The sequence below is a fragment of the Balaenoptera musculus genome, chromosome 15 (genome assembly GCF_009873245.2).
Source record: "Balaenoptera musculus isolate JJ_BM4_2016_0621 chromosome 15, mBalMus1.pri.v3, whole genome shotgun sequence".
Taxonomy (NCBI): domain Eukaryota; kingdom Metazoa; phylum Chordata; class Mammalia; order Artiodactyla; family Balaenopteridae; genus Balaenoptera; species Balaenoptera musculus.
This window is the reverse complement of record NC_045799.1, coordinates 67,058,101-67,193,089: the sequence shown is the minus strand read 5'-3', so window position 1 is coordinate 67,193,089 and position 134,989 is coordinate 67,058,101. Positions and strand designations below refer to the sequence as shown.

General features: G+C 42.1%; 1 protein-coding gene, 1 non-coding gene and 1 pseudogene across 3 annotated transcripts; 1 reads left to right on the top strand and 2 right to left on the bottom strand.

Annotated features, from left to right (window-relative positions):
- The first annotated feature begins 13,495 nt into the window (after positions 1-13,495).
- USP31 (ubiquitin specific peptidase 31) lies at positions 13,496-82,575 on the top strand. 2 transcript variants are annotated; one of them, XM_036825477.1, is made up of 16 exons: positions 13,498-14,972; positions 46,720-46,857; positions 48,785-48,873; positions 48,963-49,055; positions 49,672-49,807; positions 52,088-52,232; positions 56,584-56,764; positions 59,745-59,856; positions 60,465-60,559; positions 61,983-62,060; positions 62,660-62,789; positions 67,893-68,012; positions 70,272-70,497; positions 75,829-75,987; positions 77,552-77,704; positions 79,687-82,575. In XM_036825477.1, exons 1-16 carry the CDS (start codon positions 14,349-14,351, stop codon positions 81,246-81,248), a joined length of 4,041 nt encoding a protein of 1,346 aa, XP_036681372.1. In that variant the 5' UTR covers positions 13,498-14,348; the 3' UTR covers positions 81,249-82,575. The 2 variants fall into 2 exon arrangements, with proteins under 2 accessions (XP_036681373.1, XP_036681372.1); XM_036825478.1 differs by lacking the exon at positions 77,552-77,704 and having other exon boundaries at positions 13,496-14,972.
- Positions 63,744-66,836, bottom strand: LOC118880915 (annotated as a pseudogene).
- Positions 65,132-65,260, bottom strand: LOC118882115. Its single transcript, XR_005016670.1, has one exon. It is a non-coding gene; the product is annotated as a small nucleolar RNA SNORA22 (small nucleolar RNA).
- Positions 82,576-134,989: the final 52,414 nt, after the last annotated feature.

Here is a 134,989-nt window from a genome sequence, read left to right as displayed (position 1 = left end):
GTGCCCCCCAAAACACCCAACTCCCCAAAGGGTTTCAGCAAGCATTTTAAAGGACAGGTGAAGGAGGGGCATCCCAGGGTCTGTGATCAGCTTGTGCACAATTCTCTGATGGTGAGATAACAGGGTGGTGTCACAGGGGCTAACATTATCAGTCCTTAGACTCCAGGAGGCTATGTGTTCATGGTCATCAAGCAGTTAACATTTTCCTTTTAGTGGGGGTTTTAGCATCTGTAAAACGACTCTGGAAATGTGCATCAGATACTATTATCTAGGTACTTCAGAGAGGAGCTAAAGTAGAGGATATGAGGAGGGATCTGTCCCGGGAAGGCCCCATAGGGTCTTGCTTGGTTACAATTCTACTTTCTAGGAGATTTCTGCAACTTTATCTTCCAACTCTTTTGTTCAATTTTAAATTTCTTCTATCAAAACTTTAATTCCCAAAAGTCATTTATATTCTTATTTTTTTTAAATCATGTTATTGTTTTATAGATGCAATATCTTTTCTTATCTCTTTGAACATGTTAGGTACAATTTTAAAAAACTTTTCTTTAGCTCTCTGCTTTGTCTCAATTTCCTCCAAAGGAATGAAAATGTCTTACTTAAATGTCTGATGATCCTGAGCTATCTATCTTTAACAGTGAGTATTAAAAAGCTGTGGATATGAGGTGTGACTTTTCTTTTTTTTAAATTGGGGTATAGTTGCTTTACAATGTTGTGTTAGTTTCTGCTGTACAGCGAAGTGAATCAGCTATATGTATACATATATCCCCTTGTTGTTGGATTTCCTTCCCATTTAGGTCACCACAGAGCACTGAGTAGAGTTCCCTGTGCTATACAGCAGGTTCTCATTAGTTATCAATTTTATACGTAGTATTGTATATATGTCAATCCCAATCTCCCAATTCATCCCACCCCCCCTTTCCCCCCTTGGTGTCCATACATTTGTTCTCTACACCTGTGTCTCTATTTCTGCTTTGCAAATAGGTTCATCTGTACCATTTTTCTAGATTCCACATATATGCGTTAATATACGATATTTGTTTTTCTCTTTCTGACTTACTTCACTAGGTGTGACTTTTCAACTCAGAGGGCTTCAATGTTCAGAAGGAATACAGCCATTTGTGTCAGACTCCCAAATGTCACTGTGTGCAGACCTTTTTCAGAGCCCCTTTTCTCTAGAAAAGAATGCCAATTTCCTGCTGATGGTCCTCTGTACCAGTCTGGGACCAAATGGCAAAAGTGGTTTGGGTCAGGGATGGTTTTGTGATCTTTAGGTGGTAGTCTCTTACTTGGTTCCCTACTTTTCAGAATAGTTCCTCGTGCCTGTCCTTTACTAGGCCTTTAAATTTGGAAACTCTCCGAAGTTGGAAACTCTCTAGTTTAATGTCTTTGTCGAATATACTTCATGTTGGATGTTGGAGCTAGAAGCATCTTTGCCTTGGATGTGTGTGATAAGTGAGGGTACCTAAGCGTCTAAATATATAGACTTTCAACCAGGCTCCCTATTCGAAGCCCCATGCTTTACCCCATCTTTTACTGTATCTGATGCTTCTTATTCCTGACTGTATTAGTTTGCTAGGGCTGGGATAAAAAACTACCACAGATTGGAGGGCTTGAACAACAGACTTTTATTTTCTCCCATTTCTGGAGGCTGGAAGTCTGAGATCAAGGTGTTGGCAGTGTTGTTTTCTTCTGAGGCCTCTCTCCTTGGCTTGTAGATGGCTGTTTTCTCTCTGTGTCTTCACATGGTCTTCCCTTTGTGTGTGTCTCTGTCCTAATCTCCTCTTCTTACAAGGATATCAGCTGTATTGGACTAGGGCCCACCCTAATGACCTCGTTTTAACTTAATTACCTTTTTAAAGATCCTATCTCCAAATACAGTCACATTCTGAAGTCCTGGGGTTAGGACTTCACCATAGGAATTTGAGGGGAGGGGCAGGATACAACTGAACCCATAACACTGAGCTTTTAGAGATTCAACAACTTAGTTTACTTGTTGTTTTCTTCCTCTCTGCGACTATTTGATATTCATATTTCTCAGTTCTGGTAACATCTTTACCTGATTTCCAGCTTTTGAAACAGTCTTGACATCTCTCTGTTGGATTACCTGTTATTAACTTGACAGCATTACCTCTCTTTTATAGTTCCCTCTGTGTCACAGGGAAGAAGCCTAGAAGTACATTTCCAGGAATCCCTTTCTTAGTATTTGCTAATGAGAGGTACCCACAAAGAATTCAGAAGATAAAAAAGAAATTGTTATTCTCTGGCAGCTATTGTGGGCAGATGGGTGAGCAGACAGTAAACTTGAAGTTCTCAGTATCTTCCAGTCAACGACTATAAATCACTCCTTTTAATTCTACCGTTAGCTGGGAAGACCATAGGTTCTCCCAGAGCTACTGAGCAGGGCTGGGATTAGGGTGAGGTGAGCAGGGTAGGGTCGTGCAAATGCACCATCAGACTGTTTTCTGTTTAACATTTTTTAATTAAAATTTTTTTTAATTAAAAAATTCTGACAATTTTTCACCATGGATTTTTTTTGCATTGTTTGCTTTTTAAAAAATATTGTATTAAAATATTCTGTATTTTGATAAGTGAGTTGTGATGGTTAATTTTAAGTGTCAACTTGACTGGGCTAAGAGATGCCCAGATAGCTGGTAAAACATGACTTCTAGGTGTGTCTGTGAGGGTGTTTCTGGAGGAGATTAGCATTTGAGGGAGTAGACTGAGTACGGAAGATCCACCCTCACAAGTGCAGCTGGGCATCACCCACTCCACTGACGACCTGAATAGAACAAAAAGGCGGAGGAAGGGTAAATTTGATTTTTTTGCTTGAGCTGGGCCATTCATCTTCTCCTGCCCTTGGACATCATCACCCTGGTTCTTGGGCCTTCAGACTCAGACTGGGAGTTACACCATTGGCCCCATTCTCAGGTCTTCGGAGTCAGAATGAATTATACCACCAGCCTTCCTGGTTCTCTGGCTCACAGACAGCAGATTGCAGGACTTCTCAGCCTTCACAACCATGTGAGGCAAGTCCTGTAATACATATATACATATCTACTCTGTTAGTTCTGTTTCTCTGGAGACCCCCTAGCACATGAGTGTTTTGGTATCCTCTTAAAGTCTGTATTGAAGGCGACTGCCTCACTAGTCTCACCCTATACCTGGCCCTGCCCTTGGTATGCACAGAGCTGCCAGGTTGCTCCTGATATTCGCTCGCTTTGGTGCTGCATGGTGAGACTGGTGAAAGTGGCTTGCCTGCCCTGCATTCCCCAGCTTTACATTGGTGGGCTAAGCCCTACATTTCCCCTTCCTAATCAAAACACAGAGTGGCTTCTGTTCTGATAGAACTTTGATTTACACAATCTTTCATTGACTGTATTCTCCTTTCTTAATCTCTCTTTTGTAGATTTATATCTTTTTTATTCTTTTATTCTCTCTCTCTCTCTCTCTCTCACACACACACACACACACACACACACACACACACACACACATCCTACCTACCGGATCTGTTTCTCTGTAGAACCCTGACTAACACAAAGCGTTAGTGTTAGTTGATGTCACTTGATATCAACATGACTTATCTCTGAGTGATGTCAGCCTTCATCATCACTTGGTTTAGGTAGTGTCTGCTCCATCACAAATTTACTACTTCCCCCTTCCCACACTTTGTTCTTTGGAAGCAAGTCATGAAGTCTAGCCCACACTCAAGGGGTAAATGTATTTAAAAATAAAACCTCCTATCATTGCAGCAAGTAGAAAATCAGTGTTGCTATAAATAGAGGGTGAATGTAAAAACGAATAGAGGAAAACAAAACAATGTAATTAAAATCTATCTAGATACTTGTTCAGTTATCCAATCATAACAAATTACCCCACAACTTAATGGGTTAAAACTACACAACAATTTATTTTGCCTGTGAATCTGCAGTCTGGGCAGGGCTTGTCAGGGAAGGCTTGTCCTTTCTCCATGGGCATCATTGGGGTGGATTGACTGAAGGCTGGGGGACCCTCTTCCAAGACTACTCACTTGCATGGCTGGCAAGTTGGTGCTGGTTGTCAACTGGAGCTCAGTCAGGGCCCAGGGCCCAGAGCTTCAGGCTTGATCCCTTTCCATGTGACCCTCTCAGTGTGGCTTGGGCTTCCTCACAGCATGGTGGCTGGGTTCCCAGGGTGAACATTCTGAGAGAGAGACAAATGGAAGGTATATACCTTTTATGATATGGCCTCAGAAATCACATAGTTTCACTTTTGCTGAATTCTATTAGTCAAGGCAGTCACAGAAGCTCACCAAGTTTCAAAAGGGAGGGGATATAGATTCTACTCTTGATGGGCTTGATGGGGAGTAGCAAGGTCCTCAAAGAGCATGTGGAATAAGAATTACAAACTACGCCATTACTGCTGCCTGCTGAAGGCTCTGAACTTGTTTTAAAAAGGAGAGAAAGAAAGAGATTAGCAAGTGGTGGAGAGGTTTACAAAACATACTAGCACCACACTGAGACTTTTCCTTTCAAAAGGAAATGAATGACAGGAACATACTTTGCTTATAATGTATGTATGAGTCTATATAGCTACCCTGAACTTGCACTTCCTTGACATATGAAGCCTTTTCATGTCCTGTGTCATTACACATGTGATTTTCTCTTCTTAAATTTCCTTTACTCCTTTCTTTGCCTAGAAAACTTATTTTCTGTCTTCCAAACCCAGCTTCACTCTCTGAGGCAAGAACAACATCTTGTTTATTCTAGCCCTTATTTAACCCTTGCATTATAATTTCTCTGAGAGCCATTCGGCTTCCCAACTTCACTCACTACATTTTGAATTCCTAAAACATAGGAATCACATGTTATTTGTAATTGTAAGTTTTTGGCCATTTTATCTCTGCCTGTAACACCTCATCTCCATACTATATTTCCTATCCGGTCAACTCCTATTCATCCTTAAAAACCCAGATTGACTAACACTTTCTAAACGCAGTGTTCACTATCTCTTCCCAATTGAGTTATTAACTTCCTCTCTGTGCTGTCACAGGATTTCATTTGTATTTCTATGGCAATGTCCAGGTGTTACAGTGTAATTCATTGGATGGTATGTCAGTCTTTGAGGGCAGGGACTAGGTTAAATCATCTTTGCTTTAGACCAATTCCCCAGAACCAGACCCCAAGATGAGAACTCATGTGTAAGTGGTTTTTAAGGAAGAGCTCTTACAAGAAACTCATAAGGGGTGAGGGGAGCAGATAATGGAAAAGGAAGCTGTCAAGCAAAGATGGAATTTGGAGCAGGGTCTTGGAAAGGGAACTTTCATCCTAATCCTGCAGGGAGCTCTTGACTATAAGTTATGCCTCAAAATTTGTGATGATGAAGGCGGAGAAGCTGGGTTCCATAGTCTCACATGCAACCGTCGCTGGCCAAGGGCCACCCCAGGAGACACAAGCCCCCAGCACTTCCACTCTCTGCGTGTGCAGATGAGGCAGTGCCAGTAGCCCAAAGACAGCTGTCAGAAGAGAGTCACAGGTGCAGCCATTCAAAGCAAAGCACACAGCTGGAGGACTGGCACACAGAAAGGGGAAAGGATCCCATGCATCTGGGTAGGGCACCAACAGTGTCGGCCACAATCCTGGAGCTTAGTGAATGTCCTTGCAAAGAAGAAAGGACTGGGGGAGAGGGGAGGCCGTTGCCATATCTTGCCGAAGATATCATTATATCTTCCTAATGATAAGAGAGTCACAAATGGAAGAATATATTTAACTCACTTCCATGGTTCTCAGCCAAAAAAAGGAAATAGAATCTTAAGGTAATCCTTGTAAGACTGTGCTAGCAAATTGGAAAACATGTGTGATTTTCTAGCAAAATAACATGACTGAAATTAATTCAAGAGAAGAAAGTTTAGACAGACCAATATTAAAAAAATTTTTATTGAAGTATATTTGATTTACTATGTTGTGTTAATTACCACTGTACAGCAAAGTCATTCAGTCATATATATATATATATATATATATATATATATATATATATATATATATATATTCTTTTTTAAAATATTCTTTTACGTAATGGTTTATCATAGGACATGGAAAATAGTTCCCTGTGCTATACAGCAGGACCTTGTTGTTTATTCATTCTGTATATAACGCTTACATCTGCTAATCCCAACCTCCACTCCATCCCTCTCCCAACCCCCTCCCCCTTGGCAACCACAACTCTGTTCTCTATGTCCGTGATTCTGTTTCTGTTCCATAGATAGGTTCATTTGCGTCATATTTTAGATTCCACATGTAAGTGATATCATATGGTACTTGTCTTTCTCTTTCTGACTTACTTCACTTAGTATGATAATCTCTAGTTGTACCCATGTTGCTGCAAATGGCATTATTTCGTTCTTTTTAATGGCTGAATAGTACCCCACTATATATATGTACCATATTTTCTTTATGCATTCATCTAGACAGACCAATATTAATGGATGGAAATTACAAACTATTTCAAAGAACTCCCTGCCCTACCAGATCCAGAGAGTAAATGGGAGAATTCTTACAACCTTTGAAAACACATTGTTTAAATTGTTCCAGAGCCTGAGGAAAATAGGGACGCTTTTAAAAAACATAATGTCCCTTATGTCTCCTGGGGTGGCCCTTGCTTTTAAAAATCTGGTAAAGCTGAAATCTGACGAGGATAGCGTGCACACACACAAAGACTGCAAGCTGGCTTTCTTATAAAAATAGATTTAAAATTCTATGTGAAATGGTAGCAAGTAGATAAAGCAATACATTTAACGCTATCAACAAGACACATCACATGAGTAGGCTGCAGTGGACATTTGTCATTTTTGGCTGCCCAGCTTTGAGTAGTCTTCCTTTTGGAGGGAATCTCAAGATGAATGGGAGGCAGCTCTTTCTCCCACTATGTGGTCCTCTTCCTAATTCCCAGCAGCTAGTAATCAGATCTAGGATTTAGCCCAACCAAATGGATGCTTTCACTTTGGGCTTAGAATTTTGAAGGTATGATAGCAAAAGTTCAAGACAACCAGAAATTATTCAAGATTATTCACATCTGGTACAGCAGAACCAAGGGTCCAGAAGTATGGCTGCCAGTGTTCAATGGTGGTGCCAGCTTTGGTGGCAGCAGTGTGTCTAGCTTCACCAGTGGTGCCAACAATGACATGTAAGATGTTTAAGGCAACATTTTCTGGTGCAGGGTCCTGACTATGTACTGTCTTCCTTGGTTTCCCAAGTCTGATTCGGAAGCTCTTCTGACAGTTCTGTGAGCTGTTTGATATCCATCCTTCTAAAAAACTCCCTTTCTGTTTAAGTTAGCTGAAAGTAGTTTATATTGTTTGCTACCAAGAACTTGTGATGGGTATACAGGTCAAAGGATATAAAAGCATATGCTCATTTCTGTTGGTGCCCAGAGGCATTTGATAAGATTCAAGATCCATTTCTGATAATAACACTTTCTGAAGTAGAAATAAATGGATACTACTTTAATGCAATAAATAATATATATCTCAAACCAAAAGTAAGCACCATGCTTAATGGTGAAGCATAATGTCAGGAACAATGCAGGCTTTCCCACTCTCATTGCTATTACTTAACAGAGTTCTAGAAGGGTAATTAGACAAGAGAAAGGAAAAAATGAGGTACAAATATTTTAAAGGAAGAGGCCAGGTTACTATTTCATGCATTGATACTAATTCCTGAAAAACCCAAGAGAATTAACAGAAAATTATGAGAAACAACTAAAGTACATCAAGGTGGTTGGTTACAAAAATAATTTTGTCCTAGAGATAAACAACAGAAAATATAATGGCACAAAAATATCCCATTCATAATAGCAAAAAACAGTAACAAACTTATTAATGTTACACAAACCTATGGAAGGAAACTGTAGTACTCTGAGGGACATGGAGAGCCGTTGTCTAATTTTTAAAAGATATACTTTATTCTCAGGTAAGAAGATAAATATTATGATCATGTCAATTTTTCTTAAAGTAATCTATATAAATAATCCCCCCAATAATTAAATTCATCTGAGAGAATAAGTGAACAGCCAATAAAATACTAGGAGGTATTGCTCTACCAAACATTTCAATATATTCTATATCTATATTATCATGGAATATAAAGACACATCAATAAGAAGAGCATTTTTAAAAACCCTAAATGTATGTGGAGTTTAATATGTGATAAAAAGTGGTATTTTGGGGGCTTCCCTGGTGGCGCAGTGGTTGAGAATCTGCCTGCTAATACAGGGGACACGGGTTCGAGCCCTGGTCTGGGAAGATCCCACATGCCGCGGAGCAGCTGGGCCCGTGAGCCACAATTACTGAGCCTGCGCGTCTGGAGCCTGTGCTCCGCAACGAGAGAGGCCGCGATAGTGAGAGGCCCGCGCACCGCGATGAGGAGTGGCCCCCGCTCGCCGCAACTGGAGAAAGCCCACAGGAACGAAGACCCAACACAGCCAAATAAATAAGTAAAAATAAATAAAAAAAAAAAGTGGTATTTTGAAGCAGTGGAAAAAGGTTAGATTAGAAAAAAAAAAGGTGTTGGGACAATTGGCTAGCCACGTGAGTGGGGAAAAAGGCAAGATCCTTACCTCATTTCCTTCACAAAAATAAATTCCAGATGGAACCAACATTAACAGTAAGAAAAAGAAAAAAAATAGAAACCATAACAGCACTAAATGAAAACACAGATGAGTATTCTTTTTTTTTTATATATATAAATATACTTATTTAATTTTTGGCTGAGTTGGGTCTTCGTTGCTGCGCGTGGGCTTTCTCTAGTTGTGGCGAGCGGGGGCTACTCTTTGCTGCAGTGCACGGGCTTCTCATTGTGGTGGCTTCTCTTGTTGCAGAGCACAGGCTCTAGGTGCGCAGGCTTCAGTAGTTGTAGTACGTGGGCTCAGTAGTTGTGGCTCACAGGCTTAGTTGCTCCACGGTATGTGAGATCTTCCTGGACCAGGGCTCGAAGCCGTGTCCCCTGAATTGGCAGGCAGATTCTTAACCACTGCGCCACCAGGGAAGCCCAGATGAGTATTCTTATGATCTTGGAGTTCCTAAGCATGTTAAAGAAAAAAAAAGAAATTTTTATAGAAAAAATTGATCAATCTGACTATATAAAATAATTTAAATTCTCTATTTGATATAAAAATACTGCAAATATGGTGAAAGGTAAATAACCAAATGAAATTGCATAGACCAAGGAATAACTCATATACAAAGTACTTTTATTGATCAATATTTATGAAAGGAACACACCAAAGAAAAAATAGGCAAATGATGTGTACAGGTAAATCACAGCAGCAAAAATACAAATTGCTAACTAAAAGGCATTACTAGTCATTTTCTTGATTGCAAACAACGGAAACTGACACTGCTTAGTTTCAGCAATAAAGAAATGTATAGGAAGCCTATTAGGTTAGCTCGCAGAATAAACAGAGCTGGAGAAACAGGCTTGGACAGAAACGCAGGTAGGCAGACACCAGTAAGAACTTGGCACTGGAGCAGCCAGCTGGACATTCACTGCCACCATCACTGGCACCGCCACCACTGGACCTTCTGCTGAATATAGAGCCACTAGATTCACTAATTATCTCCAACTAAGCTTGTATCTATACATCGAGAGCCAAGGTCCAGGTGGGAGCATCTGACTGGTCTTTCTTAGGTGATCTTCCTGGGCTCTAGCTTCCAGGGGTGGGAAGGCAAATACTTTCTCCCAATCCCCTGCTCAGTTTTCATAATGGAGTTTGAATTGTCCTGCCTAATTTGGTATCCTCTTCAAAAAGGAAGTCTGTTTAGATGTTGGATGGTAGAAAACCAGAACATGTTGTTCAACTTCACTCCTACAGATAAAAGTACATTAATACGCCATCTTTTTTTTATTGAATTTGCCAATGTGAAAAAGACTGAAAAACTCAGTACTGTCTAGGGTTTGGGTAATGTGCACACCCCATTCATTGTTGACAGGATAAAACTTTTCTGGAGGTGAGCTTGACACAATAGGTCTCAAAATATGAAATCTGCATACCCTTTGGCCCAAGGTGTCAGCTTAAGGAGATAGTTGCAGGGATGGACCAAATTTAGATCATGATACTACTCACTGCACTGTTGTTTCTAATTTGTGTTTCCCTAGTTTGGGGGTAAGGGGTGGGTATAGAGAGTGGAAGATTTACTATAGAATGTTGTTTGGGGTGGGTCTTAAAGAATGACCATCTGAGTGCTCCAACTAGGAATTCTTTTCCAAGCCTGTTCTGGTCAAGTTGGGATAGGATGGTTTTGGGCCCCTATGGGGACCAATAAGCCTGGAGTGGAATGGTAAAAGGGGCCAGATTTGGAAGGGGGTTCATATGTCTCATTAAGGAGTTCAGATGTTGTTTAGATATACTGCTGCCAAATAATCAATATGCTATACAATGGCTACCTTACTAATTATCCAATAATTGGTAAGAGGAGCCTCTGTTGGGTTGAAGTCTATACCTTAGGGCAAGTGACAGATTGTAAGCTGACTTCCAATATGGTAAAATTAGTGTCATGACTGAGAGGTGACAAGAGAGCCTGCAGAAGTGACACCTCCTGGAGCAGGTGACACCTCAAGTAAGACTCTAAGGATGGGGAGCGCTTGGGTAAATGAAGAGGCCCAGGGAAAGCTGTTTGGGATAGAGAATACATCTTGAGCAAAGGCCCATGGGTCTGGATCAAATTGCCTGAGGGTGTGGGGGAAGAACAAGACATTCCATAATGCTGGCCTAGAAGCAGTGATTGGAGGACACTCCCACGTGAGTAACATCAGCGAGAACTGTATTTTACTGGACTCTGGTGACCAAGGAAACCAGCCTCCAATTACTGCTGAACTACAGCAACTACATTTTGGATTTCAGCTACATGATGGTGGGAAAAGGTGGGAGTGACAACTAGGTGGTACTGGGCTAGGGGAGGGGGTAATGTTCCAAGGGGTGTGGTGAACCATAGCTTGCCCCCCCTGTGTGGTGGTGCTAAGGAGGTGCTAAGGTGCCCTAATTTCTTCAAAGCACATGGTAGCCACGGGATTCTGAGTGGCCGGCTCAGACAAGCAAGGAAAATGGAAAGGAGGGCCCAGGCAATGTGGTCATATTTTGCCTAAGGCTCCAGTATAAAGAAGAGGAGCAGGGTGGTAAATTTCCACTGGTCTTTGACCACTCTCAGTTTTATAAATTAAAAAAAAAGAACTCTTGTTAGTACCTACTGCCTGCCAGGCATGCATGTAAAGAAGGAATGATGTTCTGGAAAGCAGCTGTCAGGACAGTCACGTGGACAAGGTGCATTGGTGGAGAAGGCCAAGGATTGTTTGCAGCAGCTAAAAGAAAACCCCATCTCAACCAATTCCAGATCGGTCTTGGGTTTGAATTCCCCAGTTCTAATTAAAGTGACTCAATGTCTCAGTTTGGGTTCCCCTTAGATCAAAGCCTGAGACAAAGACCTGGGTGCAGATAGTCTGTTTGGGAGGTGATCCCGGAAGCAGGACTGAGGGAGTAGGAAGAGTGAGACAGGGAAGTAAAGAAATCCAGAAAAGGGTGCATTATTGAACTGGTTACTATGGAGGGCAACTGGGGCTCAATCTTGCTGGAGACTCTGTGAAGAACTCTGTTGGATGCACCCCACAGCTGTCCATCCAAAGGATGGGAGGCTGGGACGTTTTTCCACCGGCTGATATTTCCCACTGGTTGAAGGTTGCCCCTGCTTCGGGGAGGGGGCTTATTAATTCCACACCACCTAGTGAGTTCCCTGGCGTTAGGGAGAACCCTCAAGCAGAAAAGCAAAGAAACAGCAGGCTTTTGAAGTGGCGGGGGTGTGGGGGGTGTGGTGGGTGGCCGTCACACGGCAATGACTTACACAGTTTATAGCTGAGGCTGAAATTGGAGATAGGCTCAGGGCATAAGACGTGAGGGATGAGAAGCTGTTGCTATGCTCAGTTTCCTTCTAAAACAGTTTATTCATTCAACCGAACATTTATTAGAACCATGGTCAGTGCTGGGCATCTATGGTCAGCAAAAGAGAGCTAGTCTCTGCCTTAAGAGCTGACAGTCTTTTGCGGATTTTGAGCAAGTGTGATTGGTGCTATGGACATGAGTCCAAAATGGAGAAGTGCTAAAATAAATAAATAAATAAATAAAGGCAGCATAGGGAAGCAAAGCTTGGGGGCTAACTCCCTAGTTAGATTGAAATCTACAGAGAGAGACCACAGCCCCAAGACCCTTCCCATATACTAGAAACAAGCAAGCAAGCAAACAAACAAACTTTCAGCATAATGGCTGAATATTGTGATAAAATGTTGTCACACTGCTTGAAATTTCACCAAAAGCTCTTCCTTTTTTTGTCCCTTCCTCCGCCACAATTTCATATTTGAAAAAATTTAAACACGTCTGCAAGGTGATTTGGGGACTAGTGCAAAGAATCCACTGGGTGTCAGCATAAGGGTCCTGCTTACTACGGGGTGGGAGGTCAGAGGCAAAAGCCATTTACTTTGAAATACGGTGTAAGGTGGGATTTATGTTTTGAAAAGAGGAAAGGCTCTCCTTTCCCTGATTTCTCCGTTCTGCAGTAACCAGGACTCAGGCGAAGGGTTAGCAAAGAAGAGAATCTACAGAGAGGAGGTCATAAACCAGTGGATTTGGCAGCACAAAGATGTACTTTTTTGGGGTTTTTTGCACTATTTTTTTCTTTTTTAATTGAACCAACATTTAAAAATAGGATTTCTACCTTCTCTTAAAGAATCAGATGATCTGAGCCCTCATTTCTTTTTTTTTTTTTTTTAAAGCCACTGGTATTTCTTCACAACTTTTTTTTTTTTTAAACTTTGGGTTTATTTATTTATTTATTTATGGCTGCGTTGGGTCTTCGTTTCTGTGCGAGGGCTTTCTCTAGTTGCGGCAAGTGGGGGCCACTCTTCATTGCGGTGCGCGGGCCTCTCATTATCGCGGCCTCTCTTGTTGCGGAGCACAGGCTCCAGACGCGCAGGCTCAGTAGTTGTGGCTCACGGGCCCGGTTGCTCCGCGGCATGTGGGATCTTCCCAGACCAGGGCTCGAACCCGTGTCCCCTGCATTGGCAGGCAGATTCTCAACCACTGCGTCACCAGGGAAGCCCTGAGCTCTCATTTCTGCATGGGAACAATTGGCTGGAGCTGAGTGGCAGCCACCCCCTTTAGAAGGATGTTGATTTGCAATTTGCCAGAGTCCCTGCCATTCCTTATATTCTCCGCAACACTAAGTCAAGTCACTTAAAGTAATAATAGTATGATTGAAACACCAGAATTCTTCATTCGCTGATAGGACCACCTGATATTTGTGGGTCTGTGACCTTTTGTTTAGAAGGCAAGTCTAGGGGCTTTGAAACATACTTGGGTTTGAAATGGGTAAGAGTCTACCAATCTCAAAGGAATTGAATGGAAGATTGAAGGAGAGGTTGCATGCTTACTTAGCACAATGCTTGTAACGGCAGCTATTATCAGCATCCACTAACAAGAGAGCACGCAGTAACCCTGTTAGTTTCACACTTCGTCGTACTCCCAGCGTCTAGGACCGTGCTTGGCACTAACAGTAACTGTTGAATGAATGAGTGAATGATGGTAGAGCTCAGGGGAGTCTGAAAAGGAAGGTATTCTGATAATATAGTTTCACCGCGACCCCAAAGTGCCGCCTGGAAGACAAGCCTGGTCGAAACGTGCCAGGCTCTGCGATGGCGTTCGAGTGGGCAAGCCGACCGTCGGGGTCCCTCGGGAGCCTGGCGGGGCTGGCTTGCCCAGGATCGGTCAGGGCCATGTCCATCACCTCTTCCAGAGTATGGTAAGGGGGCGTCCTGATTCCTGCACTTTCCCAAGGCCTCCACCATCAGATCAGTCAAGACGGAGTCCCACCCCGGGGCGTCCACCACCCAGCGCTAGCCCAGCGCTAGCCCAGTACTAGCCCAGCGCTAGCTCAGCGCTACCCCGCGGCGCCTGGACCTTGCCCACACTAGACATGGCCTCCCTCGGGCTTCACAGAGCAGTACCGCGCCCGGAGCCTCCAGTCATCGCGTCTGGCTGGGGAGGCGGCTCCGTTCCCGGAGTCAAAATGGCGGCCGCGGCGGCTTCAGCGGGGGGCGGGGGCGCTGGGAGGCGAGTCACGTGAGCGGCCCAGCTGGGCGGATCTCGCGCGCTCCCGCCCGCCCCGCCGGCCGCGGCTCGCCTGCTAGGTCCGCTGCGCTCTGAGGTGTGTGGGGCGTCGAGCCCCCAGTCCCGGTGAGGCGCGGCGCGGCGGGATGCGGCGGCGGCCGTGGCGGGGACGCGGGCCGGGCGGGCGGACGCGGTGATGAGCGTCGGCGGCCACCGCCATGTCCAAGGTAACGGCGCCCGGGCCCGGGCCGCCGGCGGCGGCAGCGGGCGGGAAGGAGAAGCGCTCTTTCAGCAAGCGGCTGTTCCGGAGCGGCCGCGGGGGCGGCGGCGGCGGCGGCGCTGGGGGCCCCGGGCCGGCCGCGCCCTCCTCGCCCTCGTCGGCGCGCTCTGTGGGTAGCTTCATGAGCCGCGTCCTCAAGACGCTGTCCACGCTCTCGCACCTTAGCTCCGAGGGCGCCGCCCCGGACCGCGGCGGCCTCCGCAGCTGCTTCCCGCCCGGGCCCACGGCCGCGCCCACGCCGCCGCCGTGCCCGCCGCCGCCCGCCTCGCCCGCGCCGCCCGCCTGCGCCGCGGAGCCGGTGCCCGGGGTGGCGGGGCTCCGGAACCACGGCAACACGTGCTTCATGAACGCCACGCTTCAGTGCCTCAGCAACACCGAGCTCTTCGCCGAGTACCTGGCGCTCGGCCAGTACCGGGCGGGGCGGCCCGAGCCCTCGCCTGACCCCGAGCAGCCCGCGGGGCGCGGCGCGCAGGGCCAGGGTGAGGTCACCGAGCAGCTGGCGCACCTGGTGCGGGCCCTCTGGACCCTGGAGTACACCCCGCAGCACAGCCGCGACTTCAAGGTGAGCCCCTGGGGCACCCGCCTGCCCAGAGCTTCCTTCCCCGCTTCCGTCGCGGCCGGAGGACTGATGCTCTGGTTGCCTCAGGAAAGAGGAGCGGGCCGCGAGTCCGGGCAGATGGCGCTGATGGCGAGGGACAGTCATTCACTCATTCATGCATCGCGTATTTGTAAGGGCTTGCTACGTGGCGGGCTCTTTGATGGGCACAGGGGAGGGATGGGACAATGGGCAAGACCGTCTGCCATCCTGGAACTTATATTCTTCGGGTGGGAGTGTTGAGCTTGGGTTCAAATCCTTGTTCTGCCACTTACTAGCGGTGTGACCTCGGGCAGGTTACTCTACCTCTCTGTGCCACAATTTCCTCATTTGGTACCTACCTCATAGGTGGTTGTGAGCTGCTAACAAGTTGATATGTTGGGTTGAGCCCAATGAAGTTACTCACTGTTGACCGTTCTGACTTACAGATTGGCACTTTTATAGGGTTCAACCTGGTATGAAAAATGCTTCCATTGTGTGCAGTGCTATGAATATTTGCTGCCATTATTATTTTTAGTATTAAAAACTTTAACAAGTTAAAGAGGTAGTACCAGACAGTGGTTTGAAGGAAGTAAAACCTGGTGATGTGACCGATGTGCTGGCAGGGTACGTTACATGGGTTAGGGTGACTTCTCGGAGGAGGTGATGTTCTGAGACTTGAGTAACCACGGGGAGGGCCAGCCTTGAGGAGCTCAGGGGAAAGCGGTTCCCAGGTGTAAGCAAAGTGTAGACACCTGGAGACGGGAAAGAGCCTGGTGTACTTGACCCGCAATGTAGCTCCGGGATGGGCAAACTCTTTCTGTAAAGGGCTGCGTAGCAAATGTTTTAGGCTCTGCTGGTCAAGAGGCAAACTCGAGTATATTATGTAGATACTTATATAACAAGAGAAGACACATTTCTACACATTTTTTATTGCCTAAAATAAAAATGTTACAATAATTGAGTACAGTATTTTGTAATACAGGTCTACTAATGAGAAGCGTGGGACTTTTTTGGAGAGTACAACGTTTAACTTAATTGGAGTTCAAAATTAATGTTCCCTTTTGTCAAACTGATTACAAGTATTCATCTCTCCAAATCGTTCTTAGCTCACAGGCCGTACAGAAACAGGCAGTGGGCTAGCTGTGGCCTTGGGTCCTTGTTGTGAGTACGTGAGAGCTGAGAGCGGAGTGTGAGTGGTGGGCTGGGGCCAGGTGGTGTAGGATCATTTAGGCTGTAGTACTAAGGAAATGAGCTCTTACTCTAAGCAAGAGGGGAAGATGATTTGGGATTGTATAAAAGATACTTCTGGGTGGGAAATGGATATAAATAGAACTAAATAGAATGAAGTCACACAATAAGAAAGTTAATTCCTTTTCTGTTCTCTCTCTGTCCTGATCATGCCCAAGAGAAAGTCTCAGCTTGGTGGTTAGCTTGTCTTTAACACCTCTTGCTCACTCCCCCGCCTTTTTTTTTTTAAATAGAGAATAAGCTTCAAGTTTAGAGATCTGAATAGGCAACAGTAGCTAGAATTTAATAAGGTTATGTCTTCATTGGATTTGTCTTTACATTTGTCTTCTTTTTTTAAATAAATTTATTTATTTATTTTTGGCTGCGTTGGGTCTTCGTTGCTGCGTGCGGGCTTTCTCTAGTTGCGGCGAGCGGGGGCTACTCTTCGTTGCGGTGCGCGGGCTTCTCTTGTTGTGGAGCACAGGCTCTAGTTGCACGGGCTTCAGTAGTTGTGGCACGCAGGCTCAGTAGTTGTGGCTCGCGGGTTCTAGAGCGCAGGCTCAGTAGTTGTGGCGCATGGGCTTAGTTGCCCTGCAGCATGTGGGATCTTCCCGGACCAGGGCTCGAACCCTTTGCATTGGCAGGCAGATTCTTAACCACTGTGCCACCAGGGAAGCCCTGTCTTCTATTTATGGCAAATGGTACTGGCATTCCATTGGTGCTAAGAAGTTTCTTTCTAACATACACTTATTTAAGTATGAGTAAATGATTTGATTAAAATATAAATTGGTCAGCTATCTACGGGAATCAGCTTGGTTGAGGACCTACTGTCTTGCTGAGGAACAACACTGCCAAGGTCTACTCCTCCCCTTTTAATACATTTTACTTACATGTTATTTATATTTATTTATGTTCTACTCTGTTTTTCTCAAAAAGAAAAAAATGGTTGTTGTTTGATCTTGGAAATTTGAATGGAAATACTTGACTGGGATAGGGACTGGAAAAAAAGAGATTCATGTCAGAGATCTCAAAATAAGAAAGTAGGAGGGAATGGCAGCCAACCAGCTACTACCGGTCTTTTTCTTTTTGCCTATACGTGCCTGCAAGTAGCCACAGCAGTTGCAGACTTTTCAAGGTCACAGCCTAGTGTTTTAAGTTTGGTTTTCCATTCTTTTCCAAAATGTGAAAATCAATTTCTACAGCATTTTTGTATGTGAACATTTCCATTGCTTTTTAAGAGATTTTTATCCATTAAAAAAGCTGTAACAGAATTGGGTCAATAATTCTAGAAAAGCATGCTTTGGCAAAGTTGAACAGATTCTTAGAGGCCTTGTTTTTTTTTTCTGAATTTTATTTTATTTATTTTTTTATACAGCAGGTTCTTATTAGTTATCCATTTTATACATATTAGTGTATATATGTCAGTCCCAATCTCCCAGTTCATCACACCACCACCCCTACCCTGAGGCCTTGTTTTTAAAAAATGTAATCTTCTGAACCGTTAGTAGATTTCACTTTGCATTCATTCATTCACCTCCCTCTGTTGAAGGTTTATTCAGTCAGTTAGGAATGCGTTCAGCACCAGAAAGAAGAAGCCCTAATGATGGTGCCTTAAGCAATAAAGATGTTGAATTAGCTCACCTGTAAGAAGTCTGGAGGTAGGTGGTTCTAGGGTGGTGCAGTGGCTTTATGGGCCCAACTAGGACCCAGACCATTTCTGTGTTTCCATTCTGTTATCCTTAGCTATCAGTGGCCTTTTGTCCTTAATGTTTGTCACCTCAGGGTTTTCTACCCAGTCAAGGCAGGAAGTCATTAGGGAAATAAAAATTCTTCCAGAAGCCCCCCTCAACAGGCTTCTGCTGACATCTCATTAACTATAATCATGTCCTTTGACCACCTCGGCTGCCATGGAGGCAGAAAGGTGTGGTATTTGGGTTTTCCTGCCTTCATGGAAAAGATGAGTAAAGGAGGGGATTGCCTTGTAGGCAGCCCACCAAAGTGCTTCGCCTACCATGTGCCAGGCACTCTCACGTGGGGAAGACACTGCACCTGCCTGTGAAGCACAAAGGAAGTTGAAGCACCAAGCAAGAGGTTGCTGGCACACCAGTCACCACACCCCCCTCACCTGTTGGTGGCACACATTGATATTTGAGGCAGATACTCTTCTCTTGAGCTCACATTCAGCCTCAGAACCCTGTTGAATTCTGGGCTCCGGGCAGCCACTACCAGTTGGCAGAGGAGATAAAACCAATTTGCCATCTTGAGATGATTTGCCTTGAGGTCTCGAAAAGCACTTAGTATGTCTTTGCATGTACTTTTAGCGTCCTAAAACTTCTTTAAGTTACTAACAATTTTGTTTGTAAGATTTTCAATTAGGATTCTAACCACATTGGTTTCAGCTTTAGGAGCTTGCCAGGTAAATGGATTTTTGGTTTTGGATGAGCTAGATGGTTGTTATGGTTGGATTTTCGTTTTCCAGAATGAAAGAAGTTGACTGGTCCAATCTTGGTAAGCTTTAAGAAACGTCTCTAGCTGCCGCTTATATCTTTTTCTCTTTTTGTGCAGTCATTTTTCTCCTGCTGTTAGAGTAGTTGTCAACCAGGGCACTTTTGCCTCGCCTACTCCCTCACTTCTGGGGACATTTGGTGATGTCTGGAGACACATACTTGGGTGTCACACCTGGGGTGGGGTGCTACTGGCGACTAGTGGGGAGACTCCAGGTTTGGGGCTAAGTGTCATACAACATGCAGGACAGTATCCCTCAAAAAGGATTATCCAGCCCCAAATGTCAGTAGTGCTGAGGTTAAGAAACTGTTGGAGGAATGTTTTGAACTTCCTTAGTGCAAGTTTTCCTTACTTTCCCAGCCTTTAATGGTTATCTTGTTACTTTTTCTTCTCTGGGTTTGCTGCAGCACTAGAGTAAAGGTTGGACTTTACTGGCAGGATCCTTGGATCACTGTCTTAGTAAAACTATGACAGTAAGTAAATCATTTTGAAACCTGAATGCTCAGTATGCTGTTTTCAGAGGAAATAAGCTTATTGTCCTAACTTTAATAGGATGCTAGCTTGGGTGCTCCAGGTTCGTACAGATGCTTTCGGATTTCTGGTACTCAGTGCCCTTTTGCAGTAAGTGAAAGAAGGAAGGTCATCTTTCAAGTAACAAAGATAGGTTTTATAGCAGCAGTTTTCAAACTGTGCTTCCAAAGAACAACTAGAACAGAGTGATCTACTGATAAAAGAAATGTGGGGACTCCTTTCAAATTTGCCGGAAAACAAAAAGTAATTGATGAATCAAATTTTCTCTACCACATTTTTTTCCTTGAACTTTGGTGCCTGGTGGTGCTTATTTATTTGTGAGAGTTCTTGGGTTACAAAGGGAGTATATGTGTGTAAATGAGTAGTGGCAGACAAGCTGGCAGTCAGTGGCTTCCACTGGCTCAGTTTCACACCTGACTTTGTCATGGACTCATGCTGGGGAGCTCTGATTGTATGCTGCAGACCTATGATAAAAGTTTTCCTCGTTTGTATGAAGCTGATTAGTACGTTGACATTTCACAGTGGTTCCCAAGAAGTGATCTGATTTTAGGGTGTCCCTCAAATTAATTTGAAAAATAGGGGGAAAAAAATGAAATTGTGTCGGTCACATTCAGATTTGTGATGGTATTAGATAGAAAGTATGTCTCCTCCTGGTCTGTTCTCTTGTCTGTCAAATGCTGTCACTTCTGTTTTAGTGAAGTTCCACATCTTTGAAGGAGAAGGGTGGTGAGAGAATCATCAAATTTTAGACTTGGAAGGAGACTTGGGTGAGATGTGAGTGGTCCTCAGCCTTTCTGGATGAGGAAACTGAGGTTCACCTGCTGGCTAGAGGCTGAGGGAGCAGAACCAGCGTTCTGACCATCCCCCGAGATGCCGATGCACACCCTGAGCCCTGGTTCTGAGGTCGTCTTATCAGCACAACCACTGAAGCGACAGGTCTCAACATAAAACATAAACAGCGAGGGTGGATGTGCTGAAACATGTAGCATTTTTTTCCTCTAAGTTTGCGGTGTTAAATCGTAGTGAAAATAAGGTCAGCTGCAGCTAGCTTTATATATGTGCTGTTGCTCCTGAGACTTAGGCACTTTTGGAAGACTTCCTTAAAAAATTATTCTTTCAGACCATTTAAATGCATACGTAAACACATCTTTTACATTGATGGCCTTATACTCTCCATAGAGTTCTGTAACTTGCTTTCCCTTATGCCCCTATACTGGACTTGAGAATATATCACGGGTAGCCATAGCTTTCATTGTGTTTTGTTAATACATCCAAGTCCACCTCATTCTTTTAAACAGTTGTGTAGAAGCCCACTGATGGGTGTTTTGGTTGTATAAAATTTTTAACCATTATAGCCAATCCTTCAACATATATCAAGTCTCCTTTTCTAAGGAGTGGGTCTTAGCTGTGGCGTTGCTGAGTCAGAGGGAACGTGCACTTACACTGTTGATGCACCTCACCAGACTGCCCAGCAAAAGCCTGTGTTAGGACAAGACACTGACCCTTCCATGCTGCATGCTAGGGCCTCGCCGCTGACATGTGCTTCCTCTTTCAAGTGACTGCCCTATTCTTCAGTTTTCAAACTTATTTTCTTTCACGTAGGTCAGTTTTGTTCCTGTAGGTATGCCTATTCTCCACTCTTCTTAAACGTGTATGTCTCTCTTTCCAGACATGTCCACCTGATGTGTGCAGCTTCTTATCAGGTGGTAAAGGGGACTCATGAGAAAGTGCAAGAAAAGCATTGAAGAGGACTAGTTGGGGAATAAAAATACACAGGACAATTATGGACTCTCATGTTTGCTGACTTAAACCACATTTACTGAGCAATTATTGTGTATAAAGGGACTAGTTTAGGGGAGGGGGTTGGGAATAGAGGATTAAGTATGACGATTATAGGACAAAGTTCTTGCCCTCAGAGAACTTACCAGTTTTATAGGGAAATTTTTAAAAAATTGTATTGACTGGGAAAGTTCAGTGGGAGTTCAGAGAAGGGTGAAATCGTTGTGAGCTGAAGTGTAAGTAGAAGATTCATTCATTCATTGTTGGCAGTTAAGCTTCTACAAATTTATGAATTTATGGAGCTCCTAACTCCATGCCACATGCTGTGCTAGTCATTGGGTATATGGGGGTAAACCAAACGGTATGGTAATGTAAAAAAATGGTGCCAGGTCCCGTGATCCATTCCTTCTTGGAACTTTTATTGTTACAGGGGAGGCAGATGTTAACAAACACACACTGGTAAATGTGAAATTTAAAATTATTAGAGCTAAGAAGGAAAAGATAAGGTGTATGAGAGAGAATGATGGGTGTGGCCAGGCAGGAGTGATAAAATGTATTCAAAAGGCTCTGCAGGGGTCAGGGCTGGGGGTCCATTTGAAAGTCTGACAGGCCTTTTTCATGGCTTAGAGAGCTAGGAGGGGCGTGGGATAGATGAGGCTGGAAAAGGAGGTCAGGTAGGCAGAGGCGGGTCCTGTAGGACCCCCTTGTAGACCAAGATTAGGGGTTTAGATTTGATTCTGAGAGCAGTGGGGAGCTGTTGCAGGTTTTAAGCAGAGTTCTGGCATGATCTCCTTGAAATGTGAAGTGACCATTCTGAGTCTGAATAGTGACTATAGACTGGAAGCAGGGAGGCCAGTTCGGAGGTTTTGCGAAGGTGGTGGATGGTATGGAGAAGCGGATAGATTTGATATATATCTGGAGGTAGACTCGACAGGACTGGCTAAAGGATTGATTCTGGGGAAGGCACTGAGGCAGAGGGGAGCAGCCAGGATAACGCCCTGGTGTTTGTTTTGAGCAAGAGAGCGATTACTGGTGCTGTGCACTTACTTGAGGAGCAGCGGTTCTGGGGGATGGGGAGTTCAGTTTCACATGTATTAAATAGGACACTCAGGAGTTATCTGGTTGGCAGCTGGATAAGGGAATCTGGAGTTCAGAAGATTGGGACTGGCTAGAGATAAAGATATGGGACTCCTTGGTCTATAGGTGGTATTTAAAACTGTGACATATTGCTTGGAATGGGATTTGAAGATAACTAAGGCTTGGATAGTTACGGGAAAGAGAGATGCCATTCCATATTGTTGGGGAAATATTCTGAGCAAAGGCACAGCCGTGGCACATTATCTAGGGTCAGAGAGGCCACTGGGCTGTCTGCTGTGTGGAATTGATTTGCAGAAGTTTTTTTCAGCCTTGGCACTGTTGACATACCTGGCATTATTGGCTAGATGCATCTTTGCTGTGGGGGGGCTGTCCTGGTGTATTAGGATATTGAGCAGGGTCCCTGTCCTCTGCCCACTAGGTGCTGGTAGTACTCCCCTGCACCCACCCCAGTCATGATAATCAAAACTGTCTCCAGACGTTGCCACATGTCCCCTGGGGGGCAAAATTGCCCCTGGTTGAGAACCACTGATTTGGAGAGAAGGGCAAATAAATGTAGATGGCTGAGGAGATGAGAGGGGACAGATTATGGGTGCCCTTGAAAGTCTGTCACAACAATTTAGCCTTGAGCCTGCAATCAGTAGTGATTCAATTGAGGCTTCTTGAGCTGTGCAGACTCTGATTTGATGAAAAAAGATGTTTTAGAAAAATGGTTCTGATGGTGAGCAAAAATGAATCAGATGGAGGAGAAAGTAAGTGCGTGGAAAGGGCAATCACAGGTGTGACCTGAGGAAAATGGGGAGGAAAGGGTGAATCCAAGAGACATTTTGGAGGACATCGTGACATCATTAAAGAGACTCCAAGAGATGGAGAGGTAAAGGAAACACCGAGGTTTCAGACCTGGGTGATGGAGAAAATAAGGGGATATCTGACAGAGGTGGAGCAGTCCAAAAAGGGCACTAAGGGCAGAGAAGATCATGAATATAATTTGAACATGTGGGGGTCATAGGATATCTAAGGAGAGTCTTAATAGTTGGAAATCTGGTGCGATTTAGAACTAGCTGTGTAGACTTGGATTCAGCTGCATAGAGGTGATAATTGAAGCCAGGAGCATTGAGTGTGTAGTCAGAAGCCCAAGGCCAAGCCCTTGGGGGAAACTAAAAATAAGAGGATAGGAGGAGGGAGGGACTTGTTGGACTTGTTAAAGGGGCAGAGAGATAGGCGGAAAACCAGGAAAGCAGAGTCAGGAAACCTGGCTCATTTAGGTTGACTTTCTGCTCTTAGCCCTGAGTACAGTGTAGAGCTGCAGAAACGTCAGTTTATACCCAGTAAGAGGGGCTTCCCTGGTGGTGCAGTGGTTAAGAATCTGCCTGCCAATGCAGGGGACACGGGTTCGAGCCCTGGTCTGGGAAGATCCCACATGCTGTGGAGCTACTGAGCCTGCGTTCTAGAGCCCGCAAGCCACAACTACTGAAGCCCGTGCGCCTAGAGCCCGTGCTCCGCAACAAGAGAAGCCACTGCAATGAGAAGCCCGCGCACCACAACAAAGAGTGGCCCCCTCACTGCAACTAGAGAAGGCCCGCTCACAGCAACGAAGACCCAACGCAACCAAAAATAAAATAAATAAATAGATAAATAAATTTAAAAAGAATGCTATATACCCATTAAGAATCAAATTCAGGTTGATACATTGTAGTCATGATTCGTTAAGTCTACAGATTTATCGAGCGCATTTTTGTGCTGGTCCTGTGTTGGGAGGCACTGAACTGTGCCAGGATGAGTGAGATGGTCCGTGCCCTTAAGGAATGCAGGGTCTAGAAGGGAAGTCAGGGGTTAAGAAACAATTGCAGAAGGGTAGGATGAGTGCTGTGACAGAGGTATGTATAGAAGTGCCGTGTAGACCCAAGGGAGGGAAGGGAGGGTTGGGGGGGGACTGGAGAGATGATACCTTGGCTGTGTCTGGAAGGATTTGGTCGGAATCCTCTAGGTGGATAAGGGGAGAGGTGGGAAAGGCCTTTCCAGGGCAGAAAACCCATCAAGTGCAAAGGCTTAGAACCTCAAACAACTTGGCTTATTCAGAAAATTTCAAGGTCTGGTGGGGTTGGAGCAGAAGGGTAGGGTGGTGGATGGATTGGGGAGGAGGTCAGTGGTGATGCTTTGGGCAAGGTTAGATCTTTGCCTTTGTTCTTTGTGCCATGTCAGAGAATAGCATCTTGTGAGGGCAGCCACCAAGGAATTTCAGACAGGCTTGTGGTATCATTGTCTTTTTCTTTTATTATTTTTCAAAGAATGATCACTCAGAGGCCAGGGACATTGAGGATGGGGAGGTGATGATGAGAGAGGGCAGGGGCAGAACTGGGGGGTTCAGGGAGAACAGAATATATCTTAGCCTCTTTGAGCCTGGTTACATTTGGGAGACTGAGGCAGCATAAAACTTTTCAGAGGTGCTAAATTCCACTTTAGGCATGTTGTATTTGAGGTCCCATGATAACTCATGGAGGAAAATATTCAGTAGTGTAGGCTAGAGTTTCGGCTAGAGATTTTTATTTGTCATTAAACTCCCCTTCTGAGTTTTTAAATATCTTTCAAACCAGCAACATAAACTAGCACTAAATCTGTTATTTTGATTTGATCTAGTTTGGTTCTTTACACATTTGCAGGGGCAGAGCTTCAACTTGAACTCAGGGCAGTGTGATGATAACATTTATGCTCTCACTGTACTGAACACATTGCCTTGAAGTGCCATCAGTTTACATTTTTGTACTTGTCCACATACATATATATTTAACATAGTTGCTATTATCCTGGCCAGGCCATTTTGTATTATAATTTTTTTTCATGCAACTTATAAAACATTTTTCCATGTTTCTAAATAGTACTCATAATACTGTTTAATGTTTAATGATACATATGGTATCATATTGCTAAGTGATAATTTAATCATCCAGTCCTCTTTTATTGGGCAATTTCCCCCATACTCTTTTTTATTATAATGAACATGAATCATGTGTATAGCTTTTTGTTTTGTCATGTTATTTATTTAGGATAAATTTCCAAACATGTTCTCAGAGCATCAGAAGCTTATGGACATCTTTTTGACTTCTTATTACAGAAATTACAATGCTGCTAGTTTGATCATAAACTTCACCCAGCCCAATGAATGGTGCATGTTGGATGCTCACAAACCATTTTTGGAATGAGTTGGATTTTTATAATTTAAATTTGTTATTGTCAGTTTATATTCATTCTTTTCTCATTTGTCTATTGTCATTTTTTCCAATTTTTTGTTGTGGTAAAATACACATAACATAAAATTTACCCTTTTAGTTACTTTTAAGTACAGCTCAGTGGCATTAAGTACATTCACTGTTGTGCAACCATCAAGCACTGTCCATTTCCAGAACTTTTTCATCGTCCCAAACAGGAACTCTGTATGCATTAAGCAATCACTCCTGTCTAGTTCCTGGTAACTTGTGTTCTACTTTCTGTCTCTATGAATTTGCCTATTCTAGGTATCCCATATAAGTAGAATTACACAGTACAATACACAAAATCCTTTTGTGTCTGGTTTATGTCATTTAGAATAATGTTTTCAATATTCATCTGTGTTGTAGTATGTTGCAGAATTTCATTTCTTTTTATGGCGGAATAATATTCCTTTATACTTATGTACTACATTTTGTTTATCCATTCATCTGTTGATGGACAACTGGGTTGTTTCTGCTTTTTGGCTATTGTGAATAATGATGCTATGAACATAGGCATTCAAGTATCTATGTGTGTCCCTGTTTTTAATTCTTTAGGGTCATGTAGTAATTCTGTGTTTAACTTTTTGAGAAACTGTCAAACTTCTCCACAGTGGCTGCACCATTGTACATTCCCACCAGCAATGCATGAGGGTTCCAATTTCTCCACATCCTTGCCAGCACTTGTTATTTTCCATTTTTGTTTTCAAATAATAGCCATCCTAGCGTGTGTGAAGTGTTATCTCATTGTGGTTTTGATTTGCATTTCTCTAATGACTAATGATCATTAGTCATTAATGACTTAACTGATGACTTGGATTATCTTTTCAAGTGCTTATTGCCTATTTGTATATCTTCTTTGGAGAAATGTCTATCCAAATACTTTCCTCATTTTTGAATTGGATTTTTTTGTTGTTGTTGATGCTGAGTTGTAGAAGTTCTTTATATATTCTGGATATTAATCCTTTATCAGATATATGATTAGCAAGTATTTTCTCCCATTCTGTGGGTTGTTGTTTCACTCTCTTGATAACTGTGATGAAGTCCGATTTGTCTATTTTTCTTCTTCTGCTGTCTGTGCTTTTGGTAACATATCCAAGAAATCATTGCCAAATTTAATGTCATGAAGTTTTCCGTCTTTGTTTTTTACTAAACATTTTATAGTTTTAGCTCTTATATATAGGTCTTTAATCCATTTTGAGTTAACTTTTGTATTGATATATGGTGTAAGGTAAGGTTACAACTTCATTCTTTTGCATGTGGATATTTAGTTTTCTCAGCACTGTTGTTGAAAAGACTACTGTTCTTTCTTTGTTGAATGGTTTTGGTGCCCCTGTCAAAAATCAATTGACTGTATATGTGAGGGTTTATTTCTGGGCTCTTTATTCTATTCCATTGATCTATATGCCTGTCTTTGTTTCAGCACCACACTGTTTTGATTACTGTAGCTGTGTAGTAAGTTTTGAAATCAGAAGTTTGAGTCCTTCAAATTTGTTCTTCTTTTTCAAGATTGTTTTGTCTTTGGAGTCCCTGGAGATTCTATATGAATTTCAGAATAGGCTTTTCTTTCTGCAGAAAATGGGATTTTTATAGGGATTGCACTGAAATCTGTAGATTGTTTTGGGTAGAATTGTCATTGTAACAATATTGTCTTCCAGTCCATGAACATGGAATATCTTTTTTAATATTTATGTTGTCTTTAATTTCCTTCACTTAAGTTTTGTAGTTTTCAATGTACAGGTTTTTCACCTCCTTTGTTAAATGATTATTCCTAAGTATTTTATTCTTTTTGGTGTTGTTATACATGGAACTGTTTTCTTAATTTCCTTTTTGGATTGTTCATTGCTAGTGTATAGAAATGGAACTGGTTTTTGTGTGTTGATATTGTATCCTGCACTTTGCTGAATTCATCTATTAGCTCTAACAGTTTTTTTTTTTTTGGTGAGTCCTCAGAGTTTTCTACATATAAGATCATATTATCTGCAAACAGAGATAATTTTACATCTTCCTTTCCAGTTAGGATACCTTTTTTTTTTTTTTTTTACATAAAGCATTGTCAGTAACAATGTTGTGTTAGTTTCTGGTGTACAGCAAAGTGATTCAGTTATATATATTCATATATATATTCTTTTCCATTATAGTTTATTAAAAGATACTGAATATAATTCTCTGTGCTATACAGAAGGACCTTGTTGTTTATCTATTTTATATATAGTAGTTTGTATTTGCTAATCCCAAACTCTTAATTTATTCCCCCCACCCTTCCCCTTTCTTGCCTACTTCTGGCTAGAAATTCCAATACTCTGTTGAATAGAAGTGGTGAAAATGGGCATCCTTGTCTTGTTTCTTCATCTTAGGGGAAAAGCTTTCAGTGTTTCACCATTGAGTATGACGTTAGCTGTGGGCTTTTCAGATATGGCCTTTATCATATTGAGGAAGTTTTCTTCTTTTCCTAGTTTGTTGAGTGTCTTTATCATGAAAGAATGATGAATTTTGTCACGTGCTTTTTCTGAATTAATTGAGATGATCGTGTGGTAGTTTTCTTTCATTCTATTAATGTGGCATTTTACATTGATTGATTTTCATATGTTGAACCCCTTTTCATTCCAGAAGTAAATCCTACTTGGTCATGGTGTCTCTTGGGATTTTGAGGGTTCTTTTCTTTTTAAAAAAACTTTATAATAGCTCTTTATAGAGTGTAGATGTAAGGTAACACCTTCATTAAGCCTTGATGCATTTGATATAGATACTTCTCTCAGTCTCTTGCTCTTTTAGTTTTGTTAACTTTTATGTATTACAGAAGGTTTTAATGTTTTTGAACCTGTACCTTTCCCATATTTTTTTGGTTACGTATAGCTGAAAAGTTAGGCTTTCATATAGGATAATTTTTCTCTTTTATTTTTTGTTAGTTTTTTCTTTTATGTCCTAAAATATTTCTCTTTCCAATAGTTTGGAGTTTGGTTTAGTATAGTGCAAGTGTAAAGTGGGGATTTATTTTAAGGTTTGAGATTTCCCATCTTGTATAGTACATTGAGTGGTTGAGAACCTGGACTGGGGAGCCAGACAGCCTGTGTTCCAATCCTAGCTGCAGCACTTATTAGCTATGGGTCCTTGGGCACTTAATTCTCTGGGCTTAGTTTCCTCATTTGTAAAACGGGGATAAGACTATATCTAACTCATTTGGTTGTTTTAAAAAGAAGAGAAAAACTTGGCTAAGGGCCTGGCATACCATCAGTGCTAAGTGAGTGTTAACTGGTATTGTTACCCCAGCCTTGTTATCACCCTGCTTATTTGTAAAAGTCTTCTCCATATTTAGAATTTTATGTTCTATTTCTGAATTTTGTGTTCTGTTTCATCAGTACTTTTATTGGTACCACATGACATTGTTGTTTCCTGTTCTTTTCATGCTATTCTTTCCCCCCCCCCCACTGTGAAACATTTATTTTTCTTCTGCAATATTAGGCATGATTAAAACCAGTGCAGAAAAGTACTCAGTACATTGGGTAAGAGATGAGCTATCTTGTTGTTCTTTTAAAGTTCTCCAGACAAATTTTAAAATCATTTTGTCAGGTTTCAAAAACCAATCCTATGTGAATTTTAGGGTTAAATATCTACATTAGTTTGGGACAGATAACCATCTTTGCTGAATGTCTGCCTGTCACTGATAAAATTCATAACTTTAAACAAACCATAAACTAATCATAATGTTACAGTAAGAAAACCTGGTTGACTGATAAGTGAGGAAGAAAATTGAAAGAGTTCTTAAAAGAACTGCCTGTTTCCCCAAAAGATTACAGAATTGGATGGATTTATTCGTACATTCTTTCAAGGATCAGATAATCCCCACGTTGTATGACTGTCAAAAGTGTAGAAAAATTTCCTCTCCGAGGCAAAAGGATTCTGTTTCCTAAACCTGTTCATGTCTGTCTCCTCCACTCCACTGTGAGGCCCTCGAGGGCAGTGAGTCTCTTATTCAGCATTGTTTTGTTGGAGGTGCACAATGTATTGGTCCATCTGAACTGAAGATGCCACAAGCAAGGAAGGACAGCTTGCAGACCAGCCTCAGTTGTAAATGTAGCTGTGCTGATGATGGGCCGCTTCTCTTGTACACATGGGTCAGACCTCACCTGAGGACTGTGATCACGCTTAGGCTTTAAGCCTCGCAGGAGGAGGAGGGAAACTGGACACGGGGGTGGCGTGCCTCAGTAACAGAAGTGTTTGAGCAAGTTGTCTGAAAATGGAATGAGATGCCTCACCTGAGTATTTTTATCATTGGACAAGTTTACGCAGAGCCCTGGGTAGTATTGTAAAGGAGAGTTACACACCCCATAATAGATTGGACTGGATTCAGTTTATTTCTTTCCCTGTCCTTGTCTCCTGCTCCTTTCCTCTGACTTTTGAACATATAAAAAATGTATATTCGAAGCAGAGTTGACAGTGTTTGGCAGCTTTACGTGAAGGGTGGATAAGATGAGGAGGTGAAAATAACTTCGAGGTTTTGAAACAGGGTGTCTTGGGATGGTGTTCTTCAAGACTGGAAGCACAGAATGGAAAACGATTCTGGAGGTGAGTGGATAAGTTCAGTTTTAGAGAGGTCACATAGTATTTGAACATAAGAGCCCTAGGAAAACTTGTTTGTTGTTATTATATTTGTTGAATGTCTCTCATATGTCAGGCAGGCGCTGTGTAAAGTGAATCGTTTTAAGTTTTCGGCGAGCCATGTAGAAATGTGCCGATCTGGTCAAAATGTGGAAATCTCTCTTAAATTGATACAGATGTAGTAATAAAGATGCTTGTGCTGAGTTACAGATGCTTATCCTGAGTTAGTTGTTTTACATCTTCCTTTGTGTGGCTTGAAGTTTTTAGTTTGACTCTGCCACTTTTGTTTTGTTATTAGTGTGTGGTTTGGTGGATTTTTCCTGTCCCCATCTATACACTTGTCACAATGAGGGGCTGCTAAATAGGGCAGTGTTCTCTGTTTGTGTAGTTCCCCACAGCTGTTTCCTATAGTGAAGACTCAGGAAAACAATGACCTCATGGTTTCCACAAAAAAAGCCTTTTATATATAGTCATGGAAAAGAAATCATTCAAAACTGAGTAATTTAAAATTCTGTCCTCTGCAGCTTTTTCCTTCAAAAATACTCTTGTTTGCTCTGTTAATTGGCTGTTCCTCAAATGACCTTTTGTGTTTAACAAACAACATTTTTGCAGTGGAGCACATCGGGATATCTTGTCTTTCATTTGATTGTGATCTTTCTCTATTTAGAAATCATTGTTTTCTGCCACGGAGTGTGGCAGTTCCTAGAGGAATTGGCCAGTCACCCAACATCTGTTGCTTCTTCCCTCCAGTTGTTGAGCGTGGATGGTAGCAAACAGTGTGTCCACAAACAAACAGTTCACGCTTTAGAAGATTGCATAGGACTAGTCAGGAAATGCCTTTGTTGCGTCTACTGTCAGGAACCTTTGTAAGCTCATCACCAGCTTAGTAAATTCTTTTTCTTTTCTTTTTTTTTTTTTAATTCTTTTTTTTTTTAATTCTTTGACTTTAACTCTTGGTCTTCTCATCTTTAAGAGCAAGGCAGAGCTGTCTGATTCTTAACGAGATTTAAGAAATAATAATAATCATAATGAAAATACCATTTATTTGTGTGGAGCCAGATCATTTATTTATTTTTAACCTTCTTTTTAAAAAATTTATTTATTTGGCTGCGTCGGGTCTTAGTTGTGGCATGTGGGATCTTTTGTTGCGGTGAGCAGGATTCTCTCTAGTTGGGGCATGCAGGCTCTAGAGTGTGCAGGCTTAGTTGCCCCGTGGCATGTGGGATCTTAGTTCCCTGACCAGGGGTTGAACCTGCGTCCCCTGCATTGAAAGGTGGATTCCTAACCATTGGACCACCAGGGAAGTCCCTGGAGCCAGATCATTGACACTGTACATTCGTATACAACTTTTTCATTTAGTCTTCACAACAGCCCGTGAAAGAAGCATTGCTATTCCATTTAAACAATTAGGATATAGGGCTTCAGTGCTAGTACTTGATAAGTAGCAGAGCCAGAACTCCAACCTTGTATGGTTTTTATGAGGTTAAAGGAGAAGATATAATTAAGGGTTTAGTACAGAAACTTGCACATGGTAAGTATTCCAGAAATGGAAGGTGGTGATGAGGAAGGTGCTCGTTCCAGGTCTGTGGCCACCCGAGTACCCTTCCCCATTTCTAAACTCTGTCCTATTGGCAGTTTTTCTTGCTGCCAGAGTAATCTTAAAGCTTATCTGTAACTACATTATTTCTCTTCTCAAAAATTGCCTTTACTTCTTCTTTTATATACAAAATGTGGTATAAATTTCTTAGCTTGGCATTTAAACTTATCCGGAAAAATAAAATAAAAATGGCATGCATAAAACCAGCCCCATTAAAAAAAATGGTTAGATTCAGTAGACACACAATTACTGTTAATTTGCTCTAAATGTTTCTGATGCTTACTCTGATTTCTTTACTTACCTCATCATGGACTGGTGAAAAAAGTTCACAGACAGGCACCCATCTGTGCCTCATACTTTGAAGAGCATTGCTGTGCAGCTTCCCATGGTCTGATTTTGGCTGTTTATTCCCATAGTTTCAATGAAAATGTTTTGCTGTCTTTGCTTTTCCCGTAAAATGGTAGTTAGATCTAGAGGCTTAATGAGATTCAGGTTTGAGGGTTTTTTTTTTTAAGCCCTCTTCTTTTTTTTTTTTTTTTTTTTTGGTAAAACTAGTTTGTGGGAAGTGTTATAAACTTCCATCAGGAAGCCTGTCATGTCTGGTCGTGTCTCTTGCAGTGTTAGCAGTCGTCAATGGTTAGTCCTTGATCCATTAGTTCAATAAGGGTTGAAAAATGGTGATGTTTTAATTTTAACATTCCTTTTCACTTATTAGCTGGAGAACTTCTATAGAGACTCTCGCCCTTGTCAGTTGTTTGGTTATCCCAAAGTAAATTTGGAGAAGAAAGGCAAAATAAATACGTGGTGTTTTTTTCCCTTTATTTTCTGGATTTCAAAATAATTACTTGATTTCCAAATGTAGTTAGTGAATTTTTTTTGTTGTAACTGTATGAATTCATGGATTTAAATGCATATTTGATGTGTTTCAGTCAATTACAGTTATTAACCTTATTATGCCCAACTTGTCCCTCTTTTGGCCATTGGGACAAGTCAGCTACCAAGTCCTTTTGACACAATACTGCTAGTAGTCTGTGATGTCAAACCAATGTGGTATACAGTTAAATTGATTTGTTTCTTTTTGCTTTTGAAGAGTGGTTTTTTAAAATTTAGTTTTGTTGCATAATTATGTAAAAAATAAAATTCATTTGCCTGAAGTCAAATCTACAAAACAAGATCTGTTCAAAGAAGTCTAGTTACTGTCTCTGATTCCTATATGCTATTCCCTTTCTCGTTAAATTTTATGATTTATTCTTTCATTGTTTTAATAGAAGCAAATACGTGTATTCATAATCTTCCTCTTATTCAGATAAATAGTAGTACACCATACGTACATGATTTTCTTCTTCTTGCTTTTTTCTTATAGATAATATATGAGTGCTTACCATATGCCCTGCACAGTGGATTACTTTATGTATTCCTTATAACATTGTAAGGTGGATATACATATTATTATTTCTGTTTTACAGATGAAGAAACAGAGGCATTTCTACAGACCTTTAATTCTCTGATTCTCATTATTCCCCATAGTATCTGGTCCTGTCCTTTGTGTGCTTGTTCATGAGTGAATGAATGAGCAGGACCTCACTTTTGTAACTGCTTTACTTTGAGCAACGATGGGAGCAGAGAAAGGCTGTTTTTAAACTGTAGGAAAGGAAATTCAACCTTTTCTTTGAGGTCCATAGCTCTCTATAGCTGGAGAAGAACGCATAGTAGAAAGAACCTTTTTCCTGACCAGAGGTGGTCCCAGCAATTACAAAGATACATTAACTTGGAACATTCTTTAATGTTACCCTAAAATAAGAGTCCCTTTTTGACAGTGCAGTGACAGCTTGGTAAATCTCCCTCATTTTAGAGTCTTTATTCCACTGAAGTTATAATAAAGTAAGATAGCTAAAGAAAAGACAAACTCCTTTAAAAGCAGTAGCTCATGGGAAATAGCTACTAGTTAATGATTTCAGGATTTTAATAGTGACAGGAAGGAAGGAGGGTAGCCTCATTTCCCTGCAGGCAGGAGAGAAAGAGGAGCATTGGCAGCTTTTTATCTTATATCCAGCAGGAGGAAGGGTTAGCTAGGTTGGAGACCTGTTGGTCGTTACCCTTTGAGGCTCTCTTGTGACATCAGGCAGCTGGTTAGGCTGTAGTGACTGCCCCACCCACTTCCTGGTGGTACCCAGTTCTCTCTCAGACTTCAGGCTGTCAGCATCAGAGGATAGTGCTGGGAGGAGGATGCGGGCCGCCAGGGTGCCGGTCTGCTCCTTTCCTCTTGAAAATCTGTGAACCCATGAATTCTGAATTTAGTTAGAATCCTGGTATGGCTGAGATCTTGGGGTGGTCACTGAGCCTCAGTTTCCTTATTTTCCTTTTCATTGCCATGTGATAATGTCAGCCTCACAGACTGTGGTGTTGAATAACCACTGGTTCCTTTACACCTAAGTGATGGAAACACTTTAGCAGGAAAAACCCACCGACCCAGCCTGTGAAAGCAAGCCTAGAACATAGGAAAGGGACCCTGGTAGGAAGAAGATGTGGAGGATCCTACACCACAGCTAAGTGCTGAAGAGAGATAAATGTGTTCCACCCCAAATTTTCTCTGGGTCTGGCCTTGTGACTGTAATTGTTTTGAGCTCACCTTTGATGCATGTGTGCTGACCTCTTGAATTGCAGACTGTTTTTGAAAGGGTGGTATTTAAATCTCCAGTGTCACAGTGCTAGAGGACTCACTGAGGCATCTGTCCCCCAAGAGGGTATCTCTCACTATGATATATTCTGTGCCATTTAGTTGTCATTGTATGATCTTTCTTTTTGTTAATATTTATTTGTTTGTTTATTTATTTATGGCTGCTTTTGGAAGCCCCTGTATGATCTTTCTTGAGTAACACAGTAATAACCCATTCATCTGGCTTTTCGAGGGAATAAGTCTTTCATATAACTTATCCTCGATAATTATTTATTTAAATATCAAGTCTTTAAAAGTTTAACTTTTTTTTTTTTGATAGATGGCTTGATACAGCATATTTTACACACTCACTTTCTCAGGGAGGGAATCCTGGGCATACTTTACGCTCTTTGATGGTTTAGAGTCTTTATTATGAGCATGATCTATTGCACTCTTCTTCTGTAATATGGAGGTTTCTTTGGGGCTAGTGGGACTATGTAGGACTTAATGAATGGTCCTGGCTTGCTATATTGTTTGAATTCTTATATCTGCTTTTTGTAATACTCCTTCTTGCTCCCTACCATCGTCCCTCAAGGTCCTTCCTTAGTTTTCTCTTGCTTTATCCTGTTTTACTTTATCCTGGGAGCCTATACCTCCTACTTCCTCATTCCTGCATTTTGCAGTTTCTAATCTGCTTCTAGTTAAGTAACCAGATAAATAGAATTGGCTCAAATAAGACTAAATATGCTGAGTTAGGGCCTGAGAATCCGGCTAAATTAAGAAACTTTAGGGTTTTCCTTTTTGAACTCAATTTTTAAGAACTTTGAAATAAAGTATGGCCTACATACAGAAAAATGCATAACATCATTAGTGTACAGCTCAATGAATAGTAAATCCTAATGTGATATTATATCACCCAGATCAAGAAATGGGTTGTCATTAGCACTTCAGAAGCTTCCTCTTTTGCCCCCTCCCAAACCCTACCCTCTCCCTCCTCCCCAAAGGTAACCACTTTCCTGGCTTCTAACACCATTGATTCGTTTTGCTTGGTTTTGAATTTTATTATGAGTGAAGTAAAAGTATATGTTCTTTTTAAAGAGAGCTTTATTGAGATACAATTTACATACCATATACTTCACCCATTTAAAGTGTATAATTCAGTGGTTTTTAGTATATTCACAGAGTTGTGCCTCCATCATCACAATTTTAAGCATTTTTATTATCCCCAAAGAAGCCCCATATCCATTAGCAGTCATTGTTCATTGCCCCCAACCTCCCAGTGCTAGATGTCCATTAATTTACTTCCTGTTTCTGTAGATTTTCCTATTCTGAACATTTCATATAAATGGAATCATACAACACATGGCCTTTTGCGTTTGGCTTCTTTCACTTAGCGTGATGTTTTTCAAGGTTCATCATGTCATACCATGTATCATTCCCTTTTATGGCTGAAAAATATTCCATTATGTGAATATACCATATTTTGTTTATCCATTCATTTGTTGATTGACACTTGGATTGTCTCTGCTTTTTGCCTATTATGAGTAATGCTGCTATAAACATTCATCTACAAATTTTTGTGTGGAAATATGTTTTTATTTCTCTTGGGTGTATACCTAGGAGTAAAATTGCAGGGTCATATGGTGACTCCATGTTTAACTTTGAGCAACTGCCCAACAGTTTTCCATAGCGGCTGCACCATTTTACTTTTCCACCAGCCATGTGTGAGGGTTCCAGTTTCTCTACATCCTTGTCAACAGTTGTTATTGTCTGTCTTCTGTTATAGCCATCTTAGTGGGTGTGGAGTGGCATCTCATTGTGTTTTTTATTTGCAGTAAGGAATCTTTTGTGTCTGGTTTCTTTTGTCAAAATTCATTATGAGTAACATCTATTTTGATAAGAGTAATATCTAAAATATTGTAGAAAACTTGGAAAATATGTAAAAGTTGAAAGAGGAAATTGAAAATGTAGAGAAGTTGTTTGGCATACTATTTTTTTTTTCCTTTTGTGTATGCTTTAACATAATTGGGATCAAACTGTGTATATAGTTTTGCATTATGTGATTGTCTTTTCATATTGTATTAGTCATTTTTTCCACAAAAACTCTTTAGATCACTGTATGAAGGTACTGTAACCTTTTTTTGGATGGTTTCTGGTTGCAGTGAACATATTTTTTACATAAATCTTTCATTTTGACTATTTCTTTTGGATATTTAGAAGTGAAATTCCTTGGTCATTGTTCATCTATTTTGAAGGTTCTTAAATCATATTGTTACTTTATTTTACAGAAGGGTTGTGCCATTAGCAGTGTAAGAATGTCTGTCATACCCCACTGTTGCAAAAAAGAAACCCTTAAGTTGATAAATGGAAAAGAGCATTTTATTGTTTTAATTTGCATTTTTTTGTTGATAGTGAGGTAGGACAGCTCCATTTGTTCTTTAAAGTGGGAGGATATCTATATGAGAGTAACATTTTGATAATTTAGGGAATTACCCTGTTTTGATTTCACAGATTTCTCTTGTTTGCTCTCTGTGTTTTCACACACACCCTTCCAGTTAGCTTTCACATTCTACAGGCAGATGAACAAGACCTGTACCAACCAACATTGGCCGAGATTGGGGCAGTCAGACCAGGTCTAGACTGGGAAGGTTCTAAGTTGCACTTTGCTAGGAAAAGCCTGGAGCCAGGATAAGCTGGAGGCTTGCACCTGTGCTAGTTGTCTGCTACCTGATTCTTGTTTTTTTCAATTAAAAAAAATTAATTAATTTTTTTTGGCTGCATTGGGTCTTCGTTACTGGGCACAGGCTTTCTCTAGTTGCGGTGAATGGGGGCTACTCTCTTCGTTGTGGTGTGCAGGCTTCTCATAGCGGTGGCTTTTCTTGTGGAGCACAGGCTCTAGGCGCGCAGGCTTCAGTAGTTGTGGCACGCGGGCTCAGTAGTTGTGGCTTGTGGGCTCTAGAGTGCAGGCTCAGTAGTTGTGGCACATGGGCTTAGTTGCTCTGTGGCATGTGGGATTTTCTCAGGCCAGGGGTCGAACCCATGTCCCCTGCGTTGATAGGCGGATTCCTAACCACTGCGCCACCGGGGAAGTCCCTGCTGCCTGATTCTTGTGGTGAGGGTTGGAAGAACTGGTGGAGGCCAGGACTGATTTGGAGACTACACCTGTGTGCAGTTTACTAGTCAGCTTGGCTTAACTATCAAGCGTGCACAGTGCTAGGTATGGAGAAGAGTGATATAGCAGGCCCATGACTTGAATGCTTCTTTAGCCAGTTAAAATTTATTTGGAGTGCTCTGGGTTTATGGCAATATGAATGCATAATTTATAGAGAAACCTGCTGGATCTCTATCTGCTTATGAATAACATCTCTTGATTACTACTAATTGATGCTTTAGTTATCAAAATGCAATAACAGAATATTGATTCAAAGCAAGATAATTTCCAGAATACTTTGAATCCCTTTATAAAATTGTCAATTTGGTCAAAAACATTTTAGATCTGTTTATCATCAAATTCCAATATATTCAAAATCAAGAGGATGTATACTTTGCCAGTGAACGTACACACACTGATTATAGAAGAAGTAAATGCACGTTTGGCCTTGGAGTAGTTCAAGGCTTCACGCCTACCCCACTCCTTGTCTTTCCCACCCTATTTCACCTCCGATGACGTGTAGGTCCCTTTACTTCCACCCCAAAGAGGAGTGACACTCAGCCAAGAACATCATTGGCCCCTGTGCTGGTGAGCAGGGCCATGTGCTGAGTTCATAAGCCAAGCCCACGTTCCCCCTCTTCTTCCCTCCACTTGATCAAGAAGCTGATCCTGCTATTCTTTTTTTCTCTTACTAGGTTTAAGCTTTCACCTCCCACCTGGCAAGCCAGGGAGGCCTAAAAAGGCCCCTGATGGGTGGCTATAGGCATAAATTCTTTTTTTCTTTCTCTTTCCCTAATTTTTCTTTGATGCTGGCTGCTTTTTCCCCCAGTGGTAAGATCCAAAGGTTGATTTGGGCTTCAGGTTTGGGATTAATATAGGCAGAAAACTTTGATTTAAGGCTCCCTAGGTCTGTCTAGCAGAGAAAAAAATTCTTAGCATAGTGCATCCTGACTCTCAGGGATTTGAGGCCAAAACTTCAGCTAGAAATAAGGTCTGTTTTTGTTTGTTTTTTTGTCAGCCCTGTTTTCTTTGCATAAGATTTGGGTTCCTTGGTCAGAAATACTAGGGTATGCTATCATAAGATCACCCTTACGTACCACTTGGTTATCATTATCAACAAATTCATTTTAGAAAACATGGAAAATACTGAAATGTGTAAACAAGAAAAAGAAAACTCACCCAAAATATGCCACTTTAAGATAATGACTGTTAATGTTTTGGTGTATATTTACAAGGATAAAAAACAAAAAGGTCTTTAAAAATGTTTTTTAAAAGTTTGAAATCAAGTTCATACGTAGTTTTGTATCTTCTTTCCACTTTATTTTATTACGTATTTATTTCTTTGAATTTTCTAAAACTCTCAAACATTTGTAATGTTCCATGGTAGGAATATATAATAATTTCTTAGATATTTAGATGGCTTTTCCGGTTTTTCTGTTTTGAGTTTTAACTGCTGAAGATTATTACACTTCCCGTATGATGACCTTTTAGTCACATCAGGGCTGGGTGTTTGCTTTTTTGATTGTGTTGGTAGTTAGCCAAAATTCCCCGTCTTTAAAAAAAAAAGCTTTTAAAAAGCACTATTTTACTGTAGTTGGGAAGAATCTTAGATTGTGTAGGAAGATGTCAAGGAGACTAAAAAGAAGACACTCTTGAGTTACTTGATTGTATACATAAACATATTTTGGTGACCCAAGCTGACTTTGGAGTTGGCTAGGCTTGGCCAGTTAGAGTGTTCTGGGAGGGATGGACGGCATCAGAATCATCTCCACCAGCAGAACAGCTTGAGCATTATAAGGTGAACACTCCCCTTTACATTTGTTGATGAGAGACAGATGCAGCTCTCCGAGGGATGGTGGTTGACTCTCTCTGGTTTCCTTTCTCTAGCATCCTGGGACACTCATGCAGGGTATAGTTCTTCACGTGCTGCACCTTGATTTTCTGACATAGTCCGAATTCCTCCTTATTTCTCGAATAATATAACATTTCACTTAGATAAACTGCATTTTTGTTTCTGGGCCATGTTTCAGTCATAGGAAAAAATGCAAATTATAACAAAACAAACACTGATTAACAAGGATTTATTTAAAAGCAAATGAACTCCCAGAAGCCTCAGGCTTGGTGCAGCTGTAGTTCAGTCTCCAACACATGTTTTGTGTCTGCATTGAGAATGGCGTTTAGAATGAAGAACCTCAAGCCCTACGTGATCCTGAGTTGTAGAAGGGAAAAAATCATCTATTGAACAAAATGATTATGGGCAAAAATATTTTAAGGCCGTTTTAATCAGATGAGGTTGAAGAATAGAGGTAACTATGGACAAGTTACTTCACTTTACTGAGCCCAAGGTTTTTTATCTGTAAATAGTGATGTTAATACTTAACAGCCTAGGGAATTTCTGGGGATTCATTTTATAGGAAATGACACCTATAAACAATTAGTATAAAGCCTGATACATTACAGGCACTCAAATATTAACTTATTGTTATTCTTTGTGTCAAGTATTTTATTCACTAGGCTTGGGGGAAATAACATTGAATAAGACATTCCTGATCACTGTCTAGTGGTGGAGACAGATATAAGATTATATATTCTGGTGATTTGAATAAAATGTAATAACTGATATAATACAGTTATGACAGAAGAGCCTCCCATAAGTTTTAATGCTTTTGGAACTGAAACTTCAGAGTTTTTCCGATGTAGCATGCTCTTTCTCAGTCTCAGCTTCACATTAGAAATAGAATTGTGAAAAAAGAAAATCACATTTGACAAAAAACTAGTGATGATCAGGTCCCACCATAGACCTAATTAAATCAGCATCTCTGGGCTGCTGCTGTGCATGGTTTTTATTGTAAAAAAAAATTTCCCCAGGTGATTCTAATGTGCAGCCAAGGGTCAAGAGCCAATGCTTTAGATACTTTCTTCTCTTTTTCTTTGGTGTTTTCCAGGATTATACTATACCATAGGATAATTCCTTGCTTTTTACTTGACTTTTGAAACTTACATAATGGCAGGTGTTGAGAGTTTAAAATGCTTTTGTGATCTCATTAAAGCCTCACTATGATAAATTTAGAAAAGTATTATCATCCCCATTTTGCAGAAAAGATAGCCGAGGCTCAGAAAAACTACACCTTAAGTAAAGGGTAGACTTAAGCCAAGGTATTCAGAATCCAGTCTTTCTGTTTCTATTGCATTTCTAGCAGAAACTTCCAACCACTGTTTAAATACTTAAAGGTCTTCTCTTGCTGCTATGTTTTCCACTGATACAACTTTATGATCTGTTGAGAAATCTTTGCTCATTGTTCATCTGGCTGAACCACTTGTGTATTTCTTTTTATATTTCTTCCTTTTATTCTGGCTCTAACGCTCTTGACCATACTTCCACCCTTAGCTATAATTTCTTGAAATGCAGTAGCCATTTTTCAATCCTTTTTTTACAGTTTTTTCTTTTATAAAAGAATATACCCTTTCCTATTTTTTATTTCAGTGGTGAGTCCCTGCCACCAAGTCTTTGTGGTATATATGAATTTGTTTAATACTGAAAACTAATCTTATAACTGCAAATATCTGTTGTTGTCCAAATCTGTTTTAGTTCCTGAGTTTGGATCTTGAGAACTTGGATATAAGGGACACCTGTACTTGAGGTAACCTTTGTTCAGTTCTCTGTCTGGAAGGATCAAGGAGCTCTGTATCAGAATAACTCACTTTTCCCTGTGGCCAGACATGAACACACGAACAGGTTGTGTGTGGTGTTCTCTACTCTTCTTCCCGAGTTGTATTTCCATCCTGGAAGGAAACTTCTTTCCCATTGCTTCCTTCCTTTTCTGTCTTTCTCCTCTCCCACCAGGGTCCCAGCTCCATCTTGCTGAGGAAGGAGGCAGGGGCAGTGCATTTGGGAGATGGGAGTGGAGGGCATTCTAGGCATAGGGAAAGTGTGTGAAGGTCTGGAGGCCTTACTGTCTCTTTAAAGGGCCCATAGTTGCCACGGCTGGCTAGTACTGAGGGCCTCTCTGCCTCATGTGTACTGTTATGTGAACAGACCTCCCCACCAGAGGTGACAGTAAAAGGAGGAAAGGCTGAATGAAAGTCACAGAGAGCCCCGTTGAGTGTGGCTGTGTTCTGTACCCTGGCATGGAATTCTGTTGTATGGACACTTTATCACTGTTTTTTATGGGTCATATCTGGTTTTACAGTATTCATCCATTTGTACCAATTTCATCCACTATGTTTTTACTTAATTATTCTTCATCAACTTAGGTGTCCAGAAAGTCAAATACAAGAGATGAAGCTTTTCTCAAGACAAGTGCTTATCATTCTGTTCTTTCCAGCACAGTCCAGGAACCAAGTTTCACTTTTAGATACCATCTATGAACTCAGCTGCTTTTTTTTTTTTTTTACACTTCATCTTTCTCTTAAGATGTAAATATATTGTCCTCCCAAGTCCTTCTGTTCTTTCCCAGAATCACTGAAAATAAATTCTACATTCCTTCTGGCATAGAATCAAGGAAAGTGAGTGATGATTTGGTTTGATGCGTTTTGGCAAGCCACCCTTTCCCCAAAAGAGTAAGCCAACTCCTGATCAGTGATGTCAGACCGATACTGCCATGTCCATTCCCCATGGAAGGAAATCACCAATAGCCATTACTTTGTCATCTTCTTGGAGTCAGGTAAAGGATGTCTTGAACCAGTTACTGTCTTTTTGCTGGAGCCCAGGATTCTGCTGCTTCTGTACTGGGGCTCTGTGGAAAGAAAGAACCTCATGTCTAGTTTTATAGCTCCAGTTGGATAGACTTCATTCTTTTCCTTTTCTGGACCATGCTTCCAACTCATTTTTTTTCCCCTTTAAGGGGAAAAAAAAAGTTCTCTGTTGTTCTAGTCCTTAAGGTTTTATTTGAAGGGTAAAAAGAAATTTTATGAGGCTTGAAGGCCCTACAAATGTGTTTGATTTTTTCTTTATAGTAACTAGATGTTAGGGATCATCCTGAATGGAAAATTAGAGTGATGGTTACATTTATTTGTAATAGGATGTAAAGGATTTAAAGCAACAGATTCAGTTTAATGTTTTTACAAACCAGAGTCATACCCAAATTCTATAAAATAGACACAGATGTGTAAGGTTAATTTTAAGAAGGTTCTTCTCTATTTTTCATAGAAGTGACAAATTTAATTTTAAATGATTTCTCAGATTGTAGCAATGCTTATATTTACAGATGACATATTCTAGTGATAATCAACTTTTTAAAAAACTGCAAAAATACGGAAGTATTAATTTTAGGGCATCAAATAAGCCAAGAATTATTAGGAAGAAAAAATCATAAAAGACAAGCCAAAGCAGTGTCAGATGCGGCCCAAAAGAAAAACCAAATCACTTGCTGGGACTCTAGGGACAGAGCTTGGGTGAAGATATGGGATGCCAGGGTCTCTGTGGTGGTCCAGCTCAACTGCTTCATTGTATGACCAGGAGTCAGGTTTGGTGAGTTACCTAAGATAACCATCCGTGTGTGGCAGAGCCATGCTTGAGCCCAGGTTTCTTGACTCCTACTGTGTTTCTTCCTTCTGTAACACACGCTAAAGGATGGTTACTAGGTTATTCTGTGTTATGGTTTGTCTGGGGAAGAAGTAAAATAAATAGTCCCTTGGGTCTCTGCAGTGGGAAGAAGTCACCATTGTGAAGGGAAAAAGGAGCCTTTGTGTTGTGTATGTTCAGTGAGGTTTCCTTTAAAATTTCATTTAGTTTGAGGTATAGTGATTTAGGGCGGGGTTGACCCAGAGCAGTTTTGGCCCTAGTTACAGAGGGTTGTGGAAGTCCTGTTGCTTGTTTAGTCGTGCCCAGCAAGAATCTTGTTGAGCAGCTTCAGCACAGCACCTTTTACAGAGTGATTGGAGGATAAATGCTGGATGAGTTGAAGTGATAGTGGCAGGAAGCATAAATCAGATTTAATGCAATCCTGATAAAGAACTGAATGTTGTCTCCACCCTGAATTTGGTGGCCACCGTGCATAAAATATCTGCTTTGACACGAAAAGAAGCATTTGATTTCAGCTAATTTGTTTCTTCGGATACATATACTGAGAACTACCTCTCCCTCCCCTTTGGGAGTAAATAAGGGAGAGGGTCCTGAACAGAAGCTTGTTATGCTTCTAGCATTTTGTGTGCCCCAACTATATGCCATGAGATTTGTCTTTACCCTTGCTGTACCTAAAACTTCCTCTTGGCAATTGGCCTCTGCTTCCTCCGCAAAACAAACAAAGGTTCCCTGCCTTCCTGTCTATAACTTCTCTGAATCCATAACTATCCTTACCTCCTTCTCTTCTGTCTCTCTTACCTCCTGTTTAAGATAGTTCCTCTACCTCTTTTCTGAATCCTTCCTTCTCCCCTTACTGAAGAATCCTCTTTCTTCAAATATCTCCTTTCTGTTAGCTTCTGCCCTCAGCACTTAAATCCCTCTGTCCTGTAGGCACCCCCTCCAGAGAGTTACAGCGTCTTTTCTTCCTGCCTTTTATAACCCAGCTTCCTGTATATGAAGAGCGGTCTAATTGTAACCATTCAATTTCCTTACCTTTTCTTCTCCTTTAGCCTCTTTGATCAGTGTCACTGAAATTGCACAGGCAATCAATCTCTTAATTTGCAATTCCAAAGGACCCATCTCTGTGCTTGTCTTACTTGACTTTTCTGTGGTGGTTTACATCCTTGTTTCCATCTCCTTGGAGGTTTCTTCTCCGTCAGCTTGTGTGATGCCACTCTCTTCTGGCTGCTACCTCTTATCTTCTTCTTGGGCTTCTTTTCTGTGACTTGTCCCTTCTATAAGATTCTGCCCCAGCTGCCTCCTTTTCTCATTAAATGCTCCCTATTTCCTCTATGCTCATATGATAGGTGTATGTGCTCTGATTTAACTTTCCAGCTCAGATCTCTTTCCTGAGCACCAGACCTAACCTCACTTGAGATCCTGTAGGTACCTCAAACTCAACATGTTCAAAGCTCTGCAGTCCCCAGTCTCTTCCTCAGTTCCTGATTTCATTATGCACCAAAGTCCGAAACTAAAAACCTTGGTGTCATCCCCGATTTCTTCTTCATATCACTCAATATAGTGTCACCAGTCATCTCTTTCTCTTCCATCCTGAATCAGCCAGAGGTTTACCTGCTAGTGCTGATGATGTTTTTTTTTACTGATCCATTTTTCTTTGCTAGGAGGTCTCTTTCTTCTGTAGCTCACTTTCTTCCACTCTTCATGCCAATGGCTTTAGTTTTGATTCTCCTAAATGAGAACATAATCATGGCCGCAAGCCAAACCATTTCAAGATGGAGTAAGATGTCAAGTATATAAAGTGCTACAGGGAGAATGAGAAAGGTGAAGACTGAGAAAGAAGAAATTAGATTTGGTGATGTGGGTGGCGTCTGACCTCTGGGGTAAGTTTTGTAGTGTAGTGAAGACTTTTGCCCACACCCACTCCGCCTTTTGTGTACCTGTTTCTGAGGTGGCATCCAAGTGGTATCCTTCAAGTCACTTGAAATCTTGTTTGTTACCAGGGTCCTTTCTCTCCCTTGTTCACTTCGTTCAGTTAGTGAGTTTTGCCAATGACACTTGTGTATCCTCATTTGCGTTGCTTTGATTTTTTCCTCCTTAAATTCAAATTTTGTAGATCATATTTTTGTTATTCACATCTAATTGATCATCATGTTGTGATGGTTCTTCTTCATAATTAAAAATGTATCCCTTCTTTTCATCTCTGTTATCATTAATTGGAAAATACAATGGACAGTTATTGGTTCTTTGGCTTACTTTGTCATTCTTCAACTTTTAATACTATTGATCACTCTCTCCTTCGTAGCTCTCTTCTCTTGACTCTTGGGACTCCATTCTCTTGATTTTCTTGCCACATCTTTGATGGCCTTTTCTTAGTCTTCTTTTAGGACCCCCTAAATATAGAAGTCCTCTGGATTCTGTCCTCTGGCTTGATCTCTCATGATCTTGTCTGGGCAGTCTTAGCCGTACTCATGATTTCAAGTACCACCCATCTGTTGACCCCTAAATCTTTGTCCTGAGCGCAGACTCTTCCACTGAGTGCCAGATCTGTTTTTTTTTAGTTGTTTGCCAGGTACTTCCATTTGGAGTTTCCACAGAACTTCAGATATAGTGGATTCTAATGGGAGCTCATCATCCTCTTTTCCAGACTTCTTCCTTTTTTATTTTGTCTTGATGAAGGGAACCACCAGTGGCCCATCATCCAGATAAGACACCTGAATGACATTAATGCCTCTGTCCTCACTTTCCACATTCATTAGGTCACAAATCCTATTGATTCTACTGCCCAATTTTGAAATCTCTCTCAAATTTGCTCTCACAGACTTAGTTTAGACCCTTATCGTTTCTTGCCTGATCGTTTCATTTGTCTCCTAACTGCTCTCTCTTTGTGCAGTTGTCTCCCCTCCTTTCTCCCTACTTCCAAATCCAATACTCATAGCTAAAATTTGAGTGCTTATTATATATCATTTACATGTGAAATGTTTTATATGCATTCTCACTTAACCATCACACTAAATCATTATATCCTTTTTACTTTGGAGCAGAGTAGGCCAGGCCTCACAAATAGTGGTAGGACAGAGAGATGTGAATTCAGGCTATATGCTCCAGAGCCCATAATCTTAATGTTAATTAACCAGTTCACCTACAGCCTTTCGTGGCCACCCCTCTTTGCATACTCTAGTTTGGAAGCAAGTCACTGCCACAGTCCATATTCAAGGTTGTGGGGCAGGGTGGGGGGGTTAAGGTCCAACTCCTGGAGGGGGGATTATTGACATAAATTATTCAGAATTCTTCTTTAAGGAAGATTTGTCTCTTCCCACTTATTTATTCACTCAGTCATTTACCTTACGTAGACTTGGTTATTTTATACTTTGGTTTATAATCTAATACTATGATACTTATTTAACCAATTCTCATTTTTTTTCTTTTACTTTTTAAAAAGTTGAGGTATAATTGACATATAACATTAGTTTCAGGTTAACAACATAATGATTTGATATTTATAACAATTCTCATTTTTAAGATGTTCGAGTTATTACCAGTTTTTTGCTGTTAGTGAATGAATATCTTAGAAGTCTTGGCATGCTGTTTTGATGGTTTCCTTTACATATATTCCTAAAAGTAGGATTGTTGGGTAGGTGCATTTAAAAGTTTCTGGTACATGGGTGAGGTTTTTACATTGAGCATCTGTTTTCATATTTGCTGTCTTTCCAGGAAGTACTCTCTAACACCCTTGAGATCTTGCGTTCCTCTTTGGGATTATGAATAGTTTATCTTTAAAGCCAGGAACTCACAACTATTCATGCTGATTTATTTACCTGTGTAGAGTATTGTGTCAAAGAATGCACTGCAATATCGGGGAAATTCCCAGCATGACGCCCAGGAGTTTCTGCTGTGGCTTTTGGACCGAGTTCATGAAGACCTCAATCATGCTGTGAAGCAGAGTGGCCAGCCTCCTCTGAAGGTAAGGGCGCGCCCTCAGGGCAGTCAGGGGGCAGTGAGTGGCTGCGGCACAGGCCACCGGTGAACCAGTGAACCTAGTGAGGAGTGAGTGTAGATTCTTCCTCCAAACCTCCTCTGAGGAGTTGTTGCAGTTTGCAGTTAGTTAATATAGTGAAATTGACTAAGCTCTGGGTGAGTATAAAATTCATGGATACTTAGAGACTATTTCCCCTGTTTACCACTGTGCTGGCAGTGTCAGATAGGAGCTTACACTCTCATGAGAGGGGACACATTTGCATGTATGACTAGCTTTAGACTGACATTAAGGGATTCCATCTCACTGAACTGTTTTTAAAGCAGAAATTTGCTTTCTATTCCAATGAGACATAGTCTATAGATCATTGGAATGTGAATACACAATCAAAAAGGAAATGTATTGATGTCTCTGCTGTTAGGATTAGATTTGAGTGTAGGAACTGAACCCTTAGAATATACTTACTGAGAAACAGTGATTCATTCTCAGTTTTTATTTATGGAAACTTAGTATGATGGGTAAAGTGATTTATATAATGGAAATACAGTGTTCTCCTCTCAACAGCTTTAAAAATTTTTGATAATTCTTTTCTGTACCTCAAATTTTATTTTATTTTACTTTTTTTATTATTTTTTTAATATCTTTATTGGAGTGTAATTGCTTTACAGTGTTGTGTTAGTTTCTGCTGTACAACAAAGTGAATCAGCTATATGTATACACATATCCCCATATCCCCTCCTTCTTGAGCCTCCCTCCCACCCTCCCCATCCCACCCCTCTAGGACGTCACAAAACATCGAGTTGATCTCCCTGTGCTATGCAGCAGCTTCCCACTAGCCATCCAGTTTACTTGGTAGTGTATATACGTCAGTGCTACTCTCTCACTTCGTCCCAGCTTCCCCTTCCCCCCCGTGTCCTCAAGTCCTTTCTCTGTGTCTGCGTCTTTATTCCTGCCCTGCCACTAGGTTCATCAGTACCGCTTTTTTAGATTCCATATATATGCGTTAGCATACGGTATTTGTTTTTCTCTTTCTGACTTACTTCACTCTGTATGACAGACTCTAGGTCCATCCACCTCCTTACAAATAACTCAATTTTGTTCCTTTTTGTGGCTGAGTAATATTCCATTGTATATATGTGTCACATCTTCTGTATCCATTCATCTGTCGATGGACATTTAGGTTGCTTCCATGTCCTGGCGATTGTAAATAGTGCTGCAATGAACATTGTGTATACCTCAAGTTTTAAATTTCTAGTTTTGGTAAGTTGTTAAAGTATTCTGATTCAAGGTCCTTTGTGCCTGAACATTCTGTACTATCATATGACTATATGCTTGCGGCTGACTTTCCCACCAGATTGAGACGTACTCAAGGTCAGGCACTGTGTCTTATTATCTTTGTATCTTAATGCCCTTTGCATTGCTCTCTGCACGTGGTAGCTGATGCCCAATAACTGTGAGGGGGAGGGACATGAAAAGGTTAAGTAAAATGTGAAGTAGAATGATTAGGCCCAAATAAGCAGCAGAGGTAATAGGTGCCAGACAAAAAATTCTCTTTAGGCAGGGGAGGAATTGGTACTTTTGAATAGTTGGGATTATTTCCTGGAAGAGGTTGGAGGGGGCCCTTTGAGAGTTGGAGGGGGATTGGAGCACTCTGGGAAGGACTTTCCGACTGCCTGGATGGGGTGGAGAGACGGATAAGCACTGTGTCTGGGAGAGCCTGTGAGGCGATGAGTCCATGTGACCCACACCCTGGCATCTGTGTTCTGGTTCCTTTAGCAGATGTCTTTCCCTGAAACATCTGGATCTGATGCAGATCTTGTAAAGGAGGTCAAGGACATCTGTGACATTTTTAGGCTCATCTTTAATCAAGAACTGGCACTTTTAATCTGTGAAATTGTACTTTATTTTTTTTTAGCCACCGTCAGAGACTGATATGATGCCCGAGGGACCATCTTTTCCTGTCTGTAGCACTTTCGTACAAGAACTTTTTCAAGCCCAGTACAGGTATGAGCAAATTAAATTTCCCTTATGTTGTGTGCTTATGTAGTTCTAGGTGATCTTAATGTGAGTGTCTTACATTTTTATTTCTGCAGATCTTCTTTGACGTGTCCTCATTGCCAGAAGCAGAGCAACACTTTTGATCCTTTCCTCTGCATTTCTTTGCCAATTCCACTACCCCACACAAGGTAAGAACAGAGTTAATAAAATTAAGACTATATTCCTATATGTTCCTTTTCCTCTGTAGGCTCCTGTTGGGGCTTCTTGCATATTTAAACAAGTAATAGGATTAGTGATAAATTGAATACAGGCATTGTTAAGGCCTTATAGAAATTTATAAATGCCTGTCTGAGTTTGCAGGGTGAGCAGGTGCACGGGGCAAGCAAGTCTTTTTGGTTGGTCTGGTTGTAGTCTGTTCCGCCTATAGGTCATCCACCTATAGTATGGGGGCCGGAGAAGGTTGTTGAATGCCTTCTAGAGCCTCTAGAGACCTTATGTTCCACTTTTAATTAGCTGCTTTATTTGAACTGTTCCTCGAAATTTCTAGGAGTTAACGCTGTTATAAAGAAAATACAAAGCACAGAGCCAAGTATTGATATGCTGTATTTTTGTTGTGTTGCCTTTATTATTATGCTATATTGCCTTTTCCAAAGAGTTCTTGATTGTTGTTTGATAGTTCTACTTAGGTCCAACTAAAGGTGTGGGTTAGCTTTAGTTTTGTTGATTCCAGATCAGGGTTGTTCTGCTTCTATATTTTAGTTGAAGTAAGTGACTAATAGGAATATCTGACTTTGATCTGTACAGGCCTCTGTATGTCACTGTAGTGTATCAAGGGAAATGTTCTCACTGCATGCGGATTGGTGTGGCCGTGCCTCTGTCTGGGACTGTTGCCAGACTTCGGGAAGCAGTGTCTATGGAAACAAAGATCCCCACTGATCAGGTAATAAGCTTGCTAAGACTGATTACACATGAGCCACAAAAGTGTTGCTTTTTCTTCTGGAGTTTTTTTAACAGTTCTCAGCCAAACATGGTTGGAGAGAAATTTAAAACCAGTTGTTTCTAGTGTTGAGGGAAAAATAAAAAATCAGGATCCAAAGGAGAAAAATATACACAAAACTTCTCATGTTTCATTTAATTGTATATATATATTTAAAAGGAAAAGCTATGACTTTACACCAAGACCTTCTTTTAGCTTTGTTTATAAAGTATAATTAGTTAACCCCTCTTAAATCATTCTGTGGATGCTCATGTGGGCAATAGGAAGAGCATCCTGTGGTATTTGAAGGTCAGAGAGGCTTAGAAAACTCAACCAGTGGCTCTTGAAAATCCCTTCCCATTATGGTGATAAGAATGGGCCTATTTCTAGTACAGTACATGTAGGTGCTCAGTTTGGTTTACTTTCTGATTAAAGCTAGGCTAGAGTCTCTTACCTTGTTTAGATAAGAGAAAAGAAAGTTGTACCTCCTCCCTTTCTTTTTTGGGTAGATTTTTGGTAAGTACTTATATTGACCGAAAATAATTTTGGCCTGCTTGTGACTTGACATACTTTTGCATACTCTTTTACTCAATTCACTGTTGGGGTTTTATTTGGAAAAAAATTCCCTATTTAAAATTTACCAAGGAAAGATGATTCAGTGGCTGAATAGCTTTCCCTAGATAACTTCTGGAAGCTGCTATGTAATCATGTGACTAATAAAGTGTTTTGTACTTCGGCCTCCTGGGACCTCATTTGAAAAGTTACCACAGTAAAACAAAAACAACCAGCAGTGTTGCCCTGATATAGCAAATATCTCATATTTTCATAGGCCAAGTACTGGCAGATTGATAAAATGTTCACATTTTTCCTTACTTTGAGGTGCTCGTTGATTGATTGATTGATTTATTTATTTTAAATTCAAGATGAGGGGAAAAGACAGAAAGAGGGAGGCTTAGATGTGTGTCCGAGGCAGATCTGTCTGTATCTTTAAATCTTCCAGTGCTGTCTGGCTCTTTTTGCATTGTTTAAATGAGTGATGTAATTACAAGTTTGTTTTTGACTTCAGCTTGCTGGAGAAAGTGAATTATACTTGCATGTTCACCTTCAGGAAAACAGTACGGTCATTAAAATCATTAGAAGAAAAAAGGGCCAGGAATATTTTTCTTGGACTGTTTGTGGAATATGCCACCAAGCTCCTTTCACCTCATCAACTCATAGTATGTTTGTGATAGTAGAGGGGACCTTAGGGGTCCAGTCCAACCCCCTCATTTGAAGGAGGTCCAGAGAAACCATGTGACTTGTTCAAGATCACAGGGCTGTTGGTGGCAGGCCAGAATTGGAACTTCTTCAAGCTCAGTCCAGTGCTTTTTCACTAGAGGGTGCTGCTGAGCACGTAATGAGGTCTCTAAATGTCTCCATTGTCTTTTTCCCCATCTTTTGTTTTTCTTTCATTATAAAATACTCAACCATTTCAGAAACTTAACTTAGAAGTGAAAGTATCTTGTACTAAGTATCTTAAGAACTAAGGGTTACTAACTTTAATACTGTGTTGTATATTCATTCATATTTTTTCCTGTGCATGTACTATATTAATATTTTATGAAAACGGAACCGTGTACTCACATTTTTCTTTCCCTACTTTTAATATTTACTTAGGAGATCTTTCCACATTAGTGCAAATATATGCAGCTCATTCTTTGGAAGCGCTTTATAATTCCAGTAGAACTATAGTGTAGTTAACTAGTCCCTATTGTTGGACATCTGAGTTGATTTCATTTTTTTTCCAATACAAATGTCCATGATTATTTGACATTTTTTAATCTGAAAAGAAGAAAATTTAATGGTAAGAGAAAGTCTCGGAGTCAGATGTGGACTCTCTCCTCGCTACGAGGCTGAGTAGTTGTATAACCTTAGGCAAGTCACTCCATCTCTTTTTAGTTTCTTCCCCCTGTGAAAGAAGGGCCTTAGACTTTGTATCTGCTGAGTCTCTTCACCGAAACTTAGAGGAGACTCTGGATTTAGAGGCACAGCACTCTGAAATCAGTATGTTGTTATACAATCATAGAAGATACTGTGCTTCCAAGACTCTCTTATTAAAGGCAGATCACATCGGCTTGATGAGGTGTCTCCAAGCCCTCGGATCACTGCGGTCCTGCTGGTCTGGAGACGTTCACAGCTGGATTGGGAGATCAATTCATATTGACTTTCCAGTTATCCAACTATTTACATTTTTCCCATTTTTAGATTGTGTTAACAGAAATGTACTATGATGGGTTCCATCGTTCCTTTTGTGACACAGACGACCTGGAAACAGTCCATGAAAGCGACTGCATTTTTGCCTTTGAGACTCCAGAAATATTTAGGCCTGAAGGAATTCTCAGTCAAAGAGGTAAATGAGTATCTGTTTCCATAATACCACCTGGGTTTGCAGGTCTAACAAATGTCTACCCTTTTAGATTATTATATGATGGTATAATTTTTTAAAATTGTGGTAAAATACACATAACACATCTTTTTATGATGGTATAAATTTTAGGTAACATATTTCCCTGGCAGAAGGCAGTTCTTGGGAAAAACTTTATTCCTGGCCTTGTTCTTCAAGATCCTAGGGCTTCTATTCTTTTTGCTCTACTCCAGTGGTTGTCAAAACATCAATGTCTCCTGGGAACTGATTAGAAATGCAAATTCTTAGGTGCCACTCTAGACCTACTGAACAGAAACGCTGGGGGCAGAGCCCAGCAATCTGTTTTTAACAGGTGATTCTGATGCACATAAAAGTTTGAGAACCGCTGCTATACCCAGTCTTACCAGTATTTTCTACTGGTGATTTTTAGAGCTAAACTCTCCACTAGCCCCCACTTTTCTTCTGGTTCCATTCCCTGACTTCCAGCTGTCCACTGGAATCTCTGTTTATAGTCCTACAGGTATCTTACACTGAGCGTTTCTTTCTTAGTTCCTCTTGCGTTTCTTCTGTGAAATACGGCATTACCATCCTTCTCTTCGCCCAAGCTGGACCCAAACACTTCTCCCTCAGATTTTGACTTAATTCACAACTGATCAAACACTGAAGTTTTCCTCTGCATTCTACTGCGACTGACACAGTGCAGAGCAGTCTCAACTGGGCTTTTCTAGTAACTTCTTTACACCTGGGCTTTCTCTCGTTCAGTTATTTCTTCACAGCACCACCAGACTTATTCTGACATGCAGTTCTGACCACGTTATGTGCTTATTGATTTACCAGTGCTTCCCTTTTGTCTGCGATTAAATCTGAATACCTGGGAAGAATGCATGGCCCCTCATGATTTGGTCCTTGCCTTTTTTCCAGCCTCTCTAGTATATTCCATTTTCTTCCCCATGTACCCTATCCAAGTTACTCTTTATTTCTGGAACATGCCACATGCTTTTATAATTTCCCTACTGTTTGCTTTGCTAAAAATTCATTTCTCCAGCTCCTGTCTCATTAGCTCCTACTTTGTCTCCCCTAAGGACACCTCCCAATCTCCCCATCCCACCCAGTCCTAAGCAGTCATTATTCTACTTTCTGTCTCTATAGATTTCCCTAGTCTAGACTTTCATATGAATGGAATCATATAATATGTGGCCTTTTGTGACTTGTTTCTTTGACTTAGCATAGTGTTTCAAGGTTCATCCACACTGTAGCATGTATCAGTCCTTCATTCCTTTTTATGGCTGAGTATTATTCCATTATATGTATATACCACATTTTGTTTATCCATTCATCTGTTGATGGACATTTGAGTTATTTCCACCTTTTGGCTATTATGAAATGCTGCTGCTATGACCATTCACGTACAAGTATTTGTTTGAATACCTATTTTCAATTCCTTTGTGGGTATGTACCTAGGAGTGGAAGTGCTGGGTCATATGGTAATTCTATGTTTAACTTTCTGAGGAGTTGCCAGACTGTTTTCTATAGCAACTGCATCATTTTTCATTCCTACCAACAATATATGGGGGTTACAATTTCTCCACATTCTTGCCAGTGTTTGTTATTTTCTGTCTTTTTGATTATAGCCATCCTAGTGGGTGCGAAGTGGTATGTCATTGTGATTTTTATTTGCATTTTCCTCATGACAGATGATGTTGATCATCTTTTCATGTGGTTTTTGGCCATTTGTATATCTTCTTTAGAGAAATGTCTATTCAAGTCCTTTCCCTACTTTAAAATTGTGTTGCTTGTCTTTTTGTTTTTGAGTTGTAAGAGTTCTTTATATCTGCTGGATACTAGACCTGTATCAGATATATGACTTGCAAATATTTCCTCTCATTCTGTGGGCTATCTTTTTACTTCCTTGGTAGTGTTTTTTGATGCACAAAAGTTCTGAATTTTGATGAAGTCATATCCAAGAATCCATCACCAAATCCAAGGCCATGAGGTTTACCTGTGTTTTCTTCTAAGAGTTTTATAGTTTTAGCTCTTACATTTGGGTCTTTGATTCATTTTGAGTTAATCTTTGTATGTGGTGTGAAGTAGGAGTTCAACTCCATTCCTTTGCATGTGAATATTCAGTAGTCCCAGCACCATTGTTGAAGAGATTATTCTTTCTTCATTGAATGGCCTTGGTACCCCTGTTGAAAGTTCTTGTTTTAGTTCCTCTTTTCCTTCACCTCTACTTCTAGAGGTCTCTGGTGCCTCTAATCTCTGAACCTTCGGTAATTCTGTATTTTGGGTTGGTCGGCTTTCTGCACTGCCAGCTTAGGATTCAGATTTCTCTGGTCTACTCATATTTACATTATTATTTTTTTGAGTCTTATTTCAGTTGTCATTCTTTGACTTGGGAGATTTTTTTGTTTATTTTCTATTTGTTGTGTTTTCAGGCATGTGCTTTTGTTTGTTTAAATTGTTTTCTTATTTTAGTTGCATTATAGTAAAAAATAGCCAATCATCACCTTGTCCAGAAAACCTTTCCTCACTTCCCCCACCCCAGACTGGCTGACTGACTTCTGCTCTCCTGTGTTCCAGTGTAGCTTCTGCTAATCTCTGACACTAGCATGCTGTATGGAAATGCTCTGTATTCTTCTCTATCCTTCCTACCAAACTGTGAAATTCTCTGCAGTTGGGACTACACTTTGCTTTATCTTTCTGTGCCTAGCAGTTTAGTGTACTTCGTAATACACAGAGAGAGTATACCTTTCATATACCCCAATTGCTTACGGTTAACGCTAAGTTTAACCGTACCCCAATTGCTTACGGTTAACACTAAATTAACCCTTCATACCCCAATTGCTTATGGTTAGCACTAAGTTTCTATTTATAAATGAATTTGGTGAAGTCCAAGGTTATATAGTCTAGCCAGAGAGTGCCTTTGTTGGAAGAATATACCACTTAGTGAATATGCGTAAGCCTCTGTTCTTTACAAAGGCCTCATCAATATTTTGTTCGTGCATGTGAGGCTACTGTCTTCCCCAGTTCACTGGTGAGGGAGCTGAGACTTAGAGAGGTTAGGTCACGGGCCCAGTTTGCACCGTTGGTAGTGATGGGCCTGGACTATGAATGCGGAGCTTGATTTCTGAGCAGTTGAGTGGTATCCTCTCATCTCCTTGGGAATCCTGATCACTTTTAGCAGAACTGGTCTTCCCAGCCTTACTTCTGCCAAGAACCTGGGAAATGAGCCTGTTAATTGTCTCAAATTCAGACTTCTATTTATTTTTCTCATACCAAAGTTTAAAATGGTTGTGAAGTGAAATCTGCTGCTCTTTTGTGATTTCTCTGTGGTATTTAAGCTTAAAACGTTTTCTTCCCTCTAATAGCTTGGTGAAGATTCAGTTCTTCCTTATTTCTAATTTCTATGTTCTCGTTTCTAAACTAATTAATCGGGAATTTATTTTAGTATTAACTCTGTATGTTAATAGGTTCAACAAATCTCCTATTGCTGTATATTTAGGTTATTGCTGGAGTTTTGCTATGGATGCTTTTGTGTAAACCACCTTTTATTTTATTCTCCTTCTGGTGATATTGTTATTATTTCTTTGGTGTGGTAGTGGTGGAAGACTTCTTCTGTTCTCCAGTTTGGGGTGTCATTTCCTTAGGCTATACTTCCAAAGGATTAAAGAAATGAGCAATTATTTAGTCAAGCATTTATTGAGTTCCTACTAAGTGCAGGACCTTGTGCTAGGTGCTGAATTGCTAAGTACCTCTGATTGACAGATAGCTCTGCTTTGGAGCATGTCTGAAGACCTGGTTTTTAGCAACCAGCACTGTGCCTGTCAAACATATATTTTTGTTCACTTTATTGTAGGTCGATCCAGGCTAGTTGATTGTATTAAAGTTCCGTAATGGCTGTGAGTTTCTTATAAGTCTGGGTCTAAAGCGGGGAAAAGCAGCTGCTGTTGGAATATTGAAGATCATTCTACATGTACTAGTCTTTATTTTTTATTAAAATTTTTTTATTTGGTTGCTGGTTGTATGGTCTCACTTTAAGTTTATCTTCGTGGGTCATCTCTGCAAACTTGCCATTCTAAAACTAATATTCATTGAAGGTGAAGAGTTTTAGTTTTCAGTTTTAAGGTAGTAGGTAAGGCGAGTTTAAATGAAATAATGGATGCAAAAAATTTTCTTATGACTAGACGAGTAATCTCAAAGTAGGTCATTTGTTCCTTTTTTCAATTGCAGCGTAAATAACATAATGACAACTTCTTAATTTCTCTAACGGGTAAATTTTTTGCAATGAAAGAATAAAAATTTTGAAGAGATCAAGTAAGTTTTCATTTTGTTTTAGGAATCCACTTAAACAACAACCTAAACCACTTGAAATTTGGCTTGGATCATTATAGACTGTCTTCTTCTACACAAGCAGCAGCAAAGCAGGGGAGAGCGGACTTAACCCCCGCGAGAGCAGGAAGCGACCAGATGGTTCTGTTAGTGTGTAACCGAGCCTGCACTGGGCAGCAAGGGCAAAGGTGAACCAGCTTATTTTCCAATAAATACTGAGCCTTTAAAAGTCTAATATTTTCAAATGTTTTAAAAAGTAGGGATAAAAAAATCCTTACTTTTAGTAGTTAATTGTTGATTCTGATATTTAGAAAGAGCATGTGTGTAAATTGACCTGATTTGAGGGGTTGGGAGGGGGAGAATATAAAATTAGGATGATAAGATCTGAGTTAGAATGGCTCCCAAGCTCATGTAGTTTTTAAAGGCACATTTCTCTTGTATATTTTCAGCTCAAGATCCTGCTGGGTCTCTAGACCTATAGACCTATATCCAGCTACTTTCTTTACAGCATTTTTTCTTCTATTAATTCTTAACAAATCTACTTGGATGGCACGTGCACCTCAGTCTTGTGTGCCAAACTGAACTCATTGTGTTCCCCTATAAACCTGACCCTCCAGTATTTCCTGGCTTGGCAAATGGCACCAGTATTCATTCAGCTGCATGTAGTCAGACATTTTGGGAGTTAGAAATCTCTCTCAAATCTGTTTCCCTCTGTAAGAATTTATGGGAGTTACTTTTCTTTTTTTTTAAACATCTTTATTGGAGTATACTTGCTTTACAATGTTATGTTAGTTTCTGTATGGGAGTTACTTTTAAAGTAACTTTATCACAATAGTAATGTAACTAGAGTAATAACAAGATATGGATGTGTTTCAGGGAGGAAGGATACTGTGTTTCTAATATTTGTCAGAGTAGCATTTATATTAACTTTTTAAAATGTTGCTTTGAAATAAGTTTCTTATTTAAGAATGGTAAATAACATAAAAGCAAAATGTGTTGATTTGTATATTTATGATGTTCATTAGCAAGTACTTTAGTGTTTACAGCGTGTTGGCCACTATTCTGAACCCTAGGGATACAGCAGGATCTGTGTGTTCTCATGGAACTTGCATCCTAGTTAGGACAGAGCCACTAAAGACAAGTAAACACATTTAACTTCAGACAGTCGTTGTCACTTTGAAGATGTTAAAACATGCGGGTGTGATAGAACACGCTGGTGGGGGCTCTAGCAAAACTGTATTAGAGAGGGAGGCGAGGGGGGCCTCCCTGAGGACGCGGCAGCTGGGCTGAGCCGAGTGGGAAGGTGCGAACTGTGTGAGCCTCTTGGGAAGGGATCCCGTGAAGAGGGGACGTCGAGTACAAGGATGCTGAGATTATGGCTGAGTAATATTCCATTGTATATATGTACCACGTCTTTATCCAGTCCTCTGCTGATGGACGTTTAGGGTGCTTCCACGTCTTGATTCCTGTAAATAGTGCTGCTGTGAACATTGGGGTGCAGGTATCTTTTCGGATTATGGTTTTCTCTGGATAGTACCGGGGGAAAGGGGGCAAGGGATAAATTGGGAGATTGGGATTGACATATACATACTACTTTATATAAAATAGATAACTAATGAGGACCTACTTGTATAGCACAGGGAATTCTACTCAGTACTCTGTAATCCCCTATGTGGGAAAAGAATCTAAAAAAGAGTGGATATATGTATATGTATAACTGATTCACTTTGCTGTACACCTGAAGCTAACACAACATTGTAAATCAACTACACTCCAATGAAAATTAAAAAGAAAAAAAAGTTGCTGAGATTAGAAGGAGCTTGGCATGTTTAAGGGACAGAAGAAAAGGCAGCTCATCGTATTTGTATAAAATAAAGAACTTATAGAATCCCTTTCATGATGCTAGTCTCTTAAAAGTGAGGTCATTGTCATGTGAAAAATATGGCTACTGATTTACACATCGTGCTTGTAACTTATTTCGCATCACAGTTGTCTTTAGGAAGGTAGGCTCACTCTTGAGTACTGCTGTGAGTAAACTGGTACTTGTTAGGAGCGGGTTTCTTGGTGACCTTAGCACCCCTCCTTTGGCCTGAGTCAGGGTTTATCTGTTTGTTTATTCACTTGTGCATTCATTCATTCAGCATCTACTATTGTCTAGGTATTGGCAGTTTGGGCTAGGAAGATAAGTCGGTCACAGTTCCTGCTGTCAGGTAACACAGTCTGTTGGTGGAGGCAGCAGAATAAGCAGGCAGTATTTGTAGTGCAGCAGAGCTCAGGGAACAGATCAACAGGGTGCCAGTGGCTCCTTCTGCGGATGAGTAGGAAATAGCTTAAAAGAAGAGTGAGAAGGGTAGTCCAGACTGAGGGAATTGGCTGTACATTGCGGGTGTGAGTCGGATGCATTCAGAGCACAGCAAGTAGGTCTGAATGGCTGGGGCTTGGGTGAGAGTTAAGGCCAGGCCAGTGCTCCTCCACGTTGGCTGCATATTAGAATCACCTGGGGAGCTCCTCAAACAGCCTCAGTGCTCGAGCCACAGACCAGAGGGATTGCAGCAGAATCTCGGGGGAATCATTGTGTTTTAAAGTTCCCTCGCTGATTTCAGCCTGCAGCCACTGCTGAGAACCATGGCTCCGCCTCTGATTCTCTAACACCTGTGAGCGCAGCACTGGATAGGAAACCTGGCAGGGGCCACGTGACTTCTGCCCTAGGCTAGGAGCTGATTTTTAGTGTCACTTGCTTGCCAGTGCCTTCCTTGTTGCCAGGCCACCAGCATGTGGCTGCCTCCCTGCTGGACCTTCCAGCCCTGTCTTTTCCTCTGGCACCGAACCTCTTATATGTTTGACCCATGCTGCTTGCTGGACTCGTGTCCACTCCCACCTGCTTTCCTCCCCATCTCCACTAATCCTGTCATCTTATTACCTGGCACCATACTCTATTAGAAGCCATTTTGGTGCATGAGTTGTTAAATTTCATTTAGAACTCTCAGTTTCCCTTCTGACTGTTTCATCCACTTACGAGAGTATTAAATTTCCTGTTTGTTTTATTTTGAGAACTGTCCTAAAACTAATTGCATTGTGATTCCATTTAAAAAGATCATGAATAAGGAGTTACAGTATTAAAGGAATTGTCATACTTTTTAAGGTGATTATAATATTTATGTGTGTTAGATTTGGACTACCTTTTGTGCTGCACTTAGAGAAGACAATAGCATGGGACCTTCTGCAGAGGGAAATCTTGGAGAAGATGAAGTATTTCTTGAGGCCCACAGTTGGCATTCAGGTGTGTAAGCCTTTTGGTACTCCAGCATAGCATGTGTGTACAGTCATGAAGAAACAGTCATTACAGTGAGATTGGAAGTTCAGACCTTTGCCCTTAGGAAAGACCAGACACTGAGCTGGAATGCTGGGGAGCCCTGGAGAAAAGCTGTGTAGTAAAATCTGCTGTGTTCAGGTTTTCCAGAATGAGGACTGTCCCTCATTTTACGAAGGGAGCTGGCCACGGCACGGTTTTCCATGCACTGCCAGGTGTTCCTTTATAATGTTTGTCTAATAAAGTTTAGCACGTGATCAGCTTGGAGAGATTTTGTAGACTATCTGTATATTTTCAGAATTATGATTTCTTTGTTAAGATATCCGTGGAAAACTTATATTAATGTTCAGCTAAAGTAACATATTACTTGTCTTGCATAACATATTTGATATGTAAATTGCATTTGGGGCAATTATATTTAAAGTGTATTAGAGTGGCTCAACAGCCTTACAGAATGTTGTAGAGAAGCATTTTGCAAAACAGTTTGCTCTCCCTCTAATCTGTTTTGGAAATGCCCCGGTGAACCACATGCCCTCGAAGAGAAACTCAGCCTGATTTGCCTTTGCCATTTGTTGCAGGTGTGTCCATTCAGTTTGCGAGTGGTCAGTGTTGTGGGAATAACATACTTGCTGCCCCAGGAGGAGCAGCCCCTGTGCCACCCAACAGTAGAAAGGTAAAAAAAAAAAGAAATCACCTTCTAGACTTTCATATATGTTTGTGTGTAATTTCTAGTGATGTCTGATGTAATTTCCTGTGAAGTGTGGTAGGTCCTTCAGGCTCACTTAGAAAGTAAACACTTATTTTACTTTTGATTCATATTTGAGTAGGATATGTTTTATGATCTTTTTTGGAATCAGGAAAGCCTAGAGTACTGATGTTAGGAAAGTAAATTGATCGGTCTCAGGACCACAGATGAATTGCACTTTCATATTCACCAAGATCAAAGTTTTCCAAAGTAGAATTCTAATCATAACACTTTCCTCCTTGAAATCCTTAAATGGTAACCCGTGGCCTCAAAGATAAAGCCCAATTTCCACAGTATGTGAAGTTCTCCACAGTTTGAACCCTGACTACTTCCCTTCTGTCAGGCCTCTTTCTTCTCCCCACTATCTTAAACATTCAGCAGCATCAAAGTACTGAGGGTTGTTTGAACGCACAATATGGTTTTATGTGTGCCTTTGCACGTGTAGTTTCCTCTGTTGATAATTCATTCCCTTTGAGCCTCTCTTCACACTGTCCCTCCTCTCCCCCTCAGAATTATCTTCTCCCCTCTGCTATCTCTGTGCTTTAACATACTTCTGTTATTAATAAAGTAATAGAGATAAGTGTATATAGACACACGATACATATATGGATACATATAAATATAAAAACACATTATTGTTTTCATTATAATGACTTTTTCAACAAATATCATAGTGCCTGCATTTCAGGATTCCAAAAAAGTATACAACATGGTTCTGTTTAAAAGCAAATCACTGTTTGGTTTTAGAGATTAGAGTTAATAGATTAGATAGTGATCCAAAACATTGCAAAACTTAAAAACTATTTGATGAGTAATACTGACTGTTAATGCTGAGTATCTCAGGAGATGGCGAAGGAGCCAAGGAGCTCAGGGGAAATAAGTGAGGTGAAACTTGAGGGGTGCCTTGTAGGAAGGCACAGTTTACATTGGTGTGGGCACAGTCCAGGGACCAATCATGGCATATGGGGGGAGGTGGAGAGATGCAGGAGCAGACTTTGTTCCCAGAGAGACTATCATCCCGTCCAATCTCTATTGATTTGGTGAGATATTGGACAAAAATTGGAAAGATCGTAACATCTAAGAGTTATTGTGGATAACCTTATAGTGTGGTACTAAATTTCTTCCAATATCTTTATTTCCATATTGAATATTTTAATTTAAGGATTTTTCAGTCCAGTTGTAATCAAGTTATTAAATAAGAGTTTATAATGGTCAGAAACCTTTTCTGATGGGGAACGATGATGAAGATTTTCAGCAATCACACTATGATTTCAGATTTCAGATAGGATGTATAATTAATTAAAATCATTTATTTAGAAAGTAATACGTGACTTCCTTCCCCATCCTATAGGGCACTAAAATCTTGTGGACCAGGTGGCACTGCTCACGTGAAATTAGTGGTAGAATGGGACAAGGAGACAAAAGATTTGTAAGTATTTTTTTTAACTTAGTGTTTGTAGAGTCATTGTCTTAATTATCACTATGATAGCATACCTTTGATCTTTCAAATTAGCTGAAACACAAACCTCTGTTTTCTTCAGCTAAGTATCCAAGTGTGTTGCTGATCCTTTATTTAAGTAATTTATTATTTCTCTCCTATACATTCTGTCGTCTGGATCCCAAAACCTTAGAACATTTGTTTGCTGCTAATGAGACAGAAGCTATATACTCATTAACTACTGTGTAGGTCAAATTACTTTGATTTTTATTACAGACCCATTAACTCTAGCAAGTTCTGCCAAATGCATGCCCTTTGATACAAAGGACAAGAATATATGAATTAATCAGTACAGTTTGTGCCCAATCCCAGAAAAAACAATTTCAAGTTATTTCTTGAAAATAACGTTATAGATAGAGAATGTCTCACGACATTTTGGAACATAGAAAAGTTGCGTTGCCACTTTTGCTTTCCTACATATTGACCTTTTTGGTTATGAATTTACAGCCACGTTGTGAAGCTGTTAATTGTATTTTGTGTCACTTTTCCAAGACATTCTCTAATACATGCTTTTTCTCCTCTGATCGCAGCTTGTTTGTAAATACCGAAGATGAGTATATCCCTGATGCAGAAAGTGTCCGGCTGCAAAGGGAGCGTCACCATCAGCCTCAAACTTGCACTTTATCCCAGTGTTTCCAACTCTACACCAAAGAGGAGCGGGTAAGGGTTGGGCAGCATTTGTTGGGTGGTGAGGGTAGTAGGGAGGGCCCAGGGCAAGATGACAGTGGAGAAACAAATTATGCCCCAGAAAACTCCCCAAGGATTTTTGCATTTACATAGGTTCTGCACATGTGATGTGCATCTTAGTGTTATTCCTCTTAGGATTTTAACAAAAAGTAGTTTAAATTTCTGGAAAACCTTGATTAAATGAAATGCTCTAGACATGAACCTTTGTATAGTTCCTTTTTTTTTTTTTACTTTTTAATGGTTAATGATAAAGTTATATTTTTGTTTCAGTTTAGAGATTTTAAATTATTTTCCTTAGTAACTAGAGCAGTGATTCTCAACTTTTTGGAACTAAGAACATAGGTACCATTTTAATTAAAATTAATTAAAATTAAAAATTCAGTTCCTTAGTTGCATTAGCCACATTTCAAGGGATCAGGAGACACACGTGGCTAGTGACTCGTATTGGACAGTGTAGATATAGACATAAAATTCTGTTGGACAACATGCTTTAGACCACTTAGCATAGTGTTTGCAGATCATAGGTACTCAGTAAATATTTGAATGAATGGATGGACAAATAGTGGATAGGACCCTTGCCTACGTGTTTTTTTTTTTTTTTTTTTTCCAACAGGAATATTTAATAACAAGGTAGATAACATGTTTATCTAACATATATTTTTATATAACTGAAGCTAAAGCAAAACATCCTGTTATTGGATAAATATGGCCTGCTGTATGTGTGTACACTGCAGTGCAATTAAAAAAATACTGTAATTATAATTTCAGAACTTCAGGATTTGAATAGGTGCCAGTATTCTGTCCTTTTTTCATATAGGAAAAGAAAATTTCTTTGAAAATCATTTGAAGCTTGGAGCAAAATTCCATAGCTGTATTCTTAGGATCACTCTGTAGAGTCTTCATGATTCAGATGATACAAGGGAAGCTTCAATTCAGCCTTCCTTTTAGAGAAGACATTTCAGCTTTCATGATCTCATCAACCAGGAGAATGTTGGTGACAATTACAGTGCAGGAGTGAAGAAGCTATTTCTTTACTTAGTAGTGTTCCCATATTCCTCCCATTGGCTTACTTGGGTTCAGGTCCACACCCACAGGCTGACCTGATTCTGAATGTTCTGCTTGAACTCAAACTAGTGTTTCCTGAAGGTCCAAACCAGAGTTCTGAGCAAGAGCCTCGTGAATAATGAGCCCTGCATTAGCAAATACTTGAACTCCCAAGTTGGGCCCTGCCCTTTACACTGACTGGGCTTTTATTTAATCAGGGCTTCTGCCATTGCCACTTGCACTGCACCAGTACCTGAAATGACACAGCCATCATCAATAACATTTTTAACAGCTCTCAAGCCACCTTTGATTGCATCTTTGATTTGCATGAGTGTGTCCTTATTTGGTCCTTTGACCAGTAATGTGACGGATGTTACGTTTCTCAGTAAAGTCAAACTTCTCTTCTCCCAGTGTGTAGTCATAGACAAGTCCTGCATTTCCCAAACAATCAGGATTTAGGTCATCAATAGAATTTAGAGCTACCCCACCACGAGCAAGCGTCAGCCTTTCCACATTTCTCTTAGGTCTGTGCAGAGCTACTATGCCTTCTTTTGCAAGAGCATCTAAGGCAAAGGGGTCAATTTCCTTTTGATAAATAACAACAAATCCTTTATCTGAATCATCACCACACTTTCTTTCAAAGTTCTATTATTTTTTTAACTCCATCTTTAGCAAATTTTCTTTCAGTCTTTACTAATTTCTTTCTCTCTTCTGCACGCTTATTAAAAAAAAAGCCAGAATTCACTTCTGTTTTTTCATATTCTAATGGCACATGGCATATGAAGATGTATGCATCTTCTACTTTTTTTTTTCATATCAGGATGCCATGTCCCATGATCCAAAACAAGACCTCTGATTAAGCTTGTATAGGTTTCAGATTTATGTTTCATCCCTGTGATCTCAACCCTGAAGGGGTCACTACGTTCATCTTGTTTTTTAATGGCCAAAATGGAGTCCACGACAGCATCTGTTAAAACACCAGCAAGTTTAGCATGAATTTTAGTATGTAGAGATGTTCTGGCCATGTCTGTAAGTGTTTCACTGTTCATCTCTTTGCATATTTTGACTAGTTGCCAAAACTGAAGTGCCTTTTTCTTTGCAGCTTCAAATCCTTCTGTTACTATTTTGAGATGAAGATCCTATAATAAACACATAGTTACAAAACCACCACTAATACTAGAGATCTTCAGTTAGATGCAACTGTAGTTCGTGATAAAGCAGATTTATGGAAGGATATTCTGGATCATTCATACCCTTTAATACAACTAATATGATGTGCTGACTTTCTGAATACTTTAAAAAGGATAAATAAGCTTTCAGTGTAGAGGAAAAGAACAGACATTGCTCTAGCACAGAGTTGAAACCAAGGAACTAAGGCACTCTTGGTGTTCACTGTGCAACAGGCCTTTGTGGTTTTTAAACCTCTCCAGGTTCAGGCGCCTTGAGAAACCTTGACGAGAGCACTTTGAGTTCATCTAATTTTGAGTTGATGTTTAGGATCATAATTCTGGCTACTGATTCTTACTGCTCACTCTTGCAAATAGGGAATCATGCAATTTCAGGGTCAGAGGGGGCTTTAAAATTTCTTTTTTTCTAATGGTTGGGTTCTGCCTAATTTCAAATAGGTTATTATCCAGCCGCTGTTTTACAGAGACACCGTTTTCTCTTTGGGTATCTCTGATGGTGACTGACGTTAACCTGAAATATGTCCCTGGTTGCTACAACCAGCAGGCGAACTCTCAGGTCGTTAAGAACAGAGGACAGGGCTTCATTTTCTTCTACTTGTTTGTCCTTCAAATATTTGAAAATAGTTTTCATCTTCTCATGAAGTCTTTTCTCCCCCAAGCAGTTAACAGCTAATATGAGGAAGAACTTTGTAACAGACTGCCTGAGAGTGAACAGCTGCCTCTGGGGCTAGTCGCCCTCCTTGTTGGGCCGTTAGCGAGGCTGGCCACGCTCCAAGGGCGCTCTGCAGGCCCAGCAGCTCTTTGTGGCAGTTTACAACGAGACAAGTACAGAAGTCGAGCAGTGTTGTAGAAACTGTCACAAGGCTGCTAGACGTTGCCTTGACATTCTTATTGTATCTTATAAAAGAGTATCTGTTTATGAGGTATTGGAAATTAAAAAACAAACAAACAACAACCTGTTCCTTTACCACGAGCGCTGGGCTGATGGCCACGTCTGTAGACAGTTAGCGTGTTAGCACAGATGTGGACTTGCCAGATGACACTTAGGTTCCTCCTGCCTAATTTTCTTTTTTCTTTTTAAACATCTTTATTGGAGTATAATTGCTTTACAATGGTGTGTTAGTTTCTGCTTTATAACAAAGTGAATCAGTTATACATATACATATATCCCCATATCTCTTCCCTCTTGCGAGCTGATCTCCCTGTGCTATGCCTGCCTGACTTTCTGATTCACTTCTCTCCACCCAGACTTCTGTCTCTCCCCATCTTTCCTACACACATGACAGGATCTCCCTCTCAGGAAAAATAACTCCCTCACTTCTGCTTCCCTTTCAAACCGCTGTGCCGGTCTTTCTCTTCTTTTCTGTGTAACTTTACCATTTAGTGATTTCAGGTCTTTCCCTTTCCTGCCTTCCAAACCTCTTGTCGTCTGTCTGGCTTGTGTTTCTGACACTGCTCTCCGAAGTTCTCGGGGCCCATAGTTTGCTCAGTTCAGTGGCCTCTGCTCAGTCTGCATTTGACCTCTCCGTGGGATATGGTACTGATAAGCACCCTGTTCTTGCCACTCTCTTTTCTTGGCGTGCATAAAAGGAATGCTTCTGATTTGCCTGTTTTTCTGACTATGCAGCCTCAGGTTCTGGTGGTTTCTCGACCTTTGTGTTTCCCTTAAAAATCGGCCTTCTGCAAGATTCTGTCCTTGGCTTCTTTCTCTTCCATCTGAGTGGGCATTGCCATCTGTTCCCGTGGCTTCCCTTACCTCATTGTGTTGATGGTCCCAGATCTGATGCATCTTCTGAAATCCAGAGGAGATTTTAAAAATCTCTCTTGGGGCTTCCCTGGTGGCGCAGTGGTTGAGAATCTGCCTGCCAATGCAGGGGACACGGGTTCGAGTCCTGGTCTGGGAAGATCCCACATGCCATGGAGCAACTAGGCCCGTGAGCCACAATTACTGAGCCTGCGCGTCTGGAGCCTGTGCTCCGCAACAAGAGAGGCCGCGATAGTGAGAGGCCCGCGCACCGTGATGAAGAGTGACCCCCGCTTGCCACAACTAGAGGAAGCCCTCGCACAGAAACAAAAACCCAACACAGCCATAAATAAATAAATAAATTAATTAATTAAAAAAAAAAAATCTCTCTTACCAGACATGCCCTGTTAGTACCTCTGTGTTGTCATCCTGAAACCCTTGCCTGCAGAGGTGACATGTGGATTCGAGGTCTCAGATTGCTGTTGAGAAGGATCTTGTTGGTAGCAGGATGGGGAGGATTGTTTGGAGCAGTTTGATGCTTGGGGGAGAGAGAACAATTAAGAGACTTGAGGAAGTCCAGGTAAGAGTGAGTGAGGACTTTGAATTAAGGTGGATGGAGAGGAGGAGACAGGTGTGAGGAGTGGCAGAGAGTGTTACCTCGGATGGGCGTGGAGCAGAGGAAGAGGGAAGGGTTTGAGGATCTGGGTTAACCCCCCGTGTTCTGCTCTTGACGGGCGGTTGTGGGATTTGCTGGGGTAGGACACACAGGAGGAGGAGGAAAGGGAACTATGTTGGTAGAAAGGCGGCGAGTTGAGTTTGGGAGTGTGCTGAGCGTGAGGTCTGTGACATCTAACATCTCTGTGCAGTAGTCACCTAGGTGGCCATTCCTCTTTGAGAGAGAATCTGTTCAGCAAATGTTTGGGTGCCCGCTCTAGCCAGGTGCCACTTTTAATTGTGTTTTTCTGTTGACTCCCATCATACATAGTTTGGGAAGGTTCAGAGTTGTGCCGTGCCCTGGCCAGGAAGTGAGCCTGGCTGTCTCCTGTTAACAAAGTCTTGCCTTAAGTGGCCCTTAACAGAAGTCGTGCTCCTTGTTTTCAGCTTGCCCCAGATGACGCCTGGCGGTGCCCGCACTGCAAGCAGCTGCAGCAGGGGAGCATTACGTTAAGCCTCTGGACTCTGCCTGACGTGCTTATCATACACCTAAAGCGATTCCGACAGGTAAGGAAACCCTCTGTCACAGGGAAAAGAGCTGTGACCAAGGTTCTATGCCCCTGACTGGTGGGCTGTTGGGCGGGGAGTGCTTTGGTGTCCCTGTTTGATCCCGTGATCCTGTGCTGTTGCAGACACACATCTGCCCCTATGTTTGGAGCCATGTTTTGTTCTTTCCCAGAGCAAAGTTTGTGCATCCTGTGACCCTTTAAATCCTAACCATTTTAGTTCATACTGCAGATATTTTACTTTGTTCCTGAGGATTTGCTTTAGATTTGTAAATGTTGTGCTCAAGTAAGTGTACTTTGGGATTAAAAAAAAAAAATTGAGCGCCTTTCTTGGGGGTGGGTAGAATTCTATTTCTGCCCTAAAGTAATAACGGTTGTTGTCCTGCTTCCAAGGAGCAGTTGTACAGTTGGGGAGATGGGTCATAAATACGTACAAAGAAAATCTGCTTTGAGTTGTATTGCTTTGTGAGTCAATTTTCCCACAGAGGCTCTCTATTCCTAAGGTTAGAGTTATCCTGGGCAACCCCCTTGTAAGAGAGGTAAATGAGAGGTAAACGCTGGAGGAGTCTGAGCCTGGCGTAAGAAAGTTTGGATCGGGAAGATTAGGAGGAAGCCTGTACCAGGTGAGGTGGGAGCAGGGCTGCACATGTATAGTGGCTGAGGGAGCAGCGGGTGCAGAGCATGTGCAAGAGGCTGAAAGCTGAGGCCAGTGTGGCTGCGGCTCCGGGGGGTTGGGGGGAGAAAGGCGTGCGTTGAGGTAGAAGAGCAGGCAGGGGCTGGCCGTCCAAGCAGTCCTTGTAGGCAGAGTGGGATTCTGAAGCAGAGAAGCAGCATGACCAAATTTGTGCTTGGAAGAGACCATTCAGGCTGCTGTGTGGAGAATTAGAGGCTACAAAGGATGAAGACAGGGAGACCTGAAGGAGGCCTTTGCAGTCACCGGGGCGGGGGGCCGGCCGATGGCTCGCAGTGGAGTTGGGCAGTGGAGATGGAGAGACCTGGATAGACTTGAGAGATGTCTGGGGCTGGCCGATGAAGTGAATGTGTCGGGGGCGCGCACATGGTCCCCAGGGTGGCCTTTCACACACAGGTTTGGGGTCCAGCTCCTGTAGTAGTGAGGAGCGGGCACTTGCCCTGAGTGTCCCAGCTGTATGCTTCCATTGGGATCTGCAGTGGGACGGCCGGTTGAGGGTTTGGACCCAGCTTCTCTGTCTCCTTCCATACACACAGACTGGCTTCCTTTGCTTTCTGTTTCTTTTGAAGACATATCATCACCCTTCCAGCGCCCCAACTCAGAACTGCAGTGTCATCTTTGACTCTTCTTTCTTGTCCCTGTCACCTAGGCAGTCACCTCTTCGGCCTGGTTGTGCCTCTCCACTGCCTCCTGTACGTGTCCCCTTCTCCCCATTCTTGCTGTCATCCTGCCAGTTCCAACTTCTGATACTTCCGAACTGGTTGTAGTTGCAGTGTCTTTTCATTGGTTTCGTAACCTACACTGCTCTTCTCTTTCTACCATGTTTTGGGCACTACTTAATGACAGCTCTGATGGCATACCCTCCTCCCTCAAAGCCTCAGTGCTTCTCCCTTGACTGCAGAACAAGGTCCAGGTTCTTTAGCCTGACCTTCCTGACCATGCAAGACCCATCCTACCTTTCTCTTAGGAACATTTTTCTTCCCTTAGTAGATCCATAGTTCCTTGGGATGGGCATTATCTGTGCCTGATTAATTTTTTAAAGCTCCCATAGACGCAGGAAACATTTGGTAAATATCTACTCAACTGATGGTTGGATTTCCCAGTGGGCTTAATGGGAAATACAGATTGCCCAAGATTGTCAACTAAATGACTATATTAAGTTAAGTCACTGTTAACTGTTAACGTATTTGTCGGAGGAGTTGGGAAGGAAAGAGGCCCTGTTCTGTGAATGGCTGTTCTGTGCCAGCACTGTGCTTTCCCTTCACATATGTTGTTATTCCATTACTTTCCATGCCTCTTTCGTGACAGAGGTTTCAGGATGAACCCTTTATCAGGTAAGGCAATGAAGGCTCATTATCCTTGCTGGTTCCATTTTTGGTGATATTAAAACCTGTTCCTCCAGGTAGATAAAACTGTTAATCTGTTTCCCTGTGTTGTATGTGTCTTTGGAAACATCAGATAGGTAACTCAACCCTACTTCAGTTGATAGGGTCTGCCTTTCACGCTAAACTGATCTACCATCTGCTTGCATGAAAATATCATCAGAACTTGTTTTTCTTCTTGCCACAGGAAGGAGACAAGCGTATGAAACTTCAGAACATGGTCAAGTTCCCTCTGACTGGCCTGGACATGACACCTCACGTGGTTAAGAGAAGCCAGAGCAGCTGGAGTTTGCCATCCCATTGGTCTCCATGGAGACGGCCCTACGGACTCGGGCGGGACCCTGAGGACTACATCTATGACCTGTATGCTGTGTGCAATCATCACGGCACCATGCAAGGGGGGCACTACACAGGTCTGCAGTGCGAGAGGCCGGGCGCCTGTGCTGACGATTCCTCCCGACGTGTTTTGCTTGTGACAGGGTCGCTTTGCTTTAGAACCCCGCTTTCTCTTCCAGCAGGCAGAGTGCCAACTGTGAGGGCAGTTTTCATCCTCTGGTTCTCTGCCCTGAGTTGGATTGTCTGGTCGGGCTCTGACCCAAGCAGGGAATGGTGTGTGCAGATGGGTGGCATCGTCTGGCTCACCCAGGACTTGCTTTCTTGACCTCACCTGCATGACCCGTTTAAGGTTTCGCTCTGCTTCCTTGAGGGCCTAGCATCTCCCTTATTTGGAGTGGTTGTGAACCACTTTTATAGTGTCTTTAACGTGACTTGGAAGGGTTTTTCTTTTTGCTGTATGGTTAAATTTACTTTTTCATTTGTCAAAGCAATAGTGCTCATCGTATGAAATTTAGAGACTAGAGAGAGGCAGACGGAACAGTGCCATCAACCCACGAGATTATCACTCAGAAATAACCCATGAGATTAGTGCTCAAAAAATGGTAACATTTTTAGAAACTGTGATAAAATATACACAACAAAATTTACCATTTTAACCATTTTTAAGCATACGGTTCAGTGTCATTAAGTACGTTCATATCTTTTTGCAACCATCACCACTGTCCATCTCGAGTTTCTTTCATCTTCCCAAATTGAAACTCTGCATCCATTAAACAGTGACTCCCTGTTTACTCCTCCCCCATCCCCTGGCAGCCACCATTCTTTCTATGAATCTGCCTACTCTAGGTACCACATGTAAGTGGAATCATACAGTATTTGTCCTTTTGTGTCTGGCTTATTTCACTTAGCATAATGCATTCAAGATTCACCCACTTTGTATCGTCTGTCAGAATTTCCTTTCTTATTAAGGCTGAATAATATCCCATTGTATGTAGGTAACATTTTGATATATGGTGTTTCCTTCCAGTGTTTTTCTGTAAGTCTTGGCCATTATTTTATACTGTTGTGATTGGTCTGGTGTGCTCTGTTCAGGTGAACCTTTATGGAGCACCTCCTCTGTCTTGCTTGCACTGGGCTGTGTCACATCAGAGACACACTGGAAATGACAAGATCTCGACCTCTGTCTTCCAAGAGTGTAATCAAGTGGTTGGGGCGGTGTAGGTACACTTAAAACGAAAGAGCAGGATGTGTGTTAGGTTCTGTGGTTGAAGTGTGAACAGAGCAGGGGCTGGAGGAGAGTGGTCAGAGCACCCTCCTCCTGGAGGGTCAGGAGAAGCTATTGGGATTAGTAACCTGCAGCCTACACGTGAGGCCCTTATGGGTTAATGGGGCAGACGCTTATTTTTTTTTAAAATAAATTTATTTATTTATTTATTTAATTTTTGGCTGCGTTGGGTCTTCGTTGCTGCACGCAGGCTTTCTCTAGTTGCGGTGAGCGGGGGCTACTCTTCGTTGCAGTGCACGAGCTTCTCATTGCAGTGGCTTGTCTTGTTGCGGAGCACGGACTCTAGGCACGCGGGCTTCAGTAGTGTGGCATGTGGGCTCAGTAGTTGTGGCTCACGGGCTCTAGCGTGCAGGCTCAGTAGTTGTGGCGCACGGGCTTAGCTGTTCCGCGGCATGTGGGACCTTCCCGGGCCAGGGCTTGAACCTGTGTCCCCTGCATTGGCAGGCGGATTCTTAACTACTGTGCCACCAGGAAAGTCCCAACAGATGCTTAATTTTTGTAAATATTATTTTTAATGACCACAGAATATTCAGTTGATGGAACTCTAATGTGATATAACCATTCCCCATTGTTGAACACATATATTGTTTCTGGTTTTTAACTTTGAAGATAACTGATGGACATCTTTGTGTGTAGTCACCTTTTCTGTATTTTAATTCTGTATTTCCTTGAGATTGAGTCTCAGAAATGGAATTATTGGGTTAAGGGCATGCATGCGTGCTGGGGAGGCAGGTAGATTTGGGGGCTTCTTGCTTGGACATCTGTGTGTCGGGGGACTTGATGTGAGGGTCCTCCTGCTGTATAGGTGGCCAGGACTCGGATTTCTGCGTCCTTCTCACTCAGCCTGTTTGGCATGAACACTTCTCTGGGACTTTTTGTTTCTGCAGTTCAGTGGTTTCTGCAGCAAGACCCCAGGGTGCTAGTGATTCATAAAGGTAGGGGGAGGTAGAGGAGGGTAGGCTCTGCCAGTTGGTGTTGCAGTCTCTCTGAGGCTCTTCCCCGGCAGTTAGCCCTGAGAGCCCTGCAACACGGTGAAGGAGCCTGTCGGGCCGCAGACGCCCTCCTTAGCCCAGCGCAGTCACTCTCTGAACCTGCTCTTCCTCGGGAGACAGGGGCCGTGGAGCGTGACAGGACACAGCAGTCTCGTGTTCTCGAAACCCGCTGAGTCTAGTTCTCTCAGCACGCTGCCGGCAGCAGCCACTTGTGAGAGGAACGGTCCCGACCTGGAGTGCGTCTCGTGGTGGAGCCGTTCGGACGGCCTCTACTTGCCCTCGGAAGTACTTGCAAGGACAAAAGGGAGACAGAGGATCTATTGAAAAGTCCGTAGAAGACAAAGTTAATGTTAATTAAATGCCTAAGTATGTTTTACCTCGTGTTTTGGTTTAAGCCAAATTTTAATACTGTATATTGTGTCTTACATATGTTATATTTATATTTTGGGGGGCCACTTGTAAGTGTGTGTGTCTAGTTGGATTTTTGCTTTTGTGGCATTCCCGGTCATATCTGCGTTCTTTGATACGGAGTCACAGAGTTATATACTCAGGGACTCTGAGAACTGAAAGGGACTTAGAGGGAATTTAATTTCACTAATTAGCTGGTGAAGTAATGCCTTTGCCAGCATCACTGCTTGGTGTTCATGTAGCTTCAGCTTTGGTAAAGAACCTCCTGTGTATAACAGTGTTTCTCAGGAAAATATGCGTGAGTGTGTTGTGTGGTTTCTAGCAAGAAATTGTTGCAGGAAATTGGACAGTGCCAGATTTTCACCTGTCATGTTGCTCTTTGTATAGCATAGACTCTGGAAAGTGCCTGGAAACCCGTAACTGCCTTGGAGGCAGTACAAATTAGTGAGAGGAGTATGGGGTAGAAGCTAGACACGTATTCCTAGCTCTGTGACCTTAGGTGAGTAACCTTATTCAAACCTGGCGACCATGTGAGGGAGCCAGAAGTGCTCGTGCCTGCCTCCTGGGGCCTGTTACCGACAAGGGGCTCGGGTATTTTCTGCGTTGTTATCCCTTTCCCGTGCCTAGGCCATACCACTGCTTTTCTGATAAGAACATTTTAAGTACCTCAGCATTGTTGAGTTAAAGATACCTTGTTTTTAAGCTTTCATTTGGAGTGTTTATTTTAATGTGTTCTTTTATTTTGCACTGGTTCTAACTATAATTACATGGTACATGTATGGCTGACTTGTGTAAGGAGGCTAGAACAGTGCTTCTCAAACCATCTGTGATGAGGAACCTTTTAAAAAATTTCTTAAACCTTTTTTTAAAATGTCCAATCCTTCATGAACCATGAACCAACCAGTACTTTTGCAAAAACACAATAAAAATGTCATACATTATCAGATTGCTATGAATGTTTTTAAATGCTTACTTCGTTTTGGTGCTTATCTCACGGACTGGCACCGGTCTGTGAGCCACAATTTGAGTAGCACTGGTCTAGGAAATACTCCAGAAAATAGCGCTGGGAAGAAAAGCACATAGAATTATTTTATAAATACATCATTGACCCATTCATGAGTCCCTGTGCTGCCTTAGTTTCCACACCGTGATGGAGGACAGACCATCCTGAGGAGAAACAGACTGAAGCTAGTACAGGCTGCTCCATCGCCTTCTCTTGGGCGTGTCCCCCCTACAGATGTCCTCCCACTGCCACTGCCACTGCCACTGCCACTGCCACTGCCACTGCCACTGCCACTCCCACTGCCACTGCCACTGCCACTGCCACTCCCGAGTAGCAGCCCCTCACCAGCTGGCTCATTCATCCATCAAGCCTGATGACACCATTGACCAAACAGCTGCTGTTTTACCAGCTCCATTTGCTGCTTGTGTCTCCCTTTCTCTGCCGTCTGGTTCCAGTGAGTCCGCAGCTGCAGACGACTTCCCTCCCTACACTCATAGGTTCTTCTTCTGCTCTTCTTTTTCGGGACCTGTGTGGTATAGCCCTTCCTCTTCCGGGTCCCTTTCGTCTCCTAGGAGTCATACTTAGCGAAATGGTGGTGGCCTATCGAGGAAGTCACTCCTGGTGCCACTCGGGACCTTACGTGTCCTGCCCCCGGGGCCCTACTGAGCCTGTTCCAGCGTTCAGCTGAATATTCTAGCACTCGTTTATTTTCACCCCAATAAATGGGTCTTTTTAGAAAGTGTTGTAAGAGTGTACCTTTCTGGATCAAGCTTATCACACGCCTTGATAGATTCACAGGATGGTGTGGTTCCATGAACACTGAGCTGTGTCCTTGCTGGTACTTCAGTGCTCTTTATTTTTATCTCAGCTTAGAGTTTGGACTGGAGGGAAGGCCGCACGCATTCATGAGCTCCAGTGTTCTCAGTTTGCCAGGGGCCTTCCGTCAGCCATCGTTTGTGCTACCTCTGAGGGAGGCAGGGTAGGATAAGGCTTTAAGCTCAGGGACTAGATAATCCTGTAATGAGCTGGCCCCTGCCCTTCACCAGCTGCATGACCTTGGGCAAGCTGGTTAATCTTTCTGAGCCTCTGTAAAATGGCAGTGATAACAGAACCAAATTTCATAGGATCAAATGAGATGCACATAAGTGCTAAACAAATGTTAGCTACTGCTCTCATTAATATTATTTCTAGTTCTATTGTTTTCTGTCTCTAAGAAACACTAAAATGCTACAGCATCCTTAAAACAGGGTTTCTCCATACTGGTACAGTAACATTTTTGCTGGGTAATTCTCTGTTGTGGGGACTGTCCCACGCATGGTAGGATGTGTAGTGGTGCCCCTGGTCTCTACCCACTAGATTGCACTAGCATCCTGCCCTCCCCACGCCCCCACCCCCACCCCCAGTTGTGACAGTCAAAAATGTGTCCCCTGGGGCAAAATCATCTCTGGTTGAAATCCACTGGTTTAAAGAAGTATATTGTGTTTTCTAAAATTAAAATTAAATAGAATTTCATCCATTTGGAATAGTTTGGAATTTCTTGAAACGTTTTGCCTGAGTGTGATTTGGAATTTGGATTTCTTACCTCTTTCTGTATTACTATCTGCAGCCTTAAAAAGTTCTTGAATTAATTATATGAGCCAAAGACATGGTGTCTGTGGGTCAAGTGGAGTGGCCAGTGCGGCCACCCCGGTGCTGATCACTGGTGGACTCTTTTTGGCAGCATACTGCAAGAACTCGGTGGACGGCCTCTGGTACTGCTTCGACGACAGTGACGTGCAGCAGCTGTCGGAAGACGAGGTCTGCACGCAGACGGCGTACATCCTCTTCTACCAGAGGCGGACAGCTATACCGTCATGGTCGGCCAACAGCTCGGTGGCAGGTAAGGCCCCTCTACTCTTGGGTGGTTGTTTTTGAGAGCAGAAGATTGTAGTTGATGGTCCAGAGAACTTCTCCAGGAGGTCTCATGATTCTGTTGGTTGGATCAGATTAATTCTCATGTTTGCATTTAATCTGGAAGCCAGAATGGCTGCAGTTAAAGGAAATGGGGGTGGAATGTGCCAGCAGCTGTGAACCAGGAGTTCACCTGGAGGAGGCGTGGAGCCTGGCTCAAAGCACGCTCGTGGTGTTTACTTAGGGAGTAAATAAATGAGCGAGGGAGCTAAGAAGCAGCACGGCACACTGCTCTCAGAGTCGGGGGACTGGAAATAGAACTGAGACTTGGCTTTGCCACATTTTTGGTCGGGTTTTATCTTCGAGCATGTCCCACCCAAGCCACGTATTTGTCATCTGTAATATGGGTGTACCGATCCTACCTGCCTCATGGGGTAGTTGTGTGAAACAGATTAGGTAAATGTGCATTAAAGCCTTTTGTAAAGGGTGAAGCACCATTGGAAATCGTTCTTTTTTCCACTAAGATTGGCCTGTTCTGTTAGGGGAGGGATCGAAGGCTATAAAAACATGAGATGGCTTGGATTTAGTTCGATGGGATCTAGCCTGTTGTGTTTAATAAATGCAGGAGCCAGTGCCCACGCGTGATGTTGGTGCAGCCACACACAGCCCAGGCAGGGGGACGGATGCTTCCTAACGCGGAGCTGGAGTTTAGAGAATAGGACAGAGGATTGGGACATGGCAGTGTGTGGTCAGTTATTAATCCCTGCTCCCCTTGAAGCGTGCGAGGGGTAAGTTGGAAGCCGCTGAAAGGAAGCGTCACTGAAGCAGAGTGAGCCCTGCTGGAGTCAAACCCCAGCCAGTACAGCCGTCTGTCCGTAGCTGCTCTTAGTTCCCAGAAAGTGGGAACTCCAGGGCTCTAGTGCCGTCCCTCAGTGCTTTCCAGAGTCTGAGATATGCTCAGAAATGACACCCTCTTGAGGTCTACTCTAGATAGTCATGTGGCTTCATGTTCTCCATTTCCAGAGCAGTTTCTGTTGCTCCAATATATATTTAAGGGCCTCCCTGGAACACACAGGACAGAATGGCATGTGGCCTTGTGTGTGCATGTATGTGTGTGTGTTTATATTAGTATTGTGAAAATGATTTAAAAATTCCACCACACAGGCCAAGAAGATAACAGAACACTGCTGCTTGCTTTTTTTCCTCTGTCAGTATTCCTGCAAGTGCTTAGAACAGTGCCTGGCGTGTAGTGCTTAATAAATGTTTGTAGAATAGATGAATATATGAACGATTGTATCTGTTCCATTCTGTTGCCAGCACTAAGACTCGGACTTGGCCATCCCTGTACTTGGATTTTATTACTGCAAACGTGTGTGAGCGTCTGTCCTTTTCATCCCAACAGGCGACGTTCGAGCGGGCACAGCGTGGGGCTGGGAGTTAGTGCTGACCTGGCGGTGAGGTCACCCGCCGCCCGGGCAGCAGCCCTTGGTGAGGGCGTGTGTGGCACAGGCAGGATTCTGGCCTGACGTCGGCGCCCCCTTCCTTTCCTGCAGGCTCCACAAGTTCCTCCTTGTGTGAACACTGGGTGAGCCGGCTCCCGGGGAGCAAGCAAGCCAGCGTGACCTCTGCAGCTTCCTCCAGACGCACCTCCCTGGCCTCGCTGTCTGAGTCTGTGGAGATGACTGGGGAAAGGAGTGAAGATGATGGTGGGTCTGGGTTTCGGTGACAGATTTCCAAAATGGCAACTCACGGACACAGCACGGGCTCCCTCATGTCGAGGAGCCAAGTCCCAGGAAAATGGTGGGAGAACACGCAGGGGGTTTTAGCGAGTGGGCCGCATGGCTGTGGGTCACCATCGTAAGTAGCATTTTATGTAACAAGGTCATTCGCTCTTCCTCTGTGACCTAGCACTTCTTCCTTCCACTTCGTTGTTTTCCACTTTTTTTTTTTACTCTGTACAGTGATGTATGCTTTTTTTCAAAGTGCTTTTTGAAATCTTCAGAGTAGCTGTGAGGGGACTCAGCGAGGTTGTGGTTTGCCGAGGGCCGCCTGGTGTGTGGGGCCCGGCGTGGAGGCTCACGACTCGCTCAGCTTCTCGCTCAGCTTCTCGCCTTCCCACCACGCTCTCTCCCCTGGAGGGATCTGTGTGTGCCCTTGTGAGTGCACAAGCATCTAGAACAAAAGCTGTTGCCTTTGCATAAAGGTAGTTTTTAGGAATTTTGAAGATAGTCACGGTATAAAAGCTTTGAAAATCTTATAAAAATTGAGCTCCGGTTTTTTGTCTTCAGCTGCCGTTTGAGTAGTGGCGGAACAGCCCTCGGTTCTCCCTGGGACCCCAGGTGGTGTGGGGAGGGTCAGGCAGCAGGGGCCCTGAGAGCTGGGAGGGGCAGGAGAGAGTGAGCTCAGCTTCTATAATGAGGATGGTGACTCATCTCCCAGCAAGTCTCATTCTGTGGTCAGCAGTTCCATCGCGTCTAGTAAACCGCTCCTAGGGGCGATCAGGAGGCTGGAAGAAGAAGGCCAGACGAGAACTCCGTCGCAGCTCCAGCTCTACCCCTGCTTCTGGCTGTTGCTTCTTTTTTTGTAGCAAAAGAGTCTTGGGTTATAACTGTGAAGCTCCTATCTGTAGCTCCTGACATTTTATGAAAAACTGACCAGTGAACCTTGGCTTGTTTATTATTTAGAGGTTATTTTCAACACAGCCTTTAAACCTAGAATTCACTGTTGTTTTAACAGTAAGCCTAGATATGGTTTGGCCCCAGTCTATTTTTAAACAGTGTAGTTGGTGAAATCGATATCAGCACCATCGTCATGCAGTGGTGCTGGGTGGTGCCCACAGAACAGGGCCTATCTCTTAGGATCTCATCCAGACAGAGTTTTATTAATACCACAGCTACAGTATCAAGTGTGTGGAGAATTTAATTTAGAATATTTTCTGTGGAAGTTTTACGTCACTTAAAATAGGAGTATAGTGTTCTAATTATGAATATTTTCCTTGGAGGCTTTCCACTGATTGCTTTCACAGTCAGCGATTACAGGCCCGCCTACCTGTGGCATTGAGTTGGGGGGAAGGCGTTGCGGTTCTGGTGTTAGCTCTGCCTCTGTTTGTGTGATCTTGGGCAAGGACTGCACTGCTGTGGGCCCCAGTGTTCTTAATAAGATGAAGAAGCTGTAAATGAAGTAGCTCACATTTATTGAGCAGCTGTGCAGTGCCAGGTGCCTTGCTGGGCACAGGACTTTTAAGATTTTATATAATTCTCATAGTAGTTCTGTAAGGGTCAGCAAACTATAGCCCACAGGCCAAATACGGCCCCTGCCTTTATTTGTGTAAAAAAAAAATGTTTTATTGGAACACAGCCACGCCCATTTGTTTGCGTTGCCTGTGGCTGCTTTCGCACTAGGGTGGCAGAGTTGAGCAGCTGGCCCACAAAGCCTAAAATATTTACTGTCTGGGCCTTTAGAGGAAAAGTCTGCTGACCCCTGATGTCGAGCAAGAAGGTGGTTTGCTGATCTCCAAGTTAGAATGCCCATATTTTATAGGTAAAGGAACTGGGCTCAGAAGAGTTAAAATCACACGACTACTCCTTGACCCCAGACCCCGTCCTTGATTTCCTACCATCTTAGATGGATATCCTAGTAAGGACATTTTGTAGGTTTAGCTTAACGACACTCTCTTTGCTGCATTCAGGAGGTTTCTCAACTCGACCGTTCGTGAGAAGCGTCCAGCGCCAGAGCTTGTCATCCAGATCTTCTGTCACCAGCCCCTTGGCCGTCAATGAAAATTGCATTAGACCTTCCTGGTCCCTGTCTGCTAAGCTGCAGATGCGCTCCAGTTCCCCTTCCCGCTTCTCAGGGGACTCTCCGATTCACACCTCTGCCTCCACCTTGGAGAAGATCGGGGAAGCAGTGGACGACAAGGTTTCCATCTCTTGCTTTGGTAGCTTGAGGAACCTGTCCAGCAGTTACCAGGACTCAAGCGATGGTCACAGTCGACGGGAGCACAAGGTTGTGGGCCGGGCCCCTCTGGCTGTCATGGAAGGTGTGTTCAAAGACGAGTCAGACACCCGCAAGTTGAACTCCAGTGTTGTAGACACACAGAGCAAAAGCTCAGCACAAGAGGATCAGTTGCCCCCCATATCTGGTCCATTTGATAACAATAACCAGATTGCTTATGTGGATCAGAGCGATTCTGTAGACAGCTCTCCAGTCAAAGAGGTGAAACCTCCAAGCCACCCAGGCTCCCTCGCAAAGAAATCGGAGAGCGCAGCCAGGAGATCCCCCAGCTCCAGGGGCGCTCCTGAGCCAGACAGAAGCTTGCGGAAGGGGAGACCAGTCTTGGCCAGCCAGGAATCATCTCTTTCCAGTACATCCCCTTCTTCTCCTGTTCCTGTAAAAGTTTCTGTAAAGCCCTCCCGCTCCCGAAGCAAAGCCGATTCTTCTTCCAGGGCCAGTGGACGGCATTCCTCCCCTGCCCCCCAAAAGGAGTCCTCCCCCAAATCCCAGGACTCTGTGTCATCTCCTTCGCTCCAGAAGCAGAAGTCAGCTTCTTCCCTCACTGACAGTGCTTCCTCCACATCCACCAAAAAAGCCTCAGGCCCTGCCCTGAGGGGCCCCTTCCCTCCTGGGAAGAGCAGGACTTCAGACAGGAGCTTAAGCAGAGAGGGCTCCAGACAAAGCCTGGCTTCCGACAGAGCCAGCGTCACCTCCAGCCCCAAACCCAGTTCCCCTCGCGTGAGCCAGGCCAGAGCCGGCGACGGCAGGGGAGATGGAAAGCACGTCCGCAGCTCCTCCATGGCCAGCCTGCGCTCCCCCAGCATGAACATGAAGGCTGGTCTGAAGAGGGACAGCAAGTCGGAGGACAAGGGGCTGTCCTTCTTCAAGTCAGCCTTGAGACAGAAGGAAACCCGGCGGTCGACGGATCTTGGCAAGACAACCTTGCTGTCCAAGAAGGTGGGCGGGAGCTCAGTCAAGTCCGTCTCTAAGAGTGCAGCGGATGACAAGGCAGAGAAAGGCTCCCAGGCGCTAGGCTCCCAGCAGCCAAATGTGAATGCAGTTGGAAAAGAGCAGCTTGCCTCCAAGGACCCTGCTTCTGCTAAACATTCCCTGCTCTCCGCCCGCAAATCCAAGTCTTCCCAGCTAGATTCTGGAGTGCCCTCGTCTCCTGGTTGCAGGCAGTCTGCTGAGAAATCCTCAAAAAAGTTACCTTCTAGCATGCAAACCAATGCACGGCCTTCTCAAAAACCTCAGTGATATTTCTGCAATCCAAGTGTTTTATCTGTAAAGATGTTAATTTATTTAGAACCCCTTTCCTCCCACCAAAGCCCTCTATGCTTTTGTTTTGTATTTTTTGGGTCACGTGCCTGACGTACGTGTGTGTGTGTGTGTGTGTGTGTGTGTGTGTGTGTGTGTGTGTGTAGAATTCAATTGCAAATTGTTAAAAGCATCGCCTTATTCTGCCATTGAACCAAATAACAGCCATAGGCAAAGCATTGATACCAAGTTAACTGGAATAATTGCAGACGATACCCTGGACGGTCCCTTTAGCAATTGTACATATTTCTTCCTAGAGAACTCTAATGACTTTCGTTGGACACTAGGGATTTGAAACCTGTGAACCAGTTAAGCTGTCATTAGTGTGCTCTGTAGAAGGATGAATTATTTGACTTGGGTTTCATCTGAGCGGAATTTGTCCTCACTGCGTGTGGATTGTCATGTGGCACCAGAAGCTCTAAAAACTGTGACACTAACAGTGAAACAAACGGAGGGAAGACTGTCGCTTTCTGCACTTTGGCCCCATCTACCAGTCTTTGTAAAGGGCAATATTTTAACACTAATGTTTCTCAGGTATATACGCAGCTAGTCTAGGATGGGTGCACATCAGTGAGAGGATCGAAGAAGAAGGTGGCCTGTGGGTGGCTGTCATTTCTCCTACTGCCACAGATAGAAGTTTTTAGAGGTAGAAATGAAGTCTTTCACCACCTTCATGTCTGCAAAGATGTCTGTACCATAAGCTGTCTTGACCCTTGGGGTATGTCCTAAGAGGTGGCAAATTGGATAGCTGGAAAGCCAGTCACTAGTAGTAAATTTTTTTTTTTTTCCTTGTAAATTTGCTAGCTAAGGTCATTGGGATTTTGAAATGTAGTAGAGCAGTTAATACCTTTGAAAGATTCCTGGGGAAAAAAATGGATTCTAAACTGGATGCATAAATCTGCCCTTTTCCTTCTCTGGTGTTGGTTTTTTCCACGTTAGAAGTTGAAAGCTCCATGCTGCACCGTGTGTGCTTGCCTTTGTTTCCTCATCTTGTAATATGGAGAGGAAAGAAGTTGCCTAATGCCAGCAGTTAGTGATGGTATGTTAGAACGATGTGTGACAAAGTGTTATACGCACACTTCCGGTCCTGCCTGTCAGTCTTAGTTGTGACTGTTTTTCAGGAACTCATTAATTTCTTTTTTGTGCTGAAGATTTAATCTCTTACCCAGAAACTCACAAGCAGGATGGAGCATGTTCCATCTGGCATTGTCAGTGCAAGTTGCATTTCTTGTTTAGGAAAAAAGGGAACCTCACAGAAATCCAAAGATAAGCAAGATTTTATATATATATATATATATATATATATATATATATATATATATATATATATATATAATTTCAGGCTTTTAGGAGGTATTCTGGAATTTTTTGCTTTTTTTTTTCTTCTTTTTCACTTTTTTTTGATGTCAAGAGAGTCATAGTTCTGATTCTCTTTGAATAGCATTTGTCACTTTGCCGTGAAACATAGCATGCTAAGTTTATATGCTTTTACATAGTAACTTTTTTTTTTTTTTTAAATCATGGACTCTTCAGGTTCTTCCTGAACTCTTTGTGCACAGAGCCATTTATAATCTCCCTTTCACACTGCTCTGTGTGAAGTAACTAGAACACATATTACATGCATAGCTATGATTTCTGCATTGCCCTGGTTTTTTTTTTCTTTCTTTTCTATGAATGCCTTTTGGGAAATGTTTCCAGTAGGTTACTTAACTTTATTTTGCTGCTAATTCGAGCATTAGCAGGTAACTTGCAGGTCTGGAGGCCATTTATGTTGAGGGTAGCTGGAACTTTAGACCCTTGCAATGCTTAAGACTTACACGTTCAGCCTGTGAGAGTTACGCTCGTGCTCCATGCAGTTCACTTACTGTGAGCCTGTTGCCCATGGCACTCGACCCTGACTCACCACTTTGCTTGGTGTCCCCGTTTCACCGTACAGACGTCTGGTTTCCCAAAGCAGCCTTACTCTCCCCTGCTGGGCTGTGACTGCCTTCGATCTTGTTGTTGCGTCCAACGGCACATTGACAGCCTGATCCGTGTATAGCCACTTCGAGTTTTCCTGTATCACTTTTATTTCCTAAAAAGATGCACCAAATGTGGGGTTGTCAATATCCGGAATTGAGTGTTTGTCTGACTCTCTTATCTTTCTTTAATAGGTAAATCTCGTTTGAAATCTCCTATCTGAAGCTCTGAAACAGTCTTAGAATCATAGTTTGACTACACAGAGTGTTTTAATAACACTTTTTGGGGGGCTGTAAACAGTTAAGCATTAATTAGAATGTAGTTTAATTTTCACAGTGGTAAGTATTTTTACTCTTTGAGTCCTCCAGGAATAGATTTTCTGTTATGTCTAGTGTCTTTAAAAACACAACAACTCTACGAACTCCATTAAATTTCCATAGGATCTAGAAATAAATTTTCCGTATCTATAAACTGTATGTCTATGGAGTTTAGTTCTTGTTTCAGATTTAAATGGAAAAAAAATCAGGAAGTATTATGGCATTGTTTAGGCATCTTTAGGCTATTATATTTCTGTGCTTGGTAAACAATGAAAACTTCATTCTTAATTATTAGGTTACAACCTTTAAGCCACAGAAAAGGATATTTTGCCCAAAAGTTTGGAGGTGCTCTTTGTGGTGTGAAGTACCCTATGGGAAAATTATTACTTGGTTCAGTTCAGTTCTTTGGTAGAGTTAGTGACTTGGTGTTTTGTTTTTTCTTTTCCCAGTGATGTTTGGTACAGTGAGCTTGTATGTGTTTTGGGGTTAAAAATCACCTGCTGAGGATGGTAGACCTGGGTTCCTGGTTGACAACCAGGTGGACCTGATGAGAGTAGTCATTTCCTGGTAGGCACAAAATAATCACCAACAGTAGCGTTGCATCTGTAATGTTTGTTTGCTTTTTAAAAACTTTATTCTTGATTTCTTTTCTTGTAAACATCGAGTGCACTGAGTCTGTATCATTCCGTAGGACAGCCCTACACCTTGCCTTTGTAATCCCTTATATAATGTGGAAGCACAAAGAAACTGTTAAGCTCATATCGTCTCAAGACCGACTCCCACCTTTTTTGTATTTTCTTATCGTAAAAGCAGCCTAACTGAAAGTAAGTAATGCTCCTCTGGACCAATAGAAATGTGGGAGTATTTGTGGCATGGTAAAGTGTTGTTATTGTCTGTGAGGCTGCCCTGACCTCTTCTGTAATCATTCTTTCATCATTCATTCATTCATTCATTTATTCATTCTGCAAACATTCGTTGAGGGCCTGCTTTGCTTGTAAAGGCAAGCTGAGAGCTTCGAGAGTTTGCTGTAGCTGAGGAGCCCTGGGAGCACAGCTGATGAACCAGGGGATGCCAATGATGTCCTAGATGGAGCGACAGTCCTCCCGAGCAGAAAGATCAAGTGGATCCTGGTGATCGGCTGAGCCTTGTGGGCCTCTTGAACAAGTCTGTTCTGTTCTGGAAACCAAAAGTGGCCTTCTTCATCTTTGGAGACATTTTATTGTCACATCCTCTTTTTCAGACTGTGCTGTCTCTACTACTTAGGGATTGGAAATCCATTACGAAGTCACTTTTCATTAGAATTTGGTCATCCGCATTTGTATGAGATGGATGTGGGGATTTTGGAGGGTGGGTGGGGAGAGAAATTGTCATCCCTCTAAAGTACCTGTCATGAAAAAACAGGAGCAGAATGTGAAGGAAACAGGTGGCAGCCTTTAGGAAAAAGGGAACAGAGAAGAGCTGTGAACAAAGCTCATTTTTTTTCAAATAAACATGCTTTAAAAAGTAGATTGACATCTGACGTTAAATTTCATTCTGACAAATTACCGAACAGCTGAAGATACTGTTTCCTGTGTAGGTTATAATAATTATTGGATGCAAAGATAATTAGCGTTTCCGGGTTGGATTTTTGAGATAGTATGCAAACCATAAGCACAGTTTCAATAAAACGTCTTCTGTGAGGCGCGTTGAACTTTGTATTATTTGGAATTGAGAGGAGCAAAACTTGCTGACAAACCAGTGCCTATATCATAAACATAAACACAAAAAATAGCTGTTACTGTACAGGCTGTCTGTCTGCAATTTCACAAAGGGTATGTTGTTGCTAAACCTGACTACATATTTTGGGGGGAAATCCCATGCTTTTATTTAAATGAACACTCAGTCTCATACTGCCTTTTGATCAACCCCCAAAGTGTTTTTGCAGCTGCGTTTTGAGCATGACCAATCATTTTTCCCCCAAGTAATGAAAATAATTTTGCATGGCCTCCATCTAACCCAGAAAGCATGCTCTTACTACCTATGCAAGCAACTAATAAAAAAATACAGACTACTTACACTCAACGTAAGTTTAAAAAAAAAAACAACACAACTCTTAGATTATGGAGCTCTATTTTTAAATTTGTACTTTTTAAAATGTGGCTTAATCAGTATCAAAGAACATGAATGATTTCTTGCTTTGCACTTGCCGATTTTTTTTTTTTTTTGGGATCATTGGCAAAATTGTATGTAAAATAAGTTTTTTGCAAGCAGGAGTAGAAATGGGTATGTTGAACACACACTGGTTTATATACTGTATTTAGCCGGAAGATTTTCCTGAAGTATTTTGTTCTAAAAATAACCTGCCATTTTCTATAGATCTTAATTTTTTATATCTTCTAGGGTTCCATTGTGGTCACAAGGGAAGAATGTGGCTTCTAAAACTGCTAACAATTTTAAAACACTTTTGTAGAGACTTGAGCTGTTCTGGAAAGCTTTGGAGCTTCCCAACCGCTGGTCACAATGAGACTAAGCTGTGGAGTTTACAGTAGCGTTGACAGTGGTGTAGGTTCTAGAGCCCTCTGACATTCGTCTAAGACCGGTGTTTCCCAATTTGGGGGAGAAGGGAGATCCATAGCAGACTGGGGAGGCTTTTTCAAATCTCCCACGTGTACTCTCCCCAGGATTCTGTCAAGCCTCTTCTGAATGACTCGTCTGAGATTCTGATAGCCAGTGTTCACTAGACTCTTCTAAGGAACTTTTAAAAATGCCTGGGTCCCACTCCCAAGCTTTTGATACACTTAGTATAGGGGCAGGTCCCAGGAATTACCATATTTATATTGAAAGCTCCGAGATGTTTCTAATTTGCAGTCAGAATTGAGAACCACTGTGATACACCCTCCCTTTGCTGAGAACGGTGGCGAGAATCACTGCCGTATGAAGTACTCAGGAGTGACTCAGATTTCTCTGTTGCTTTGGAGAGAAAAGAAAAAAGAGATTGAGAGCTACTGATTAACCTCCCGTTTGAAATAAGGGGGGCCTTTCTGATTCGAGGAGCTTGGAGCTTTGTGTGTGCCTCAGCACTGTCCGTCTGGTGGGAACCGGTGGTCCTTAGTTTCCTGGAGCAGGCAGAGTGCCCCATGGGTTTGCCTCCTTCCCAGAGCCCTTCCCCTGGATGCCACAGCAGGGCCAGACCCTTGCGGGAGTAGGGCGGTCACTCTGAGTTAGAAAATGCTGAAGTAAAGCCTTCAATGGCTTTGAAAATCCTGTCCCTGATTTTGATAGACCGATTGTCACCTTGTAGTAATTATAGTAGCAAACCCTAGGCTGCCGCCCAATTTCCTGTTTAGCTCACTCTCTACTATCCAGAATGTAGTTTCAGGAATTTTTTTGTTTTTTTTTAGTTTAAAAATGAATGTGAAGCATTTTATTTGGGGTCTTTTTTTTCGGGTAACCCTTGGTATTTTTTCATGTAATTAAAAAATCAAATAATATTCATCCAAAAATTTGGCAGTACATGTTACCTGTGGAGGCAAATGAAATTTAGTTTTAATCTGTGGTGAGCTGAAGGCACTACAACATCTTCAAAATAAGCTGCTGTGCTTCTCAGGTGGTTTCTTCCTGTTGAGCATGATGCTGCCTACAAAAAAAAGAATTTACCTGGTGTTTTCAACATTTCAAGGAATAATATATAAGTAAAAATCCAAGTTGGAAATGCTCCTTTAGAAGGGCCACCCGGAGCAGTGATACCTGTTGTAATGGTGAAAACGCAATATGAAATTTCCTAGGTGCTATTCTCAACGGTGAGGTGTCATTATACCAAATGGGGAAGGCAGTGTTTCTGCAGCTGAAGTTCTCTTTGTAGGCCTTTTAAATATGCATTTATGTTCCCTATAGTTTTGCTCACCAACTGTGCCTCTCACCACTGGTTAAAATTGAATTCAAGCCCCATTACAAAAATAGTTTCTTGATTGAACTCTTAAGTTTTTACACTGGAATTTCTATAGTTGTCTTAAAAGCTGCATGTCATATCGCTGTGTACAAAATGCTTTGGTGGTGTTCATGCACCATTCATAGTGATTTGTGTATAATTTTCTTCTTTAGTTGTACAGTAATATGGAAGGCAGGATGTCTTTCCTTGAGGCTGGAAACAAAGTGTATCATACATTTTAAATTATTTTAGAACAAGTGCATGAGATGTGTCACTGACTTCTGTTATTTATTTGTATGTTTTATTATTCAAAGTGTATGCACTTTTAAGAAGCAGAATTTATATTTTTATGTTTAAAACGTTTTATTTCTGGAACAGCAGTTGGTTATATAGTATACAGTTGGAATTAAGAGAAAAGTGGAAAATGTAACAAAATATAATAAATTTATTACATGATGCCCTCTTCAAGCCATATTCCTCTTTCTCCCCCTTGCCAACCTCTGTATTTTTGGTGTTAATTAACCTTGGAAATTAAGCAGATACTTGTACTACACTGATGGATACAAAATGCTTTAAAATTGTAGTGTTAAGTGAAAAGTTACAGAAGGATACATACAGATACTCTATAAGTAAAATTTTAAAGCAAAAAAATCACATCCGTGCTTATTTAATTTTCACAACCAAGGATTAATATAGCCATTTCCTCCAAGATGCAGTTTGTCCTGGGCCATGGAACTGGACAAGAACTCACATTCTAACTCAATTCCAATGGGCTTTGTATTATTTCCCTCTTCTACCAAACTTTTAGGATGGGAGGAAATAACAGTATAAAAGGAACCATTCTTTTCTGGGCCCTCTGTTGCCCCTGATATCTTCGTTTTCAACCATCCTGTTCTGATAAAAATTTCCAGGTGGCAAAAATTTACCACCTCTCAGGACGGGACTCCCTATTGAGGATGTCACATCACTTATGACTACTTGGGGGCACTAGAGGTCACCATTATCAAAGGTATTTTAGAAGTCCAGCCTCCAAGTTCTTAGCCTCTGTGAAAATGCTTATTCAATACGAGTTGAGGAGCATTAAAAGTGAGCAAGGGTTTCAGTTTTGATAAGCCTCCCTGGCGTTGGCAGGCTCTCCTTCTGTACCTTTCCTTTGTTTAGGAAGATTTCATAGAGGCCCACAGTGTACAGATCCAGTTCCCAAGACATAGGGACGCAGGGTCAGATTCCTTCGGAGAGCGGGGAAGGGAAGGCACAGGGTGGAGGATGGCGCAGTGTGGCCCAAGGATGGTCAGCGCCGGCCTCAGGGTTCCAAATCCATAAAAGGTTGTGTTGGGGAAGGTGCCCCTTTAACTGTCTTATTCAGAATTAAAGTCCAAGTTTCTTCGTTTAGCAACGCCTCCTGTCTGGAGATAGGACCATACTCCGCGGGGCTTGCTGTCTAGTCAGGGGTCAGGTTGGTTGGTAGATAACAAAGATTTCAGTGTGTGCTGCCATGCCTTTCACTCACTGCTCCTCCCTCTAGGCATCTCCCACCCCACCGGCAGCCACTTCCAGCTGTTCTGCTCAGAAACCTTGTCTCTGAGATGCCCCAGGGCTCATTCCCTTATCTCCTATGTCTTTGCTCAGATGTCAGCGTCTCAGGCCTCCCCTGGCCACCTTTTAAAACACTGCAGCCAGCTTCACATTCTCTCCCTCCTTACTTTATTTTCTTCATATCACTTAGTGCCAACAACCACAGTATCTATACAATATATATGCAATGTATACTACATACCTGTGGTATATATGCTCACAGGAGGGCAGGGCTGTTTGTTCAGCTTGCTGCTCTTTTCCCACCACCTAGGAGAGTGCCAGGCCCACGATAGTTACTAAGTAAATATTTACTAACTGCATTAATGGATTTGCTTGGGTAATCCACTTAGCCTTTCTGCCTTCCTATCTAGAAGATGAAGAATGATGGTACTTGCATCATGGAGTTGTGAGGGTTCAATGGGAACGATGCCTGTAAAGCATTCAGCACAGTGTGTGGCGCAGAGAAAGGGCTTAGGGGATGGGGAGGGGGGGCTGACCCTGACCTTCCTGGGAGCTCTACAGAGGAGGGGACATTGGAGCATGACTCATACATTCCAGGCTGGGGAAACTGCTTGTACTTTCTGGAAACCCCAGGAGTCCAATCTTCCTGGAATGTAGGGCAGGAAGGCAGGACGTAGTGGATGAAGGGAGAGGGAGGTTGGCAGAGGCTTCATCTAGCAGGACCTTTTTTGACCTTACACATTTGTCCTGAAGTAAATGAGAACCCAGGAAGAGATTTTAATTTGGGAGAGAGATGAGATCCAGTTTGTGACGTAGCATGGTCACCATGGCAACGATGTGGCACCAGCGAGCCCTGGTTAGGAACTTGTTGCAGGAATCTGGGTAGAGCCCGGTGGAAGGGCTGACCTAAAGCAGTGTTAGGTGGACAGAGACCCCGAGGACAGGCTGCTAGGTTCGAATCCTGGTACCATGACTTCCTAGCTGGACAACCTTGGACAGGTTACTTAACTTCCCTGTGCCTCAAATTCTTCACCTGTTCCGTGTGTCTAATTGTATCTATATGATCATTGGGAGGCTTAATTGGGGTGCTTGGTTTATTTACATTTTATATAATCACTAATGTATTTAGTTTCATCTGTAATACTATCTCACTGTTTCTTTAATATTTATCCCACCTGTTTTATATTTCTTTTTCTCTTTCTTTTAGATCAATCGTTTTTTAAATTCCAGTTTTACACCTCTGTTTGTTATTCATTCTTTTGCTCTTCTTTCAGTGGTTATCCTTGTGATTTCAACATGCATTCTTGATTTATAGGAGTCTAGGAAAAACTAGTGATTTTTAGCCCTTCAGAGTCTTAGAACACTTCAATTCCATTTTACCCTTTCTGCCATTTGCTATTTGTTGTGTATTCGAATTCTATGTGTATTTAACATACATATACAGTCGGCCCTCCCTACCTGCAGGTTCCGTATCACAGTTGGTTGAATCCACGTATGCAGAACCCATGGATATGGAGGGCCGACTGTACTATGCCATCCTTGGACTTGAGCATCCTTGGATTTTGGTATTCACGGGGTGCGGGGAGTCCTGGAACCAATCTCCCATGATACTGAGGGATGACTGTATATATAACTCATGTAACTAAGATTATTATTATTAATGTTAGATGTCATAACTAACATTATTATTATTCATGTTAGAAGTCAATATTCACATGGATTTACCAAGATATTTACTTTCCATTGCTCTGCATTCCTTCCTGCATTTCAGTATTTCTTCTGTGATCATTTTCCTTCTTCCTGAAGAATTCCCTTTAGTGTTTCTTTTTCAAGCCTGTGCTAATGATGCATTCTCTTAGTTTTTATGTGATTGGAAATGTCTTTATTTTGCCTTTGAAGGGTATTTTCACTGGGAATAGAATTCTAGGTTGCAAGTTATTTTCTTTCATTTTCATTCCATGATCTTTTGCTTTTTATTATTTCTGTTGATAAGTCAGTTCCTTTGAAGGTATTTTATTATTTTTTTCTAAATGCTTTGAAGATGCCTCTCTTTGGTTTTCATCAGTTTCATTATGATGGGCCTAGTGTGGGGTTATTGTTTTGTTTGTTTCTATCCTGCACTTCATGAATCAGACTTGGGAAAGTTTTCAGCCATTAACTCTTTAAATATTGCTTCTGATCCATTTTCCCATCCCCTTCTAGGGCTCAGTAAATGGCATCACCATCCACTCTAGTCACTCAGTCCAGAAGCCAGGGATCCATCCTTGACTCTGCTTTTCCTCTCAGCCCCCATCCTTACTTCTAATCCATTTGCAAGCCCTGTCCAAGCCTACTTCCACAATTAATGTCCTGCCCACTTTTCTTTCTTTCCACTGATGACACCCGAGTCGAGTCCAAGGCACTGTAGTATCTTGACTGGGCTTCTGCATCAGCCTCTTAAATAAATCTGCCCACTTCTCCAACCCCATCTTATGTCGCTCTCCTTCACTGCAGGCACAGAAGCCACCTGAGTGTCTTGACCACAGGGCCTTGCGCTTGCTGTTTCCTCTGCCCGGAATGCTCTTCCCCTGCATGTTCATGTGGCAAGTCCTTTCTCATCTCAAATGGAACCCCAGGACGTCCTCTCTGGACCCCCGTATCCAGAGTTGTTGTTGCCCGGCTCTGCAGTCATTCTTTTTTTTTTTTTTTTTTTTTAACATCTTTATTGGAGTATAATTGCTTTACAATGGTGTGTTAGTTTCTGCTTTATAACAAAGTGAATCAGCTCTACGTATACATATATCCCCATATCCCCTCCCTCTTGCGTCTCCCTCCCACCCTCCCTATCCCACCCCTCTAGGTGGTCACGAAGCACTGAGCTGATCTCCCTGTGCTATGCAGCTGCTTCCCACTAGATAGCTATTTTACATTTGGTAATGTATATATGTCCATGCCACTCTCTCACTTTGTCCCGGCTTACCCTTCCCCCTCCCCGTGTCCTCAAGTCCATTCTCTACGCCTGCATCTTTTTTTTTTTTTCAAAGATTTTTTTCTTTGGCTGCGTTGGGTCCTCGTTGCTGTGGGTGGGCTTTCTCCAGTTGCAGTGATCGGGGGCTACTCCTCGTTGCGGTGCGTGGGCTTCTCATTGCAGTGGCCTCCCCCGTTGCAGAGCACGGGCTCTAGGCACACGGGCTTCAGTAGTTGTGGCACGCAGGCTTCAGTAGTTGTGGTTTGCGGGCTCTAGAGTGCAGGCCCAGTAGTTGTGGCACACGGGCTTAGGTGCTGTGCGACACGTGGGATATTCCTGGACCCGGGCTCGAACCCGTGTCCCCTGCACTGGCAGGCGGACTCTTAAACCACTGCGCCACCAGGGAAGCCCTCTACGTCTGCATCTTTATTCCTGTCCTGCCCCTAGGTTCTTCAAAACCATTTTTTTTTTATATTCCATATATATGTGTTAACACACGGTATTTGTTTTTCTCTTTCTGACTTACTTCACTCTGTATGACAGTTTTTAGGTCCATCCACCTCACTACAAATAACTCAATTTTGTTTCTTTTTATGGCTGAGTAATATTCTATTGTATATATGTGCCACATCTTCTCTATCCATTCATCTGTTGATGGACACTTAGGTTGCTTCCATGTCCTGGGTATTGTAAATAGAGCTCTGCAGTCATTCTTTATTTCATTTCCCTGTTGTATTTTCATAACACTCCTCGGTCTCTGAAATTCTTTTTTAACTTTTATTGGAGTATAGTTGACTTACAATGTTGTGTTAGTTTCAGGTGTACAGCAAAGTGATTCAGTTATACATGTACATATATCCACTCTTTTTTAGATTCTTTTCCCATATAGGCCATTACAGAGTGTTGAGTGGAATTCCCTGTGCTATATAGTAGGTCCTTATTAGTTATCTATTTTATATATAGTAGTGTGTATGTGTCAATCCCCATCTCCCAATTTATCCCTCCCCCTCCTTACCCCCCAAAAAGAATGAAATAATGTCACTTGCAGCAACAGGGATGGACCTAGATATTGTCATACTGAGTGAAGTAAGTCAGAGAAAGATAAATATCATCGGATATTGCTTATATGTGGAATCTAAAAAAATGGTACAAATGAACTTATTCACAAAACAGAAATAGTCACAGATATAGAAAACAAACCTATGAAACTCTTATTTATTTATTCACTAGCACCAGTTTATCATGAGTCTGCCCCACCAAAACATAGTTACCATGAGATCAGAGTCTTTGTCTGTCTTTGCTCTGTTACTTATGTCATTTTGGGTGTTCTCAGCTCTAAGGAACAAAATGTCCAAACAAAGTAGACTCCACTATTTCAGTGTTATACATATGTATACTGAGGTGCAGAGAGAGAAAATAACTTACCTAAAAATCACACCAGTCATTAGTGGTACATCTTGCATATGAACCTAGGCCTGCTACTTCAAAACTTGTGTTTTTTTACATTATTACTCCAATACCCTACACTATATTAAATAAGGGAATTTAATAATTAACATGTTCAACTGCATTTAATAATGCAGTTACTAGAAGGGGAATCCTTCTACACTGTATAAAGTCCTCTTTTGTGTGTAATCTCGGAGTAATTTTTTACTACAGCAAATTCAGGAAGTAAGGAAATTGCTACTTTTTGGAAACAGAATTTAGGAGTGTCCTTGGCTTAATTTTTTGAAACTTAAAAAAATAATTTTATACTTATAGAAAAGTTACAAAAATAGTTCAGAGGATTACCATGTCCTCTGCTCAGCTTCCCCTAATGTCAGCATACTGCAGGACCATATTGCTTATTAAAACTCAAAATTAACATTGGTATAATACTATTAACTAAACTACAGACTTTATCTGGATTTTACCAGTTTGTCCACTAATGTCTTTTTTTCTGTTCCAGAAACCAACCCCAGATCCCATGTTGCATTTAAGTGACATGTCTCCTTAGGTCCTCCAAATTGACAGCCCTCACTCTTTTATGAACTTGACAATTTTGAAGAGTATGAGCCAGTTATTATATAGAATGTGTCTCAGTTTGGATTTAGTTCATGCTTTGTCATGGTTAGATTGAGGTTTTGCATTTTTTGGCAAGAATATCCCAAAAGCAGTGCATCAGAGGGAGAATGTGACATTGATATGTCTTATTACTGGTGATGTTAAAACCTCGGCCATTTGGTTAAGGTGGCGTCTTCTGGGTTTCTCCACTGTAAAGTTACTATTTTTCCCTATGATCTTAATAAATGTCTTGGGGAGGTGATGTTAAATCATGCAAATATTCTGTCTCTCCTCCTTTGGCCAACTAATTTTAGCATCCAGTAGTGGATCTGGCCTGCAACAATTTTTTTATTACTGGGGTATTCCAGTGGTGAAAGAAAGACATCTTAAAAACCTCACTTAACAGGAAGTCCACAAACAGGGCAGGTGCAGGGTTCTCAGTGCCTCAACAGAGTCAGCCAGGACCGAGGCTCTTCCCTCTGCCGTTCTCAGCAGGTTAGCATGTGTCCTCAGATTTGGCCTTCAGTGACGACATCCAGTTGAAAAAGACGGGGCCTTTCTCTGCCCAGGTGGGGAATGTTTCTCAGATCTACCCCCCTGCTCTCTGAAAACCTCCCCTCAGATCCTGTTGACCAGGAGCTTGGTTACCTGCCTGTGACCAAGTTGCAAGGAAAGCAAAGGAAGTGAGTAACTGGCATTTCCAGCCTGTGTTGGGGGTTGGAAGGATGGGCTCCGGCAGAGAAGAAATTTGGGGGGAATGAGTACTGGGGAGATAGCCCCACGCCTGCCACATTGCATTGTCCCCAGCACCCAAGGCAGCACCCTACACCTGCAGGTGCTCAGTTAATCTCTGTGGAGCCAATGAGTTCTTGGTCTCTTGCCTGGAGACATAATCTGCCATTACCTGGAAGCATTAGAGCTCTGAACTGTGGCCTCAGACAGAGAGAGTGACATGGGGAGCAGATCAGGGGAAAGGTGAGGTCAGCGTGGCAAGGATGGCAGAATGGCAAGGGGGCCCCCAGTGGGAGTCCCCACTCACGACACCTTAGCTTCCTCATGCTTTGGTCTCCAGCAGGGTGATGCACCTCCGGCCCCGCAGTTCCCTCTACCAAAGCCTGGGGAGAAACTACAGAGGCGTTTGTGCAGGAAGGCAGAGAAATCTGTCTGCCACACCCAACGGCCTCTACCAAGAAGGTTCTCCAGAGGAAGAAGGGAGCCAGAGGGAGGTCCCTGCTCTGTACACAAAGGAGTCTGGCTCTGGGAGCCTCGGACACAGCCTGGTAGCTTGTTTGGTAAATAGTGACATTGTTATAAATATTTAATAAGTCAAGGGACTGCAGCACATGAAAAATTGATGAGATCCCTGTGTGGGAAGTGCAGGCTTTCTCTCCACGTCTGCTCTGCGGGAGACACTTAGAGGCTGACATCTGTTCGTGCTGACACCTGTATTTGTGGTGGGGCTGATGAATGGCCAGAGAAATATTCTCCATGTTTAGGAAGCATCAATCCATCAAGCTGGAGTTTAGGCTGAGGGAAGAATTCACAGCCATCAATATTCTCTTGTTTATTAAGCAGCGCGGGTTTTGTGAGACAGCGAGCTTCCTGTCAGTCCTGGGAGCAGCGCCTCCAGAAAGGGCACAGTGGCTCCTTGATGAATGACTTTAATAAGAAGCAGCTTAGAAGTACCTTCCAGTAAGAAACTAATAACAATAATTAGATGTTCCTTAATCATTTATTTATTTTATAATTTATGCCCTGCCTGCTTCTGGAAAAAGAATGGGAGTGGCTTGCAATTAAAACACATCTACCCAGGATGGTTCAAATGAAGATAAACATGAGATCAGAAATCGCACTGAGGGAGTGAATTTTTCTTAATCAACTTTCCTGCTACCCACTGAGAATATCGTATTCCCTCTCCTCGCCAGTCACCTTTGGCTCCTCGGCGCCACGGGGTGTGGCAGATGTAAAGCGGCGGCTGCAGGTGTCACAGGGCAGGTGGGTGAGGCGGGGGCAGGATGTGTGACCTGTGGTCTCAGCATCTCAGCCCTGGGCTTCCAGCCACATTTGGATTTCGTTATGTCGTCGCGCCAAACAAATCTGTGTGTCTGCGGCAGGGTGGCATGAAAAATTAATGCCCCTGTGTCAGAGCTTGTCAGAGTGACAGTGCAGAAAGGGAATAACAGGGGTGACACGTGTGGTGCTTTCTACTTAACAACCACTCTTGTGTTCCCTGACTGCCGTCTCGCAAGCCTGTGTGTCTGGGCTAATGGGGCTTCAGCAGCCAGACCCTCCCTTCAGGCTGAGGGCAGAGAGCCTGCCTCTGCGCAGTAGCTCAGACCATGTGTCTGGAGCGTACTGACCCTCCTCCCCACCCCAGTGGGAGCGGGAGAAGGGGCTGTGGTCAGAGCTGGGTGACCAGATGACCAGTCTTGGCTGAACCATCCTGGGCTTAGAGAATGAGGAGGAAGGCAGCCCCCCAGAGGGTTGTCAGAGAGCAGGCTGGGGCAGAGATGTTCCAGAGATGCTGCAGGGTGGGAGAACCTGGGGAACAGGTGGGCGAGGGGGCAAGGAGAGGAAGAGGGGAAGGCTTAAGGTTCTGTTGCTGCAGAACCTCCACAAGCGGTGGAGTGGAAGTTTCCCCGCACATTTAAATACTCAACAAATGTTTGTTCACTCTGAATCTCAAGTTGGCTTCTTTCTGACCTGTGGTCATAAGGGTGGGAGTTGCCACCTCCTTCCTGCAGCAGGGTTGGTCTAATGTAGAAGTTTAATATCATGGATTCTGGAGCCAGACCACCTGGGTTCAAATCTCAGCTTTTCCACTTCCTAACTTTCTGGCCTTAGGCAAATTGTTTAGCATTTTTATGCCTCAATGTCACATATGTAAAGTACTTAGAAAAATGTCTGGTGCTTGGTGTTAATTGGATTAACGATTGGATTTCCCTGATCTTCATCCAGGGGGGTGGATGAGGAAAGGCCCTGGAGCTCAGTGACCTAGGCTTGGGCCATGTTGAAAGGTCGTGTGGCTGGAGCTTTGGGGAGGGAGTTAGGAGCTTATTGACCTGCTGAATGGCCACGGGAAAATATACATCCTCTTCTGTCTGCCTGAGCCACTGAAAAAAAAAAATCCCCCTTGGCTCCCTTATCCCCCTAGGATGAGCCTAAATGTGATGTTAGGTTTGTAAGATGAACCACCCTCATCCAAGCCAGGGCTGAGCAAGGCACTCTCTTTTTTTGGGGGGGGGCAGTATACCATAATTTTAATTTTTTTTAAACATCTTTATTGGAGTATAATTGCTTTACAATGTTGTGTTAGTTTCTGCTGTATAACAAAGTGAATCAGCTATATGTATACATATATCCCCATATCCCCTCCCTCTTGTGTCTCCCTCCCACCCTCCCTATCCTACCCCTCTAGGTGGTCACAAAGCACCAAGCTGATCTCCCTGTGCTATGCAGCTGCTTCCCACTAGCTATCTATTTTACATTTGGTAATGTATATATGTCAATGCCACTCTCTCACTTCATCCCAGCTTACCCTTCCCCCTCCCCGTGTCCTCAAGTCCATTCTCTATGTCTGCGTCTTTATTCCTGTCCTGCCCCTAGGTTCATCAGAACCTTTAAAAAAAATTTTTTTTAGATTCCATAAATATGTGTTAGCATATGGTATTTATTTTTCTCTTTCTGACTTACTTCACTCTGTATGACAGACTCTAGGTCCATCCACCTCACTACAAATAACTCAATTTCGTTTCTTTTTATGGCTGAGTAATATTCCATTGTATATAGGAAGGCTCTCTCTTTTTTTTTTTAATCTACTCTTTTTTTAAAAAATTTTATTTATTTATTTATGGCTGTGTTGGGTCTTTGTTTCTGTGCGAGGGCTTTCTCTAGTTGCTGCAAGTGGGGGCCACTCTTCATCGCGGTGTGCGGGCCTCTCACTATCGCGGCCTCTCTTGTTGCAGAGCACAGGCTCCAGACGCGCAGGCTCAGTAATTGTGGCTCATGGGCCTAGTTGCTCTGCGGCATGTGGTATCTTCCCAGACCAGGGCTCGAACCCATGTCCCCTGCATTGGCAGGCAGATTCTCAACCACTGCACCACCAGGGAAGCCCTCTCTCTTCTTACGAAATAAAAAGGAAGAAAGCTTTCCTGCTCTTTGTGGAAGTTTAGGATTATTCCTAAATGTTAAGGCAGTGGATCTCTTCCCTCATTGCACATAAGAATCCCCCGGGGAGTTTTAAAATTTGTCTGAAGTCTAGAACCCTCACCTAAGATTCTGATCTGATGGGTCTAAGGTGAGGCCTGGATGACAGGGTATTTTTGTGGTTCCCAGATGCAGTACATTCCTTGTTAACCAGGGGAGGACATGATGAAGGAGTCGGGAGCATCTGCAGGAGTGATGATGACAGATCGGGAAGCTGCGTGCACCTCAGGTATAAAGGCTACGACATGATTTTGCATGGGACACAGATGATAAATGTGGCAAAAATTATGAAGTTGGCTCTAATGGCTGGCGTTCAGAAAAACTCTGGGGTAGATCATTCACTACGGTTTGGGGCTGGGGGGGCCATCGGTTTCCTGCTCTGGCCCATGAAATTCTGTTGACACTTAAGCAAGTGCTAAGAGGTGTTGAGAAGTGAATTTATTTCTCTGGGTTGATGACCTTGTTCTCTGCAGTAGACACTGATAACTGTCCTGCATTATCGCGTCTTCTCTATGCTGCCAGAGGCTGCATTTCCCAGCCTCCTAAGGGTAGGTATGGCCATGTGACTAATTTCTGGCTGGGAGAGTGTAAGAGGAAGTGGTATGTACAATGTCCAGATCACATCTTTTAAAAGGAAGCAGGTTTCCCTCCACTTCCTGTCTTTCCCCCTTCTTGCTGGCCAGAAAATGATAACACCTGGAGCAGAAATGGAAGCCACGTGTCAGGAGGGCAGTGCAATCCGGCAGCTCTGGACTATTGTGTGAGAGAAAATAAAAGCCTTTTATTTAAGGTATCGCATTGTTAGGTCTTTGTTTCAGCAGCATAGCCTGTACCCTAAATAATATATGCTTCCTTTGGCACTAACTTTGGCACACTCAGAATTCTAGGATGAGGGGAATAACTATATAAATGCATAAATAAAATAAGGGAAGAAGGACTTTCACAGCCTGAAGATGGTCATATGCCATAAACAGAGGGGTATGTTTATCTCAACTTTCTGCAAATGAGGCCAATTAGATAAACAGACATTCTAATGTAGAATTTCCTTCTCCTTTGGCCTCACAATTCATCAACGTGAGGAATTATTAATGAAGCTCCCTTAGCTACTGACATTGAACTATCTTCACCTCATTTCCGAGAAAACTCTCTAAACACATGAAGAAATTCATCAGAGCGAGTCTCTGAGGACTCCAAACAAGTGACATGTTGCGAAGCCATATTACTGCAGTGAGACTTGGGAGGATACGGCAATGATACAAGTAAAAGCAGGATACTATGAAAAGGTATTAGAGAAGCAAAAGGAATTTTTGGAGCTACAAAGCATGATTGAAAAAAATGGAATAGCACAATCAAATAAATTAATTAAAAGGCTTTATTAAGAAACCCCTCTAGAACTTGGTTAAAAAAGACAAAGAAACAAAAATCCTGAACGACAAAATACGATGTCAAACTAGATCAAATGATTCGATATTTATGTAAAAGAAATTCCAGAAATACAAAGTGAAGTAGATGGAGGAGAAGAAATAATTGAAGAAAAGAAGAAAATTTACTTGACCTGAATATTTAAATCTTTATGTCAAAAGGGTTTCCTGATTTATCCTCAGGATTAACTGGAAAAAAGAGCCTGCACATGGATATATTTTGTGGATTTTTATAAATTCTAGGTATAAAAAAATATTAAGGTCAGTTAGGTAGGTTAAAATGTGATGATTAAAAAGGACAGGAGGGCTTCCCTGGTGGCACAGTGGTTAAGAATCTGCCTGCCAGTGCAGGGCACACGGGTTAGAGCCCTGGTCCGGGAGGATCCTGCATGCCGCAGAGCAACTAAGCCCATGGGCCACAACTGCTGAACCCTGTACTCTAGAGCCCATGCTCCACAACAAAGAGAAGCCACTGCAGTGAGGGGCCCACACGCCACAGAGAGGAGTGGCCTCTGCTCACTGCAAGTAAAAAAGAAAGCCTGCACACAGCAATGAGGACCCAACACAGCCCCAAATACAGTAAATTAAAAAAAAAAAAAGGGCAGGAAAAAAAATGATGCATCAGATTGTTCCCCTGCAAAAGTGAGTATTAGAAGGCAGTGGCAAAAATGTTTACAGAGTTCTGAGAAAAAATGATTGTGACCCCATAATTCTATACCTTTTCAAACTATTGTTTTTGCATAAGAATAAAAGACAGATATTTTTAGGTGTTCAAAAACTCAGAAAAGATACCATCAACATATAGCCATAAGAAATTTACTGGAAACAGCTCTCCAGCAAAATGGAAAAATTCAAAATAAGGTACTGAACAAAAGGAAGACTTGGTATTCAAAAAACAGTGGTTCCAACTATATACATAATAACATTAAATGTGAATGAATTAAACAATCTAATCAAAAGGCAGAGATTGTCAGACTGGATTTAAAAACAAGATCTAACTATTTGCTATTTACAGAAGATACACTTTAGACTCAAAGATAGAAGTAGTTTGGAAGTAAATAGATGTAAAAGGAATAGTATGCAACTAACAACCATAAGAAAGCTGAATGGTTATACTAATACCAGACAAAATAGACTTTCAAACAAAAAACAGATAAGAGAGGGGCATTTTGTAATGATAAAAGGATTGATACATCAAGAAGATATGACAATTATATATATTCACCTAACAACAGTGCCCCCAAAATACATAAAAGAGAAATAGACAAAATTGAGGGAAAAATAGATAATTCAACAGTAATAGTTGGAGACTTTAATAACCCATTTTCAATGATGGATAGAACTAAGCAGAAGATCAGCAAGGAGACTTCAACACTATAAATGAAATAGACTTAACAAACACCTATAGAACACTCTACCCAGCACCAGCAGAATACTCATTCTTCTCAAGTTCACACATGGGACATTCTCCAAGATAGGTCATATGATATGCCACAGAACAAGCCACAATAAATTTAATAGGCTTGAAATCATACAAAGAATGTTCTCTGACTACAACGGAGTAAAAACAACAGAAAGAAATTTGGAGAATTCACAAATCTGTGGAAATTAAACAACACACTCCTAAACAGCCAATGGGTAAAAGAAAAAATCACAGGGAGTTAGAAAATACTTTGAAATGAATTAAAAGGGAGATACAACATACGAAAACTTATGGGAAGCAGCTAAAACAGTGAAAAATATATAGCTGTAAACACATACATTAAAAAAAAAGAGAGAGAGAAATATCTCAAATCAATAACATGACCTTCCACGCTAAGAAATGGGAAAAAGATGGAACTTCCCTGGCGGTCCTGTGGTTAAGTCTTTGCCCTTCCAATGGAGGGGGCGTGAGTTTGATCCCTGGTCAGGGAGCTAAAATCCCACATGCTGTGCAGCCAAAAAACAACAACAACAAAAAACGAAATGGGAAAAGAACAAACTAAGCCAAAGAAAGCAGAAGGAAACAATAAAGTTTAGAGTAGAAATTAATAAAATAGAGCATAGAAAAATAGGGAAAAATCAACAAAACAAAAAGTTGGTGCTTTGAATAGGTCAATAAAATTGACAAATCTTTAGTAAGAAAAGATCAAGAAAAAGGAGACTCAAATTACTAAAATCAAGAATGAAAAAGAGGACATTTGTGATTTATAATAAGAAATATGGATTTGGTCATCATCAGGTTCTTGGCACAGAGTTCCTAAAACCTTTGGAATTTCCTAAGTGATAAGAGTGATAAAGATGAAAGGAGTGTCTTTTCTTAGTCCTAACACTCCCCTTTCAATCACACCTGAGTTTATGTTGATGAGGTGACTTTGGGAAAGCTCTTAAGGGTTGGGGGAGAGGGGAATTGGTTGCCAGGGGAAACAACCACCTGATTAGAGGGTTGAAACTTTCAGGTCCACCCCCAACTTCCAGGGAGGAAGGGGGACAGGCTGGAGGTTGAGTTAATCACCAATGGCCAATGATTTAATCAATCATGCCTGCATAAAAATCCTTAAAGTACAGAGTTTGGAGAGATTTCCAGTTGGTGAACACAGAGGTTCTGGGAGGGTGGCTTGCTTGGAGAGGGCATGGAAGCTCCTTGCCCCTTCCCACATAGCTTTCCATATGCATCTCTTCCATATGGCTGTCCTGAGTTGTATCCTTTAATAATAAACTGGTAATCTAGTAAATAAACTGTTTCCTGAGTTCTATGAGCCATTCTAGCAAATTATCAGACCAGAAGAGGAGGTCATGGGCACCTATGATTTATAGCCAGTCGGCCAGAAGCACAGGTAACAACCTGGACTTGCAGTTGGTGTTTGAAGTGGGGGAGTGTGTGCAGTCTTGTGGGACTGAGTCCTTTGCCTGTGAGGTCTGTGCTAACCCCAGTAGACCGTGTCAGAGCTATTGAATTGTAGGGCATCTAGTTGGTGTCTGCAGAAAATTGGAGAATTGCTTGGTGTGGGGAAAACCCTCTCACATTTGGTGTCAGCCATGAAATACTGAGAATAGTAGTAGAGATCTGAGAGAAGAAGCAGTTTTTTTTTTTTTTCTCCTTACAACATAACTATTGACCTCACAGAAATAAAAAGGATTATAAGAGAATACTATGAACACTGTAGCCAACAAATTAGATGACTTAGACAAAATGGACAAATTCTTAGGAAGATGTAAACTACCAAAACTGACTCAGGAAGTAGTAGAACATCTGAATAGACTTTTAACAAGTAAAGACATTGAGTTAGTAAAACAAAACAAAATTACCCACCAAGAAAAGCCTAGGCCCAGAAGTTTTCATTGGTGAATTCTACCAAATATTTAAAGAAGAATTGATACTAAACTCTTCCAAAAAAATGAAGAAAAGGGAACACTTTGCAACTCATTCTATGAGACTAGTATTACCCTGATACCCAAACAAGATAAGGACTTCACAAGAAAAGGAAAGTACAGACCAATATCTCATGAATATGAATGCAAAAAGCCTCAACAAAAACTAGACCAAGTCTAGCAATATATAAAAAGGATTACACACCATGACCAAATGGGATTTATCCCAGCAATGCAAGGTTGGTTTAACATCCCAAAGTCAATTAATTTAATAGACAATATGAATAGAATAAAGGACAAAAGCCACACGATCATCTCAATAGCTAAAGAAAGGAATTTGACACTATTCAACACCCCTTCATTATAAAAAAAATACTCAACAACCTAGGAATGGAAGCAAACTTCCTCAACCTGATAAAGAACATCTATGAAAAACCCACAGCTAACATCATACTTAGTGGTAAAAGACTGAGTATTTCTCCCTAAGATCAGGAATAAGAAGGATGTCTGTTCTATCACTCCTATTCACATCATACTGGAGGTTCTAGTCAGGGCAATTAGACTAGAAAATGAAATAAAGGCATCCAGATTGGAAGGAAGAACTCAGATTATCTCTATTTGCAGATGACACGGTCTTGTATGTAGAAAATTCTAAAGGAATCCACTAAAAACAATTAGAACTAATAAGTTGAGTAAGTGTACAGGATGAGAGATCAATCACAAAAATTAATTCTTGTTCTATACACTAGTAATGACAATCTGGAAGTGAAATTAAGAAAACAATTCCATTTACAATAGCATCAAAAATAAAATACTCAGGAATAAACTTAACAAAGGAGATACAAGGCTTGTACACTAAAACTACAAAACATTATTGAAAGAAATTAAAGAAGATTTAAATAAATAGAAAGACATCCCATACTCATGGATTGGAAGACAATATTGTCAAGATGACAATACTTCCCAAATTGACCTACAGATACAATGAAATCCCTATCAAAACCACAGCTGGCTTTGTTGCAGAAATTGACAAGCTGATGTTAAAATTCATATGGAAATTTAAGGGACCCAGAATAGCCAAAAATAAATCTTGAAAAAGTTGGAAGATTCTTACTTCCTGATTTCAAAACTTACTATTAGAAAGCTGTAGTAGTCAAGAGAGTGTGGTACTTGCAATAGGGATAGACATATAGGTCAACAGAATAGAATTGAAAATCCAGAAATAAGACCCTCATATTACAGTCAATTGATTTTTAACAAGGGTGTCAAGACAACCCAATGGGAGAAAGAATAGTCTTCTCAACAAATAGTGATGGGGACACCTGGATATTACATGCAAAAGAATGAAGTTGAACTTCTATCTCACCCCATGGTATAAAAATTGATTCAAAATGATCAAAGACTAAAATTAATGATAAAACTATTAAATTCTTGAGAAAATGTTGATGTAAATCTTGTGACCTTGACCACCAAAAGCACAAACAGAAGGGGAAAAAATAGGTAATCGACATCACCAGAATTAAGAACTTTTGTGCTTTGAAGGACACTATCAAAAGACAACCTATAGAATGGGAGATAATTTTTGCAAATCATATTTCCGATAAGAAATTTGTACTAATATGTATAAAGAACTCTTAAAACTCAACAATACAAAGACACCCAATTTAAAAGTGGGCAGAGATTTATTTATTTATTGGCCCACCACGTGGCATGCGGATCTAGTTCCCGACCATGGGATCGAACCCCATGCTCCCTGCAGTGGAAGCACGGAGTCTTAACCACTGGACCACCAGGGAAGACCTGGGCAAAGAATTTAAATAGTTCCCCAAAGAAGATACACATGTGACCAATAAATATATGAAAAGATGTCAATATCATTAGCTGCCAAATAGATGCAAATCAAGCCCACAGTGAGATTTTACTTTATACTCCCTACAAGGGCTAAAATAAAAAAGACAGGTAATAACAGGGTTGGAGAGGATGTGGAGAAATTGGAACCCTCATACACTGTTGGTAGGAATGCAAAACAGTGCAGCCACTTTGGGGAACAGCTTGGAAGTTCCTCAGAAAGTTAAACATTGAATTAACATACAACCTGGCAATTCCACTCCCAGGTATACATCCAGAATAATCAAAAACAGGTCTTCAAGCAAAAACTTGTATAGGAATATTCATCACAACATTATTCATAATAGCAAAAAAAAAATGGAAACAATTCAAATGTCCATCTACCAATGAATGAATAAAAACATGGTATATTCATACAATGAAATAAGATTCAGGATACATGCTACAACATGAATGAACTGTGAAAACATGGTAAGTGGAAGAAGCTAGTCATAAAAGACCACATAATGTATCATTCCATTTATATGAAATGTCCAGAACAGTCAAATCCATAGAGACAGAAAATAGATTAGTAATTGCCTATGGCTGGGGATGGGAGTGGGGTGAAGGAGGGGTGAGAGGAGTGGGGCATGTTGGGGTGAAATAGGGAGCACTTCCAATGGGTACAGTGTTTCTTGTTAGGGTGCTGAAAATATTCTAAAATAGACTGTGGTGATGGTTGCCCAATTCTGTGAACATACTATTGACAAAATCTATTGAATTGTACAGTTTAAATAGGTGAATTATATGATATGTAAATTATATCTCAATAAAGCTGTTATTGCAAATAAGAACAGTGAAAGCTGGGACTTCCCTGGTGGCACAGTGGTTGAGAATCTGCCTGCCAATGCAGGGGACACAGGTTTGATCCCTGGTCTGGGAAGATCCCACATGCCACGGAGCAACTAAGCCCATGTGCCACAAATACTAAGCCTGCATGCCACAACTACTGAGACCAGATGCCACAACTACTGAAGCCCGCACTCCTAGAGCCCGTGCTCCACAACAAGAGAAGCCACCGCAATGAGAAGCCCGCACACTGCAACGAAGAGTAGTCCCAGCTCGCCGCAACTAGAGAAAGCCCGTGCACAGCAATGAAGACCCAACACAGCCATAAATAAATAAATAAATAAATAATAAAATAAAAATAAAAAAAGAACAGTGAAAGCTGAAGTTGTGTAAGTAATTGTTAGTATGGTTGTTAAGCCTATTATAATTGATTAAAAATGTTTTAATGTGAAAAAATAGTTTCTTTGTACAACAACCATCAACGTTTTGTAAATCTTATTTCACGGCTTTTTTTTTTTTGGTTCTCCTCTTATTTTTTTTTTTTCATACATCTTTATTGGAGTATAATTGCTTTACATTGTTGTGTTAGTTTCTGCTGTTCAAAATGAATCAGCTATATGATATCCCCATATCCCCTCCCTCTTGAGCCTCCCTCCCACCCTCCCTATCTCACCCCTCTAGGTGGTCACAAAGCACCAAGCTGATCTCCCTGTGCCATACAGCAGCTTCCTGCTATTTTACATTTGGTAGTGTATATATGTCAATGCTACTCTCTCACTACATCCCAGCCTCCCCTTCATCCCCTGTGTCCTCAAGTCCATTCTCAACGTCTGCATCTTTATTCCTGCCCTACCACTAGGTTCATCAGTACCATTTTTCTAGATTCCATATATATGCGTTAGCATACGGTATTTGTTTTTCTCTTTCTGACTTACTTCACTCTGTATGACAGACTCTAGGTCCATCCACCTCACTACGAATAACTCAATTTCGTTCCTTTTTATGGCTGAGTAATATTCCATTGTATATATGTGCCACATTTTCTTTATCCATTCACCTGTCAATGGACATTTAGGTTGTTTCTATGTCCTGGCTATTGTAAATAGTGCTGCAACAAACATTGTGGTACATATGTCTTTTTGAATTATGGTTTTCTCAGGGTATAATGCCCAGTAGTGGGATTGCTGGGTCATATGGTAGTTCTAATTTTAGTTTTTTAAGGAACCTCCATACTGTTCTCCACAGTAGCTGTATCAATTTACATTCCCACCAACAGTGCAGGAGGCTTCCCTTTTCTCCGCATCTTGTCCAGCATTTATTGCTTTTAGATTTTTTGATGTTGGTCATTCTGACCGGTGTGAGGTGATACCTCATTGTGGTTTTGATTTGCATTTCTCTAATGATTAGTGACGTTGAGTATCTTTTCATGTGCCTCTTGGCCATCTGTATGTCTTCTTTGGAGAAATGTCTGTTTAGGTCTTCCACCCATTTTTGTATTGGGTTGTTTGTTTTTTTGAGATTGAGCTGCATGAGCTGCTTGTATATTTTGGAGATTAATCCTTTGTCAGTTGCTTTGTTTTCAAATATTTTCTCCCATTCTGAGGGTTGTCTTTTCATCTTGTTTATGGTTTCCTTTGCTGTGCAAAAGCTTTTAAGTTTCATTAGGTCCCATTTGTTTATTTTTGTTTTTATTTCCATTACTCTAGGAGGTGGGTCAAAAAGGATCTTGCTGTGATTTATGTCATAGAGTGTTCTGCCTATGTTTTCCTCTAAGAGTTTTATAGTGTCTGGCCTTACATTTAGGTCTTTAATCCATTTTGAGTTTATTTTTGTGTATGGTGTTAGGGAGTGTTCTAATTTCATTCTTTTACAAGTAGCTATCCAGTTTTCCCAGCACCACTTATTGAAGAGGCTGTCTTTTCTCCATTGTATATCCTTGCCTCCTTTGTCAAAGATAAGGTGACCATATGCGCATGGGTTTATTTCTGGGCTTTCTATCCTGTTGCATTAATCTATATTTCTGTTTTTGTGTCAGTACCATATGGTCTTGATTACTGTAGCTTTGTAGTATAGTCTAAAGTCAGGGAGCCTGGTTCCTCCAACTCCATTTTTCTACCTCAAGATTGCTTTGGCTATTCGGGGTCTTTTGTGTTTCCATACAAATTGTAAAATTTTTTTGTTCTAATTCTGTGAAGAATGCCATTTGCAATTTGATAGGGATTGCATTGAATCTGTAGATTGCTTTGGGTAGTATAGTCATTTTCACAATATTGATTCTTCCAATCCAAGAACATGGTATATCTCTCATTTGTTTGTATCATCTTTGATTTCCTTCATCAGTGTCTTATAGTTTTCTGCATACAGGTCTTTTGCCTCCTTATGTATGTTTATTCCTAGGTATTTTATTCTTTTTGTTGCAAAGGTAAATGGGAGTGTTTCCTTAATTTCTCATTCTGATTTTTCATTGTTAGTATATAGGAATGCAAGAGATATCTGTGCATTCATCTTGTATTCTGCTACTTTACCAAATTCATTGATTAGCTCTAATAGTTTTCTGGTGGCATCTTTAGGATTTTCTACATATAGCATCATATCATTTGCAAACAGTGACAGTTTTACTTCTTCTTTTCCAATTTGCATTCCTTTTATTTCTTTTTCTTCTCTAATTGCCATGGCTAAAACTTCCAAAACTATGTTGAATAATAGTGGTGAGAGTGGGCAACCTTGTCTTGTTCCTGATCTTAGAGGAAATGCTTTCCGTTTTTCACCATTGAGAATGATGTTGGCTGTGGGTGTCATATATGGCCTTTATTATGTTTAGGTAGGTTCCCTCTATGCCCACTTTCTGGAGAGCTTTTATCATAAATGGGTGTTGAATTTTGTTGAAAGCTTTTTCTGCATCTATTGAGATTACCATATGGTTTTTTCCTTCAGTTTGTTAATATGGTGTGTCACATTGATTGATTTGCGTATATTGAAGAATCCTTGCATTCCTGGGATAAAGCCCACTTGATCATGGTGTATGATCCTTTTAATGTGCTGTTGGATTCTGTTTACTAGTATTTTGTTGAGGATTTTTGCATCTATGTTCATCAGTGATGTTGGCCTGTAATTTTCTTTTTTTGTGACATCTTTGTCTGGTTTTGGTATCAGGGTGATGGTGGCCTCATAGAATGAGTTTGGGAGTGTTCCTCCCTCTGCTATATTTTGGAAGAGTTTGAGAAGGATAGGTGTTAGCTCTTCTCTAAATGTTTGGTAGAATTTACCTGTGAAGCCATCTGGCCCTGGGCTTTTGTTTGTTTTGTTTTTTAAACATCTGTATTGGAGTATAATTGCTTTACAATGGTGTGTTAGTTTCTGCTTTATAACAAAGTGAATCCTCTATACCTATACACATATCCCCGTATCTCCTCCCTCTTGTGTCTCCCTCCCACCCTCCCTTTCCCACGCCTGCTGGAAGATTTTTAATCACAGTTTCAGTTTCAGTGCTTGTGATTTGTCTGTTCATATTTTCTATTTCTTCCTGGTTCAGTCTTGGAAGGTTGTACTTTTCTAAGAATTTGTCCCTTTCTTCCAGGTTGTTCATTTTATTGGCATATAGTTGCTTGTGGTAGTCTCTCATGATCCTTTGTATTTCTGCAGTGTCAATTGTTACTTCTCCTTTTTTGTTTCTAGTTCTGTTGATTTGAATCTTCTCCCTTTTTTTCCTGATGAGTCTGGCTAATGGCTTATCAATTTTGTTTATCTTCTCGAAGAATCAGATTTTAGTTTTATTGATCTTTGTTATTGTTTCCTTCATTTCTTTTTCATTTATTTCTGATCTGATCTTTATGATTTCTTTCCTTCTGCTAACTTTGGGGGTTTATGTTCTTCTTTCTCTAATTGCTTTAGGTGTAAGGTTAGGTTGTTTGAGATGTTTCTTGTTTCTTGAGGTAAGATTGTATTGCTATCAACTTCCCTCTTAGAACTGCTTTTACTGCATCCCATAGATTTTGGGTTGTCGTGTTTTCATTGTCATTTGTTTCTAGGTATTTTTTGATTTCCTCTTTGATTTCTTCAGTGATCTCTTGGTTATTTAGTAGTGTGTTGTTTAGTCTCCATGTGTTTGTATTTTTTACAGTTTTTTTTCCCTGTAATTGATATCTAGTCTCATAGTGTTGTGGTTGGAAAAGATGCTTGATATGATTTCAGCTTTCTTAAATTTACCAAGGCTTAATCTGTGACCCAAGATGTGATCTATCCTGGAGAATGTTCCATGTGCACTTGAGAAGAAAGTGTATTCTGCTGTTTTTTGGATGGAATGTCTTATAAATATCAATTAAGTCCATCAGGTCTAATATGTCATTTAAAACTTGTGTTTCTTATTTATTTTCTGTTTGGATGATCTGTCCATTGGTGAAAGTGGGGTGTTAAAGTCCCCTACTATTATTGTGTTACTGTCGATTTCCTCTTTTATGGCTGTTAGCATTTGCCTTGTGTATTGTTGTGCTCCTCTGTTGGGTGCATAATATTTACAATTGTTATATCTTCTAGGATTGATCCTTTGATCATTATGTAGTGGTCCTTCCTTGTCCTCTTGTAATAGTCTTTATTTTAAAGTCTATTTGCCAGATATCAGTATTGCTACTCCAGCTTTCTTGTTGATTTCCCATTTTCATGGAATATCTTTTTACATCCCCTCACTTTCAGTCTGTATGTGTCCCTAGGTCTGAAGTGGGTCTTTTGGAGACATTATGTATACGGGTCTTGTTTTTGTATCCATTCAGCCAATCTGTGTCTTTTAGTTGGAACATTTAATCCATTCACATTTAAGGTAATTATTGATATGTATATTCCTATTACTATTTTCTTAATTATTTTGAGTTTGTTTTTTTTAAATAACTTTATTTATTTATTTATTTATTTATTTATTTATTTATTTATTTATTTATTTATTTATTTATGGCTGTATTGAGTCTTTGTTGCTGCTCACGGGCTTTCTCTAGTTGTGGTGAGCGGGGGCTACTCTTCATTGAGGTGCATGGGCTTCTCATTGTGGTGGCTTCTCTTGTTGCGGAGCACCAGCTCTAGGCACGTGGGCTTCAGTAGTTGTGGCTTGCAGGCTCTAGAGTGCAGGCTCAGTGGTTGTGGCACACGGGCTTAGTTGCTCCACGGCATGTGGGATCTTCCCGGACCAGGGCTCGAACCCCTGTCCCCTGCATTGGCAGGTGGATTCTTAACCACTGTGCCACCAGGGAAGTCCTTTGGGTTTGTTTTTGTAGGCCATTTTCTTCTCTTGTGTTGCCCACTTAGAGAAATTCCTTTAGCATTTGTTGTAGAGCTGGTTTTGTGGTGCTGAATTCTCTTAGCTTTTGCTTGTCTGTAAAGCTTTTGAATTCTCCGTCAAATCTGAATGAGATCCTTGCTGGGTAGAGTAATCTTGTTTGTAGGTTCTTCCCTTTCATCACTTTAAATATATCATGCCACTCCCTTCTGGCCTGCAGAGTTTCTGCTGAAAAATCAGCTGATAACCTTATGGGGATTCCCTTGTATATTATTTGTTGTTTTCCCTTGCTGCTTTTAATATTTTTTCTTCATATTTAATTTTTGATAGTTTGATTAATATGTGTCTCGTTGTGTTTCTTCTTGGGTTTATCCTGTATTGGACTCTGTGCTTCCTGGACTTGATTGACTATTTCCTTTCCCATGTTTGGGAAGTTTTTGACTATAATCTCTTCAAATATTTTCTCAGACCCTTTCTTTTTCTCTTTTTTTTCTGGGACCCCTATAATTTGAATGTTGGTGTGTTTAATGTTGTCCCAGAGGTCCCTGAGACTGTCCTCAATTCTTTTCATTCTTTATTCTTTATTCTGCTCCATGGCAGTTATTTCCACCATTGTATCTTCCAGCTCAGTTATCCATTCTTCTGCCTCAGTTATTCTGCTATTGATTCCTTCTAGAGTATTTTTAATTTCAGTTATTTTGTTGTTCATCACTGTTTGTTTGTTCTTTAGTTCTTCTAGGTCCTTGTTAAATGTTTCTTGTATTTTCTCCATTCTATTTCTGAGATTTTGGATCATCTTTACTATCATTACTCTGAATTCTTTTTCATGTAGACTGCCCATCTCCTCTTCATTTGTCTGGTCTTTGGTTTTTACCTTGCTCCTTCATCTGCTGCATATTTCTCTATCTTCTCATTTTGTTTAACTTACTGTGTTTGGGGTCTCCTTTCTGCAGGCTGCAGTGTCATAGTTCCTCTTACTTCTGTTGTCTGTCCTCAGTGAGTGAGGTTGGTCCAGTGGCTTGTGTAGGCTTCCTGGTGGAGGGGACTGGTGCCTGTGTTCTGGAGGGTGGAGCTGGATCTTGTCCCTCTGATGGGCAAGGCCGCATCTGGTGGTGTGTTTTGGGCGTCTGTGAGCTTAGTATGACTTTAGGCAGCCTGTCTGCTAATGGGTGGGTTGTGTTCCTGTCTTGCTAGTTGTTTTGGCCTGAGGCGTCCGGCACTGGAGCTTGCTGGCCGTTGGATGGAGCTGGGTGTTAGTGTTGAGATGGAAACCTCTGGGAGAGCTCTCACTGATTAATATTCCATGGGGCTGGGAGTCCTCTGGTGGTCCAGTGTCCTGGACTCGGCTCTCCCACCTCAGAGGCTCAGGCCCAAGCCCGGGCCAGAGCAACTATACCCTGCAAACCACACAGCACTGAAGAAAAGGAAGAAGAAAAATAATAAAACAAAACCCCAAACTCCCCCAAAACAACAAACAAACAGACAGACAAACCCCCAAGATAAATGGTAAAATCACAGCATATTTTTAAGGATAAAGATTTTGTGACATTTGGAACCATATAAACTTTTTTGCATTTATTTTATTTTTTAATTAAAAAAATTTATTTTATTTTAAAATATTTTTTGGCTGCATTGGGTCTTCGTTGCTGTGCGTGGGCTTTCTCTAGCTGTGGCGAGCAGGGGCTACTCTTTGTTGTGGTGCACAGGCTTCTCATTGTGGTGGCTTCTGGCTTCTCTTGTTGCAGAGCTCTAGGTGTGCGGGCTTCAGTAGTTGAGGGTGTGTGGGCTCAGTAGTTGTGGTGCACGGGCTTAGTTGCTCTGCTGCATGTGGGATCTTCCCGGACCAGGGATCGAACCCATGTCTCCTGAATTGGCAGGCAGATTCTTAACCACTGCACCACCAGGGAAGTCCCTTTTTTGCATTTAGAAAGCATATTTAGCATTGTTTTCAGATGTCTACAGATGAATTGGAAAAACTCACCACTCTTGTGTCTTTTGCCCTTAACTCTCACTCTACTACCACTACCACACTTGCAACACTTCCCACACAGAAGCTTCTGTCCCTGTGGAGGTGGGGTGCATCACCCTCCTAGTACGTGGATGTGTTCACCAACCTGGATGTTCTCCAAACCCTATACTATTGGATATTTTTAATGGAGGCTTTCTCACGTAGGCATGATCAATTATTAATTTCATATTCAGCCCCTCTCCCCTCTCTGGAGAATGGGGGGGGGGTTGGGTGGGGCTGAAAATTTCAAGCTTCTAATTATGTCTTGGTCTTTCTGGTGACCAGCCTCCATCCATGAGTCCACCAAGAGTCCCCTCATTAGAACAAAAGACACTGCTATCATCTAGGAAATTCCAAGGGATTTAGGAGCTCGGTGTCAGAAACTGTGGTCAAATACCAAATATTAGAACAAAAGATGCTCCTAGTGTTCTTATCACCTAGAAAATTGCAGGGGTTTTAGGAGCTCTGTGCAGGAACCAGGGGTCAGAGACAAATATATATATTTCTATTATCTTACAACAGAATACTTCCAAAGGATTATCATTCACTTAAGATGGAAATTGTCTATCTTGTTTATATGCTGAATTCTTTCAGATGCAGGTAACAAGAAACGCAACCACAGTGGCTTGTACAAACATGAGTCTATTTTTTTCTTCACATGAGAAATCTGAAGGTAGGCTGCTGCTGGTATTGGTTCAGATGTTCAACAATGTCAAGGCAAATATTTCTGGGATTCTCTTGGTCTTTCTCACATTAGCAGTCAAGACAGAGAGAAGGAGGAAGAAGACAGGGCAGCACCAATATCAGAAAAGCAAAATCTTTCCCAGGAACCTCACCAACTTCCATTTATATCTGGGTCACATGGCCACCTCTGGCTGGAGAGTGGATGAGAAAAGGAGGCAGGATGCCGACTAAAAATTACCTGTCAGGATCTCAGTGTCTATAACAATCTTTGGTATATAGTAGGAGGTATCCCTATAGTCCTTTTAAAGTATCTGTTGAATGCATATGGTAAAATGTTTATTCACGAGCACTCAGTGCTCCTCCCTTTAGAGGATAAGACATCCATGCTCTGTTGAACTCAGGAATCTGAATTTTCTTTGGCCAATGAAATGGTCACAGAAGTGGCTTCAAGAGCCAGGCTCTTTCCTCTGTCTCTGTGATCATGGAAGCATATGTCAAAACGGAGCTTGGGTCCCTGAGTGACTGCGATGAGAACTCTGAGCTTACCCATATTATTTAAGCCACTGATATTTCTCGGGAGTTGTTTGTTACTGCAGCTTAACCTAATTTATCCTGACTGATGTGATGTATGTATCAGGTAAAGAAATCCACAACAAATCTCCAAATTAAAATTTTGCAAACTATATTTCCTGGTCACATGAATAGCAAGGGTATGCCTAGATTAAGATAAATGATAGCCATCTGGAAATTAAGCAAAATAAAAATAGCTTTTCTGTCAAAGTGGAAATCAATACTGAAAAGACAGACTATTTAGACATTTAAGATGACGAGACCACTGTATAAAAGTACATATGCGAATATGACTAAAGTTATTCTTAGTAAAATCCATAATCTAAAGCTGTTATTACTAAAATAAATATGCTTAAATGTTGAAAAATTGAGAATAATTGGATTAAGAATTCAAAATAAGAAGCTGGAAAACAAATAGTAAAATAGTGAGAGGGAGAAATTAATAAAGATAAGAGCCTACATTAATCACAAAACAAAAAGTCAGGGAATTGATTAATCAAATCAACAACCAGAACTTTGAAAAGATAAATCAAATAGACAAGTCTCTGGGAAGTTTGACTCCCCTCAAAGCGGTGAAAACATGATAGATACTCAATGTGAGGTACGAGAAAAGGACAGTATAAATTGATACAACATTTCTGGTGAGAGGTTTGACATAACTGTCAAAATGTAAAATGTTCATACCTTGAACATTTGATGAATAAATAAATGTTAGATTGAACTGAATGAGTTTCTCAAATGTGAAGTCTCATGAAAAAATACTCTTTTATAAGAAGTTTGTGACCCTGGGCCTGGTGAATAGGGGATAAAGTGGAACACCCTCTACAACAGCCTTTGGAGAAGGATGTGTCTGAATCATTTTGGTCCTGGAGATGGGCCATCTGGAGAATGACCCCATGATCCTATGAATCCTGTACAAAGGGAATGGTCCTGGCTATATCACCTCCCTTCCCTCTTCCCCTCCAGAAAATTTTCCTGGATTCTCCTGGTGCTCTAACAGGCAAAATCATTCCCCAGGCTCCCAGAGCACCCACAAACTCTATGGGTATTCACAGCAATGCCTTACATATTCTCTCAGTCGTCCTCACCTCTGTTGCCTCCAGGGAAGCTCCTTGAGTCAACTTGTACCTTCTCATGCTATGAACCAGGGCCCTTTATGAACTCAGGTTCAAGCTCCCTCCTCTTTCACCATTTTACCTCAGGATTAAATAAACACTTATGGCTGGAAGGTTAAGGCTCATTCTGAGCTCTGGACCTCACTCTGTAGATGCTCACCGGATGATGCCCTTAGCACCTCCATCTCCCATGGGAAGATTTCTTTAACTCCCAGCATTCTAGGATGCAAAGTGCAAATGCATCCAGGCTCCTGGCCTAGAGTAGACTCTGGCCATTGGAATTCGTGGCCAGAGACAAGTGACAGACTATTCATCCATTTATATATGTTTACATTTATTCATTTACTCCATTCACTCAAAAAATATTTGCACACCTACTTAGTGCTGGGCATTTTTCTAGACACTGGGGATTCAGCAGTGAAACCAACAGAGAAAAATCCTTGTCCTCCTGGAGCTAACATTCTAGTAGGGCAGATAAACAATAAACAAAATAAATAGGTGAACTAAAAAGGTATGTCAGTAGTAAAATCTATGGAGAAAAATAAAACCGAGATGCAGGATAGGGAGTATGTGGTAGTTGGAATTTTAAATGGGATGGTTAGAGCCCTGCCACCCACCCCCACGGCCCAACTGAGAGGTGACATTTGGATGAAGGCATGAAGGAGTGAGGGAGTGAGCATGCAGCTTTCTGGGAGAGACATATTCCAGGAAGAGGGAATGGCAAGTGAAAAGCCCTAAGGAGGAAGCACGTGAAGAGCATTCAAGGAGATAGCAAGGAGGTCGGGGGGCTGGAGCTGAATGAGCAAAGGGGAGAGAATTAGGAGACAAGGTCAACAGGAACAGCAGGTTGGAGGCCATTGTCAGTACCTGGGCTTTCTTCTGCATGAGCTGGGAGCCTTTGGAGGGTCCTGAGGTGGGGAGGGGGCCATGGAAGGTCTCCAGATGCTGTGGTGGGAACAGATGGTAGCGAGGCCGGGATAAATGTAGGAGGCCAGTTAAGGGGCTTCTACAATAATCTGGGTGAGAGGTGAAGGTGGCTTGGACCTGGATGATGGCATGGAGGTGATGAAACGTGGCTGGATTTTGGTGACACTAAAGGTAGCGCAGCTGAGAAGGGGGCTTTAGAGAAAGAAAGGTGCCAGCAATGGCTCCATCACCAGATTTTAACGCCAAGAACCCGTATCTTCTACAGGAAACGCTACAAGGAAAAGGTGAGTTCTTATAACTCATCTTTTAACCACGCTGGTCATTTCTGAGGACCAGCATGAGATCATCTCAGAAAGCTATTCCTGAGAACTCTGCGATTCTCCCTCCAGAGGGCTCTGCTTCCCATTGTTGGACGAAAAATGAATAGGATGAGAGCACGGAGTGAGCCTGGGCTCATCTGAATTCTGCCTTGGTCCCCGTGTTCTCTTCAGTGACAGGAAAAAAATATCACTGTGTAAGCTGCTCAATGAAAAACAATATTTAATTAGGGCTGAGAGAGTTGGACAAGCAAACAATTAAATGTTCTATTATGATCAGTCTTGAGCCATTTAAGCTTCAGTTCAATAAGAAATCATTATAAAGGTCTAATAGAAATGAAAATATAAATAGTGTAGTTTTGTGTTGCATTTCAGCTGTTTCCTCAGGCTTGCGGATCTAAAAGTCTGTTTGACCATGGTGGACGAAGGCTGTCAGCCACAAGGGGATTTAGCACAGACAGGAAGGCTGTGGAAGGTGGGCATGTCCACCAGCTGGCTGGGTGGGGGCAGGAGCCTTTCAGCTAAGCTGGTTTGGACCTGAACGACAGGGGCTTTTTCATCTTATTTTTAGTGTCTGAGAAGCAACATGAGAATTCTGCCTGGGAGGGAGGAGAGACAGCTTAAAAAGAAACTCCTGGATGTCTTGTGAGAAGCTGGGTTATAGAATAAATATGTCTAATATAATCCCCCTGGTTACCCAGCTTTGAGGATTTGGAAATAACTTCAGAGTGTTTCATGAAGGAACTGCTTCACAGCAACTGGAAAAATGCCTGCAAAGGGCACCACCATCACCGCAGAGGGCTTTGAGATAAAGATACCATCCATTGCTGAGATTTGAGTCTCTGCAGCCAGGACTCCTGCCCAGGCTTCTGGGGCTGTAGAGGTGCAAGCCCAGGTCACCTCTTCCTTGTATCCTTTCAACATCTCCCTCCCCCTCTCTAGGAGTTCCAGTCTTCTTTCTGGAATACCCAGTGTGTCATGAGGATACGGTCTGGAGGTAGTCCTAGTACAAGTTAGGTCTTTGGGGTTGCAAGTGACAGAAAATCCCACTCAAATTGGTTTAAGCAAAATGCAGAACCTGTTGGCTTATGTAACTGAGAACTCCAAGGCTGGATCTAGCTTCAGGCAGGGCTAAATCCGGGTGCTAAAATGACACCCATAGGAATCCGTCCCCCTCACCCTTGACTCTGCCCCCCTAAGGTGTTGGCATCACTCTCAGACAAGCTCTCCCTAAGTGGTGGCAGGATGGCTCCCGGAAGTGCCACGGTTATGCATCAGCCTTTCAGCAATGGTAATAGAGAAACCGCTTCTCCTAATAGTTCTAGTCAAAGCCCAGCTTGGCCTATGTGCCCACCCCTAATCCGGTTACTGTGCCCAGAGGAGTGGAACATTCGGACTGGCCAGGTTAAGGTCACATGTTCATCCTTGGACTCAGAGGTGAGATTAGCCTCTACAGAAAGCACATGATTATGAGTGGGAGAGGGGTGGTTTCCCCCAGGAAAATCAGAGTACAGTTCCCCAAAGTGGTGGAGGTTTGCTGGGTAACAATAACAGATTACCCCACATCCTCGTCTCCTGATTTTCATAGTCATGGTCAAAAGCTTGTAGGTCCCTTTAAGGCCAGACACACACTGGGCATGGCAGGATGGCTTTGTAGCTTTGTCAGGAAGGTAGTGGCCAGTGGGAGGAGCCATTCTGAACATGGTGAGATGACACAGATCCTACCCTTGACCTTCCAATATCTTTCAGGCTCTGAACTCTGGACTTGTAGTTCCTTATCTACTTTAGGGTCTTGTTTGAGGCCAGTTGTGAGCCAGGGAGAAACACACATAAAATGAGGCACAGAGTGGGTGTCTCAGGCTCATGGGAAGAGACCATAATTTTTCATTGCATTGGTCTTTGGTTGCCCTCAGAACTCTAATATATAGAGCAGAGTTTGGCAAAATTTTTTCTGGACCAGATATGAAATATTTTAGGCTTTGTAGGTCTCTGTTGCAGCTGCTCAACCTGGCCATTGCAGTGCAAAATCAGCCACAGACAACAAGTAAACAAACAAGCTTGGCTGCGTGCCAATGAAACTTTATCTACAAAACAGGCCACAGGCCAGGATTGGGCCACAGGCCATAATTTGCTGACTTCTGATCTAGAGCATGGCTGTAGGCTGGGCTCCTCAAGATGCTGCAGTGGACTTAGAAGCAAAACCTTTTGTCAGGAGTAACATCTGTGTAAAGAAAACGGGAGAAGGCAGGATGGGCCAGAGGAGCCGTGAGACTACTCTGCCAGCCCAGGGAGTGCTCTGGAGCACAGGTTGCCCATTAGAGGGGTCCTGAATTGAACAGAAATGGCCAGGCCATAGTACCACTGCCTTGCTCAGTCACTGGCCAGAGGCCAGCCCAAGAGGAACGTGACCTGAGGCCCCTGAAGGAGCCGCCTGATGGAGACTGTCAGTCAGTCACACTCCTTGCTGCTGGGCAGCGCACATCTCTTGAAGGCGGACTTGAGTGGCTCATCTCTGGATCTTCCGCAAGACCCAAGATCAAGCAGTAAACACAGGGGGATGGCCCGGGAGGAAGACTGGCTTGCGTTGGAGGAGGACTTTGGCCTGCCTCTGGAATGGGCCAAAAGTTTTAGATTTGGGACAAAACCCTTTCTGCAAAGTGTGCTTTTGCCTGGAGCATACCTTCTCTTGAGAGCCTGTGGTGGCATCCAGCAGCTGAATGAGAAGTCAGAGGCCGTGGGTCCTGGCCGAACTCATCATGGCCATCGCATACGAGGTTAACCAAACTGGTTTTGTTCAGCTTTAATTTTTTTAAATTTTATTTTATTATTATTTGGCTGCGTCGGGTCTTAGTTGCGGCATGTGGATCTTTCGTTGTGGCACGCGGGCTTCTTTAGTTGTTGTGCACAGGCTCCAGAGCACGGGGGCTCTCTAGTTGCTTTGCGCAGGCTTTTCTCTAGTGGTGGCTTGTGGGCTCCAGAGCGTGCGAGCTCAGTAGTTGCAACACGTGGGCTCCAGAGTGCGTGGGCTTAGTTGCCCCACGGCATGTGGGAATCTTAGTTCCCCAACCAGGGATCGAACCTGTGTCCCCTGCGTTGGAAGGCGTATTCTTAACCACTGGACCACCAGGGAAGTCCTTGTTCAGCTTTATTTTTAATTGGCAAACTTTTGAGTATAAGTTGGCTTCCCATGCAGCCTTCTCTATAGCAAAGAATGCACAGGCCACTAGGCTTGAGTGAACGACTGTATCTCTCATTGTAAGTGAATACTTCGGAATTATAGCTCATATTCCAGCCTCAGTTTCAGGCAAGTCAACCTCAGAGAAATGGGTTCACTGTCAGAGTCTGGACTCAGCCTAAGAAACTGAGAACTGGACTCAGTGAACCTTTGAAACGCACCAGAGCCAGTGCCTCCCTGTAAGGCTTTTTGAAACTCAGGAAGGCTGCCCTCCCTCGACACTCCCCTGCCTTGTCCAGCTCTTCTTTGGATTGTCTACATTGCAAGTATTTGAGAAGGTCGTTTGGGTGGATGACAACCACCCAGCTTGCAAGATGTGGAAGGACTCATCGTTCACAAATGTCTGTAATGCCACGCGGGTGACATGTGAGGGTGACAACCACAAGATTTCAAACCCCCCTGCAGTGAGTCTGAAGGCACATGGCTCCCAGCCAGAGACTACATTTCCCTGACTCCCTACGTGGAGCCCCTGGTTGACAGGGACCTTATCCCCTTCGGGAGGGCAGAGCTGTGCTTGCAGCACTATGACCTGAGCTGGGGACCGCACAAGGCCACAGGGGGGTGGCACCTTCCTGAGGAGTGGAGTGATACCACTAGAGCTGCAGAATCTCCGTCATCTTGTTAGGCATGGATAGTTGGCCACTGGTACGTGTGAGGCTCCGGGGTGGGTGGGGCATGAATATTGGGGTGGGGGGGGATCTATGTGTGGAGTCACTGGTGACTCCAGGTGAGTCTCCAGGTGGTCTCCAGGTGAGTGTTATGCAGGCTGAGGGAGAGGGGTTTTGCATCTGACGGCATCAGAGGGAGTGCAGGTGCCGTGTCTACGCGGATGTGACGGATGCGGAGCCTGTGCCTTGAACAGAGGGTGTGAGACGTGTGTGTAGCATCCGAATGAATGTGCTTAATTTTTATTATCACACAGCTCTTTTATCAGCATATAATTTCAGTTTAATTGATAGCGGCGCTCCCTCGTCCAGGATAATTCATTCGGGTTTATCATTGAAAGCAGAACTAGGGCCCATCCATCCTGGTTTCTCAAGGTGTTGCAGGCTTATCTCCTGGTCTTGGTTTGCCTGTCCATTTAGCTGGTTAGCTAGGTGGTTGAGCAGTCATACTTTAGATCACCTCTGTGGGTTTCCTCTCTTTTCTGAGCCACATTTTTGGCTTGTTCTGTGGAGTCATCAAACCCCCGTTTTCTCTGCAGCTTATTGCTGCAGAATTCTTTGTTTTATTTAAATGAGTTTAAATCACTCAGAATATATAGATTATTACCCTCTCCCTTGGGTTGGATCTTTGTAGGGATGGAAGTAAACTGAACATTTAGCAGTCATCTTTTCTTCTTCTCTTAATTGAACGGGGGCTGGCTGCCGGGAAGATTGGTATCCTGCCCAAAGACATCCCCCGGCATCCATAGCTGGGTTCCTGTCGGGTCTGTAAATACATGAGGCCAGGCTGGGATAAAGGTGTGTCAGGACTTAGAGCTGGAATCTCGCTGAACAAAGCCCCATTTGAGGCCCTACTTAATTTACGATGGCCAGTCCCTCCTTAATTGGCAGCCATCTGCCTACATAGTAGTTCACACAGAGACCTCATGCCAGCGAATAGGCAGCGTCCTCTTTTGCAAATGATTTATGATTCATAATGAGCAAAAGACTGCTCCTCACATGACCTGTCAGGGTTAGCCTGACCCAGCCCTGGGGTCCGTAGGAGAGGAAACTATTCTCCATGTTCTGGGTGGGAGAAATGGAGGGTTCATGAAGAGCAGAGGTGCTGCAGACCAGGGCTGCTGCCAGCCTATACGGTGCTTTTGTGTGCAATTGCAAAATGTGTCTCCTCTGGGTAGACACAGCCCCACGGCCACACAGAAGGGGAGGGCTCCTTCTAGGAAGAAACGTGACTTTCTCCGGGCACACTCAGCTCTGTGCCAGGGAGTGTGTAGTAGTGACGAGAGTGTGGACTGTATTTCAGTCCTAGACCTGAAGCAGATGCCACTCCTTCTCTTGTGGCAACTGGGCCAGCCTGACCCGGTGCTGGTTCTTCCCACCTTGAGGGAAAGAATAATCTACCCTCTTTGCCTTTTCTTCCTCGTGTCCTCCTCATGTTTTAACCATTCTGCTGTGATGTAGGTATTATTTGTTCCATTTTAGAGATGGGAAAACTGAGGATCAGAGCAGTTTTCCAAGGCTATGTAGCTTGTAAGTGATTGGACTTGGCTGATTAGAACTCAAATCTGTCCAACACCCATGGTCTTTCAACTACATTTCCTTGTAAAGTCATTGGATGGATTCGAATTTTCTGTGATCAGGACACAGTCATCCTTCGGTATCCATGGGAGATTTGTTCCAGGGGCCCCCACGGATAACAAAATCTGCAGACACTCAAGTCCCTTATATAAAACGGTGTAGTACAATGAAGACAATAGGCCTTCCAAACCCCAAATCAACTGCGATCGAAATTCGAGGGTGGGACTGTCCTGCGGTGTCGGGTCTCTCCCTCCTCAACCCTGTGATGATGACTTTAGTCTAACTCTAGCTACCAACTCTTCATCAGGCTCTGTGATACACACTGGGCTTAAGAGGTAAATGAGCAAAAGGGGTCTCCTGTCTAGTTGGGTGAGATTGACAAGTCCTGTCACCCAGCACACCCATGTCTATTTCTGTTTCTCCACGAGAGGTGCCTGGGGTGAAGGAGGAGCCCTAGACTGGGGATCAGGGGTCTGGGAGCCTCCCCTAAGGCTGGCTGCTGATTTGCTGTGTAATGCCCTGAGCAAATCACCCAACTAGGTGACCAACTCACTCTGGTTTGCTTGGGACTTTCCCAGTTTTAGCACGAAGGGTCCTGTATCCTGGGAACCCCCATTCTCACCCCTTCAAACCGTTGCACAGTTGGTCACCCTACAGTCAGCCATAAAACTTCCCTCTGGCTCCTTCATGGACTGTAAAGCACTTTGCGAAAAAGAGGGGGCCAACATTTTTTTCTTTCTTTCTTTCTTTTTTTTTTTTTATTATATAAGTCATGCATGTTGATTGCTGAAAATAGAGATAACCAAAAAAGAACTATGCTAAAATCGCTAATGAACATAAGAAAATATGCTCAATTTCCTCCTGAAGAAATGCAAATCAAAACAAGGTATCATTTTCACCTCTCAGATTGGAAAAGAAAATGAAAACAGTGAGAACACTTAGTTGAAGCTGGAAAGACTGTGGAGGACACATGCCCTTTCATTTTCTGTGGTGGGAATGCAAGTTGGTGCATTGAGAGGTCCATTTGGCATATCTATCAGTGTTTGAGTGTGTGTATATCCTTCGTCCTGGTAAATCCATTTTAAGAATGTGCCCTACAGAAATACTTGCATGGGTCCATGAAGATGTATATGAGAGAATGTCCGATAGAGACTTCTTGTTGTAAGAAAAAATTGGAATTAATCCAGGAGTTCACCAACTGGGGTGAACAGTGGAACAATTGCACATCATGGAATTTGAGGCATCTTCTTCTCGTGACTCCTGTAGACAAGGGTTCTCAAACGTCAGTGTGCGTCAGAATCCTCTGGAGGGCTTGCTCAAGCAGATTGCTGGACCTCATTCCCAGAGTTTTTGTTTTTGTGGTCTGGGGTGGAGCTGCAGAATTTGCATTTCAAATAAGTTCCCAGGTGATGCTGCAGGTCCCAAAGTGTGGTCACACATTGAGAACCACTGATACGGAGAGAAATGAGAAAACCTTCTCATTTAGAGGTATGACCTAAACCAGATCTGGGAGCAGCACAGTCAAAGACAGAGAGGCCTGGGCAGGGGTCCAGGAGGGGGGTGAGGGGTCCCCTCTGATTTCCCTTCTGTTGGCCTGGAGCCCTCACCTGATCACTCAGAGCATGGGTCAGGTAAAAGGTGGCTGGATTCCTTGGCAAACATGAATGCCAGGGTTTCCTGCAGAGCGGGTCTTAGCTGTGGGCAGAGGGAGGGAGAAGCTTGTGGGTTGGCCTCACCAGCAAAGGTACAGGGCTGGGAGGAGGAGCGAGGGTCAGCTGGGTGACTTCTGCCAGCTGTGTTTGTTGGTGTCTCTGCTTCTCTCTGGGAACATGGCATTCTGGTTTCAAGGACAACATCAGATGCTTGGGGAATAGAGGAGCAGGTGTTTTCAGGAACCAAACCTTGCAAATGAATTAACAGGTGTTGATTGCTGCCAGGCAGAGGTGTGTTATGTGTGGATATTGTTTTCTGCCTTCTTCTCCCTTCAGTCTCAGGCTAACACCATGACCTCATCCTCCTCAGCTAGAGCTGCTCTTGAACTCTCCCCATGTACATACTGTGACTTAATTTGGGACTTTTCCCTAGGTACACATTTTTGCTCTGTCTTCTTCATCCAAGGCAATGGTTTGTGGCATGATGAGGAATATGAGAAAGGGGTGGGGAAAAAACGCTTCTTGCCTCCCTCTTGGAAACCCCCCACAATTCCCATCACCACCACGTTTGCTAGAATTTTTCTCAGTGTCCTGGGAAAGGTCAATGGAGGGATGGAAAAAGACAATAAATCACTGCTACTGCATGCTCCTCATCCACCAGTCTGGACTTGGCTCCATTTCTGGTCTCTGTTTCCCTGGTGGGTGCTCCAACAGGCTGACCTAGCTCCTTTAAAACGAATACCTTGGGCTTCCCTGGTGGCGCAGTGGTTGAGAATCTGCCTGCCAATGCAGGGGACACGGGTTTGAGCCCTGGTCTGGGAAGATCCCACATGCCGCGGAGCAACTAGGCCCGTGAGCCACAACTACTGAGCCTGCACGTCTGGAGCCTGTGCTCCGCAACAAGAGAGGCCACAATAGTGAGAGGCCTGCGCACCGCGATGAAGAGTGGCCCCCACCTGCCGCAACTAGAGAAAGCCCTCGCACAGAAACGAAGACCCAACATAGCAATCGATCAATCAATCAATCTTTAAACAAACAAACAAACAAACAAAAAAACGAATACCTTCTCCTGCATATTCTATGCATCACTTCGTAAGGGCATTCTGGTGCCCACTAGCTATTCATGGTCTTATTCTTGAACCACTTTGATCCATGCATTGTACCTTGCTTTACTGTGGACTTGACTCTTCTGGCTATTGAATTTGCTAGGCATTCTCCCATTTGTCTCTCTTCCTCATCCTTCAGATTCATATGAATTTGGCTCTTCTCAAAAAATTCTTAGTTCTCCACCTGAGCTACACTGTCCTGGGTTATCATGGGTAGTTCCCATTCCTAGTCCTCCCTAGTAACCTTTGTCTCACCCTTCCCCTTCCAGCAACCCACGCCTGCAGACAGAGCAGCCCCCCAAAGAAAAGACAGGGAATTCCTTCTGGAGGAATCCCTGACCTGAACTGGAGAAGAGACATACGAACTTGGAAGCAAATGTTCCCCACTCATGAGAGCTAAAGCCGCAAGACTTCAGCCTAACACCGAGTCAACTGTACAGCTCACAGCAAGTCTTTGAACCCTGAGCCAAAGTGCCCGCCAGTGAACGAACTCCGTGATAATTTAGCAAGCAGCACTTCCGCTGTCCACGGTGCTGAACCCCTCCAACCATTTGCCTCTGGGAGAGGAACAGGTTCAAGAAGCCCACGTCAAGGAAATTAAAACTGCCCTGAAACTTAGGTCCCCATCAAGAAGGCGAATACCACTAAATTAAGATCTAGTAAAACTGTTGTTGTCTGAGGTCATCTGGTTTGGCTTCAGGTCCACCGATCAAGGAGAAAGGAAATAACGTTGAACACCTGGACAGGCAATGTGCTTGACACTTTGGGTACATTATTTATCTTAATATTTAAAATAACCAGCAGGGGTAGGCACTGTTATCTTCATTTTACTGATGAGGAAATAGGGGCACAGAGAAGTTGCTCATGCTTTGGCTAAGCTCCTGCAGCTATTAAGTGGTGGAGCCAGGCCCCAAACACAGAGGTGCTTATTCCCAAAGCTGGAACTGATGACATTAGACCCACACACCCCTAAGGCCTGGGCTGATGGCTCTTTGTTAGGCAGCTGCTGACATTTGGGCAGGTCACCAGATTTTTTTCTCCCTGGGACATTTAAAATTTCAAGTCTTTGAGACCCTGAAACCATTTCAAAACCCGTCATTGCCCTCAAAAAATACACACTTCACCCACACAAATGAAAAAGCTTCATTTACTTTCTCATTTATGGGAAAATGATGTGAATATAAGCAAGACATTCAAATTAAAATTGACCATTTTATTTTAATTGACCTTTGATTCCCAGCTCACTGTCTCCCCAACGTCCCCATTCTGGACCCTTCCATCCCTTGCTGTGCTCTGTGATTCATCAGGGCCCGAGGCTCAGCAGCTGTAATTGGTTTGTAACTTCCTGGAATGTCAAAGCCAAGATGGAAATTTTGCGTATCGCTCCACCAATTCCATCCTGGCTTTAATAATAAGTTGGCAAAGGGAAAGGCAGATTTACAGCAGAAGAGAAATGTAATCAAATTTGGAGGTGAAATGCAATAAGTACAAATGCTAGTTTTCATTTGGAAGCTTCTTAGATAAATGTGATCTCACCCAGCTCCCAGCCAAATCTGTTGTTTCTTCAGGAGCAGTGGAGGGCCCCAGTGGAATAACAATCCTCAGAGGGAGAGTTTGTATCCAGTATTCCCCCACCCCAGCCCCAGCAGAGAGACCCTGGTAGACTGGAAAGCAATGAAGGGAGAGGCATGAAGAGTCAGTTAAGGAGACAAGGCTTAATAGGGGCCTCTGATAAACTGAATACTTGAGGGGAAAGCAGAGTTTAGTACTTGTTAGGCACTGTAGTAAGTGCCTTACATGTCTTATCTGAGTTTCACAGCAACGCTGTAAGGTAAGTAACGTTATTCTTCCCATTTTATAGAGCAATAAAGTAAGACTTAGGGAGAGGATTCTCAGCTACAGTAAAGTAAGGTTCTGTTTGACTCTGCAGCTTGTACTATTAACCCCTCTCTTACAGGAAAGTAACAGCTGACATTTCTTGAATATTTAAGTGCCAATCACTCTTCAGGTGCTTCATGAGAAGTTTCACAGCATCTCTGTGTGATAAGTGCTATCATTATTGTCATTATTATCTTCATTTACCAAGTGAGAAAACTTTCTGAAGATTGATCCTGTAAAAGTCAGTGAGGGTCATGTGAAAACACGTTCACATCATTAGCTGTTAGGGAAATGTAAATTAACACCACGACAAGATACCGCTATGTATCTATCAGGATGGTTAAATTTTCTTTTCTTTTTAAATAGCGATAACACCAAATGCTGGTGAGAATGTAGAGGACCTGGATCACTCATTCATTGCTGGTGGGGATGTAAAATGATACAGTCTCTCTCGAAAAAGAATATGGCAGTTTCTTATGACATTAAACACGTGCTTACCATACAATCCAGCAATTGCACTCTTGGGCATTTGTCCCAGAGAAATGAAGACTTAACATTCACACAGAAGCCTGTACATGAATGTTCATAGCAGCTTTATTCATAATAACCAATAATTGGAAGTAATCCAAATGTCCTTCAATGGGTGACTGGTTAAACAAACTGTGGAACACCCATACTATGAATTACTGGTCAGTAATAAAAAGGAACAAGCTATTGATACATGTAACAACTTGGATGGATCTCAAGGGAATCAGGCAGAGTGGGAAAAAAAGCCAGTCCCCACAGTTTACAAACTGTAAAATTCCGTTTAAATAACATTTTTGAAATGACAAAATTATGGAAATGGAGAATCCAGGTTGCCATGGATTAGAGGATAGGAGAGGGAAGCCGGTGGCTCTGGCTATGAAAGAACAGCACAAGGAATTCTTGTGGTAATGGATCTTGACTGTGGTGGCGGTCGCACAGATCTACACACATGATAAACTTGCTTAGAGCTAAACACACACACGAGTGCATGTAAAATGAGTGAAATCTAAATTAGGTTGGTGGATTGTATCAGTGTCAGTTTCCTGGCTTTGATATTATATTCTACTCATGCAAGATGTTACCACTGGGGAAAACTGGGTAAAAAGATCTATCATCTTTTTCTTTTTTTAAAAACATCTTTATTAGAGTATAATTGCTTTACGATGGTGTGTCAGTTTCTGCTTTATAACAAAGTGAATCAGTTATACATATACATATGTTCCCATATCTCTTCCCTCTTGCATCTCCCTCCATCCCACCCTCCCTATCTCACCCCTCTAGGTGGTCACAAAGCACCGAGCTGATCTCCCTGTGCTATGCGGCTGCTTCCCACTAGCTATCTATTTTACGTTTGGTAGTGTATATGTGTCCATGCCACTCTCTCACTTTGTCCCAGCTTACCCTTCCCCCTCCCTGTATCCTCAAGTCCATTCTCTAGTAGGTCTGCATCTATATTCCCGTCTTGCCCCTAGGTTCTTCTGACCATTTTCTTTTTTTTTTTTAGATTCCATATATATGTGTTAGCATACGGTATTTGTTTTTCTCTTTCTGACTTATTTCACTCCGTATGACAGTTTCTATGTCCACCCACCTAACTACAAATAACTCAGTTTCATTCATTTTTATGGCTGAGTAATATTCCATTGTATATATGTGCCATGCCTCTTTATCCATTCATGTGTCAATGGACACTTAGGTTGCTTCCATGTCCTGGCTATGTAAATAGAGCTGCAATGAATATTTTGGTACATGACTCTTTTTGAATTATGGTTTTCTCAGGGTATATGCCCAGTAATGGGATTGCTGGGTCGTATGGTAGTTCTAATTTTAGTTTTTTAAGGAACCTCCATACTGTTCTCCATAGTGGCTGTATCAATTTACATTCCCCCAACAGTGCAAGAGGGTTCCCTTTTCTCTACACCCTCTCCAGCATTTATTGTTTGTAGATGTTTTGATGATGGCCATTCTGACCAGTGTGAGATGATATCTCATTGTAGTTTTGATTTGCATTTCTCTAATGATTAATGATGTTGAGCATTCTTTCATGTGTTTGTTGGCAATCTGCATATCTTTTTTGGAGAAATGTCTATTTAGGTCTTCTGCCCATTTTGGATTGGGTTGTTTGTTTTTTTGAAATTGAGCTGCATGAGTTGCTTGTAAATTTTGGAGATAGATCCTTTGTCAGTTGCTTCATTTGCAAATATTTTCTCCCATTCTGAGAATTGTCTTTTGGTCTTGTTTATGGTTTCCTTTGTTGTGCAAAAGCTTTTAAGTTTCATTAGGTCCCATTTGTTTATTTTTGTTTTTATTTCCATTTCTCTAGGAGGTGGGTCAAAAAGGATCTTGCTGTGATTTATGTCATAGAGTGTTCTGCCTATGTTTTCCTCTAAGAGTTTGATGTTCTCTGGCCTTACATTTAGGTCTTTAATCCATTTTGAGTTTATTTTTGTGTATGGTGTTAGGGAGTGTTCTAATTTCATTCTTTTACATGTAGCTGTCCAGTTTTCCCACCACCACTTATTGAAGAGGCTGTCTTTTCTCCACTGTATATTCTTGCCTCCTTTATCAAAGATAAGGTTGTATGGTGTTAGGGAGTGTTCTAATTTCATTCTTTTACATGTAGCTGTCCAGTTTTCCCAGCACCACTTATTGAAGAGGCTGTCTTTTCTCCACTGTATATTCTTGCCTCCTTTATCAAAGATAAGGTGACCATATGTGTGTGGGTTTATCTCTGGGCTTTCTATCCTGTTCCAGTGATCTATATTTCTGTTTTTGTGCCAGTACCATACTGTCTTGACTACTGTAGCTTTGTAGTATAGTCTGAAGTCAGGGAGCCTGATTCCTCCAGCTCCGTTTTTCTTTCTCAAGATTGCTTTGGCTATTCAGAGTCTTTTGTGTTTCCATACAAATTGTGAAATTTTTTGTTCTAGTTCTGTGAAAAGTGCCAGTGGTAGTTTGACAGGGATTGCACTGAATCTGTAGATTGCTTTGGGAAGCAGAGTCATTTTCACAATGTTGATTCTTCCAATCCAAGAACATAGTATATCTCTCCATCTATTTGTATCATCTTTAATTTCTTTCATCAGTGTCTTATAATTTTCTGCATACAGATCTTTTGTCTCCTTAGGTAGGTTTATTCCTAGATATTTTATTCTTTTTGTTGCAATAGAAAATGGGAGTGTTTTCTTAATTTCACTTTCAGATTTTTCATCATTAGTGTATAGGAATGCAAGAGATTTCTGTGCATTAATTTTGCATCCTGCTACTTTACCAAATTCATTGATTAGCTCTAGTAGTTTTCTGGTAGCATCTTTAGGATTCTCTATGTATACTATCATGTCATCTGCAAACAGTGACCGCTTTACTTCTTGTTTTCCAATTTAGTTTCCTTTTATTTCTTTTTCTTCTCTGATTGCTGTGGCTGTAACTTCCAGAACTATCTTGAATAATAGTGGTGACAATGGGCAACGTTGTCTCTTCATGATCTTACTGGAAATGGTTTCATTTTTTCACCATTGAGGACGATGTTGGCTGTGGGTTTGTCATATATGGTCTTTATTATGTTGAGGAAAGTTCCCTCTATGCCCACTTTCTGGAGGGTTTTTATCATAAATGGGTGCTGAATTTTGTCGAAAGCTTTCTCTGCATCTATTGAGATGATCATATGGTTTTTCTTCTTCAGTTTGTTAATATGGTGTATCACATTGATTGATTTGTGTATATTGAAGAATCCTTGCATTCCTGGGATAAACCCCACTTGATCATAATGTATGATCCTTTTAATGTGCTGTTGGATTCTGTTTGCTAGTATTTTGTTGAGGATTTTTTTGTTTTTTGTTTTTTGTTTTGGCTGTGTTAGCTCTTCGTTTCTGTGTGAGGGCTTTCTCTAGTTGCGGCAAGTGGGGGCCACTTTTCATTGTGGTGCGCGGGCCTCTTACTGTCGTGGCCTCTCTTGTTGCGGAGCACAGGCTCCCGACGCGCAGGCTCAGTAGTTGTGGCTCACGGGCCCAGTTGCTCCGCGGCATGTGGGATCTTCCCAGACCAGGGCTCGAACCCGTGTCCCCTGCATTGGCAGGCAGATTCTCAACCACTGCGCCACCAGGGAAGCCCCTTGTTGAGGATTTTTGCATCTATGTTCATCAGTGATATTGGCCTGTAGTTTTCTTTCTTTGTGACATCTTTGTCTGGTTTTGGTATCAGAGTGATGGTGGCCTCGTAGAATGAGTTTGGGAGTGTTCCTCCCTCTGTTATATTTTGGAAGAGTTTGAGAAGGATAGGTGTTAGCTTCTTCTCTAAATGTTTGATAGAATTTGCCTGTGAAGCCATCTGGTCCTGGGCTTTTGTTTGTTGGAAGATTTTTAATCACAGTCTCAATTTCAGTGCTTGTGATTGGTCTGTTCATATTTTCTATTCTTCCTGGTTCAGTCCTCGGAAGGTTGTGCATTTCTAAGAATTTGTCCATTTCTTCCAGGTTGTCCATTTTGTTTGGCATATAGTTGCTTGTAGTAGTCTCTCATGATCCTTTGTATTTCTGCAGTTTCAGTTGTTACTTCTCCTTTTTCATTTCTAATTCTATTGATTTGAGTCTTCTCCCTTTTTTTCTTGATAAGTCTGGCTAACGGTTTATCGATTTTGTTTATCTTCTCAAAGAACCAGCTTTTAGTTTTATTGATCTTTGCTATCATTTCCTTCATTTCTTTTTCATTTATTTCTGATCTGATTTTTATGATTTCTTTCCTTCTGCTAACTTTGGGGGTTTTTTGTTCTTCTTTCTCTAATTGCTTTAGGTGTAAGGTTAGTTTGTTTATTTGAGATGTTTCTTGTTTCTTAAGGTAGCTTTGTATAGCTATAAACTTCCCTCTTAGAACTGCTTTTACTGCATCCCATAGGCTTTGAGTCGTTGTGTTTTCATTGTCATTTGTTTCTAGGTATTTTTTGATTTCCTCTTTGATTTCTTCAGTGATCTCTTGGTTATTAAGTAGTGTGTTGTTTAGCCTCCATGTGTTTGTAGTTCTTCCAGATTTTTTCCTGTAATTGATATCTAGTCTCATAGCATTGTGGTCGGAAAAGATACTTGATATGATTTCAATTTTCTTAAATTAACCAAGGCTTGATTTGTGACCCAAGATATGATCTATCCTGGAGAATGTTCCATGAGCACTTGAGAAGAATGTGTATTCTGTTGCTTTTGGATGGAATGTCCTATAAATATCAATTAAGTCCATCTTGTGTAATGTATCATTTAAAGCTTGTGTTTCCTTATTTATTTTTATTTTGGATGATCTGTCCATTGGTGAAAGTGGGGTGTTAAAGACCCCTACTATGATTGTGTTACTGTCGATTTCCCCAGTTATGGCTGTTAGTATTTGCCTTATGTATTGAGGTGCTCCTATGTTGGGTGCATAAATATTTGCAATTGTTATATCTTCTTCTTGGATTGATCCCTGATCATTATGTAGTGTCCTTCTTTGTCTCTTGTAATAGTCTTTGTTTTCAAGTCTATTTTGTCTGATATGAGAATTGCTACTCCAGCTTTCTTTTGATTTCCATTTGCATGGACTATCTTTTTCCATCCCCTCACTTTCAGTCTGTATGTGTCCCTGGGTCTGAAGTGGGTCTCTTGTAGACAGCATATATACGGGTCTTGTTTTTGTATCCATTCAGCCAGTCTATGTCTTTTGGTTGGAGCATTTAATCCATTTACATTTAAGGTAGTTATCGATATGTGTGTTCCTATTACCATTTTCTTAATTGTTTTGGGTTTATTATTGTAGGTCTTTTCCTTCTCTTGTGTTTCCTGCCTAGAGAAGTTCCTTTAGCATTTGTTGTAAAACTGGTTTGGTGGTGCTGAATTCTCTTAGCTTTTGCTTGTCTGTAAAGCTTTTAATTTCTCCGTCAAATCTGAATGAGATCCTTGCTGGGTAGAGTAATCTTGGTTGTAGGTTTTTCTCTTTCATCACTTAAATATGTCCTGCCACTCCCTTCTGGCTGCAGAGTTTCTGCTGAAAGATCAGCTGTTAACCTTATGGGGATTCCCTTATGTGTTACTTGTTGTTTTTCCCTTGCTGCTTTTAATATTTTTTCTTTGTATTTAATATTTGATAGTTTGATTAATATGTGTCTTGGCGTGTTTCTCCTTGGATTTATCCTGTATGGGACTCTCCGTGCTTCCTGGACTTGATTAACTATTTCCTTTCCCATATTAGGGAAGTTTTCAACTATAAGCTCTTCAAATATTTTCTCAGTCCCTTTCTTTTTCTCTTCTTCTTCTGGGACCCCTATAATTTGAATGTTGGTGTGCTTAATGTTGTCCCAGAGGTCTCTGAGACTGTCCTCAATTCTTTTCATTCTTTTTTCTTTATTCTGCTCTGCAGTAGTTATTTCCACTATTTTGTCTTCCAGGTCACTTATCCATTCTTCTGCCTCAGTTATTCTGCTATTGATCCCTTCTAGAGAATATTTAATTTCATTTATTGTGTTGTTCATCACTGTTTGTTTGCTCTTTAGTTCTTCTCAGTCCTTGTTAAACGTTTCTTGTGTTTTCTCCATTCTATTTCCAAGATTTTGGGTCATCTTTACTATCATTATTCTGAATTGTTTTTCAGGTAGACTGCCTATTTCCTCTTCATTTGTTAGGTCTGGTGGGTTTTTTGCCTTGCTCCTTCATCTGCTGTGTGTTTCTCTGCCTTCTCATTTTGCTTAACTTTCTGTGTTTGGGGTCTCTTTTTCACAGGCTGCAGGTTCATAGTTCCCGTTGTTTTTGGTGTCTGTCCCCAGTGGCTAAGTTTGGTTCAGTGGGTTGTGTAGGCTTTCTGGTGGAGGGGACTAGTGCCTGTGTTCTGGTGGATGAGGCTGGATCTTGTCTTTCTGGTGGGCAGGTCCACGTCTGGTGGTGTGTTTTGGGGTGTCTGTGGCCTTTTTATGATTTTAGGCAGCCTCTGTGCTAATGGGTTGTGTTGTGTTCCTGTCTTGCTAGTTGTTTGGCATAGTGTGTCCAGCAGTGTAGCTTGCTGGTTGTTAAGTGGAGCTGGGTCTTGGCGTTGAGATGGAGATCTCTGGGAGATTTTCGCCATTTGATATTACATGGAGCTGGGAGGTCTCTTGTGGACCAGTGTCCTGAACTCGGCTCTGCCACTTCAGAGGCTCAGCCCTGACGCCTGGCTGGAGCACCAAGAGCCTGTCCTCCACACAGCTCAGAATAAAAGGGAGGAAAAAAAGAAAGAAAGAAAGAAAGAAGAAGATAAAATAAAATAAAGTAAAATAAAATAAAGTTATTAAAATAAAAAATAATTATTAAGAAAAATTTTTTTTTAAGTAATAAAAAAACAAACAAAAAAAAAACGGACAGACAGAACCCTAGGACAAATGATAAAAACAAAGTGAGAGAGTGGCGTGGACATATATACACTACCAAATGTAAAATAGATAGCTAGTGGGAAGTAGCCGCATAGCACAGGGAGATCAGCTCGGTGGTTTGTGACCACCTAGAGGGGTGGGATAGGGAGGGTGGGATGGAGGGAGACTCAAGAGGGAAGAGATATGGGAACATATGTATATGTATAACTGATTCACTTTGTTATAAAGCAGAAACTAACACACCGTTGTAAAGCAATTATACTCCAATAAAGATGTTAAAAAAAAAAGCTATACAGACAAAATCACACACAGAAGCATACACATACACACTCACAAAAAGAGAAAAAGGGGAAAAATATATATATCGTTGCTCCCAAAGTCTACCTTCTCGATTTGGGATGATTCGTTGTCTACTCAGGTCTTCCACAGATGCAGGCACATCAAGTTGACTGTGGAGATTTAATCCGCTGCTCCTGAGGCTGCTGGGAGAGATTTCCCTTTCTCTTCTTTGTTCCCACAGCTCCCGGGGTTCAGCTTTGGATTTGGACCCGCCTCTGCGTGTAGTCGCCTGAGGGCGTCTGTTCCCCGCCCAGACAGGACGGGGTTAAAGGAGCAGCTGCTTCGGGGGCTCTGGCTCACCCAGGCCGCGGGGAGGGAGGGGTACGGAGGAGGCGGGGCGAGCCTGCGGCGTCAGAGGCCGGCGTGACGTTGCAGCAGCCCGAGGCGCGCCGTGCGTTCTCCCGGGGAAGCTGTCCCCGGATCACGGGACCCTGGCAGTGGCGGGCTGCACGGGCTCCCGGGAGGGGCGGTGTGGAGAGTGACCTGTGCTCGCACACGGGCTTCTTGGTGGCGGCAGCAGCAGCCTTAGCATCTCACGCCCGTCTCTGGGGTCCACGCTGATAGCCACGGCTCGCGCCCGTCTCTGGAGCTCGTTTAG

Coding starts and splice junctions, on each gene's coding strand:
- USP31 (XM_036825477.1), top strand. CDS start 14,349: ATGTCCAAGGTAACGGCGCCCGGGCCCGGGCCGCCGGCGGCGGCAGCG. Junction 59,857..60,464: donor GGCCCACAGTTGGCATTCAG/GTGTGTAAGCCT, acceptor CATTTGTTGCAG/GTGTGTCCATTCAGTTTGCG. Junction 77,705..79,686: donor GGAAAGGAGTGAAGATGATG/GTGGGTCTGGGT, acceptor TGCTGCATTCAG/GAGGTTTCTCAACTCGACCG.